Here is a 144,179-nt window from a genome sequence, read left to right on the forward strand (position 1 = left end):
TAAGATTTGTTACCAATTTTCAGACAATTGCAGTTGGTGGTTAAAAGAGAATAGAAAGCTTTCTATTTTCAGAAGGCAGGACATAGTAGCAGACTGAATGTAATTTCACAGTGATGAGGATGAAGCTATATATTTGAGATGGAAAATACCAGGAGGCAAAAAGTCTTCAAATATTTCTTTGAATTTAATATTATTAAATTATTTCACCAGTGTGTACCCTTATTATGCTCAATTAAGAAAAGGAAAATATTTTTTTTAACATTCTGAAACCTAAACATTAAATGAAAGTAGAATTCCTTTCCCTGTATGTATAAATTAAGTATATTTCTTGCAAAAAATTGTACAGAAATCTTCATAGCCTGAAGTAGTTGCAACATTTTTAATGGAAGTGTTTGTGACAAAAGGTAATTTTGGAGAGTTCACAACTTTCTGCAGGAATGTGGCCATTTCAATGAAATCTCGTTCTGGAAAGAAGCATTTAAATACTTTAAAATATTTCTTCTTTTACTTTTAAGAGACAATTAGATAAATGCAATTTCTATAATTAATACTGTACAGTAAAAACGTGAAATAAGCCATTTCAACTCTGAAGCAAAAAAAAATTGCTGTGCTAAAAGAAATATTTGAGATTTTTTTGTATATAAAATATTTTATACCATCTATCGTAATATGTCACATATACAATCTATCATATATGCTACGTATCATAATTACCAATGAAATTGTAATACTAAGATTTGTGCAGTACTACTGCTGTATTAAACTTTATTCAGCATAATTTTTAAGCTTTGATGCATTTAATTTGCAGTATGATAGATAAGATACCAATGCAGAAATTCAGATTAAATGCATCAAAATTAATGTTTATGTTAATAATTTAGGTTTATATTTCACATTTACCAACAGCAACGAAATAAATATTTCTCAGATCTCTGAGTATAGAAAGAGCGATTACAAGTAGGGGAATTATAAGTGAAGGACTATTTTAATTCTAGTAAGTCTAATTCGAAAGCAAAGGATTTTTTTAGTTACTCTCAGTTAGAAATCTGTAAGGTATTATAAAATGTTACAATTTTGGTCTATTAAATGTGCCATTAGGTATTCAATTATAAAGAGCATATGTTTCTTGACTATTTTTTCTCCCAGAAAGAGATGTATGGTAATGATAAATATGTGTGTATTTTCATAGGGTAGGCAAGTAAAACTATACAAAGTTACATAGTCCATTCAAAAAAACAAACAAGCAAAAATTTCCTTAAAATATAAGTACCTTCTGCAAAGTGTTCATCAAAAGGTGTACGTGGAAGATAATTTTTTTTAGTGCAGTTTGAAGTTATATGAACCTGTACAAACAAAATTACTATCAAGACATACAAGTAGAAGTCCCCAAGTCTGTCTGCCTTTATTTATTTATTTATTTATTTATTTATTTATTTATTTTTAAAAATTCATACTCTTTGGCTTTGTCTTGGCAGAATATTAATTATTAAGCTTATTTATCTGCAGCAGGTTTAGCAGATTAATGCAGTCTTGCCTTGTGTTTCCCTTATTTCTTCCTTTCAATTTTTCAGTATTCAGTGCAGGAAGTATAACAGAAAGTTGTATTTGAAGTTAAAAACAAAGCAAAACAAAACAAAAAAACCCAAGCCTCTGGCTAACTATAAAGAACCAACAGGGATGAAGATTAAAGATAGGAGTGCAAAAAATGCATAAAACTATTCTAAACCTCTAGGCATTGTGAGAGATAGAACATTAAATGTTTATATAGATAAGGGAGCCCTAATGAAAGAACAGAAATTTGATCACTACTGAATTTTATCATGACATTGTGTGGAATAAAAACTGAGGATCAAGAAATACAACAGCTTTTCAGCAGATAGGTAGTCTTACAGAGCTGTCTCCTTTATTAATCAGCAAACAATACGCTGGAAAGAGGGAAAAAGGAATTGTGTTGTAGCAGCTGAGCCAGATATGGCAAATTAGATAGAAGTTTGGGAGTGTCTTTGGAGTAGATAAAATCATAAAAATACATTGCATACTTCTTGAACAAATATAAATTGGGAAAAAGATGATGTTTGTTCTTTAAACAAGCAAGGGAGGTAATAGCAAAATAGTGAGCATTTAATATAAATCAGCATCATTAGAATAAAGCAATAATAAAAGCCATAATAAGAGGCTGTAAACTTTTTTAGAAGCCATAAGTTTCTAACTTCAATGCTTGCATTATATCTTTTGAATAGGAATTTCTTCATGTTGTGGTTAAGTCTAGTCTTACACCAACTCACTGGGAGCTAAAAACAATAGATTTTTTGTGACCTATGTAAAATTCTGAAATCTGTTGTTTGGATTCAAGAATCTACAGGAAATTGCCTAAGATGTCCCTAGAATACATATGTATGCTTTATTGGGCCAAGTCCTATGGCTTAACAATTTTTATAAAAACAGAGGTTACTGCAAGTCATTTAAGGAAGGAGGCATCTTAGTAATTGAAGCCGCAGTAACCGAATCATTTAAAGATCATTGTTATATTTGTAGCTGAATAAATATCTCTATTCTAGAGTAATGATGAGATGCAGAAATATATGGGAGTCTATGAACTGTACAGTAATGACGAAAGTTTTGACTGGGTCACCTAATTGTTTAAAGAAAGAATCAAAAATATGTGTATTCAGCATAAAAAAAAATCAATCATTGCCAACTAATTTTTTTAAATCCTGTTTTAAATTAAAAGTCTCACAGATGAAAATTTTCTACTCTGGTATGTTATAGTCTACCTGTATCAAGAAAAGCGGATCTACCATGTAGCATATTATTCTGCATTTTGGCAAGATACTGATAAAAATATTTTAAATGTTTAAGGCAAAACATTTAAATCCGTATTATAGTTTCAAAATAATTACTAGAATTGCACATATCCTCCCAATGTTCAAATTAAAAGTTTCTATTACCGTTATTACTGTAAGTGTGTAACCTTTTTTTAATGATCTCTAACTTAAAGGGCAGCAGTCCTTGTAAGACTTCTTGCTTTAGAATGCTACCTTGCTTTCCTTTGTCTGCATTTTGGACAGACTACTAAAGAAATTTTTTTTCCTTAATAAGGCAAATTGAGGTCCTCTCAGCTTTGATTTGCAAGAAAAAAATATGCTGAAGTGTAATCTTAGCTGTATCCACGGAAACCAGTTGCTTCACTGGAGAATATTCTGTATTCCATTCAATAAATTTCTGTACCAGAAAACAAAAAAAGGAAACTGGTTTGGACTGAATCATTACCCTCAAGAAAGCATAGTCTAAGGTTACGATAAAGGTGTTTGTTGTTAAAAGGTATTCAGCGTAATAGTCTTTCATGAGTTTGCACTGGATATCTCATCAAGGTGTCCTCTGGTCCATCTAGACTGAGCAGTTTTACTATGGGTCTGAACCAAGTTCTAATAAATAGTAGAGACCATGGGACTCCAAATCACACTTTTGTAGTATTGAGGAAATTTTCTCTGAGGCTTCATCAGCATGTCTGTTGGAAACTGCTGGATGAAAGCTCTAATGCTAAGTAATTCATAATTTGATATTGAGAATTTTTGTTGTTGTTGTTGTTGTTTGGGTGGGTGTTGCCTATGTTTTAAAGGGTACGATTCAGTGAAAGAATTCACACATTTCTGCAGAGCCTCAGTATATATCCCTTTTATGTACATGGAGCAGCGAGGAATGTGAAACTTATTTTCCATAAATTACTTCCCACTCTGAAAAATTGAAATGCCTTGTTAAAAACTGTCTAATATTGTTGTCCTCTTTTTTCTGCCTATGTAAGAAAGCACTTGCAAAGTATAATGAAAACTTTCTGAAAGTGGGAAGTGTATTGGTGTCAAGAAAATGGAAAAGAGGCTGTCTCTGAAGAAGCTGAAACTGAAAGTTTCAGGACTTGCTTGCTGGGCAGGACAGCAGTGTGTGCACCAACAGTGGCAGGTGGAGAAAGCGCCTGAACTGCTGGGAGGGTTGCTCAACAATTGGACAACTAAAATTGGCAAGCAGTTCACTCCAAATAGGGGCTGAAAAAATTCACCCTCAAATTCCTTCAGAATCTGTGGAATTATCCAGCTTTACCTGACTTTCCCCGACATCTTTGTAAAATGAAAAAGAAAGAAAAAACTATTCTCCATACAACTGGAACAATTTTATCTAACGGTTCCTCTTTATGTCTTTGTGAAAGAGGTAGCATTGAAGAAAAGCAATTACAGTACTGAATAGTTGATAATATTATAAAAACACAAGGCATAGAACAAGCAGGAGGACATTATAGGACAATTACCCTGAGTACTCTGTTAAGAACATCTTGCCCTTCTTTAATTAGATAGTGGTCCTGGCATAAATGGCAAATGGGGTCCAGGGTTTTGTGTGGGATGAGATAAATTAGAAAATTAGGAGCTAAGAGGTCGAGGTTAAGCTTTGGGCTGTTTTTGAAGTGACAGAAAAAAAAATGATCCAGTATCATTCGTGCTGATGAAGTGTTACCTAATTGGTATAACCTGATTCAGATTAGTGGTGACTAAAAATGGATGAAATTCAATCCTGTGCTGTTTCATACCTTCAAAAGAGTATACTGCTATCAAATTAATACCTCATTTATGCATAGTTATAACAGCAAACTGAATTTCTATAATTTTGCTCCTCTGAATATATCATTGAAATGTAGACACCCATCTTTGTAAAGCCTTACGGTGCTCTACTACTTTGACTTACTAAAGCAGTCCCTGCGGACAGCTCTCAAAGGAGCTGATAACATTTTAAAGCATGGCTTTTTGGCGCATGAGTTCAGAAAGACCTGACTGTACTGTGAAATGGGATTTCAGAACTCCTTGACCAAGTCTGTTAGTGAATGTTAGTAAAACTCTTAGGATTCATTTTCAGAGGCTGAATAGTGAATAAGCTTTACTGGAGAAACCTTTTCATTTTCAGAACTTTGAAAAACTAAGGTTACACAACCTGCCTCGTACTGAGCATCTTACAATCAACTGTTACTTCAAAAAACAGAAATCTTGACTGTCTCAATTTCTGCTTAGGTAGGTTGTTGCTACCATCTAGAATAAGTACTTATTTTGTGTGTTTTAACAGACCTCATGATATTCCTATAGCAGAATTTTAGTGTTTAGAGAATTGAAATTTTTTAAAAATTTATCATTAAAAAGGATTTCCAAATAATTTTTCAGAGAATATTCTCATTTTATTAATTGATTGTATATTTCAAGGAGGAAATAATTTTGGCATGATTTTCTTTTGATACTTGGTCTACGTGCAGTTTCAACAGATCAATGCCTCTATTTCAGGCCACTATTAATGTTCTCACTCTGATGTATTTTAACTTCTTAAGGTTTCTGATGTGGCTGCATGTGATATCTATAAAGGATTCCTTTTGAATATTTTCCTGTCCATTCATTTCAAAGAGAAAAAGCAGTAGCATTTATTTCATTAATTACAGATTAATATTGACTGAAATCAAGAAAGGTGTTTTTTTTAAAAAATACATCAAACATTTGACTTCTTTTAAAATAGTATTACAGTTTTCACTCTTTAACCATGTTATCATTCCAGTGGCTTTTGTCTTCTCTTTTATTATTAGCTAAATACTTTTGATTAGTGCCTCTGTGATTTTTATAATGAAATAAAATGGTTGTTTGATCAGTGTATGAATTAAGTAACTAAAAAGGGCTATTTCTTATAGGAAATGTACAAAGCACTTAAATTTACAGTCTACTGTTCATACAGTAATCAAACAACTTAGGCAGAATTCAAAGATATGTGTGTCCTGATTAGTACTTATAATCAAATGAGTCAATCTATTAGCTGTGTTATTCAGTATATTTCAGTATCTGAGTGCTGTGTGACATCTTACCACTTAGAAAAGTTTTTCCCAACTAATTAAGGTCCTTTAAAAAAACCCCAAACCACAAATTCTTTGAAGTGTCTATGGCAGGATTTGGAGTAAGGACTGGTTTCAGAAGATTTTAATAGTAGAAACTAGATGACAGCAGCCTCTTTTTAAGTATTAATGGATAGATTTGCAGACAGAGTAAACCTAAAACAGGGAGCAAAATGGAACCAAACCTTTTTGATTGCATTTCTTATGTTCCTGAAGGAATGGAATGCACTATCATGGTTTGTTCCGTTTCATCTCAAGTCATTTATAGTGCTGACATAAAACATAGATTGTAAAAGCTGCATTATACAGTTTTATAATTACACAAAATTCACTCTGCAATTCAAGTCAGATAATGACCCCCGAGGATGGTAAGCTTGCATAAAGCAACACTACAGGTTTTCGATAACTACTAAAATGCAGCTTTGACTGTTAAAAAATGATATTTCAGCACTTTTTCCAATTAGGCATCTGTTTAATACAAGCCAAACAGCTCCTTCTCTGAGACTGTGTGGTAGCAATGCTGCTGTTACATTCCTGCCCCACAGAATCGAAGTAATCATCTAGCTCTTGCTCTGCGATCTGTGACAACACTTGCTCCTTACATCTTTCCTTTTGTGGCACTGAGCTGGCACAGTATTGGTGAGAGAAAGAATCACAAAAGGAAACCGTGTAATGCTGTAAAGGGGCGAGTTATGCTTTATTATCTTACACCTGACTCCAGGAGCGATGTGTTTATAGAAGGACATGTGTAATGCTTACAGAAATAAAAAGAAGAATTGTGTATAGATTGAGGAAAGCAGAAACAGGAGCTCTGTTAGTTCAGCCAGATACCTGCTAGTGCTACAGAACTGAGAGCTAAGCTGCGGGTGGCATTGCTTGCTGGATCAGTCAGCACTGGATCTCCAGCAAAAGGGATGACGCTTTAAACATCAAAGTTAAGAGTAACTGCAAAGTACTGAAGTCATTGCACTTGGGAATAGCTCCCTATGTTCAATACACGTTTCTAACAATGTATCTTGGACCAATAATGATTGTAGTTAGACCAGTATAGTCTAGAGACACTTTTTGATTTTAAGAACTAAAATGAGAAATGGTTCCAAGTATGAGTTTATTTGCTGCAATATGTTGTCATGGAAATTTCTTTTCTTGCTGTGTGCTTGTTTTATAAAATCTGTGTAGTTTATATGGGGAAAGAAACCAAATACCAAGGCTGAATGCACTGTTCAGACTCTATTCCTGACATTGCCTAGGGTTATATTCAGGAGGGAAGAACAAACAGAAGAGGTAACCTGCAGTGATGCTTCTATCAGCTCACACCTCTGTGTGGTTTGTGCTGTCATTGTCGAGTTTTCCCACATTACCGCTGTAGGAAGGGATGTGACCTTAAGAGAAATTCTCTTCAGCTTCAGGTGCTTCTTCAGCACATTACATGGGACAGTGGCTTTTGGTAGTGGAAGTGATGGAGTGACCTCTGCAACTTTTTGCACTGATTGATTTTCATTCCCACTGCTCCAGCACTTTACCTGAATGTATCAATTGATCTGTGACTATACAGTGCTGAAGAGCATTTCATTTTCAAAGTTAATAAACTTGGCATTTAAAAGAAAAAAGCAAAGGAAAAAAATCAAGCTTAAAATATTTCTGAAACAGACATTAGTGATAGAAAGAAAATTGTTACTACTATTTGGCTGACATTGATTTAATGTGTATTGATTTCAGTGTGTTTTTCTGGTGAGGTACCTCAAATAGTTTTGCCTAAGTCTTTCCCTTTTAAATCATGACAGAGGCTTAATAAAAGCACTAAACTCTCTAAATCTTGGAGATACATATTCTCAGGGCTGCAAGTACAATGTAAGGTACTTGATACAGTAGTTTAGGAAAGCAGAAGTTTTTATTACTTCATTTAGCTGAGTATCATAAAAGAGTGTATCTCACCATAAAACAGAACATGTCATGCTCAAACACTCAGGAAGAATAACTTCACTGTGCAACTTTCAGCCAAGCAGGGTTTGGGGAGTTTTTGTCTTGTTGTTTGTTTTTTGGGTTTTTTTGTTGGTTTTTTTTTTTTTTTTTGCGGGGGGTGGGGGGGCGGGGGGGTTGGTTGGATTTTTCTTTTTTGAGAAATGTGGATTTCTCCTCATTGCCACTTGGCCTTTCCAAGGTAAACTGATGTCTGACAATCAGTCCTCCCTGTTACATTCTTCATAAGTCTAATGTTAATTTATCTCTTTTATTGAGTAAATTATCTGAAAGAACTTGCACAAGTTTAAGCCAATAAAAACGTTTTCAATAGGGAGGTAAATGGACATTTATAACAAAGAAAGACTGACACAGTTAATACTCTGTAAATTAAATTCAGTTTCTAAAAGGTAAAAAATCCTTCATGTCACTTAAATTGCCTTACTCAAAGGCAATTTGAGAAAGAGAAACATGCCTTTCCTTATGCTACCTTACTTCTGTATTAAAAAATGTTCATTTTTACTTCAAGTTTCCTTCATAACTTTATGCATGAATGTGAAAGTTACCATTAAAGTTCTGAATTCCCACTCCCAAGGAAGAATTATTGAAAGCAATGAAGGATGTGTTCTTAAATTATACCCTGAAATATTGAAGGAGTCTGAGAGAGAAGTTAAATTTATTTTTTAATGCCATTTCAAAAAACGCACTCTGTTTATCATGAGTCATTTTCTGGTAAGCCCTAAAGTATGGATATTATACTTTAATATCATTTTCCGTAACATTAAATTTGCAATGGAGAAAGGCACTAGGTCTGATTCATCATTTCATTACACTGCTCATATTTCCTTGACTTCAACAGAGTAAATTGGAGTAAGATAAAGGACAATCTGGTTTCTCTTCTCTTACAATTATTCTGGTTAGTTTGGGGTTGTTTTTTTTTTCATTCCAGGATTTCTTATGTTCTAATTTGAGTGAAATTATCAATGTACCAGTTTAAAATATTGGGTATTTTTCCATTAAAAACCACCCCTAAATAATCTGGATTCAATGGAAGTGAACTGCAACTGAAAAGCTTCTGATACAGCTTTAGAAAAGATTTTAAAGAAATATGATTTTATGATAACTTAATTGTGATTCAAGAAGCACTGAATGCTTAGATGAGAGAAAGAAAGCTCGAAGAGGCATAAACATAAAGAATAAAAACACATTTACCTATTGTTGTCCAATGATTTTCTTAGAGTGCTGGTTAAGTTTCCCTTACTGGACATTCACCTGACTTCTTTGGATGTCTGTGCTTTTAATGTAAATGGGGCTCAGCAGATTCTAACTTTCATTTTTAAGCATATTTTGGGTGATGGTTCAAGGACCACCCTCCTTAAAGATGAGTTGCCAATACTCAGTGACTAGCGCCAACATTAACAGCCTATCCAAATGCTAAACACAACCTTTTTCTGTCCTATTTATAATTCATTTCTTCAGCAATAGCTGATGGCTGAAAAAAGTATATAGTCTAAAGTTTTAAAGTAGCTATTTTAGATCATGTAAGAAATGTGCAGATCACAAACAAACAAACAAAAAACCCAACACCCCAATAATTCTTTGCTATCTGCTGTCTTCCTTCTTATCCTTCAACTCTGAATGGAAAACCTTATATGTCCAGACTTTTATTCTTGAAGCTTATAGAGATCAACAAGAGCTCTGGGTCACTGCCAGACTTGTAGCTCCTCAATTTTTATTGCTTGGTTTCCAGAGTGGAATCCAAACCCAGTTCAGCTTCTGTCAATGCATGGAAAGACTGAAAAACTCAGAGCAGCAATTTCTACATGGAAAATAGGGAGCTGCCTTATCCCAAGGATGTGCTCTTAAATCTTGCCCTTGGGAACTTAAGCACGGTGGATTCCATGTCCTCCCCACTCTGAAGCTCTTCCTGTCAACAGTGTATGCTGAGTAGGATCGTTGACATTCTTTCCCCTCCAGAAAGGGATGAAAGATTCAGAGTATCAAACAGGGAAAAAAAAAAAAAAACCACAAGAGAAGTCTGAATAAGAATTCTGTACTTTAGAATTATTTCTGTTCCTTGGTAAGAGCAATTGTGCTCTGGCTCTGGCTGACTGACTTTAATAAATGTTGAGAGACTGCTGTCTTCCAGTCCATCCCACAGTCATTTGTACAAGCAGCATACAGTAACAGCGCAGGAAAGATAGAAGGATGTAGACAGCTATTAAATCTGGAGCTCATATTAAAGCCGGAGCTCATAAATTACATACAAGCTCCCCAGATTATCACAGCTCAATCCTCAGAAAATAATATGAACCTGAGTGTCATGATACTTCATACCTTCCTGTAACTTGGAATCCAAATTACTCTCTGAGTAAAGCATAAACAAAGATTACTAGAAGTACAACCTAAATTCTTGTAATAGCAGTGCCTCACTAGGAATGAAGACTTTTAAAACCTTTTTTTTTCTCATTACCTAAAAGATATGAATAAACAGAAAGTAAACACAGCCATAAGAACACCAGCCCAAACTCAAGAGTGCTCTCAGAAAAGAACTCAGAAGAACAAATTGCAGTGCTAAGAAACCTTCTTGGTTTCTTCTTGGCCCAGTGAAGTTATGAGTATATGAGCAATTCCCACCGTTCTCACCCACTTGGCATCTTTTTCACCAAAGCAGTGACAGATGAGAGCAGCATGCTGAGAGAAGGTACTGGCAATACTTATCATATTAGTACCACAACATTATGCATGCTCTCTCAGGTGCAGCATTGAGAAAGACCTGAATAGATATTCTACTCGTTGCTCTCAGTGTGGCTTCACTAAAAACTAGCACTCTACGGGTTATTTAGAGAGGATGCCAAGACTAAAGGAAGATGATATTTGCAATGGAGAGGGACAGGGAAGTTTGAAGGTGGAAATATTTTCTATATTGATATTCGAGAACATCAGAGAATATGCTGCAGGTCCAACATAAGTGCATGGCCTTCAAGGCATTGTAGTCTATGGTGTTTCACTGTGGTTTGCTGGGTAGCATGTTTGGCTGATAGTATCAGAATTTCTTCTAAATATATGACCTTGTACAGGTTGTTATTTTGGCTAATTACTGTTTGTTGAGCTTCTGGGACCATTTCTTTTTACGAGTTTTTTTTCATTATAAATTGTGCTTTCCTTTATAAACACCTGCATGTGAATGTATTCAGAGCAGTGCCTTGAAGCTGTTCTGTATATTGATGTACAGATCTTTCTTATGAAGTAATAGTGGAGACATTTAGTTATATGCAATAAATAGGACGTCTTTATGATTCAAGACTGGCATTGATGTATTGTTAGTGGTTGGTCAAAACTTTTAAACCAGCCTTGATTACTAGTACAGGAGTCTTAATGCTTGAGACTACCCATGGCTAACTCTTTTCTTTCTTGGAGGGACTTATTTTATATGTATATTTTAGGCTCTAAAGCTGGAATCTTCAATGTTCCATATATAAAAAATGATGCACAATAATAGCTACCATCATTTCTGTGTCGAGATCACATTTTTTTTCTGCTTACAGAAAATACCACAGTTCTTTCTAGGCTTCTAAATGCAGAAGCTATTTTTATTTAGAAAGACAACCTAATGGAGTCAAGCTGCTGTTCATGGACTGTGTGCTTGTCTAATGGGAATGATTTGCTATTTTGAAGCAGAAATGGTTATTGTAGGACAGTAGTTGCAAAGTACTGCATGCCACAACCTGCATTTTTATCAGCCGGTCAGCTTACGCATCCCACATTCCATTTTTTTGCCTTTTCTCTCATAATAGAAGTTTAAGCAGTTAAAACTTTTTATGGGAGAAGCTGAGATCATAAACTCTGCCTGATGAATAGGCTGGTAATAGCCCTCATCTTAGAGAGGGAAAATTAATGCAGCAAGGTCAAATGATGTGGATAAAGATACAAAGAAAAATCAGAATAGATGGAACATAAGGATTTCTTGATCTTATTTCTCTTCTTTGTCTGATAGATTAAGGATGTCTTTGTCTCAGCTACTTGGTGCAAGAGAAGGCTGCCTTTTGCATTGTGGAACTGACTAGACTGGCTATTTTAAGAGCTCTGTGCCAAAACTGTTAACTGACTACACTATATTGGATGCAGTTCTCTAGATACCATTTGGACAGGATAATGTTTTATGCCAAACAGTCACTCAACAAGTTAAGTTAGCATTCATTGGATGCATGTGCATAATTATTCAAGCACTCAAATAATGGAATGTCTTAAGAGTTGATTGGAACCCCAAATATACTTCCTAAGCATTTAATAATATGAATGTGAGACATTGTTGAAATCACGCAACACAGGGAATTGTCAAAAGGTTACCCTAAGTACAGCCTTCTTATAATTTTCTGAGTCTTGCTCATTACTCAGCAATGACTGTGACTTTATGCGAAAAAGCAAAGTATTGAATTAAATGAAGCTTAAGTACCTTAATTTTAATACAATCTTCACGTATTTTTATTATTACTGAATTCAGCCCAATAATCAATCCTACAACAAAGCACATGTGCCTACTGTTCAAAAAGTGAACCAAAGAAATAGATAAATCAGTATCTTGTGCTTTACCAGCAGAATCATCCATAAGCAAAAGCTTTTTGAAAAATTTCTATGAGGCATCAGCAGAATATGTAATTGTATGTTAATGCAGCACTTCAGTAGACCTAGTTAAACCAGCCACCAGGTATCCATAACCAGCCACATTCTTTTATTTTCTTCCTTCTCCCCATACAGTTTTTGTTCTTCCTACTGTTGCTATTATTTTGGCTCACAAATTCTCTTTCTTATTATTGTGGCAAATAAAGATCTTTCCATCTGATTACCTTTCTGTAACATGCTGTTTAGAGAAACTGATTAAAAAAATTAAGTAGGTGGAAAAACATGACTAATGATATAGTTTGGAGGAGGGTGGTAGGAATACTTTTGCTCTTCTGTATAAGCAGGAGATGAAATCTCAGTAGGCGCTTCAGATTTTTAAAATACAGATCCTAGCTGTTTTAAGGCTTTCCTCTTATAATCTAAAATCTATGAGTAAACTAAGTGTGCCTGGTAGACACACATTTGCATTAGATGCATGCTAATATTTCAATATTAATTTTGTATGTAACTAATTACAATAGTAGCCAAAAATAAGCATCGGATTCACCATAACTAGTTACGTAAGATTTGTAATTTATGATTGTGTATTGGAGGAACTTAAAACTGGAATTTTTCTTCTCATTTCAGTAAATAATAGATCAGGCTCTACCTCAAAACTTACCTTTGATTTTTAGGCAAAACTTCCACATATCATCTGGAGGTCAGCAAATACTGAAACTCTTTACACAGGCTTCATTGATTCAACATGTGTTCACTAGTTGCTATTCAAGCTCATCCTGCTGTGCTGATGAATTAACAAACCATAGGGGTTATGGTTATCCTAATTTTCTTCTCTTAGAAATTTAATTTCCTGCCAATGAATATGTTCTGATACACCCACTATTTTTCCAAAGATGGGCATAACAGCCAACCGCTCTTAATGTATTAATTAATGACCATGTTTTTCAATATTCAGGAATTGCATCTTGTTCTTTATTAATTTCACACATACAATTTTTACGGAAAATATCTGTCCAGTGACAAATTCAACAAATTACTATTGCTGGTATTTTTGCAGTCCTGCAATCTAACTTATCTGAGTGCCGGCAACATGACAGTGTATGGACATTCACTATTGAACAACATAATATAAGAACACGCATTTTTTCCCCCTAGTCGCATTAACTGAGGTCTAAAAAGTGAAATAAGTATATCAATTACTTTCTAAAGCAGTTAAAATGTCTTTAAATTATTTTAAACATTTTCTTTTCTACCTACAAAGTAATTATGTGTGTTTTCTGTTGGAGTAAAAAATTAGATATTAAACATAGCTTGTTTTTAAATGCATTTAAAAGTGGGTGGGGAATAGTCTCATGTGTTTGGCTTTCAATTATGGTTTGTAAGTCTTAGGTGATTATAGATAGCCTCCCTTCCAGACACATATTTTCTCTGACTTTAAATAGCATTTTTCTTTCAAAACCACCCCTTTAAAACTATTTATGCTATTTCCTTGTATCTGTGCTCAGCAAAGCAAAAAAAGCTGGAAAACTTTAGCTGAACAGCAATGAGATTAATGCTAATATTTGATTCTTGCAATATTTAGTATGTAGAACACCCAGTTTTGCCCAAAACTTAAGGAAATAAGCATGAGGGACTTCTCTTAGAAAGCTACATAAGTCCTACAAATGCTAATGTTTGGTATGCTGTAAGTCACAGTGTAAACATGATCCTCCTGGCAATATTCTTTAACAGGTGCTGAACATCTGCACCTTCTACACAAGTTCTTTGGAGCTGTGGGTGCTAAGAGACAGCTTTAAAATGAAGCTGTTAATCTCTCATTCTGCACTTAGTTTTTGCCAGACTTAGAGCTACTCTGCTTAAGAGGAATATTAGAAAAGTAACTTCACAAATATTTTCAAGGCATTCAGACAAAAGAGAGATGAGAGTCATTACTGTTCAAATTAGGGGTCTTAAGTATAAGTACACTTATATGACAAATGTATGGGCTGAACAGTGACGGTTTAATCACCTGCTGGCGTCTTTACGTTTGGATATTCTGGGCTTTTTAATAAAGATTTTCAGGGTGTTAGTCAGAGAAGTTGGTGGTTTAAATATCTCAGAAAATAATTTTTTGAAAAAATGGAACTGGGCTCTGATGCAGGATCGGCTAACAAGAATCTTATACCCCAAAATGATGCTAGTCTGGCTGTATTTCCAAAAACTTTGTCTTAAGTCTGTCTTGCAATTTTTTTTATTTTAATTCCCATTGCCATGAGGATAGGTCTTCCCATTCTGAGTTCTTTCCTGATGAGAACTTTAAATTAGGAGAGTGAAAATTGTTAGAAAAAATTACCGTGCTCTTTAAAACAATACTTGTCTTTTAAATAGTCTAGAGATGAAAACTTAAATTTGTTCTTTATTTTATCAGAACACATTCACCTGTTCAATAGAAAATAGAATGTAGCAAACTGTTATATTCAGCTTGCAAAGCATACTCATCAATATCTCTACTAGCAACATGATCTGAAAAGTAATTCACTTATTGGCACATTTAGCGCTCCCTATTTTATGCATCACTCTGTCAAGCCTGATTGGAATCAAACCAGTCAAACAGTCAAATTTGCTAATTCTAACAAGCAATAACCTCTGGTTACTCAGTTATCAGAACAGTGCCCTGACTGAGCCCACTGCAAGGTGGATCAATGCAATTATCATCCACTGACATATGGCAAGGAGCTATGAGTATTTTCACATGAACTAAATTGAATGGGACACAAATCATTGACTTATGTCAAGGAAACCAGAGACAGCACCTGAAATACAGCAAATTTCAGAGGGGGCTGACAGGCAGTGAGTGAGAAAAACAGAGCTGTGTGTTGTTGATACTATTCTGGACAAAAATCACTCAACCACAGTGCAGCTTAATATTTGCTCTGTCACCCAGAGCAAGTTAAGTAGTGCAGTCTGATCTGCTTCCTGTATGTCTGCTTTATTTATGCAAGTGATTGCTTGCTCATTTTCATATTCTTTCCAGAGGGTAAATGCCCTTATTCTGTTTAACAAGTAAGTTTGGTTAAATATAATCGGGAATGCTATAACCGCTGCTGGCAATTTATATGGAAAAATAGCAAGAGTTTCAACAGTGAAAATGCTTTCTACACTCTTGCCAGCCTCAGCAATGAAGATAACAGTTTAAAAGGACTGGAAGTGCCACTTTTTCTTTTTTTTTCTCCCCCCCCCCCCCAATATAGACTGTTATTTTATTAAAAAAGTAATAGTGACTTAATTTAATTTGAATACTGGAAATTTTATTTCAGCTCATTAAGTCCACATTTGTAGATGAAGAGAAAGTGTAGTTCAATGTGTTTAGTTCAGCCTGTTTGGTACGTAAAGAGATAGTCGCACCATCTAACTTCAGGAGCTTTTGGTTCCTAGACCAGAAACTAATCTCCTTAAGCCTCCAATGAAATTCATGATGAGAGAGACAGATTTCTCCAGAGGGCAATTCAGAGAAAGAATTTAACTTAGGTGCTTTGAATTGGACTCCTCCAGAGAACATCCTCCTTCTACTTTTGCATATATAGTGTGTGACTGGCTTTCTAACTTAGGCACTTTAGTTAGGTGAATGAAAGACCATGTGAGTATCTCCTACAGCTCCATGAAGATTTGGAACAGGACAAACATTTTCTTGCTAAGTAGCGAATTCTTCATAAAACACAATTTACCTGTCTTGAAACAGTTCATGGATATGAGTAAAATTCACAAAATAAATGTCATTCTGCAGCTAGGTCGAGTGCAGGAAAGTACAGTTTCCTGGTGAGTGGTGGTTGTGTTTTTTATAATTAGTGTATTTGAATGTTATTTCATTTTCGTCATACTTTTAGAAAATACAAATTGAATAGGCTATGAATGTGCAAAGGTCAAATATTCGCAAGAAAGAAATGCAACAATGATAAATAGAGATATATTTGTATGCTATGTTAAATGTATTTGTCACCTTGTTTAATCAAATGTTTGAAATAGTTTTGTGAGTTGCCTCGAGTGTTACTGATTTGTTCAGATGCACAGTTGCTGAATTTCATATGATGTTTTATTTAATTTTTATAAGACTTTGTTTTAATAGCTAGTTTAATAAAGTTTAATCCTGCAAGCCCTTTTGTTTGACCAATATGCTTTCAATGTAAATCATCAACTCTCTTGAGACTGACACTGCAGTAGGGAAGTTAGCGTATGCAAAGCATACAATGAAAGAAAGTTCAGCTTGACAGAGGGTTCGAATAAGCTTGATCCAGGTTTTGAGCAATTGGAACCAGTGTACTGGGAAGGGTAGAGAGAAAAACTCCCAGTAAAGCTCAGAGGTTCATTTCTTAACTTCTAGCATAGCTTTGACTGCTTTCTGCCAGTTCAGTTCTTCAGGAAAAATGGAAAACAGCAACAACAAAAAGCAGCTGCCTAAGGATTAACTTTAGCGCTTTTTGAGTTTTCTCCCTTTTCCTTCCCTTGTGGTTGTTAAAACCACCTTACTCTTTCATTTACTTCAGGCCTGGGCACTCTCTGTCCACAGACCATTTCCTTCTAAATGCCTTTTGGCTTTTACTCAAGTCTCCATCCATCATGGCCTCATTCTGAAAAGCTTTAAAGAGAGCAGCTCTGACAAAAACTCTGGAGAAACAAGACAGCTTTCAGGCCTTTCATATATAGACTGGACAAGCAAAGAATGGAGAAAGAGACTTATGAGAGTACACAATGAGTTTATATTCAGTAGAAAACCACAAATACTCAATGGCCATTCTCATCCTGTCCGTCCTTCAACTGACAGCAAAAAGATGGCTCAAAACCATTTTTTGCTTCCGTTTTTGATGTGTTTCAGAGGCCACTGTGGCCTCTGGTAGGAAAGCACGCTCAAAGACTGCAGCCTCTAAGTTAAGCTCTAACTAACAAGAGTGGTACACTCCCACCATGCTCCTGTCAGCTAGTTTGGGGAACAGGGTTGGTGTAGTGTTCCTCTAACAGTTCTGTTCTAACTTGAAGAAGAATTTTTCTCAGACGCCATACTGAATGTATATTCAGTAGCCATATAAAAAAAGCTCTAGTGAAACAGAGATTATAGTAAGAGAAAATTTGGACAGCAAATACTTTCAAGAGTTATTAAGACTTAATGAACTATGTCCCTATGCATTTTGCCTCTCATTCCTCTACCTGGATTTGGTTTTGCTGGTTATGTTTCAGTTGCATTTTTTTCCTAAATGTGTTTTAAGAAACTTGTACCACAAAATAAAAGTGTCTTATCCTATACCATATGAGAGATGGTTATTCTGTTTAGATGAATAATGGAGTGTGTCTATGGATAGGTTTAACTATATCCATCTCTCATCAAGTCCTAACCTTGTTAGTGATAACTAATACCTTAGCCAAGAGTTTCCTTTAACAATTGTCTACTTCTTTTTAACTACTGATGTCTTTGTTTCAAGTAAGTTTACAATATCATGGTGGTGCTTTGCTATATCTGCTATACCTGAATATACCTGTTATTTTGTTTCTATTGATAACGTGTTCTACCTTCTGTTTTTCTGCACCTTGCTTGTCTTCTCCCATCAGAAAAAAATTACGGTTTCTGTCTGTTGAAAAGCTTTCTCATTTTTTATTCTCTCAGGCATATTCAGCAAATTACTGAATTTAGTAAATTGTAAAATTTCTTGGCCGCTCGCTCTGACCTTAGAATCAACAACTTTCAATTTCACATTAATATGTACTTAATCAAATAAAAATTCAGCAGACCTCTGTAGATAACTTTTTAAGGATGAAGGTGAACAATAATGTTATTCAGAATATTTCTGTGATTTGTAAATCTGTACACACACAAAAAAAATGTTAGATCGAGGTTATAATATTTCTCATTTCTCAGAGTGGAAGAACCTTTTCTGAGTTCAAACCTGCTATACATAGTTTTACCAGTAAATAGTAGGGTTAAAATGAATTTGGATATTGCTATGTTGCATAGCAGTCGCTGGAGCACAATTAACTCTCAGCAAGCTAATCTTTGAGGAGCAGATTCTTTTTGCCTTCTTATACATAAGAAGCTGTTACTTAAGCATTACTGTATGACTAATTTATTTCAAGACTTATATCATACTTAAATAGCTTCTAAAGTAACAAGGCAAAGAGAGTACCAAGTAGCATCATATTCATATTCAGTATTCACATGTTGTATCAGATAATTATTATTAAGAGACTTTGTGTTCAAATTCAAATACTTTCAAAAGTGACTTTAATAAAGCTTATACAACATTAAGTATTGGAAGGACAACAAAGGTATTCAGGTCAAATCCGAACAAGAATTAGAAATGACTGATACTCTGATTTATAAAGAACTGAGTTTCAGAGTACTTTTACAGTAGGGAAAGACCTAGCTAGAGATTCCATATAATAAGGACTGCCTTACTGCATCTTTTCTACTCTCTTCCCAAGAAAAATAAATTGTAGGGCTTGTGAAAATAATCTCTTTTAAACTGACTAAAGGAGGAGAGAGATGTGTGCAAACTTAATATTGTCATACACAATTTATCTTCCTTTATTTTGGGTCTGATCATTTTGGCTGAGCATGGATGAAGATGTCTTAATGTCTGGTACAAAGCTTTGCAGTGAAATATGAACAAAACTATGATGCTTGCATTAAATAAATTCAAGCCTATTTATATATAGTGGGTTTTTTTTTCCCCAGTTCAATGGAGGATTTTGTCAGTACCACGCAGAGCATGTAAACCTGGTTAGTAAGTTACCTGTAATTGTATGTAATTGAACCTTGGATTCATTGAAAGGTCAATGCATCATAAAGCTCACCGTAACCACATGGCAAAACAAATGAAGGTTAAATTCTGCCCTTAAATAGTATTTTGTAGCTTCCCCAAAGCCATTCATGTCTTAAATGGCAGAAAGTTGCTAAGACTCTTTAAGTATCTGACTTCAAAGCTGTGTAAAGGTATTGTAAGGACAGTGAGAGGAAAAACAATTGGTTCAGAGAGCATTCAGATACAATCAAGGCTTATCTCTTCTGAGGTACAGAGAAAAACAATTTAACAATTGTGAAGCTTCTCTTCCCTCAAGGATCTTGCAGCCTGCTCTCTCCAATCCTGCCCTCAGCTGCCGTTCTGCTATCCATTTATTCTCTCTAGCACCACTTAAAAACAGGTGAACACGGACCAGGAAGCAGCATGCACTGAGAACACAAACTTTTGCTAGAAACCTTAGCTGAAAAAGAAGGGAGGAAAGGGAGTTCAGGAATTGAGAGTGCTGAAATGCTCTTGCAGCCTTTCCTTCCACTCATACGTGGTTATATCTTGCACAGGTGGGAATAGAAAGCAGATTAATGAACAGATCCTATCCTAGTGATTTTTCTTTTTAAGAGACTGGTTCACCACTGCCAAAAGATTCTTTTTTTCCCCTAGTATTTTTATCTTTATTCTTACTTATTTTTGCAGCATACTGACTCATCACTTAAATGGGACTCATTTATTTTTTCCATAAAAAAACACTCTTTCCAATATGTTTAATCTCTGTTACTTTATTAAGTAACCATTAAGTAAACCATTTTTTCAGAATGAAATTAAAACCTGAAGTCAAATATTATTTGCAGACCCATACTTAAACAAGTAGCTACAGCACGATTAAGCAAATCCACAGATACCGCAAAGCAAGTCCTGCAGCTCTGAAGCTGTATGTGGTATAATATCATTTCACTCATATGGAAGAGCCTGAGTCTGGTTAGCCACCAAACTGGGCATTGTGAGCAAAGTTGTACTGATTGTGTGCCAGCCAGGCCACTGAGGGCTGCATTATCTTAATCAACAAAAGTATCAGTAATCCTGACTTTTGAAAGCAGCAGGAATGTTTGCTCCAATAGATAGAAAGTTTATATAATACTAACTATATTATAAACCACACAGATTGGAAATAATTAAATTTACCGTATACGTTTTAATCCCTACATTGCTCTCTAAATAAAGCTACAGTGTGGAAGGCAGTCATCTAGGTCAAAAGGAGACAGTAGAGCAGCAATAAAACAGGATAAGGGACATAAAAACAGGAAAAATGTAGTAAATACAAATTAGTATTTAAAAGGTTCATGCAGTTACTAAGGGGAAGAAGAAATAGAACAGAGATATCAATAGTGAACAGAGTAAGTAAAAAGGAAGGTTTTTCAAAAAAAGTAGTGTTTGGGTTAAAAATAGCATTGTAAAACCTGTGTAAGGAATAACAGCTATGCCAGAATTTGAAATAAAGAAGCTGTTTCCAGCCCTTGTGAAACAGAAAGGTTGCCAGCTATGACTGGGGAGGATGAGAAGAAACGTTTACTAAAAGTATACCGTGTGTAATCACCTAGCCCAGGTGACATAAATCCTGGAACCATCGAAAACCTAACTGTGTAGTCCTGGACCACAATTAATATCAACATTAACAAGAAAACAAGGGTTGCAAAAAAGATTGAGGTTATAAAATTACCTCAGTACTGGATAAGGTGAAAATCATGACCTGGGAATTATGTATCAACTAGATTGAGATTGATTCTAAATAAAATAAAGGAACAATTGAGTTGGGACTTTAAAGATGACTAATTATTACAATGCTGATTCTTACATTACTTGTTTGGTTTTGTGGAATTCGTCTTTTCCAACTTTCTTTTCTGTATTTGTCTGTTCTGACAGACTTGCAGACCTGGTCAAAACAGATAGTATCATAACATCAGGATTTCTCCATCTTCTTTATGACTGAAAGCACTCATTACATGGAACAACAGGGTATTTTGCACATTGAGTTTAAAATTGACTCTCTCATAGAAGACAAATTTAATTTGCTAATGGGAAGAAAAGAAAGTGCTGGGCTGTTACTGAGTAATTAGTATTTACTGGAGACATATAGAGAGTATGTGGAGTCATATATGTGAAGTTTGCAAATGATAAAACATTTCTGGGGTAAGAAATGATGATAAGGATGGGATACTAATGCAGAGCAAGATAAGAATTCCGTTGATGACCTGATTGAAGAGGCTGCTCAATAGCAGCTATGCAAGTGGAGCATATTCACTGCATCAACCCATCCTCCCTCAGGGCAGAAGTTACAATTCCATTAGTCTCTTCCTCCTTTCTTCCAGTACATCTGGTCTTAAGAATGACCTCGAGCACTTAATTAAATGGTCACAATTGAATACTGATATGCATAATGATATGCATTTCAAAATGAAGACCACACGCTGTGCTTACAAAGTTGGAGCCCTTGTGTAGAAATACAGTAAGTTAAAAAGGGTTTTAATGGTCATTATGAGTAGACAAACTATTGAAATTCATTTCAGAGTTAACTCGAGAAATACACCCCAAAAATGAACAAGCTAAAAAAAAAAAAAGAATAGAACATTTTGGTCATGAAAAGATTTATTTTTTTTCCTGACTGTGCTAAAACTACCACAGTTCAACAGGAATATTAAAATAATCAAGTGGGAATAAAGGAAACTCACAAAATGTATCCAGAATTTGAAATATCAAGCCTTATGTCGCAAATAGTGGCCTTATCCAAGAGGAAGTTGAGAGAAGACTTGCTCTCTCTTTAGAATTGCTTATGCATGGATGCATTTAAATAGTGTGAGGCATGAAGATCCTTCTATCCAAAGACTGTTAACTGAAGTTAGAGAAATTAATTGCGTAATTAAGATACGATTTTCTAGCAGTCTGACAGACAATGCAAAGGTGCAACTTCTTATCATTCAGAATCTTTGATGTGAGTTGGAACAGTTTTCTAAGATGTGTATGATTTAATTCAGCTTTTCAGAAGAAATCTTCAGCCTGTGTGTACTGAGGAATCATTCTAAATCTTTCAGGTGGTTTACCGCATCTTCCTGGGACATTTGTGACACATTCTTTTTGCTCTAAATACTCTCATAATACATAGTTTTGCAAAAACATAACATCTATTAGTCTCATGCTTGAGAGCCTCATTTAGTCGTCTGACCAATCAGAAATTAATATTTGTTTCCCCTTCCATAGGAATATTACTTTACCATGACTTGCTAGATTCTTTTCTCCTTTCTGAAACATCGGGCTTTTTTTCCAAATGAAGATAGGATGATAAACTGTGGGTGCTGCAGGGAGGTGTTAGTTAGAATTACTGCTGGGCTTGACTGATATACTTGTCCCTCCTGCTCAGGGTAGAGCATGCCTTTCTTCAGCCTTCTCTTTGGTAAGATAAATATATAAAGCTCCTTAAGCTCTGCAACACAAGGATCATTTTCCAATTTTGGGATTATTCTTTTCTTCTTCACTGTGTGGTAGAGCTCACCATCTGGATCATCTGTGTATCTCACTCAACAAATGCCCTGCCATTGGGGAGGTATTGGGTATCGATGGTCTGCTAGGCTTTTTTTCTGTCCTCAGTGTCAGTGTGCTTTGGAGGGTTTTCTGAGAATTCAGAATTTTTGAGTAATTGAAATTGCTGTTTGTTAGAGGGAAGTCAAATGATAGAGAAGAATATATGATGTACAGGTGGTTGACTTCAAAAGTCTAAAAGCCTGTCTGAGAACATTTAGTTAATACCTGTGTTTCAGTTAGGAGCCTAGTCTACAAAACTCATCTGGAAGTGATCTGTAGTCAGTGAGTGTGTTCTCCAGAGGACAATTCAGCCCACCTATTTTAAGAAGGAGTTAATTATCTTCTGGTAACTGATGGTGCAATATATTGATATTTTAGAATTAGACTATACTCCTTACTTTCTGTTGGCTAAAATTAGGTGAACTGGATGCCACCTACTGTGATATAAAAGCCTAATAATGTATTTTTTCTAATTGAAATATTACTGACAACATTTGGCTACAGACAGGTGATACACAACATTTTTCATTTAGTCTATCTGATTCATTTTTCAGGAATCGCAGAGTTACCATAGCCATATCATTATATTAGCAATTGCCACATAATTTTGGCCACACACATAACATAACAATTACAGTAGCTCTGTAGTTATTAAATGGGAAAATGAAAATGGGCTTGTTGAGCAGCATCATTACTCATAAATGCTTCCTTTGTTATATAGTATTATCTACTGTATTTTTCTCTTAGAATGAATAACATTTAAGATCAAAACAATTATACCAAATGTAGAAAGTAATTGTACAATATCTGTACTCAGACCCAAGATTTATAATAGATAATAAGAACATGATCAAAATACAATTACACATGCAATTTGTTTTGATGTACATGCTTTTGTGTCATAAAGATGCTTTAATGCAAGCCTTCTTTTTTATTGTTTTGGGTTTTGTTTTGTTTTGTTTTGTTTTGTTTTGTTTTGTTTTTTAATGTCCATTACTATAAGGATAGGCATGTATGAATTGCAGTCCACCTTTTGGTCAGAATTATTGCGTCCCCATAATAAGTGAAGCACAAAGCATTATGTGTCTGCTGCTAAGTTGGAAGACCTAACCCTCAGGTTCAGTTAATAGTTTTACTTATTTGGGGGTTTGTTACAAGATATTCATACTGTGAAATCAAACCATAGTTAATAGGGAAGCCAGCTGCCAGAACTGTGGTCTTGTGGTACTGGGTGAGCAATTATAGTAAAGAGACAGTCCAAGTCATGAAGGGTTAAGATTAAGGACTTGAGTATTTGTTTCCTATCTTGTTATGTATGGAATGATCTGCAAATGAACATTTAGAAACACCATGATTCTGAGAGGAAGTTCACTATGAGATAAAATTATGTAGCATATGCAACATTCACTCCTTTGGCATATTGTCCTGTTACAGCTTTCATTTGGAGTTCTTTGGCATAGATTTCCAAGTGGCATTAAAGGGAGGATCGTGGAAGTTTAATGTTCAGATCCTGTGGTCAGAGTCATCTATAGAAACAAACATTTTAGAAGGAAAAGACGTCTAATATCCCCAAGAATAAGTTTCTCTTTGGCTGCATAAAGCTGTGCATGTTTGGGGTTGGAGGGGAGGAAGGGTTACCCAGTAACTGATGTCAACACAATTTCAATTTCTAACTAACCTGTGCAACTAGATTTTTCATTAAAACCTGGAGAATTTTCTCATAATTTGTTTTAAAATATTCAAAAAATTGTTTTAATTAAGTAATGTGATCTAGGAACGCATGTAAAAATCTATATTACAAAATGAATTAATGTAGCTTTTACTATCATAACTTGCTTCCTGATAGTGGTATAGTTTCTGTAAGCTGCTGGAATATGTTGCAAGACTTCTGTCCAAGAAGCAGTTAACACCACCATCACATTATATGACAAGTCTCTGTGCGTTCCAAAACATGATGATTTTGCTGCACCTGCCTAATACTGTGTCATTAACCTCTATTCTGAATTTTTGTACTAACCATTTACTGTTTCATTTTCACTGGGATATCACAAACAAGGGATAAACTGTGAGTGTGTAACTCTATCAGCTTGTTTTCATGCATGGCAGAGGTATTGGTTGAGTATGCGCTCAAGCTTTTCCAATTTTTCAGTTCTCTCCTGCTATCAGAGTTAAAATAGCTGTACTCCAACTCTAAGCTTGAACTTCCTGTTAAAAAAGTAAAAGTAACTGCTAGGAAGGAAGAACTAACTTACTGGATGTCAGAGGTCCCTTGACGGTGCTAAACTTCAATGGAGGATGAGCTGCCTCTATTTTTCCATGCTGAGATGCCTACCTATTTTGTCTGCTCAGACTGACAGGTCTGAAAATGAATGATTTTTCCTCAGTCATGATGGATACCATTTCTAGACATATTGTAGCATAATGGACAAATAACTTCTCTTAAAGACTTGTCATATAATTTGAAGGAGAAAAAAAAATTGTACCCCTGAGACAGACATTTCTATCTATATCCTCTGGGAATAATGAGACCTTAGAGCAGAGTCTAAGGCTAAGAGTTGGTTCAAAATACTATGATGTGATGTGCCCTTATCTTCTTTTACAGATAAGACACGCAGACTGTTTCTTGCACAGATAATCAAAGAGCAGGCTGTAAAATCATAGGAAATAAAAAATGACAACTGAAATCTCTCCTTTCCTTTGAAAAATATTTCTTCCAGAAATCCTTTTTTTTTCCTCTCCCTGTTCCTTGGTGACCCCCACTTACCTAAACTGTAGTGACCATAGCTGAATCCCAAATGATTCATCTGAATATGGAAATTATAAACCTCCATATTTAATTTCAAGTATTTGTGTTGTTAGTAAGTCACCTTGAAAAAAAAATCCAACCACTTGCTGGTTAACAATAAGAACACAGAACTGGAGATCACTAAGTCCCCTACACTCCCAAGCGTAGCAAGGAGATATTCAGGACAAAGAGAGTTTTGCAAATTGGTATATTGATCTACCCCCTTCCCTCAAGCCCTTGTAAGTCCTTTGAGGTTGTCTTGGAAGCAGCTAGTACAGATGTGACTCAGCATGAAAAGCTCGTGAAGCAGAAGGGGGTGGGAGGTCTGGGACTGCTGCAAGACATAGTCAGACAGTGATTTACTTGTACATTTGTATAATCTCATTTGTACAATGTTTTTTTGTCCCCTGGGGAGGAGGAGGCCACTGTTATCCACCACTCCTCTTCTTCTCCTGCCCCCTAATGGACCTGTCCCCTATGGACCTTCTGAGCTCCACAGGTGGGGATGTGCACTCATATTGCAGTGAGTCCACAGCCAAAGGGTCGTAACCTCATGCCAGCACAAAGCATCATGCATGTACTGTGACACTGACAGACAGGCTGGGAGGCAGTTCATTCTGCTGGAAAAGATGGCCTATAAACATGAGGGAATATTCCAGGTTGAGGAGGAGCCAGCTCCAGGGCATCAGGTGGTAACTGTGCAGCTGGGACAAAGAAGAGTTCTCCTAGGAGAAGACATGGAGCTGAAGGGGCCATGTGTGGAATAACTAGTAGTAGTCATGATTGCATTTGAGAGATGTGTTCACCTTACCTCAGAGGACATAATCATCAGTGTGTTAAGGAGTAATGGCTATAATTTCCTTCAGCCAGTAGCTGATTAGTTTCCTATTATGAACACAAGAGGTTGGATGGTTGCTGTTGAAGTTTCTGTGTTGGTATCAAAAGCTGTTTTTCCTCCTCAGATCATAAAGTCTATCAGTGCCCAAGAGGAAGAGCTGACTGATGAATATGTATATCTGTGGATCCAGATGGTAAAGGTGCTCATGATGGGCTCTGAGAAGCTATCCTTTTTCCAAGCTCTTCTCATCTATAGTGAAGGATCTTTCATATGTGCTGAAAGCCCTGCTGGGGGAGGATGTCAGGGGCTGTGGGATGACTGGGATGTGTCCAAAGTGCCGCAGTCCTTAACATTTTGATGTTTTCCATCGAGAAATGGACAGTTTAGCAAATAGTTTAGAGAAGGCTAAAAATAGACTCAGGGAAGATGTGATATAAGAAGAAAATATTAAAAAATACAGAAAGAAGATGGGCATCTGTCAAGTATCATTAAGTACATCAAATATTAATCATAACAAAGGATGTAATTTATGTTAAATCTGCATAGTAATAAACATAGAGAACATTATACTGTAAAGCATGTAATCAGTATTTGGGTACATGATGCTTGTGCATGACAATCCGTTATTCTACCTATTTGTTTTACAAATTGCTATGTGGAACTGATTAATTGGTTTTTGTTTATTAACGAGAGAGTCCTGGTTATTTCTAAGTCTCTCAAGATTTCAGAATTGCTACAGCTATTACTACAGCCTCATCTTTTTGAGAATATAGAAAGATTGCTGTTTGACATGTTTCATTCATTGGTAGCGAGTAGCAGTCACCTTCTGTGGGTGATGAAACAGAGACGATTCTGCAGCTGGGTGAAATGTCCAGGGTGATTTGAGCCTGCAGATCTGCATAGACTGGCACAAAGTTGTGAGTATTTTTTTATTGGGCAAGCACATTTCATCATTGGTGTAAAAAAGTCAACTAAAATTTCAGAAAGACATTTTAAAATTTGAAAAGAAACATACATAAAGGCTTTTTTTTTTTTTTTAATTTTGAAATAACATTTCATCTAGAAAGCTGCCTAAAACTAAATAGCAGATTTTAAGGTTAACATATATAGCTAAAAACAAAGTTTCATTTGACTCAAAACAACATCTGTTGTTTGTTCTAAGCAAACTAGAAAAAGATTGACCCAGAATTGATTAAAAATTGTAGTCTCTCACCAAACTGAAAACTAATAACATTTTTTTCACAGATCTAGTGAAGTACTTCTAAACATTATATATTAAAATATCTGAGTTGTATGTGAAATCATATTACAAAATCCCTATTGACATTTATAAGGAAAAATACTGTTTGCAGCACCTAACCGCTTCATATATGTCATTTCTCTGGAGGAAATATGATTTTTATTTACTGGAAAAGTGTCTCTGGTCAACAGACTGTAATTAATAAAATACATTAGTCTGTTTTTTTTTAAGTATAGGCCAGACTTACAGGATGGACCTATTTCTTGTGTAGAAGATGTGAGTGGTCCTATCACAGAATACTGTATTCTGTGTTTGGTTTGATTTGACTCATGAAGTTTTATACCCTTTCATAGTAAAAAAAAATAAGATGGGAAAAAAGTGATGAAATCATAGGTTTTGCTTCCCTCACTCACTATTTTGTCAAAATACCTCTTTATTTCAATGAGCTTCTTGCCTGATTGATAGGAAAAAGGAATTGTGAGTGGATTGTGTACAGCATCTTCTAGCCAAGGACCATGGTTACCTAGGATGTATAAATCCTTGAATGCCTAAATTTTCCTAGAGTATGTTTTCTACTGTGTTAACTGGGATGCAGAAAAGGTAAGGCTGGAAGATTCAAATTTTGCTGCCTAATTGCAGACAATTCAACTGTGGCTGGGTACCTGGAGTGTTGCAAGTGCATGGTAACAGTGGAATTCAAGTACTTCATTTAAAGGCTATTTGAAGGCCTATAAAACTTAGTACTAAGTGTCTTTAGAAAAAAGATGCACTGAGAATTAAGGCTCCTAAATTTCAGCTTTTATTGTTGCTTCTTAAATTACAGTGGAATTGGAGTCCACAAATTAAATCATTGACCACGACCCTCATTAAAAGTCAATATTTATGGAAATTACGGCATTCTGGGATCTGAGAAACTGAAGCATTTCTCTATACACAGAAAAGGCAATGACTATTTCTATGGCATACACATCAATATTTTAATAGCACCACTGAGGCGAAATACCTCAATTATAACTTCAATGTCTTACAATGAACTGTTTGTAAATCTCTGAAAAATATGTTAATTTTCTTCTTTTTTCATAATGCTGAAAAAGACATTCTTACAAGTGTAAACATAAGCACTAAGCTTAAATACATCTGTTTATACAATAAATTCTTCTGAGCTTCTAGTAACTAAAATGAGTTAACAAAAATGCAAACCAATTCTGATGGAGGACAAAAAACCAACTGACCGTGGTTGCTCTGGTAACAAATTGCCTTTCTCTGTGAGTGTGTGTAGGCATGCATGAATATGAGACGGATATCTGTATATAGCTCATAGCTAGTTGCATATTTGTACACATCCATTTACTTGTGCATCATTCGCTTTCTCAGATTCCTTGACATGTTATATTACCCATGGATCTATCTTTTTTTTCCCTTTAAATTTCATTAATCATCCTTGTAAATGGGATACTTCCCTTGAGTGACATTTTTATGTTAAAATTATATTATATTTGATTTGAAAAGCAACCTAATTAAGGTAGGCTTCCTGTAAGCTATTTAAGTCTCACCTCCCAGTGGAATCATGGAACATTTAGAAAAATAATGAATTACATCTTATATAATCTTTATTGCTACTTTTTAGAATGAATAATATATTCAGTTTGGGTTGAAATAACATATCCCTAAGGTACAATTCGTTTCCAGAAATTAGATTGGTCCCTCACATACAAGATTATTAAGCATGAAGAAGAAAGTTATTGGGTTCCATGTGCCCCCTAGGAATAGTAGTTTTTCCTTCACATCTAAGCTTTAAACATAGCCTGATTCAAGACAAATCTGGTAAATAGTTAAAGGAATGACGCAGTTGCTTGGCATTACATATTAACCTTGGTTTTTAAAATTTTCTTCCTTTTTTGTTTTGAATACATGATTGATATCTACAGCTCAAAGTGAAACACAAAGAAGAGAGATATTACAGTGATTTTCTGTTTTTATAGGTTTTGGATGTAGTTTTAGTTCTCTTTCTAGCTTTACCCATCTTTTAGTTGATTAAAAAAACTCAGTGTGATTCACTCTGATTGTCAAAGGAGGTTTGAGTTATTATTTCTAGACAAAAATGTGATTATACCAGTAGTATGAAGTGGGGTGAAGCATGTTCAACACAGAGTTACCATTAAATAATGTATGAGCCTGATAGTTCCTCTGGAAAAGGCTTGAATAGCAAGTTATGTAATGAATCATGGAAAATTATTTGCAAATGATGGAACAAAAAGATGTTTTAAAATAATTGCCTAACACAGTCATGTGGTTCTCAGTGTGTTCTCTTTATAATTACATTAAATAATCATTTTTTGCATGAAGGTAGAGGCATATATTTGTTCCAAGTCACTTTAATGGGTTGAGAAAAACAACTACTACTGCTCAGAGCTAAAAACTCCACTCCAAGTTACATTTTAAAAACACAGCTGTATTTAGTGTTTATACTAAATAAGGAAACTAACAAAATCAAAATTAGATCATGCAGTATTTCCTGTCATATCTGTTGATTCTGCTAAAGCATATTAGATGATGTAGTGAAAAGACAATATAGTTATTTTTTAAGTGGGCTGGTAACTATATCTGAAAGCCCTGTTGTATTGGAACCTTACAATGAAGTAGTTTTGAAACTAAAATGAATATGAAAATAATGCTTCTTTAACTTTTTATTTTTCTGAGAATTTTCCACCATTCTTATTATTAAACATATATTTAGACTAGTTTCCCCAAGTTATATTAGCTTGTATTCTGCTAGTACCTGAACTGAATTCAGTTCTACTCATCCAGTCTGTTCAGCACTTGAGGTAGGTTGTCCCAGTCTGTTTCTCACCAAATCAAAAATGCATGCATTTTAGCTCTTAGATAGATTTCTACTCTTATGGTTAAGATTATCCAAATGAGCGCTTCATACAATACCATAATGATCAGAATATCAGACGTCCCAGAAAGTTCCAGCTGTTCTTGTCACTGGTAACATTTGGACACGCCTATGCAGAAGATGGCTAGAATTTTAAACCCCATTTTCATCTAGCCTTATTTATAACCTAACTTAAATGATACAACTGGTAAGAGCTGGGAATATCTGTCCTATGTAAGATCTTATATTGTTGCTGCCATCTAAGCTAGGAAGAAGAGATTTTAAGAGATAAATGAGGTAAAGCTACTGCTATAAGCTCATTAGAATTTTTAGCAACTTTACATATCAATAGTAATAGACACTCATATTAGTCTTGGATTTTTTTTATTTTCTTTTTTTCTTGGAATAAATTGTGTTCCTGTAAGGGAAGGTATGAACTTACTAAACTTTCTTCAGATAAAAGATATTCTGATGGTTAGAGAGCTAAAAATGAATTCGGAGGCCCGGACTCAACTGCTTGCTCCTTTATCTGCACTGTAGACTTCAGAAGAGTCAGCTGGAAGGTGGAGGTAGGGATTTCTCTCACAAAGGTGAAGGTGTAAGGAAGTCAAGCTCCCAAAGATGCCCAGGAAAAGAGATGGACTTCTCCAGCTAGTGTTTTTTTGAGAAGAAAACTTACAGTAGTATCATATTTCTTCAGGTGAAAAATAGTAGAAATAGAAAAGGGAGACAAAAAAGATGAGAAATATGGTTTTGAGGAAAAGTCCTGTACATGGATACTATGACTTGTATATCAAGGAACTATGTATCCATTCCTTAATAGATAAAAGCATTTTTACCCAGTGGTCAGACCCTCGATATTTGCCTATTTAAGGCAGTAATATATTAAACTCAGCCTGTAGTATGCATGCACACATGTAGTATAGAACAATAGGATGAATTACACCTTTCTTCTTTCTGTGCTTGAACATGGAGTTGCTTTTTCTTTAAGGAGAAAAGTTTATAGCTTTCTATCATTACTGAGGGGCTGTTTATTTCATGAGGAACAGCAGATTTTTATTTAAGGAAAGGCTGGTTTGTTTTAAGAAAAACTCAATGTGTGAAACAGCAAATCACTCCCAGGAAATTCCTGCCATTCAACCCAGCCACACCTGGAACTAATTTTAGGAATCTCAGGTGTGTAAGGGAAGGGGAGCATGGGGGGATTGCTGGTGTGGGGGAGAGATGAGGCTGTCTGTAGTGATCTTTATGGTTCCTTCTGTCCCAGGGCTCCAGGGAAACCTCTCCAGGTACAGTAGAACTGCAGTGTTATAAATCCAAATGTTTCTGCATGAAGCATGTTCTGAAATGTTATAACAAGGCTGTTGTGAGCTCTATGCAGTTCTGACTCAGTGAGAAGCAGAAAGTACCTCAGTGACAGAATATATGCATTTATTGCTATGTTTCCAGCCAGATGTTTTATCATGTGCTGCGAGTGGGTAAAATGTGAAAGCTTTGTGCACTGCTAACAGAAATTTGTCCTTTAAGAGATAGCATCAGGTCCTGGTGCCTCTCCTCTAAGTTCTTCTGTGTCCAAGATAGTTTGCTACAGCACTCTAGTCCTAATGTTACTGGAAATTGCTTTGCTCCAGATGAGACAGGTGAGGTGCTCTACCATGTGGACCAACTGGGCGATAGGTCCAGAACTCGATGTCCAAAGCAGGGATCCTGAATGCTTGGTACTTGTTGGTTAACATGCGTGACTTCACCTCTCTCTCTCTGTTTGCTTGGATTCCTTAAGAAGGCTGTTGGCATGATCTTACTGGTTTGTTTGAATTTTCATTACTTGGACTGTGTTTCCGGGCAGACTCTTTGCAAAGTCATCTTGTTTGGAATTTTTCTGGTTTAGGTTATGGGCTATGAGTTAGGCAAGGAGTCTTTTTCCAAAACTTCTTGTGATAGTATAAAATAATTTACAAGTTTTGTTTGTTGTTTAATTCCTTGGTCTCATAATGTTTTCCTTGTCCAGGGTGATTCATCTATGACAGGCGCCTATTTTTCACCAACTCTGAATTCAACTTCTATACTGCTGTGTCATGCTAAAATCTCTTTGTGGTTAAAAACTGCCAATAGTGTCCCCACAGATCTGGGAAAGTGTGATATGCAAAGACAACACCCTGGGCACTGTTCAAGAAACACTATTATGTGTTGAACATAAATATCATTTATTTGTCGAAGAAGACTTAGAAAAAGCAAAGGAGAGGGGAAATGGAAAACATACAAGAGAAAGTTTTTTAAAAGGTGAATGGTTTTGGTCCCTGGATCTTAACGCTTTGAAAATACAAAAACCAGAATGGGATCCACAGTGCTGATTCTGCATACCAGCTCCCTCTGATTCCTCTGCCTGAGTTCTGGTTGGCATTTGAATTGAAGACTAGCAGTTATTATTTACAGTATCAGGTTTTCTCACCATTCAGAAAATGCCAGTAGGATCATATGATACTCATGAGAATTAAGTAGGCAAGAGGGTTACCTGGAATAATGTTTATTCAAGTAGATGCCATATGTATTAAAGCTTTCAGAAGTTTCTCTTTTGGTTTGTGTAATGACTTAATCTAATGCTGCTGCTATTTCAGTCGTAGTCTCCTTTGAACAGGTGTTAATGGTTGTGCTTTTTAGTATAAACCTAAAATGCCAGGGAGACTCTGAATTTCATCTTGTGTCTGAAATAGTTTATGAATTTTTCCCAGTAAATCCTGTTTCCACTGAGGCCAGTGGAACTTTTCCATTGACTTCAATGGCATTACATTTTTCACCCTTAATCTATGCAGGTGACAAATAGACCATAGTTTATACATCATATGACACTATTCCAAAGTCATCAGAATGCCTCTGAATCATCATAACGAGAATCTCGTGCACTCTATTGTATCTTGGCCTTCTAGGAACTTGAATTAATGCTCACAAAGACTCAGCAATGGAAAAAAAAAAAAAAAAAAGGCCAAAAGCTGTAATGAATATTTGTTATCTGACCCCCTTGCTGCACTGAATTTACAGAAAATCCAGGGTCCTGTTCCAGTATGCATGTCACTTACAAATCCAAGGCTTGCTTTTTCATTCCTTAATGAGATCCACAAAAAATAAAGCTACCTGATTATTTTAAATCAGTGTTCTAGAGGGGGGAAAAAAAGATCATTCTGAAATTGTTTTCCATTAATAATATCTTTGTTATTTTTCTTAAAGAACAGATTTAACAGTACACTTAGGATAAACAGTAGCTTTTATTTGAAAAAAACTTGAAACTTTTCTATTTTGGAGGAGTCATATTTACTTCTGCTTCTACAACTTAGTAATTACAAAATGCGGAAAGAATTCTCAATTTTTTTGCAGGTCAAATTTTTGAAATATTCCAGAGCAGGAACAAAAATTAAATGCAAAATATATGTATTACAGAAAAGTAGAGCCAGGGTCCAGTTCTTTCTGTTGTATTCCGGGCATGTGCCAACTATACTGAAATAACTTGCGTTGCTTTCCTGATGTATTCAAGATGCATTCATTCTTTATCTCTACTCTGTCTTTGAGTCATTCAGTTTTAAAGGTTGAATTGCATTACTCCTTGGTTTGGGGGGTTCGAGGGTTTATTTTGTTGGGGTTTTTAAACTTTTTTTCTCTTTTTAATTGCATCCAGTACTGTGCAATAATAATTTCCGAGGAAAGCAGGAATGGGGCCTAACCTACTCAAGGGGAGAGGTAATAGAACAGTAGTAAAAAACAGAGTCTAAGTAAGGGTGTGTTTAGAAAACTGAGAAACCCTTTCAAAGGAAATCTTATACATATTAAGAAGGAAAACTTTATCTTAGAGAACATGTCTCACACTTCACAATGTAATACTTGAAAAAGCCTGATTATTAAAAAGGATACATCCCATAAAGTCAGTGTTGTTAGAGTGAATGTACTTGAGCCCCTGTTTACTGTCACTTAAAGCAACTCGCTGTACTTGACTCTCTGTAAAGTTTTATATGTCACCCTTCCTCACTGCCTTTCTTTCCATTATTGTCCCTAATGATTTCTTTAGGAAACCTGATAGATCAATGTGAAGGCTTCTTCCTGTGATTTTTTTTTCCATGCATCTCACACACTCCTTTCCCACATTGTGTGAGCTTGTCCTGCTCACCGCTGCTGCTGTCATAGAAGCCCAATAGCCCTTTGTACTTCAGGGATGTCTCTGGCCTTAAGAACTCATTCTGCCCATTCAGTCCAGGTTATTCATAATATGCAGAACAGTTGATTTAGCACAGTAACTTCTCTGATAGTAGCCCGTATCTGTTCCAATTCCAGCATCTAGGTGATGTTTCCTGGCTTTATCACTAGCGCAGTATTCAAAATCCAGCCAAGCCGTATGTTCTTGCTGCACATAGTATTTTGCATGAAATGTAATGTGTGAACCTACTCAATAACAATAAGAGATGAATAAATAAACTAAGATGAATAAATGCCAAAGGCTGGCTTTTATTGCAGTCAGTGAGATGGCTGGGGTGATAGGTTGGTTTTTTTCCCTTCTGTATGATGTCCATGATTCCAGTAACTTTGTATTTTAATGACAGTGCCTAATGGCCTAGTGCTTTTCTTTTAGTCAGTAAATATACTGAACAAATTGCATAGAGCAACAAGGGATATGTTGGCTAAAATGTGAGATCACCTCCAGAAATGACTCAGAGTTAAATGGCAAAATATCTGTCACAGTGTCTGAAGCACTAGAAAAGGATTAACTTCAGCTTCTTTTTTGTGTGAAAAGATGTGTGTCTATTGATGGAGTTATGTGCTTACTAGTCTTTTTGCTTATTTGACCATTTTATATTAAAAAGTGAGTGATAATGTTCAAATCAGTTTATAAAGCAAAAGCTTTACCTTCGAAATGGGTAGGAAAGTCTGTCTGCTTTGCAGGGCAGTTTGTATTTTCTTTGCTATCAAGCAGCAGGAATACTGCAAAGCTAACACAGAGTGAGCAATACTAACCCATAAAGACTTGTCTTTGTTATTATAAGGATGGTCACTGGACCAACAGTTGCAGGATAATCTCCTCGTGTGGCAATAAACAGCCTCATTTATCATTAGCTTAACAGTTTAAAAATTATGCTGACTAAATAGAAATATATAAATTGATGTTATTGCTAAATAAAGAAAGTTTGGCAAAAATCAGTCGGTGCTGAATGTTCATGTGATTTCTACAATTGTCACATGAATTATCACTCTGATATGCAATAACATAACCATATAAATGAGTTCACCAAGATTTATAGCAACCGTAATCTGTGTTCCACTTGTAATTCATGAAGAGGATCACATTCGCTCTGTCTGAGAATGAGAAATCTGCATCTGCAAATTTCCACTGACTCTGCCTTTTAAAGTTTATTACTCCCTTTCATGTATTCTTTGTGCCTGTAATATTAAGCTGTAGGAGGATAAAATTTAGCAAAAAGAATATTTAAAATAGAGCTGTGCTATCTGTTTTGTTTTGAGGGTGTTTCTGAATGAAAGAAAATTAAGAAAGAACATACAGGCTTGGAATTTAATGACTATACCTACTATATTGGAAATCAGTATAGATTCCAACCCCAAATCTGTGTAATGTCTATAGTTCCTACTGGCATATTATATAAAGACATAAAAGGCAGTCTGTACTCTTCTTTTATTTTAGAAGCAAATTGTACCATACAAATTGCATAACAAGCTGCCTAGATGAATGTTGCAGGCTTTCTTAAGTCTGTAAATAAATGGTGTGTTTCTAGAAGATATGCAAAGGGCTGCTGTCACTTTTCTTATGTAATGTTCTGAGTGGTGCAAGGAAATTTGCTTCTAACAGGGTGCTTCAATACCTGAAGCAGAGTCAGTGCTTGAAAACTATGTTATGTTCTATAAGGTTGTTTCAAATACCATAACTTGTAGTCCTCTCATGCTTGAGATACAGCTTACATCTGAATCTAAATCGAGTTATATTTAATGTACACTCAGATTCTATTTAACTGATTTTTTCTCCACTGGGAAAAGGTCTTGCAAGACCTTGAATATTTTCTACCACCTTGCGGAAAGACAATAATGTCACTTTCTGTCAATTTTAGCAACAGATAAAATGGTAGCAAAATGTTGGATAATTTCACAAGAGTTGAACACCAATTGTAATTAGACCTATTTGCAGAAAACTCTATTGTGCTTTTAAAAAAGTTTTGTTTGAAATCTGCAACTTCACAGAATCCTGTAATGAAGCTGTTAGGTTTTGGAATTATTATTATTGTTGGAAAGAAAACTGCCATATTTTATGTCATAATTTGATTGAAACAACCATATATAATTTAGAATCTAGAATAAGAATGTAACTACCTGTGCTCAAAAAGCCCATATGATTGTAGGACAGGTAACTATACTTCCTATGTATGGAGATGTGAGAGAAGGAGATTTAATTTTTTTTTTTTTTTTTTGAAGTGGTAGAAAAGAATAAGGTATTGCTTCTTCCACTTAAAGGTTGAGATATGGCCCTATCAGCTTTATGAGAGACAAGACTATGGACCATCTGTCAAGGCAGAGCTTTCTCTAATATGTCACGTATGAGCTATGGAGAAATAATACCCAAATGGTTATTTTATTGATCAATCTGATGCCCAACCTGTATCTGAGTGACTGCTGAGATTCCCTAGTTTCAGACTCTTCCTTTCTGTAGCTAGTGCTAACATGAAGGTTTAGCTTGCATTTTTTTAGTTTATAACAGGTAAGACACTGTTTTATCCTTTAGCTGTCTACTTAGGTACTGATCATATTTTTAATTTTATTAGATAGCCGAATACTCTGTAGCTGCTGGAATGTTCTCGCAAAACTCAAGCAACACAAAGGAACACTCGTTATTCAATAACATATTTCAGAATTCTCCAGCAAGTTGTTCCCACATCAGAAATTCAACAGCTAAAGCTGTCACTAACACCACTCAGACCAAGGTCTAGACTGGCAGTTGGTATTCTTGCCATGAAGCTCACCTATTCATCATTACTATGTTATTTTCATTTTTCATGAATGCCAGCCTTATGATGTTTCCAGAATTCCAGTTTCATATACCCAGCTCTCAGATCTGAACTTCACCAACAGCTTATCTGAATGGCACGTGCAGTAAACCAGAAGCAGACAGGCCCAGCCATACTTCCAGTACCGTGTCATCGGAGGAGATGTCAGAGTAGGGCTCTCAGTTATACACACAAAGATTTGCATCACATCAGGACTTTTCAGACAGGTTTTAGACACAGTTGTGACTTTTGCTTCAGCTTTCCTTTGGGGTATTTTCCTATTTTTGCAATGGTGAGTGAAAATAAATTGGTTTTTTTGTCAGAGCATATGATTCAAATGTGTCATTTTGTAGAGTGTAAGCACCTATAGCTGGAAAGGTGCCAATTTCACAGTAAGTCTTTTATAACATCTTTGAGCACTGAAATAGTATGAGGTGGTTATAATTAGTCTTTTGTGGACAATTTTTGTGATATTTAAAGGGTGAAACCCATGAAAACATTAGAACAAAGAATCATAACATATGGATCTGAAAATGGGAAACAAATTCCAAAATCACTAGAAAAGTAAGAGACAGCTGCAAGGACTTATTTTTTCTAAAATCCCTCTAGACATATTTATGGAGTCTCACATTCAGCATCATCAACCTTCCAGCACCCACAGAAGGAAAGGTAATAACTTATGATGTACTGGTAACCTGCGTGACTTCATGTCATACTGTCATTCCTCCCCATCCAGTTGATTCATTCCAAAATAGTCATCAGAACTGATTTTTTTTCTGCAGTGGTCCAGCTTTCATACCCAAACTCTTGTACCAATGCCATTAATCTTTTAGAGATGATCCCTCCTTGGCTACATTAAGATACACTGAGTATGAGGGAAACCTGAACTATGAAGTTATGTTGCCTGTTCCTGACAAGGTTTCTCTACAGGTGTCCTAATTTCCAGGACAATCTGGCCACACACAAAGGATAGGCTGCCTCCCAGTGCAGAATGTAAGTTCAGGCAGTCTATAAATTGTTTCTGTTTCCGCAGTAAGTGATGTCTTGGTGTCCTTTTAGGAAGGACACTGAAACCACCGCAAAAAGGCACCACAAAAAAAGAAATCAGAGTTGTCTATTTTATCTGACATTAATGCTACAAGAACAGGTGTAATAGCTAACATAAAATTGGATAACGCAAAAAGTGCCAAACTGGCCCACAGAGCAAGTAAGTGCACCCTAAAGGATTCTTCAGGATTTCCCTCAAGCTGACCCTGGTGGTTTTCCTGCAGGAAGTTAGCTAATTTGTTTTCAGGGCTTCTCTGTATAACATCTGCTTTCAGCTTCTGATGGGGAAACGTGAGCCCAAAATTGCATGATGTATGATACATATATGGATGCATGCATTTCTGTGGTGTTGTAACTGTAGGTTGGGTAACTCATCATATGGAAAATACAAAAGACAATTAAAAAAAAAAAAAAAACACAAACCCAAACCCTGACCACCATGACTTTTGTTCTCCTTTTCTTTTATGTGCTTTTTATTCTCTAGCTTTCATTTGTTAATTTCTTCATTGACTTTAATTAGGCTCTTGCTAGACTTCTGACTTTGCTTGCTACAGAATAGGGCTTGCAAATCCTCTGCAGCTTTAATCTGAACCCTTCAGAAGAAAACAGTGCTTTCCAAATGAGACTCAGAATGACTAGACTTACATGTATGATTAGATATAGTGTCTGAAATGGTTTATGTAACTTTTTCGAAGTTCCAAGGCCATTTTTCCCTTCTGTCTTGGGGTCTATTAACATTTTTTGATACTTTCAGTATTTCCTGTGTTGGACGAAAGAAAATTGTTTTTAAATTGTTTTAGAAAGCTCAGCGCTCTGCATTGTTGGCCACGGACTGAAACATACCAGTGTCACAAAGGTGCATGCAGCAAAGAGGCAGAACGCTTGTTCAGAGTAACGTGAAGGAGGATGTTTCTTTAGGCAGATATAATGCCTGCTCCCTCCCCCAGTTCTAATCTAGGGCCAACTACTTGATATGAGAGAGAGGTGAATAAACACTGGTTGTGTCTTCCAAAACAATTCCCTTTCCTGTCATGGTTTCCAACAAATTGTTTCATTATGAAAATTTAATCGTTATGTAGTATAGTGTTCCAAACTTTGATTTTCACAGAAAAAATTAAGGATGTAACTTCTTGCCTAAATCTTTCTCTCATATATATATTTCATTTAATCAGTATTGTAGTACAAGTAATTAGAATCTCACTGAATTTTTGTAATAAAATAAAACATTTCCTAGAGCATGCAGGCACATCTTAGCACAAGAGATTTGATTTGCCTCCTGCAGGGAGGCAAAACAGGGTAGAGGTGGTCAATGGCTTTTCGACATCATTAGTCCTAAATTGTCATCAGCACTTAGACAGTCAGCCTGCTTTTGCCCATTCTTTATTTGTGGTCCAGCAACTCTTGTTCTTTGAAGCAGTTGGTGGCCGTATGACACAATAACCTCCAGAGAGGCCTGGGATTGTCGCAGTCACTCTAACACAATGACATATTTTTCTGTTAAGCTATGCCACTTTATAGTTGACGGAAAGCTTCTGGAAAATGGGAGCTGTGCATATTTTATGCACAAAGTACAACTTTGGCTTTTCTGTCTGGGCATTGTCATATTCAGTGCACTCGGGAAGAATGCACTTTTTCTTCTCTTTGCCTTTCTTTGTATCCAGGAGTAAAACCATCATACATGAATGATCCACAGAGAGTACAAAGCTGATAAAAGTCCAAAAGAGTCCTTATTTCATTAAATAAACAGTGAAACTTAAAATAAACACAATGGGAAATTGTAATTTTTTTTTTCTTTTTGAAGTTCAGATGTGAAAGGGAAACTGCAAAATGCAAATTAGCTGTTTTTTTAGAACCACGTATCTGAGATTGAACTGTTGAAATTAGCATCCCATTAACTCCCCGTAGAACCTGACTTCTTGTTGCATCCTGTCCCAAGTACATGTCTACAAGGCAAATTCCTAACATGATATGGCCATACTCAGACAGTTTCCACCTCTCCTCTGTGTTTTAAGTTTATTGAACACCCCTTCCTACCTCTTCGAACTAAATGTTCAAAAGCAATGCACTGAGTATAAAGGCTAGAGACTTATCTTGGATAAAGGTGCAGAGCACTACTGAGCTCCAAGTATCACAGTCCTATTAACTGTGTCTGAGTATGCCTGACTGCTGCTTGGTACAATGCACAATACAAAATGCAATCACATGGAATCCATGTTGATAGGTAATAACACAACATAAGTTACAGGAACTGCGTAACAGCGGACAGTCAACAGCATGCTGGGGGGTGAAGTAATCCTAGCATATAAAAACATTCGTAGTTTTGTGATTTGCACTTTATTCAACCAGCTGTGTCAATTATCCTGACCACTTAATTTTTTTTAATCATTTTCAATTTAAGAATAATTTTTGGGGTTAAATTCTATTCTCTACAACATTTTATACGTATTGCATTGTAGTTCAGCTTACTTTTTGAAAAACTGAATGTCTTGGTAGTGGTGAGCCTCTGGAGTCATATATTCAGGTGATTAAACATCAGGGTACTTACCCTGTATAAAATCAAGTTGTGTGTATACATATGAATCTCTTTGGTGTCCATATAAACAACTGTCACATAATGCCATCTTTTGTAGACCTTGCTGGGCAGACTACAAAGATGAGGGATGTATGCAGCCATGAGGAATCACAGAGATTTGATGCAGCCATCCATATATTTCACTGTTGACTGCATGCATGGCAAGTCTGATTTTTGGAGGGTGTTCATGAATTAACACTTAAGTTGTCATGAACATAGTTTCAAAGACTCAGATGCAAACCTGTTCATATCTCATACAGAGAGAGGATAAAAGTTACCCACTGATAGCCCAGGGAAACTTGCTTTATGCATTTGTAATGACACAAATAAGCTCTGCCTCATCTAGCATGGCGTATCATTCATTGAGGGAAGTGTTGGAAGTGATCTGTGACTGCCTTCTGTCAAGCAAAAATGAGTAGGATCCTGATTTACTTCTTCCTATGCTTACTAGCAACGGACGGTCTATATTGACCCTCATTAATCCTGATTGCGAGGTACTAGTGCAACTTGCAGTATGCTAATGGCATTACACCTGCCATTCAGCTATGCATTCCCACTTTCTTTGTTCAAGTCTTTTAGGCAGATGGCGTTCTGGTATTGCTGACATACATATCTGGAAACAACAATATTTTTGTTACTGCAGCTTCTGCTTCAACTCACCATATTCATACGGTGAAACGGCTGTAGTTTGATGAAGAGACGCAAGCAGGGAACAGACATAAGAGGGGAAGGTGACATATAAAGAATGCCATTAAGAGCAGATTCTCTTGACTTTCTTGAGAAAAACAAAACAAAAACTACCACAGCATTATTGTGATGGTAAATTATTAAGATAATGTATTATCTTCATTCATTACAGCCGAAAAGTACTGCAGTGGAAGCAGCAAAATCCAAACAACTTAAAATGAAAATCAAAATGTTATTGCAAATCATGAGACTGTGAAGGGAAAAAATTACTACAGAGGCAATAAACTCTGTTATTGTTTGTGTTGTAAGAACTTTCTCTAATTTCTTGGGCTAACAAACAATCCCATCTAATTACAGAAACATTTTTCTTGATTAGGGTTGGTTAGTCCTTGCTTGCATCTTACTGTATTTCGTGAACAGATGAACTAAGAGTTCTTGATTGTGTGACAGTCTTGGACAACTGTTGCTACAAATTTGCATTAAAAAAAAAAAAAAATCTGAATGCAGTTCAGCAATCTCTATTTGTACGGTTCCAGGGCATCAAATATCCCACCACGTCCCTTTGGGGAAAGTCTTGCATAGCAAAGAGGATAAAGAAAAAGTATGGTGTTTCCCATGTAGTAGTCTCATTCCTCTCAGAACTCCGCCAGCAGCCATCAGTCAGTCTTCAAGGCCTGGAGCATTGCTTTGCTGTGCTGAGTGATCCAAATAGGGACAGCTGCCTTCAATGCTCCAGAGAAGCTGAGCATGAACCAGGAGGAGCCCTCTGGCCATGCTGCAGAACTCCAGGCAGAAAAATGTATTGACAGTGCACTTCAGGGATGGTTCAGGTAGCATTGCCTTTGTGCTATCTACAGAGAGCCTTATAGACTAGGCAACAGTTTCTAACATCCTTTGAGTGCAATGGATTGCATAAGTTGTAACTCTAATGCGGTGGGAAATGCATGGTGTGCCTATAAACTCCACTATGTGCAATGACAAGCGCTGAAATGCAGGCCTGGTACCTAATGCAGTTACTTGGTAATTTCAGGGAACAAACAGAATCTAATATTCTTAAGCAACTGAGTTGAAGGTCTCAGTGTATGTTTCCCAACTTAGAAAGAAAGCAAAACAAAAAAAGGTATTATAGGGAATTCACTTTGGCTTTACCATTGGGGCTTTTTTACCTCTCCAAAAATAAAATTTCCCCTTAAAAAAACCAAAAAACCTGATTTTCCTGAAAACTAAAATTTATACTATTGGAATATGCCAGTTTAACAACTAATACACCAGTTTAATGACTTACCTGGCTCTTTTATTTTCCTTTGAAAGTACAACAAAAAACATCTCCTCTTTAACTGAAAATCACTCAGAAGGAGACTCAAAACAAACTTTAGATAACATGGAAGGAATGAGAGCTGTCTCTTGGTTACATTAAAATCACATTTTCTCATACATAAAATAACTAGTTTAACAGTTGCTGAGATCTGAATTCTATTGTTGTGTTAACTTAAATATTACATTCTCCACACTAAGGTAGTTGAACTGAATAGGAAAAACACACTAATAAAGGAATCTTGGAATCTTTTATAATTTCTCTCTTGATTTTAGTCTCATCTAGATGAGTTTTGCCATTAATTACACCCCCAAGTCTAATGATTCCATTATACAGAATGCTTCAAAAATGGTCTCCTTCATTCAATAAACCTTTTTTTGTTTCTTGCAAGAAATTGCAAGCCTGCTTTAACTCTGATCATGTTTAAAGAGTAAGAAATTTTTAATTGATCAATGATGTTATATTGTATAGAAAGACAACAGATTTTCTAAAACTAGCACTTTTTAAGTCAAGCTCATTAGAAACTTTCCAGCTAAAAGTATTTTTTTCTTTGGGAGGGTCAATATATCTAAGTGAAATTAATCAGTTATGTTTGTACTTTGATAGTGAAAGACTGCTCAGGCCCAGCATATGCTGAAGGACCCAGAATAGATGAAGAAATTTGGGATTTCAACCTTGCCACGTGAATGAAGTTGTGCCTCAATGTTCACAGTGAGACTACAAATCATTCGGGTCTGTAAAGCAGATCCTAAGAGTGTTGAGCAGTGCATGCCTGTCAGTAGGGTGTCACGTCACCATGAAAATAATAATAACTAACAGGCAAAAGTAATTATTTTTTCCAAAATAAATTTCCCTTTTTCAAAATCAATAAAATCAACATATATACCCTTTGGAAAGTGAGGTAATAAAATTTTCTGTATTTTAAAATAAAAAGGGAAATATGATGTATCAAAGGATCATTTTCTCATTTCAGAGAACAAATTCCTCTCAAAAAAAAAATTTAAAAAAATAGGCAAGAGTGCTGAAGAAGCATTCCATAAAGCAGGTGAACATTTCACCTGAAAATCCCGATTGCAGTGATAATAGTGAGATACGATTAGAGACAAAGGCAGGAAAGGAGTCATTTAATGGTATTTCAGTTTTCTAGCTCTGCTTATCAGGGTTATCTTGAATTAAATTAATCCATCATTTACTAAGAACTTTTTCCTTTTTTCTAATTTAAAAAAAAATACGCAAATACTTGGATTATTTTTGTAAGATCTGTGGCAGTCTGGGCGCTATGCTTTATCCCGGTGACACCTGAAAACACTTCCAAATGAAGCTTCTACAGTGTTTTTCATTCTAAATTTAATTTTTAAGTCAAAGTGATTAACTTATTTTTCCTCCACTGTCCTTTCTGAACTATGATCCAGCACATCACACTACAGACCATGTGAATTTCTGCAGCACAGAAAATAGTATGCCTGCACCTAAAAGGACAAATTAATGCCAAAATTATAAATTGCTTCCCAAGTATGAAGATAACATGGATATCAGCCTTGGATGAAATAAACACTAATCTTGTTCATGTTACTCATGGTGCCTGCCATGGCAAGAACAATCACCTAATGGAAAAAGCACAGTGGTAATAGCTGGGTTATTTGACTTCAATTTTCAGTTCAGCTAACAACTTCTAGTATGGGTTTAGGTAAGTAACTGTGTATCAGTTTTCCCAGGATAAAAATGGGTATGCCTTCTCTCATTGGACATACTGTGAAGACAGTATATTTGAGTTCTGAGTCAAGATGACAGATAACATTTTTTGTTCAACTTAGAAATATAGCTGATAATAAAGAATGGGTAGAAATCTCTTATGCTACTGAAATATGCCATTTGCAGCTCACTGCTTTTCTGCTAGTGCAGAATTTTGTATTTGTCAATAAGTTTTATTTAATGTAAGTATACGTATCTGGTATTAGATTTGTATGCACATATGCACACATACGCAAAGTTTATTTTAATTTTTATATACTGTATTTTTACATATACTGGTTAGGTACATATACCATTTTGTAGTACGAGTCTAATATTTTGTGTATGCCTAGATGAAACTACATCTTGTTACATTATCATATTTAGTGTCAGTTTGGTAGTCAGTCTAAGCACTTTCTTCCTACTTATATAGTAAATGACATACTGAGGGGAAGTGCTTTAGTGTGCAGATGCATCTGAACTCTGTTGAGAAATAAATAATCATCAATACTTGACTTTGTCAGAGCCTTCCCTCAAGAGACAGCACAAGTCACTTAAATGGGTTATCCCAGTACCGTATTTAAGTTCATAGACCAACTTCCCAAATTTCCTGCACAGTCAGTGAGAAGAGTTTATATAAAAAAACGTAAAACACACACAAATCCAAAGCCACATCAAGAAAACCACAAGCATGATCCAGCATGTCCACTTAGGAGCAGAGGAATTCCTTGTAATGTAGCTGATCAGTTTTCCTCTGGAACCACTCACCCTCCACTGAGCATTTTGGGAGCTTGTCTTTCTGAGTTAGATATTTTCCAGATACCTTTATGGTTAAGAGTATCTTTTCCATTTAATACAATATCTTCTTGATTATGTGATCATTTCTGTAGTTTCCTGTTTGTAACATGCAGGTAGTTAAAAGGAGAATTTGAGGCTAAGTACCTTGGTATATGTAAAATTAAAGTTACGAAACCAGTTTGAATGTCCAGCTTGGAGGGAAATTTTTCTCCCTTCCCCTCTTACTAGTCAAGAAGAGGCATCTGATAGGTACTGATAAACAGATGAGAGATATAAAATGGAACAAGGTAATGATGAGGAAAAGTAGTGAGATGAGCAAGCTAGCCCAAATTAGTAAAAAATATTATTTTTTGTTATTTTAAAGTACTTAATTTTCTAATAATGAGTAAGGGATGAGAGGCATTCTCCATACCTGTGAGAGGGGCAGGACAGAATCAATCAAGACCAAAGGCAGGATGCATGAGTACTTGAAGTAATGTTCTAGCTGCAGGAATGAATGGCAGCTGCTTCTTGTAGAAGGGAAAATGGGTGTTAGTATGCTGAAAGAATTAACAAGATACAGCATGAATAAGTGGTAGCCATGTCAAATTTGCTCCCTATGTTATAACCTTGCATGCCAGGCAAGAAGCTGATGGTCTGTCTGGTGGTCAGAAGTGAAGTTCTGGTGAAGGATTAAGAGCTGTTCAAAACAGGCTGAGCTGCAGCTCAAAACTAGGTGCATGTGATTAGATTATCAAACAGGCAAAATACAAAAAAATCAGTCTAGAGCAGAGAAAGCAGCTAATAAGGATAATTAAATTTAAAAATGAAAATGGTTGCAGACAAAGCAGAAAGGAGAATGGGAACCAAGGACAGTCTTCTGGACTTTCCCCATAGGGAAATATGAAGACATAAGGAACAATGAAAAAGAGAAAAAGGAAAAGGGAATAAAAAAAGAAAGATAATCACAGAAAGACAAAAACCTTAAAAAAAAGAAAAAGAGACAATGAAGATACTGAAGATGTTTTACACATCATGACAAGATACTGAGTCAGCCTGTGTCCTGAAGAGGATCTGTCTGCAACAGTTTTAAATTGAGAAAACAAAAAGGTTTTCAATCTCCATATAATTATACCTTGGAATACTAGTTACAAGAGTAGAGAATTTTACATTGATAATGCAGATTTGCTAGGTGAAAAATAATGCAATCTGAGTCAAATTCCTTCTCCCTGGTGGATTGTATTTCCTGAAAACAGACAGTAAAGAAATTCTTAACATGAAAAGAATCAGTGCTATCCTAGATTAAATGAAAGGAATCCTCTTGATTCCACAGTTTGGGCATTCAGCAGGGATTTCTTTTCTGCATTTGGCTCAGAATGCAAAAATCTTAAAATTTAAACACCTTGATGAAAACCTGTGGGAGCTGGCTTTTTTTTTTTTTTAATAATAGCTTAATTTGAAAAAAAAAAAAAGGCAAACCCAACAACAACAAAAAAAAAAACCAAAACAAAAACCAAGCCCCTTTCAGTTAGTTCCTTGCTTTGCCTTATTGTTGTTGGGTATTTTATTTAATGTTCTCCGAGTTTCCTCCATGGACAAGCTATGGCGAGTTTACTTCGCTTGGCATAATTATTTATGAGTAACTCAATTTATAAAATATATGTAAAAGCCATCAGCAATCTATCATTTTCCATCTGTAGCAAAGTCCTTCATGTTCCTTAAAGAATAAGGGTCCAAATTCACCCTAATGCAATCTCTTTGGCTTACACTTCACAGGAGCTTGATGCACTAGACAACAGCACAGATTTAGCCCGAGTGATTTTTTTTATTGTATTCCTGCAAAACATCCAGTAACTACACTGGAGGCAATGATACAACACCAAAAATGTGGTGCCTGGCAGAGAAAAACAAAATCAAGCAATTGAACTTAAATCTCACTGGAAAACATGTCAGTGGGTCCCTCCTCTTTCCAAATGTCCACCTTTTGCTGGCACTGAAATACTCACCAGACGTTCGTCATACAGCTTATCATGAATCAGGTTGATGATGTAACTTCTTTCTTCTTAAAACGTTTGTTCCAATTTTACCTGTCTGAGAGTAGTGTAAGTTGACAGTAGTGATATCACACAGAAGTTGAGCAATGTAAGCTAAGAGCTAGGCTAAACAGGTCAGTGAACTTCAGATACTGCTGGGAAGAGAACTGTTTGGAGCACTACAGGTATCAATGGAGATGGTATTACTGTCTCGTAACCTTGGCAAATTAGCCCCCAGATTTTGAATAGGTCAGTGCCTGCTATTAATACAACAGGGATATACACCTTTCAGATTTTTTCCTTAACTTTTTATACTGCTCTTCTTAAGATCAAAATGCACGCCAAGAGGTGTATTGTAACAAGAATGAAGAGACTGACTATCTATTAACTTAGTGCTTTTATTTCTAGACTTGAACAGAAAAGAAAATGGTACTTGAGGCCATGGGGTTTTGAGTTAGGTGGAATGCTAGTGTCTAGAGAAAGGAAAATATTTTGTTCCCTCAGTCATTTGAAAAAAAATCTAAAGAAAGTGCCTGCAGGTTAAAACATCATCTTTTCTTCTGTTCAGTCTCAAATGAGGGGAAAAATGGGAAATAGCAGGTAGCAAAGAGAATGTTAGAATATAAATAGTCCACCAAACTCTTATTTTAATTACAGATGTATATTCTTCATGAAAGCTATAACAAAACCACACAGCACAGAGATCCAAAAATGATACAGATTGGTTTTGTCATTAACTGTACCATGGCTGGATCATAAAATGTCTACTATACAGATGCTTTTCCAATATTTTTTTTAAATTACACTTATCCACCTCTGCCACAATCTGAGAGTTTCCAGGATACTTCTTCTATACATGTCCCAAGATCTTGTCTTACTAATTTGAGTGTTTCAATAATAGGTGACTATCACTAGATATTTTGCAGAAGAGGAACCCAGGGAACAGTGATGCAGTAGGGCAGGCTCTTACCTGCCTAAAATTGCATTAGTGTCGTCTTAGGGACTACTGTTTATCACTTGCTAAGTATAGTAGTTTTTATATATTATTTATAAAATTATTATGTGGTATAATAGTCTTCTTTCTAAAAATGCTTCCTCTTTATCAGTGATGCCAGTGAATTTTTAAGAACTTTAATGAATTTTTTAAGCAGGTCTAAAGTTTGGATGCTAATCATACAATTTCATGTTTGCAAAGCAGGTTAGATCTCAGGATAGCAAGCAAAACTAATATCTCAATAACATACAAAGCAATAAGCACAGACATGAACATTTTTCCCAATAATGATTTTGGATTTAAGGCAAGAAGTAATTTTTCACTTCTTCATCTCCCAAGCAACTTGAACCATGCAGCTAAAAATTATTCCTTTATCTCAACTATTCCCAAAGTTGAATTATTTTGGTGCTTTTGGTCATTTTCTTGAGGCTTTTGATCTGAATCTGACTTTTATCTCTGGGCTTAGAATTCCGCTCAACATGGTTTTATATTTTTTTTTTTTTCATTTACAATACCCAAAACATTATTGTCTCTTTTTATTTTATTTGTGCTACTGGTCTTATATAAGTATACAAATTCCCTTACATATTATCATTATCTTTTACTTGTATTAATCTGATAGATCTCTTACTACATTTTACTGCTTCTTCAGCTGTACAGCTGTAATTGTTTGTGGGATAATGTAATCAGGGATAAGATCTCTGAAAAGGAAATCATTAGTCTAGATGATTTTAATGTAAAGACCCCAAACACTGATGATTTCTTTTAAAGCAAATAAGCACGGCAATGCCAAACTACTATAAAAACCCACAGTATTTTTTGACATTTATTTTTATTTTCAGTGATGATTCCTGGTCCCATTTCATTCTTCTCTTTCATTCTCTTCTTAGTTGGTACTTCACTTGTTTTCAGTATGCCCACTAACTATTGCTTTTGCAGAATTCCTTTCTGAATATTTTCAATATAAGTCTGTCTTGAACAAATATTAGAAATGAAAATGTTCATTTTATCCCAGGATAGAAATTTTTCTCTGTTGGGTGCTTTCATTTGACGTACCGCCTCCTGAAGTTTTAACACATTTTGACAATTGTTCTAATTCCAATCTCTAAAAAAAAGAAACATTATTTCACTGTGATTGACAGTGGAAACTTCGCAGTTCATTTCAGAGCTGCAGGTAATTAGTCAGTCATTACAGTGTGCTTCAGTTAGATGGCAGAACTTTAGTACTATTTTCTGAGCTACCCAGTCATAAGGGCATGACAACAATGTGTCATTTGCCAAGGACTGCAAAATGAAAGCTTTCAGTTTAGCATGGTATAAGAAAAAATGAACCTTTACAATAAGCTCTGTGTTTTTATGCTGGATCACCTCTGAAACTGCTATCAAACTGTGCTTTGACCACAGCAGGGGAGCATTTGATTAACTACCAACAAGAAAGAATGCAGTGAACAATGAGACATCAAAGACAACAGCTTTCTGACAGCATTTATTGAACAGTGATTAATGAATGACACAAAGGAAGAATGTATAACCTCCAGTATATTTAAGAGGCCTAATCAAGTATCATGAGGTGACGTTCAAGAGAGTCATTAATTAGTAAACATAAAGAGCAGCAACTTAAAAATAGGATTAAAATTTCAGATTTGCTCTGTTTTAAAAAAAATCAATTATATAGGGTGACATAACTAATATTCATATTGCAACTTTCTTTTGTAATGAAAAGATCTTCTTAGATTAGTTTAATTTGGGGGGAAGACCTATGTTAATTTCAATAAGCATTACAATAACTCTTAAAATACTGGCCATGCTTTAACAAAAATGTCCTTATTTACTGCCCTTATTCTTTATGGTAGCTAGTTACTGTTGAGTTTTCAATAGCAAAACTGACGTGTTTAAGGAAGAGCAGAAATATTAGAAGCATCAGTGATCCATAATAAGCAGAGAGGTAATTGAATATTATTACCACTTAAGCAATTTTTCTTGTACCCTTGGTTTATGTCATCTATAACTAATGGCCCAAATATGTATCTAACATATTTCATTGCAATCAGATGTAATGTTCAGACCAGTGCTAATCCTCTAGTTTTCTTATACCTCTCATGCACTGCAGAATCCCATTCGTACTGGCCAAAGTGTGATGTTGTGGTCATGATGTGGTCAGAAGCTCAAAACTGTGAGAAAAGTAAAGCTTGCCTCACACGCAGACGTGTACCTAGTGGAATTCACAGGTCTGAATTAGGCACAGAAGTTTCTTTTTCCATGGAGGAAGAGCTGGTAATACGCTCAGATCGAAGTCAGCATGCTAAGAGGTAGGCTGTGTAATCTACATAAGCAACAGCAAGTGCTGGGCACCAAGTTTTGTCTCAGTCTTATCCAGGTTCTTGGAACCGAACAAGGCACCCATCCACAGCTGGAGTAAGGCATGAGCAGTACTTTTCTCACAAAAGGTGGCCACTAGAAGCCCTCTGCTCCCCTTTGCAATAGCAGAAAAATGGGAACAGTTGTTCGGATTAGAAGAGATCAGATTCAGTTCCCTCCTCTGCCTACAGGGATTGTTAAATCTCTCAGAAGAGTCCTAATTAGTGTGCTATGAAGTATTCTATGGAAGAATGCTCTTGGTCTCTCCTGATGTTATTGCATTTGGCATTAAATAATTAAATCTTTGCTGGAGAAAAGATGCAAGGGAAAGGCGGGGGACGAGGAGGGAGAGAGAGAGCAAGCGTACAAACATAACTTTTAAGCATAATGTCTGAGAAATTCAGGCTTGTATTCTCATTCCCATAAATACACCAACATTTCACACTACATATTCATTGAAGGAGGGAACGTACACCTCCACATTCCAAGTAGCTCCCTATCTACTAGTCAAATCAAATTTTCTTTTAATTAAATATTAAGAGATTTTGGGGAGACTCACAGAATGTCTGTTGTTGCACATGCTCGTAGCACTTCTTTCCTGCAGGGAGGGTCAGACACCTTCACTGAGCAGAAATGTGTTAGTGTCCCTGAGCAGCTGGACTTGGGGATAAATCCTTTCAGCTAGGTTGCTGAAGAGTGCAAGGCATCTAGGAGGGAGAGATTTATATATGCAATCTTGATGCTTCTGATGTGAAAGGTTAACATGTGATAAGGCAGATGTATGGCTGAAGTATTTAATTTGATTAGGAAGCTGTAAGACAGAAGTTTGCATGAGTGCTCCTGAGTCTTTGCTATATGAGATCACTATGTGTTTTTCTTATTTGGGACATGACAACAGCTGGAAAAGAGCTGCTCTATTTGATGTCAGTCATGTTTGTGACTGAATGACCTATATAGTTCTATTGATACAGCTACTTAAAACCATACAATTGTACTGTTCAGGGGATTTTTCTGCTCTGAGTGAGAATTTTTTCTGACTTCAGTGCTGGTAGTAATATTTTTTTATGTGTACATCTATACATAAAACATACTAGAAAGATGTGCTCAAGAAATGACGTCTTTGGTGACAATTGTTTAATTGTATCTGTGGTCTCTGTAGGTGATAGCCTAAGTATATATAGTTTTCAGAAACTGCATATTAAGGCAGTGATGTACATGTTCAATAATTGTTATTTCTGGGCTTTTTGTAATGCTTTAATACGACAAAGTGATACCTGAAGTTAATACTTTTCTGTGTGAGATAGTAATAAGAAGTTATCTTGTATCATTCCAAGATAGTAAGCTTTCTGCGTTTATCAAAAGTTTTGAGGGCTTGAGAAAAGAAAGATCTTTTCTTGAGACTTCTAGCATTGCCTCAGTCAGGCTAAAAACAATGTTTCACTGCTTTTAAACCCAGGAAAAGGCAGTTATAATTAGTAATGTTAACTGAAGGCTTTCAAAGACTGTTACAGTCTGAGAAGGCTTCAAGGGTTAGGGCGGGCAATGTCACAGTTTCCAGTGTTATGATCCTATTAATATGGAGCACTTAAGCTAATCTGAGCTGTGTTAAGACTAAGTTAACACCAGTGCTCAGAAATGGTGTTGAAAGTTCAATAGGCAGCACTTAAGAGTTGATGCGACCTCAGAGCTTCTGCGTGGCACGAAAAGCCTCCCTGGCAGTGGCTGATACACGTGCCTTAATAAGTCCTTTCCTGCAGGTGCACCATCGTGTTTTTGAAGAGAACTTGCTGTACAGCAGCTCTAATTGTGCTGTTTGTGGCTAGATATTCAAAGCACCAAATATACTCTCTTCTACTGAGCAACCTGGTTTGAGTCTGTCTGGAAATCAAAGTCCATGCATCTTGCTAGACTCATATATACAGATTTTATATTTGAACATAATAATGTTCTCGATTTGGTGTATGCTCTTCACTCCCTCCTTATCCCAAAGGAGGATTCATTTCAGTGATGAAGGAAATTATTTCGGTATATAATTGTATTTTTTTTTTGTATTCCTGTGACTCAAAGGCACATTATAAGTGCAAAACAGAACTTTAATATTTTGATCTAAAGTGACAAATACAAAGGAAAGTTTTTAAGCTCCTGTTCACCTGAATTCTGGCAAAACCTCTGGTATCTTATGGTGATATTCTCTGTCTGCAGCTGTGTTCCAGAAACCAGATGGCACTGCAAAGCTTTACATTTTGAACACTCTATATCTGTGATGCTGCATGAAATTCAACTACAGTTACATTATGAAGACAGACTTTTCTGCACTCATCTGGAGTGGAAGAATAGGAAGCTTCCAAACTTGAAGGAAAAATGAGTTTAAATGCTCTAGCTCCAGAGGGTGATGATGATCCCTTCCAGTCTCAATATTGCAACACATCTTTACTTTCAGAAGTTCATAGTGTGGTAAAGAGGTTATCTTTAACTGAAGTTAGCGTTTGGCACTCAGTGTGGTCATTGCGGAATTTACTGTCTTTGGGTTTTACTAATTGTGACTCTTTCATGTCAAGATGTGCATAGAGATACTAATAAGTGCTGCCTGCTCGTCAGACCAAAATCATCACCATTCTGCCTGTCTTAAAGGGCTGCTCTTTAACTTAGACATTTCTCCAGGCCCTCACACGTGTCATAGGTTTGTCCTGTGTGTGCTGTCTAAGGAAACACCTGTCACAGCAAACAGCTGCATCATCTCAAGACTGGGTTATGGCAATAGCTTTTCAACATCCCTGTCTTGACAACTGCCATGTGCATGTTTCTTTGACATCTCTGGGAAGTTGATCTTTCCTGTATCCTAATGCTCGTAGCACCTCAGTCTTGGCATTGTTTTACTGTTGCCTCCTGACCGTGAGGTGAGCAAGAAACTGCATCCCATGCTCATCAGAATTGTGCTTTCCTGTCTGCCTCTTTCTAATTATTCGTTGCCCTTTTTTAATTGAGCTGCAGGGTCTTTACATCAATGATTATTCCTGTCACATCATACCTTGAGCAATGATAGAAAACAATTATGAAAAAACAGCTTATAGGTGAATTTGGAAAACAAAGTGATGAACAAAAATATTTCTTGCTGACTGTTTACCCCATCTTAAAAAAAATGTACAGATTAAACCACTAAACTTGCTTAGTTAATAAGCTAGTCACATATGTAAAGTTCAGCTATGCTGACATTTGTTATAATCAGGAGATTATTAGAATACAGCAGATTTTAAATGCAATGTCAGTGACTCACTGAGCCATGAAATAAAGTATGTCAAGCCCTGGACATGCTCTCTGCTTCCACTGCTCACCTCTCTGTTGTGTATGAATCCCAACACTGGACTCTTGGGCTCGTGGGTTGCTGAGCAGGAGCAGGCTGTTAGGTATAAATCTGCAATTTATACTAGTCCATAGCCTGACAGCTCGGGCCTCTTGGCTCTATTTTTTTTTTATTCTGCAGTAATCTAAGTACCTTTTTCTCTACAGGATCTCCAAACTTACAGAACTAGTTTTTTCTGCTGGATTTCAAGAGTGTATTACTCTTTGACAGATTTTTCAACTACTACTGCACTTATTCTACTGCTGCTTGTTTCTGGAAACTCTTTAAAAGTGTAGAGATTTAACCTTAGCTAAGAGCTTCTGCTAAAAGCAGCAGGGGCTTAAACAAAGGTGTCTCTCTATTTTCTCCCCTAAATTAGATGTTATAATCTATCTCTATAAACATAAAGCCACCACATGAGAAATTAAGCTTGATATTGAATGAAAACCATCAGTTTGTCTTCATTTTATCTATTTATCCTGCATAAGTAGTTTCATGACATCTTTTGAGAAGGGCCATTTTTCTCAGCAAAAGCTAGAGGTGTTTGCTAGAGAAGTAATGGCACATAAATCACCTTTCCTCTCCTGCAACCACGTCTTTTCCACTGCATGTTCAAGGCTCTGCTTTTTCTACTTGCGTAAGTGTGAAGAGTTACACCAGCAGAAGTTGGTATCTATTTACAAAATCTGTAAGTAAACTAATTTTACTCATTATCTATCTCAAAACTTGCATTCATTCTCACAACAGCATACTCAAGCACAGACATGTGTGTGCCCAAATAGTCTGTCCAGGATCTCCTGTGCTTGACACAGGACAAAAGACATTAACTATTGAATCCTGTATCCCACTCCATCATGTCTCTGAGGTTCTTGCGTGGTAACAGCAAACTCATTTTTGGACTTTCAGACTCTTTGGAGTCCACAGTTGTCGTGGAGTGGGCCTGTGCTTCTGAACCGTGCCTGCATTGTCTCCAAAAATCACAGGCAAGGTTTCTGTCTTTTTGTCTCGTTCCTGCTTGAGACAGACCCATCTATATGATGACAGTCTATTTTCCTGGTGAGCTAACTGGAAAAGGAGCAGGCTACTTGGCATGCTGTAACCCTGATGCTATTGCGCTGGTTGCAGAACGCAGGGTCTTCTGCAACATGCGGTCTGTGGCCGTGGTTGTATCGGAGCACAGGATTTCTGGTTTTGACAAAAGCAGCACATTCCTCATTTTATTGTTGGGTATAGTTTCCTCTGTTATTAGTATAGGACATTCTTTTCAAGTCTTGTTCTGCTGCTTCATCTGGTGCTTACATACACACATTTCTGTTCGTACTTCATTCATACCCATCTTCGTACTTCTATTATGAGTCTTTCAAAGGACACCTAAGCAATGTGCCGAACTGAGAAAATTAAATCACATTAACATATTAGCATTGTTAAATGCATTATATGCCAGCCCTAAGATACCACTAGTTTTACAGATATCGCCCTCCAGAATACTGTAACAATGTACTGTGCTAAATATGTAACTCTTCCTACCCAGATTGTGGCCTACAGCAGCTATGCTTGTCCTTTCTTTCTGCAGCTGCCATTTTCCCTCTAAACATTAAAGTCCCAGCTATATTTTTTCTTTTATGTTTGTCATAATTTTGTGCTGAAGACTTCTGGAAGACCTGGAGACTTTTGGAAAACACAGTTATCCAAATGGTAGTAAAAGGTAATGCATGAGTTCAGCCTTCTGCATTGCTACTTCACTTACCTACAACATTCTCAAGTTTGCTGCAGTATCTTTAAGGAAGTAAGCTAACTTAATTGCAAAGTCAATGTTAAATGAATTTATAAGTCATGCACACTTTGCACAAGTATCTTCTTCCATGAACTTGAATTGTCATGTTAATTCAGCTTTCTCCTAAAGGGCTTTGAGAGTGATAATCTGATTTTTCTCATCTAGTTTCACATGTAACAGAGAAACAGAGATGACGAACTACTGGCCTGGAGCACAAAATCCTTCAAATGCATAGTAGTATTTTAGGAGTCTTAAAATATAGTGAGCTCAATGTTTTCTTTTTAAAAATATATTCAAAATGAATACCTGAAAAATATGCTGCATAATGAAAAGAGATATGAAGTGATTGCCTTGAGAATAACTTATAAAAATTACTTTTACCCTTCAACTCAAGCTCTACACTGAGTATTTCTCTCACATATTAGTTTCCTAGTGGATTTTGGTACCAATAAATAATGAGTCTTTGAAATGGCTAGAAGTAAAGAAAGTTCTGCTCCTAGGATTAAAGAACACTTTTTTACAGAATCCCCTCCCCCTCTCAAACTTATTCTGGAAGCAATCTGCAACTACAGTGGATAACCCACTCGAGTTCGAATAAGCAATCAGTCATAAGCTTGTCTGAATGCCCAAGGGGGCTGATACACTTCTTGGTTATATGAAGAAGAGAGTATTAAATAGGAAAATTCCAGGCGCTTTTCATTTAACATGGCTGTGATAATAACAGGAGTAAAGTGCCTGGTTTTGCTAGCTGTATATTTGATAAGGTGCACATACAGAGTGACAGAAATTTGTGCAACATACTTGGGTGTTTTCTGCGGGACTCCTCAGTTATCTCAGTCTGGGAAGGCATAGGAGCTTGGGGTAATGTCAGAGCTCAAAAGAAGCAGATCTGAATGTTTCCTGGGAAGATCCTGAAAATATGAACATTGATGGTTATGGTAACTGGGTGCATAGCAACTGAGAAGTAGCAAAGAGAAGGTGTGTGTAAGGAGGAGTTATCCTATCAAACAGGCTTCTGTTCCAGATGTGCTTGTCCATTTCAGAGCAACCTATTGCTGTAGAGACACCCTTGAAACTCAGAAAAGCCACGGTATGGCTAGGACGGCTTACAAATTCAGTCTGAGCATCAGCTCTACTGGAAACAAAGCTGGCTCTCATAGAGCATGTGGAAACTGAGCTTTCCAATACTGGCATTCTGAGAGAGACTACAACACTGGGTAGAGTGTCCACAAGAATATTTGATAGCACAGTATAGAAATAAGTGTGTCTTCAAAAACCAGATCAGACCTCACAGCATTGGGTGTGTCTAAATTCCTATTCTTGGCTGTAAGAAAATGGTACACAATCAGTGAAACTTTCCATGTATTGTGCAAAATAGGTTCTTCATAGGATCTTTATCTCACGTTATATGCTGAATAAGCCACCACTGGAACAATTTTCTAAAAACTTTGGTAGATTCTCCACCAGCAGTAACTTAAAAAGAAAAAGATAGTGTTTTGATTTTCTTTGAAATATCCTAGTCAAGAGGAATTAATTCAAGAAAATCCACTGTTTTGAGTTGAGCAGAAGGCTCTTAGACATCATAACCATGGTCCTCTCTAGATCTAAATACTTCGAATCTTGACTCTTAAGCGTTTTTGAACATGTTGCCCTTCCGTGTTGCCCTTCCATAGAGCTGTCAGTAGGATTCCAAGTTGAAGGGGAATAAATTGTCTTCTGGCCAGAGCTGTGTGCTAGAAGAACACTAAAAAGGTAGCTTGTATTTTGTCACGTGAAGGAAGTCTTCTGTTTCTGGCCTCCTGGACAATAAACTAAAATGGTTCCCTGTTAACTCTTGTAATGAGAGAGATTTCCTTTCCTGCTGTTTTAATCTGGTTATAATAGGCAGGATGGTTGTGCAGATTTCCTTTTCTTTTGTGATAAGGAACACATTTCTGTGTTAATGGTGGAGGGACATGATTCTCTAAGATTCTATGGGTCAACCTTATCTTTCTTTTTTTATTTTTACATTTAAATAAGAATGCCATTTATGTGCATAATTCTTCTTACCAATGCCAAAGACTTGCCTACAAAGACACAGTATCTATTTTCAGGTATGCATATTTGAGATGCCATGCTCTTAATTCTAACTGAGATTCTGTTGCTTTTAAAAAAATAAATAATTAAGTCTACTGCCCTTGTATCTGTCTCTCTTCCAGCCTTTTCTTGGTAGTAAAGAGTACTATAAATGATAGCTAAATCTGGTAATTAGACAAGACTTCCTTTTTCTGTCCTGCTTTTTTTTTGCTGTAATGTATTTTGTCTGTTTACTGGCTTGAGGTCCCTTCCCCCTGTGAGACTTATCTTTTTAATGGCAGTCATTTTTAACATGCACAATTTTTCTGTAAACATGACATTCACTATCTCTATAATAACAATCATTTGGCTTATGATTTAAACCATTACAGCAATGTACCATGCTGTGAGACTCAAATGCTGGCTTCACTTTTACATTGTTTACTTTCCTATCAGCATGTTGACAGTTCATAACTCTTGGCTACTTCCACATTGATGGCAATTTCTATAAAGCCCTAGTGGAAATAAAGAACTCCATCAGACAATTGGGTTTTTTTGATTACTTGCCTAAGTATGCTGTAGACTTGGTAAACTCCTAGTGAGATACTGAACTAGATAGTCATTCTAACATGGCATGAATTTGCTAGTAAAGTGTGAAGTAGGTATAGCATCATTTTTTAAAACATATCTTAAGTATAATAGACAAAGATCAATGAAAAACTTTTAACAACATAAATATGAGATGGGATATATCAAGTACTAAACTAATATACCAACTGTTGTGTGACCAATTTTTTTTTTCCTTGCTCCGCCCCTCCCCTCTCCCCCCATGAAGAATATTGCTCCATTTGAGAGATGCTTCTTTACTTGAACATTTAGCCCTGATGCTCTTTGAGAATGAAGAAAACGGAAGGGTCTGTTTTAGAGGAGATGGTTTTATTTGGATTAGTGGGATTTATTTTTATTATCTAATGGGTCTACAGAGATCTTTGTTCCCTGCAGTCATTTTACCTATTTGTCCTGCTCTTCAGTTTTCCGACTAAAACTCTGTAGCCAGCCCAGCCAGCAGGAACGTGAGAGTGCATTCCTAGGAAAATTCATCTTAGTGCAGATGGACTCTGGAAACTTAGCACAAAGAACTCTTTAATATGAGCAAATGACTGGGGCTTTGTTTTTTAAGAGGTTTATGACTTGGATAAATTGAGTGGAGTTTTTTACAGCTGTTTCTCAAGTTATATCTCTGCCATAAGATTCTCAGCCACATTTTGAGTCCTGTCCTATTTCAAAGGAAAGATCTAAAGATTTTTTTACATGGAAAGGAATTATTTTTCAAAGATAACCAACCTGAGGTGTACATACATTTGACTTGGGCAATGTTTTATGAGGCAGACAGTTTCTGGTCTGCATATTTTAATCTTAATGAGCCTTCCTTATAAAATACACACTAGTATTCTGGTCTTCTGTACTTCCAAGTGTAAGTGTTGGTATAGATCAAAAAAATATGTTAAAGCTGAAAATTTTTGTTGTACTCTTACTTGTTTTACTATGCACTTTTATTTCTTTTCGTAATTAGTTTGTTTCTTTGTAGCGACTTTTTTGTTATTAAAATGGAAAATAGAATGGGGAGAACTTTTTGTCTTAAGATGGTTGAATCTGCCTGTCATAAGCAGTGCAGAGTCAGAATTTTTTTTTATGGAAAGATAAATTTATTTAATAAAATCTCATTTTCCAGGCTTTAATACTAATGAACTGGGGAGTTTATACTTTCAGATACTACTAATGACTTACGACTATGTTATGCTATATACGAGTACAGTGTTACCTAGTTGCACAGTTATACCACAAGTTTGCCTTGCTTCTATTTAAGGTTCAGGAATTGTGTGATTATACCTTTTTAAGAAAACATTTTCAGTGTGTTTTTTTGTAGATAAAAAGCTGGAAATTGTGTTTTGAGTATTTATTTTAAAGGCTTAAAACCTAGAGAAGTTAGAAATATTTCAAAATGGTTTTTAATAAATCTTATGTTGGGGAAACTGACTGAAAATTTCTGAGTGACTGGAGTTGTAGTGTACTTTTTGCATATGGCAAGTATTGTTCATAATGAATGGGCATGTACCTGTATCTTCTCAAGATAGGATTGCAGGGGCAGGATGGGTGGATTTCATTTGCGTCTGCTTTTTCTTAGATGACCTCTTGGGTACCTTGAGAACCCCATGTCTATTCATGATGTCTGGAGGTGAAAATGTTTCATTTGGTAGGTTTGGGGTTTTGTTGGGATTTTTTTCAGTTTCTTAATTTCCTTATTAGCGTTTCAGTGAAGTTGTCCAACATAAATTGATGGCATCTTTTAAAGAATATTTTATACCATTTTACAATTTGGATCATGCTAGTGTAGAAATATTTCTAAACTCTACTCATTTACCTTGTATTCTAGCATCTGAATTCATATTCTTATAAAAGTAGGAGGTAGGGTAGGAGGCGGGTAGGGGAGAAACTATTCTTGAAACATTCTTCTTTCACTTGGAGTTTGCCTTTGCTTTTCATCTTGAAATTAAAATTGATGGCATAGAATAATTTGTGTTAATGCAGCTGCTATTCAGTTTGAAAGATGACTAACAGGAAGATAGTGCTCTTAGCTGGGGAACAAAGGGTGACAAATGTCATTCTGCACATCAAGTTTTTCCAAAACTGCCTCTGAAGCAGACAGCACACTAGCTTAAAAAAAAAAAAAAAAAAGGGAAAAAAAAAAGAGCATTTGAACCAGTACAGTGTCAATATGCTAGAACAGTCTCCTAAACCTCTTGTCATCTGTGATAAGGACATCAATAATAGTCATTGTCAACCTTCGTTAAGTTCAGATCTTCCATTTTTATGTCCCTCGGGATGTTTTTCATTGATATTTTCCCTGGAAAGAGAAAAGGCCCTACATCAAACTAGTGTATAAAGCTTGATTCCTTTCCTCAGGGCTCTTAGTACAAAAGAAACAAATTATTTTAATTACTCTTTTTCTGTTGTTTTTTGTTGTTGTTGTTTTGTTCGTTTGTTTGGTTGGTTTTTCTTTTGAGTTCTTCTCGGGTGTTTAACCTGTTTCTAGATGCAGAAGAGCTCTTGCTTATTAACCCACATAATATAGTCTAAGAAAATGGGAATGTTCCACTTGCAAACAAATAAAAAGGAAGATGTCAGGAAAATTAGATCCTTGCTTCCTGTTCTTCAGGGATTGTCTAAACATCATTGCTGATATGCCTTAGTTTACACATGTCTAGAGTTAGTTTTTTAGATTCTCGTTAGCTCTTGCAGGTTGAGCTACCAGTGACCAGCACCACGTGAGTTCTTTAGTTTTTTTCAGAAAAGACAATGAGAAAAATAAAATTCCTGACTCTGACTTGAGTTTGAAGTCTTTTCAAGCATGGAAGGTAGGTGGTTTGGAGAATGGATGTTGATATGTTCAAAAACAAGTGACTTATCTCACTATTTGACTTTTATTGAAGGAAGACAAGAAAATTATTTCTAAATTCAGTCAGTGTTACACTCTTTTCAGTGCTCACAGCAGTTCTTTCCAATGTGAGGAGAAAATATACCATGTCAGAGGAGGAAGGCTCACACATTCAACATGGCTACAATTAACAAGGAATTGTATATATTGTACCTGAAGTTTTAGGAGTCCATGACTTGAATTGTTGCTCCTTTTGAAATTATTTTCTATACAATGAATTTGAGAAAATACAGTTTTCTCAATTTTGTTAGAGATTTTTGCTAGAAACAGAGAAATATTCTCACACAAAAAAAGAAAACTTATCCCAAAAATACTTGGAACTGCAAGCAGACTTTCCTGAGGCTGCAAAGAACTGAAATAATGTATTAGGTCCAAAGACACTTCTCATATTTTATATTAATGTATATTTTTTTTTAATCTAAAATTCAGAATATCAAACCATTTTATGGAGCTGGTTTCTCATGCCTTTTGCTTACAAACGAAACTGTACAATCTAATGCTCAGCCTTGCAAAGTGACTCTGAGAACAGAGCATCAAACAGAGGTGTTCTCATAACTGTCAATTTTATAATCCAGAAAGCATTTTGTTGCCAGTCCTGCAGATGTCTGTGAATTTAATTGCACAAGCTAACTTGTAAATTATTATTTAAATGTTATGTAACTTTTGCTATAGATTTGGTGGTGTTACACTGACAGTATTGTCTCTATTTACCCCAAATTTGAACACATTTAGTAAAAAAACAAATCACAGCACAAAATAGAAATAGGTCTGTTACAAAATCCCTTGAACTGGATGTCATTTTCTGCTTTCAACTAAATCTACCAAAAAATCATCCTTTTTTTTTACTATAACTCGTCCAGCTGAGTTGAATTGCATGTTCAGGTTCAGTTAACAATCCAACTGATAGTAAAGTTTGTTAAAGAACTGAATATACTTTCAGCCTGGTTATAAATAAGTTTATTCACAAATTCTCATAAATCTGAAATGAGTTTCCAACAAATCTAGACTGACCAATTCCAAATCTGAATAGCTGTAAAGTTTGTGTAATCTTCATTGTGGTTGGGAGATATCTGAGATCCTGTGATCATATTTTTGTGTGCCAGGCAAAGAATTTGGTGAGTAGAAAGACATCTCTGCTCAGTGTAAGAGCTGGGGTGCATGAAATAGTACTTCTTTAAAAATATGTATCAGTGGAGTTCCATAGATTAGCTAATTTCCTTGCTTGTTTGTGAGCTTTTTCCTTTTTTTTTTTTTCTTTAATTAATTTTGATCAGCCAATCCCACTTGAAGATTCATTAGTGCAATGTTTGCAGAGCTCAGGAAATGTCTTTCTGTGGCGTCACTTGTAAGAGACTCTTCAGGTGGTGAATGTACTCATCATCCTTCTTTTGTCAGTGTTACGGGACTTCATTACAGTGTGCAAGCACTTAAAAGGGCAATACCTACTGTGTGAAAGACCTGTGCAGCTTATGAAAGAAGATATCCTATAGTGTCATTATGAGTTGTCAATGCAATTGTACCTCAGGCCATTCCCACAACATATCTAATTCTGTTCCCCTCTGACCCCTTTCATGCCAGAAAATGGTAGAATTGTGCAGTTGTGTCTTTGAAAAGTGGCGTAGAGACTGACACAATAGATTCTTTATAATACAGCATATTGAGCTAGACCTACAGAGATTTTGAAAGAGATGAAATTATGCTGATCATTGTATGGGTGAGTTAAGTCTTATCTTCAGTCTTAAAAATAAAACATGGGCGTACATTTATTTTTCCATTGAAAGCCACTCTGTAAAATGACGCATGAAATGATCATGAAAGTCAGTGCTGGCCTGAAAATGCACGGTATTTTAAAAAATAGCTCAAATCCAAGGATGCTGTGTAAGCCTTTCTAACATTAGAATACTGTCGGACCCAAATCCACCAAAGGGACTGTGCTCTGTGAAGCATCTTAAATGTCTCTGGCATCCAAAGTAGTGTAATGCTCTAAGAGTTTCTTGTGTGTGAGGAAATTGGAGACATTATTGTTCTCTGGTATGGCTTATAATTAACAGACAACTTATATTTTTCTCTTAGAGTGAACTGGAACTGGTGTATGTGACACAGCCCTTCCTCATCCCTAGCGTGGACACACAATCTAAATTGGTTATCTGAACCATGTGTTGGGGGGAAGGTAGTCACTGTGGCATCTGGTCACATCTTCCAGCTATTGCAGAGAAGGGATGGAGTCAAAGGTGCCTGAGAGGAGGGAGGAGCACTGCAGGATCTTGCTAGGTGTAGTTTAGGGATGACAGACATGCATGTGAATCTTGAATTGATATGCAGATAAGCACTTCCCCTCCTCACTTCACTTTTACACTTTGCTAAATCTAGATTTAGTGCCTGATTTTCTTGTTATATAGTTGTGAGGGCATGTAGTCTAGAAAATCTTGAACTGATTTACTCCTTTTTCTTCTATATTCCCCAATTTAAAGCTGTAGTTCCTGGGAGAAGGCACAGGAAGCTGAAGGCAAAATTATGTTCACCTCTTGGCTTTCTGTTGTAAGCATAATATTCAGAGTGTTTTCGCCATATTAATGTGTAACTCATAATTGTTAACATTGCCAGTGATTTACTGATGAGCCTCTTAACTTTAAGCAATGCTGTGACTCAATCCCTTTCCCTGTAGCATTAAGAACTAATTTGACAGTTGCTACAGGCAAAGCTTCAAGATGACTCAGATTGTCAAATGTCCTTTGTCCTCACAAATGCAAAATCCTCCAGCCAAGTTTCAAATGCAATTCCATTTTATTCTAATTTATTGTTCATTTCTCTTCTTGACATAGCAGCTTCCTAACAAGTCCGTACATCATTACTTAAATGCTTGCTCACAAAGGACTGTTGTCAATCACTGGCACAGAACATCAAGCAGAAAGAATGTCTGATCAAACACATTTTGAAAGGTCTGCCACAACAATAGAGAAAAGCTGAATCAAACTGGGGGGAAGGGCTAAACAAGACTTATTTGTATCAAGCAGATGAGATTATTTTAAATAGTCCTAAGACTCTGAAAATCATGTGGAATTAATTCATTTCTAGATACTTCTTAGAGTGCATATTTTTTTAAGCATTGATGATAACGCAAGTGATGGATAAAATACTAATACAAATGAGCATAGCAAAAATGAACCATCAGACCATTCAGACCTTCCTGGGGCTGCAAAGAACCTTGGAGTCAGCCTGAAAATTACTAAAAATAAAATGAGAAATTATTGCCGTGAGGGTGAATCACTCCTGGGTCATCTGTATTAACAGTAATAAGAGCATTTTAAATAATCATAATTTTTTCATGCATCTTCTTGAGTCATGATCTTGATTTTATTTATTTTAAAATGCCCACAATAAGAGAACATCTGTGGTTCAGTTTTACAAACAATATGCTTGCTTTTAATTTATTCTAAGATATAATTGTTCTTTACATAATGGACCAAAGCCTCCATCAGTTCAAGAGGTAAACTACACAAAGGAATTGATCAATTTTAAATTCAAAATACTAAAATAGATTTTTCATTTTGTGTACCTCAATGAAAGTAATTAGATTTTTTTTTCCTAATCTGAGAGGAATTAAACAACAGTGTTTAGCCTTGAACTTCCCCTGATCTCTGCACTGTAGCTGCATACAAATCAATAACACACTTCACTTACAAGAGTTTATGTCCTTGTCAGCTCAAAATTCTCGTCATTCAGGGCTGTCATGCTGAAGGTGAGCTTTGCACATCTCTCTGGATTTCTTTATCACTCCTAGTAGGGCAGGGAATGGGAGTGGGAGGAAAATAGCAGTGGTTGTATGATTCTCTGCCAACCCTACTTCACCCCAAATCTTAAAAATAACAAAGTCTTTCTCACAAATGGGAAAATGTTGCATTCCCTGGGGAATTTATGGTGTGACATTCCTCTGAGGACGTCTCGGTGGGCTGGGCATCAAGAACAGCTGACTGTGGGTTTCAGTTGTACTGAACAGGGCTCCTGCTCTGGGTACTGAGGCAGGAGACCAAAAGGAAAAAGAGTATATGATAATTTAATATAGCAATAATGCATAAAGAGACAATGAAATATGGATAGTGTTGTTTTATCTCTAACTTTTACATGCCTCACCGTGAAATTGCATTTTAAGTTGCTTTAATGTAATTCCCTTAGTTGTTTTTTTTTTAATGTAAACCAAAAAAACCACCACCTCCATTGTGTGAAACTGCAGTATTCCCATGGTCCATCATTTGGCTTTATACACAGATCCTTTTGATGAATTAAACTAAAATAATTGCGTATGGCTAATCAAAATTGCATAAAGTACATGAATATTCTTGAGGTAAGGTTACAGGAAACCTTGCTAGGAAGCAACATTAGTCTCAGAAGAGCTGAGCAGTTTATAAGACCAGCATGTTGTAAGTGTGTGTCCTAAACTATGACTAAGAGGAGATCCACTGTTTGAAACAAGCCCTCTACTCTCCCCTCCTTCAGTATTTGCTGGGGCTTGTTGGGGGTTTTTTCACCATTTGCTTGTTTGTTCCCACCTGGTGATCTGGAGCACCCCTTTCTCTGGTAAGAAAGGGGACATATTGCACAATCCCGGCCATAACAATAATAATAAAAAATAATAAATTATTATTATTATTTTTAGTAATAATCTTATTCGGAGAACCAGCCACTAGAGGTGAAGAGACTTCTGCTGAAAGTGAATTCCTACTGAGCATGAGAAAAAGTGGGACCTCGAGTCTTGGACTCAGTGGCAGGCTCTGGCGTACACTGCTGTGACTCCAGCCCAAACCAATGCTATAACATGGCCATTCACAGAGTAAATTACAATATAAAGAGGCTATAACCTATTTAAAAGACTCTATGGAATCTTTGTGATAGTTTAATCTAGAAACTGGTAGCATAGTTAACAGCAAAGAGATTTGTAGCTTTAGTGGCATTGGAATTCATCCATGATAGAGTTTAGAATAATGAAGGATAATATACGTATCGGGAAAGGTAATGGAGAAATACGCTACATTTATGCAAGGGCTGAACTCAAGCAACTGAATCCACTCCATGGAGGCAAAAAGCTATCATAGCATCCTCTCTTTATAATTTTATGAAGCAGATTATGTCTCATCTTTTCTCATAGTATGAAAAAATAAAATAATTATTCAAATATACCATGAAAGAAACTAATAATATCCAGAATCAATGAGAGATCTTTGGTAAACCTGCAACACAATTGTATCCTTACAGCATCAATTAAATTTTTGAACAACCGAATCTCATCATCTCAAAGCTGGAACACATTTCATTAGTTTACCTATTAAAACATTTTAGAAAAAAAAAACTTTTAGGAAAATATCAATAAAAGTAATGGAAATGTAAAATCTGTTCAGGAGTAGCTTCAAATTTACACTACTAGGAAGAGAAAAAATAATTTACTAGCAGTAGGTTTCTTGTTGCTTTTTTTGATGACTGTTAGTTAACTTAATAATTCCTTGGAATACTATAGATCCAATGGTATCAGCATTAAAACCTTCTAAATAAGTTGCATAACTTAACCTGTGCTTGTGCTCTACCCACAGAGTATGTTGATTTAATAGCTAGGGTTGTTGATAGCTTGGGTTCTGTTTTGAAGTGCCCTTTTTCCCCATGTAGAATTGGAGTCTCTGAATTGAGTCCTGGCTTCAGTTCAGAGATCAGAAGCTAAAGGAACAGTAATAAGTACCATTTGGATTTAATAGAAATTGTAATATATATTGACAGTGGGTAAAACTGAGCAGCATCAGCTGGAAAGGGAGCAAAGGAAAGTGCCAGTGTTAAGTGATGTATTGGTTTGATTTACATTGGATGAGAAAATTGCTGGTAGGTTTATTTTATTGAAAAATTAAGTAACAATCAGTAGAGTTTTTAAAAAAGTACAGATTGCTTTCGAGTTAACAAACCATAAAACTGATTCAGAGCTACAAAAGTGGATAACCATTGTTTTATTCTTTTCTCAGTGGTTTTTTTTTTTGTGATTGCATGAATCACTACTGTGTCATAAACTAAGGTCTTAAGAATGAGCTTGAGACAATAAAAAGAAAAGCCTTAAAATATTTTCCTCGGATTAAAAGATTGTTTGATTTACTTTCAGCTCATCTGAACTTGGTTGTATTGACAAGGTCAATATTTAAGTCATTTTTTCATACCATTATAATAACTGGCTGGGGAAAACATAGCAATTTCTTTCATTACACCTCGAGCAGAGAATGGATTGAGACGTAAAAGTGAACCTTTTTGTAAAGTGATGATCTCTAAACAGCCATAGTTAGCTTCCAGGCTGGGGAAATCCATACAAAGGATCAATTAATGATTCATAACGCCACCAAACACATATTTATTGCTGGGGCATTTATCTTCTCCACTTTTTTCCCAATGGGAATCAAAGAGTCCATAAAACTCTTTACAACCAAAGACACTGTTTAAATTGTGGTTAAAAAAGCTTCTGGACTAGATAAGGTTGTTGAATGGTCTTACAAACTATGTATTCATATCCTGTAAGTCCATAATGCCTAGAAAGCATCAAAAATACTGCATGTGCAGCCAAAAGCCTCCTGCAGTAAGGCTAGCACTTCTTAATAGTAGTAGCTTACTGCAATGAACAGGTATTTGTACAGGAAATCCTGTGAAAGCTTAAATATAGAAAAATTATCCGGCATCGTTGGCGTTACCCAAGCTGCTATTCCTCCCATTTATCATTCCTATCCCCTTTGCTATTCTTCCTTCTGTAGGACGAAAACTAAAAATTTCACTCAGGAGCCTGTGGGCTGCTCTGCGTGTTGCCCAGAAACAGAGTCCCATCAACAGCTAAACCCCTCCAATAATCTCAAAATAAAAGATCTGGCAAAAGGGTTAATTCTGTTAAGAAACAAGACTCAGCAAATGGTCAGACTAAAATGTAGCTGTTAGCATCAAGCACTACATGTACTGTTTGCAGAATAAATGGGTTTACTTAGCACATATTCCTCACCTCTTAGAAACTAAGAAGAAAAAGCAGCAATTCTGTTAAAACCCAACTCTTCCCCTGTCTTGATTCCAGGTACTCTAAAAAAACATTCCCTAAACCGATTGACTTTCATCAAGAGCTCTTTCAATGTCACAGAAATAGATTTCATTGGTTTTGACAGCCTGGCTTGATGCTAAGCTTGTATCAAAAACCTACCAACAGGAAAAAGACTGCTGAGTTGAACATAATGGTCATATTTGGGGTTTCTGCTGTGTGTGTCTCTGTGGTGGATGTGATTTCCTCTATTTTGACCCCAAGAAGCTTGTATAGCAGCTCATTTAAAGTTCATGTCTCCAAAAGGGAAATAGTAGAAATAGAAAAAGCGAAATGATCAACTGCACTTTTATTTTGAGTAGCCCTCCCACAGTCTGTGAGCTCTGCAGGGGAGCGGGAGATAGGCAATCAGTGTTACCCTTTAAACAGAAGAAATGTTTTTCTAACATAATATACATGAAGCACTTCAGTATTCCCACTCTCTGTAAATGACTGAACGGTACTAGGTGCAAAATCTAATGATGTGGCCAGCTCTTCTAAATCTCTGCCCTCTTCAAGCTTCTCATGCTCTTATCTTTTCCTATACACTTAGCATTATGTGGCCTCCTAAGGGTCCATGAATGATACATCTGTCAGCAACTTTCATATCTTCTGAGAATCTTCCCTTTTTCTTAAGGAGTTTGGATCAAGGGTGTAATTGAAACAATACGCCAAACTAGTATTTTTATACTGGCCATTCTGAAAGCTTGGTCCCAGATTGAATGAGCCATTACATATTTCTGTATTGTTTTCTTTTCCCATGCAGTCATTGAAAAACCCCATAGAAACAGTCTAAGATCTCATCGGCAGCTGTGATCATTCCCCACGCTCATATTTTCCTCTTTGTAGTCGATCAGTAATATCTAGTAGTGCAAATTTGGGGAAGGAAATACACTGTCTCCTTCATGTACCCAGACAGAGTATTTCCCATATAAAGCTGAAGAAGGGCTATAGTCCTTCACTGTGTTTATTCTTCCCCAAAGTCTGGTCAATGGCAAGTTCATAGCTATACTCAATAAATCTTATATATGTACACAGCCTCTCTGTCCACGCAGTTCATTTGGTGGTGACATCCCCTTAGTGTGTGATACTGAGACGTATCTCTATGGCGGAGAGGGAGCACTGGGAACACAATAACTACCAGGCAAAATCCGCTTTTGCCTCCCACTCTTCCCACCCTCATTAAACAATCCTGGTTTAGAAATAGAAGAACAAAACCAAAACTATAGCCTCTATGAAACTGTAGCAACATCTTAAAACCTCAATTTATTCATGTCTGCTGGGTAATGTTTATACTAGAGTTTGCTCAAAGTTTTGCCAAAGAAGCAGAACTAAGTTATACTTTTATCCTTAGCTATGACTTTTTGAGAGCGTGACTGAGGCATGGAAGGGAACCTGTGTTTAATATTCCAGTATGGTGATGAAGTGTCCAAATCTGTTCACTTAACACCTTTTTAGATTTTTTTTTAAACTTTTCTTTTTCCCCAGTTCATACAGATGTAAAACTTCTCATGTGGTTCAATTAGTGTAGAGAGATACAGTTAATTGTCTAAAAATACTTTTTAAATGCTGTTATTTGTTACAAATAACTTGAATTATAAACAGCAAAATTAAGCTTGGTACTAATTTCTCTTGTGTTCCTCCCAGTTGGCAAAAATAGAAAATGGCTAGTCAGCTTTCCCATTGTTTACATAGTTTTGAGTTTTTAATTAACATAATCTGCTTATTGCAATGTAGCTGCTAATTGCAGACAGTTGAAGGAGAGGGGTACAAATTGCTGTGTTTATGTGGTAGAAAAAGGAGCCAAATAATCAGGGAAACTGTTTCCCATATAGAAAATGATAATATTTTCTTTCTTTACATGGAAACATAAATAAATCTGTGACCAACTGTTTAGACACCATTTAAAAAGCACTGTAGCAAAGCAAAGAACTTCAATACATTCAAATTGGTTCATTTCTCCATCAACTTGCCTGAACATATTTTTCTTTTTAATGAAAACGAAGCTTGTGTTAAAAAGAACTCCATGCTCTGTTTCTAGAGGATTTAGGGGATGTCTGCAAAGGCTCACTGATCTTTCCCAAGACCACTCTGCAGCTGAGCTCTAAAGGTGCAGCAATACCAACTCTGGGCTTTCAATATGTGAGACTATTGTTGGAGTTTCTCTGAGTCTTTACAAGGATGAGTGTAAATGTACATGAGTATTCCAGGACTATTTTAGTGTCTTAATTATTTGCAATTAAAATGATGCCTGTTTAGATGCTGAGCATTTCTATTTATTTTCCTCCTAACTGGAATGTTTTTAGTAAGGAAAAATATTTGGCAAATATTCAGATAATAGGTCTGGCTCTAACCATGCTTCACTATTATATATAACTCTGCAGGGGAATCTTAGGCAAAAAGAACCATTAATTTTGACTTTTTCTGCAAACCTAAGCAACAGAACCAAACCTAATTACAGAACTGAGTTTTGTCCCAACCATATAATCCACTGTGCAAATTTTACTCCTCTTCACACTTCCACTGCAGCCAAATATGGTAAAGGTTATTAAGTATACTGATCTCGTAAAATAAAAAGGAACAAAAAGGGATGCTGTTAAGATGACTAGGTTCTCTTCAAACACAGCAAGATTTACTTTATGCTAGAATGAACAGTGATTAAGAAGGTTTGACTGTATTATTAGGAATCTTTAATTGCAAAAGGAGAAGCAGCTATGTATTTTGTAAAATAAAATCGAAATCATTTGCAGTAGCAAATTAAATATATTCATGAGTAAAAGTGCCAAATATTTTATCTGTTGACCTTTACCGTACACTGTAAAAATTTAGTATTGGCGCTATGGTATAACTTTAGAAACAACAGTGCTGAAATGTGTGGGTCTGCTTCTGATTTCACTTACATCTAATGTAATTCTTTTGAACTCTGGAAGGAACTCTTGATTGGCAATGCTGATGGCTAATTGGAATCATGCCTTATGGCTCAAAGATTGCCCTTATGCCCACAATAATACTAATTTCGGAAATTAATCAAAAGGGCAATGGTTATTGATCTATTTCAAATTACTCACTCTATGTGCTTTTCTAGGCTTGGCACCTGAGTCAGGGAAATGGGTGATGAATTGATGGTAGAATTAAATGCCTCCTTGTAAGATTTTTTTCATTGAATCTTCCAAATCATGGTTACTAATGAAACTTCTGTTCCTTTTATTTTTCTCTAAAATAGTGCCAGATATGTTCATAACGTTTCCCTATCCAGCAGAATAGACAACATGTTTATTGTCCTAAGACACATCTAAACGCATATAGAACGCATATCGGGGTCACAATATTATTGTTCTCTTGTCCCGCTTTAAGAAAAATAAAGAAATCCAAATTTTGAATGTATTGAAGAAGTTAGAAGAATCAAGTAGATTCAGTGTTCCCAGCACAGAGCCTGAAGCTGAGATCAAAATCCAAATTTGTAATGTATTGAAGAAGTTAGACCCTATAGCTGAGATTGGTGAATGGTATAAAATGTTTGCTCATGTAGCTAAAATATATGTCCACGATACATTAATAAGAAAGACTGTGTCCTTGAAATCCTAAAATAGTCTTTTCTAACATCTGATACATCCTTTCTTCAAACAGTGTTCACAATTTCAAAAAAGTAATATATCAAGTGTGCATGTATGAGCACCAGTTGCATAAAACAGGCTCCATCTGTGTGTGAGTGGACAAAGAGAATGTCTGCATGTTTGGTGTGAGCCAACAAATTCATGAAAGGGAAATCAATTAAAGGTTATTAAACACAAAGACATCTCCTCTGGGTCTGGAAGTCTGACTTGCAAAGTACTGGTGACTCTGAGAATAATTACTTCATGTTTGGCCTGTTCATATTTCTGCTGTGAGGTCAGCATATGTTAAGGAGTAGTTGAAGTTGTCACGCATGGATAAGAGAATACAATTTTAATATGTACTGTCTATTTTCCAGGCTGCACTAGGAAGTTGCTGCAAATACTCTCCTACCAAAAAAGAAGCTTTGAATTGAGAGTTCTGTTCCAAAACAGCATATTTAAATTTCTTTTCCCTATTTCTTCTGTTTTTCTAAAAATTTCTAAAAGTTTGGACAGATGTCACAAAGAGAATATTTAATTGGGACATAAAGTTTTATACCCTCATAATTTGTTCTTTAATTCAGACTCTGCGATGGAAGCAATCTCAGTTGAAGCTAAGATGCTGTAGATCTATCTTATAAAGCAAGCCAAAATCTGGACCTTTATGTATTTTTAATATTAACTATTTCCTCAATGATTTTCCACCTTTTCTTCCTACAATTTATTATGCCAGGCTTGTTAGCCTGTTACGCTGAAGTAAGCTCAACACTTCCTTCCATTTTTGTTTTCACTTAGCAGCAGTACCAAGAAAAGACTGCAGGTGAAAAGCGTCATCTCGGTTCTCTGACTGTGTTTTCAGACCTGGCTCACGCCTGGCATTGCAGCAGGCGAGTGATGACATCGCACACGAGATGCCAATGGCTTCGTAGTCGAGCAGGAACCTCTGAAGGAAAATTGTTACTGCAGATTTCAGCGTTTCTGATTCTGCCATGCTGAGGCCAAGTGATGTCTACTTTCAGAAAACTTTTCTGCTGTTGTTGGCTACATAGCGCTTAGCACGGTGCTGTTAATAAAGCGGCTGTCATCTGTGACAGAACACTGGTGTTTATAGTAAGATTTAACTCAGTCTGATGCTACAGAAGAATGTCTTGATGAATTGTGTTCAGTAGTATAGCACAGATCCTGAAAAAAATCCTAAAATGACCACTAGTGCTGTTTTTCAGGAGAGGCAGTTCTCCTGTTTACAGGATATGAAGAGGAGTGATAGAGTGCTTTTAGACAGACAATGAAACTCTTAAAACATCCTAATGACCTCAGAATACTACCTTGCCCCCCTATTTCTGGTTCTTTATGATTCCAATCTCTTTTGAGTGAAAATGCTACAATGAAATATATTATCCCTTTTACAGAAATGACAGAGATAGAACACTTACCAAGCAATTTAAGAGACACAACTGAACCTAATCACTCCTGAAATCAAAAGAAATAAAGGGAGAATTCTTTTTTTCCCTCCTTTTCCCTGGTAATGAATGTGAATACTTAGTTTTGGACTCCTTTCACCATTCTGCCTCTATAAATGAGAAGAGGCAGGGAATAGATCTTCACATCGCTACACTGCTCACAGCTCAGTGCTGCCGCTCCTTTATCCTCTGCTCCATTTCTCTAGTGCATCACCAACGTTTTAAGTGGGTTTGCAACAGTGGTTATCAATTGGTTCAGTTCTCAGAATAGTTCTTCTGTAACTATGCTGATGAAAAAGTAAGAGTGAGAAAAAAGAGCTTGTGTTCCATGTGAGTCAATATTCTTGATATACAACAGAATCCTTTAAATTTTGTTTCAGTTTTTTCTGTCTGCATAAATGGGTTTAAACCTCCTGGTTTCGTTATTCAGCTTTTTGCACAACAAATTCTTGGGACCATCACTACTGTTCTGCCCACAGGGTAATCAGTAGCTTAACTATCAACTGGTTAGAGACAGGATACTTTAAGCAGGTCAAAATTGCTTGTAAATCAGCATGGTTAAATGCCTTATTTAAGTGAAGATAAGGAATGCATAAGATTTTTGCTCATGTCTGAACCAGGCATGGGTTTTTTTAGTACTGTTAGCACTAGAACCCTCCTGTCTGGTACCCACCAGCAGAAAGTGAACACAAAGATAGTGCGAAAGTACGATGGTGCGATATCTGCTTCTGCTAGACCTTGTTCCTGTAGAAGGGTTTTTGTTTCAACTGGCTTTGTGGTGAGCAGGTGACGGTCACCAGTAGCACCAGAATGCAGATGGTAAGAAGATAACCAGGTGTTGCATCAATCAGTTCACATTATTTTGCATGCTTCAGTAACCTGTGGAAACTGGTGCAAAACAGAGCACTGACAACCTAGAGCAGAATAAGCAATACTTGTATAATAGACTGTGAGACAAGGAAGATATTTGGAGGGGGCATTTGCACAATACACTGTATTTGATTAATTTAAATTGCAAAGGAATCAGCAAATGGAACATTTTTCTTTCTTTTTTCTTTTTTTTTTTTTACATCTCAAATCAAGGGAACAATTTAGATGCTGTAATAAGATTTTCTCAAAAGCCCAAGGGATAAAGGAAATGGCTGCTTGATACAGTGGCATCTTTGCAATTCAGATGGCTTCTAATGATGAATAGGAACATCCAGAAACACTTATTTTGTTTTATTTTCACTTTTAACATGTCTTCATAATAAACAAGCTCTATGAATAAATATACCTGATGAAACAGTGAAATATACTATGTGCTGTTGAGAATGTTCCTCCCCCTGCAGTACAGTAGCTGGAAAATTATGATACAACCACGGTGACATAGTTCCCTCCCATGGAGCGTTTTTGCAGCAAGACAAGTTAAAAGTAAGAATAAGACAAAATTTTATTATAGGGCCATTGATCTTCTGTTACCTAAAAGGAGTGAATATAGGTGTCACAGCTGACAAAGTGCTAAGCTATCCCAGTCTATGCAAAGCTCAGTACGAAACAGTGAAAAACAGCCTTATCAGATCTTTTCCCAACTTAAGGGGGGAGGTAGAGAAGGTCTCCTTTAGAACCTATATATATAACCTGACTATAAAAGCTGTCAAGTTCCCAAACAAAACAAAGCTTGGGTGACAGCTGCAAGTGCATACTCCATGAAAATATAAATTCCACTTAAAAAAAATTACTTTCAAGAATCAAATCTACTTGCCAAGTAATATCATGGAGTCAGATTTTACTACCCAGTTATAAAGTCCTAACACAGAGATTCTGGAATAGAAGTGTTCACACAAAATTATCTCTAGAGACTGCAGCGGTGCTGCTGGAATGGTGGGATTCAGATCTGAGAGACAGGCTGTCACAGGACCTTCCTACAGACCAATGGTACCAGCGTGCATACCTTATTTTCTCTCAGACAGGACTCATTTGCAAACTCCTTTTTCTGCCACCTGGTCAGGTGACTTGGTACCATTCGGTACGATTTCAATGAAAAAGTGGAAACTATTGGCTCAAATAACTCTCCTCCTCTCTCCTCTAGAGCTGTGCTTACAAAGGGGATTCTTGTTGAAGAAAAATGCCCTAAGGGTGCCCATGTGTACTCTCTGTTGAAGGAATTCTGCTTTAGAAAGAAGTATTGCAGTATAATATCATAGAGCACAGAAATAAGTCCTGAAATGTGAAGAGCTTGTTTAGTCCACCCACACTACCCATCAGAGGCAAGATTAGCCTCCTGCATCATTCTGACACCTTTGTCAAACCCAAATACCCTCGAAGCGTGCATCTGACAGTCTACTGTGCCATGAGAGCACGGAAGTGTGGTGACAAACCCAAGTGCTTGGCCAGAACACGTAACCGGTGGGCGCCGAGGCGTTAGATGTGTCCTGTGAAAGGCTCAGCAAGCAGCCTTGGGACTGCTGCCTGGGGTGAGGGCATCTTGGGAGAACTGGCAGTGACTGCCAATGATTTGGATTCGGTTATCGAGAGACTGGTCTAATCTAATCTTAAAACCCTCCAGTGAGAGGGGTTTTATATTGCTGCATCAGGCAATCTATTACAGTGCTAAGCTCTCTTTTTTGTTACAGAGGTTTTTCCACTGCCCTTCAGTGTATAAACCCCTGCAGAGGAATGGGCCCAGCTGCCAGGATTTGGCTGCAGTCCAAGGAAGGTGGCCATCAAGTATGATGCTACCTTTAGACTCTGGCACTGGTATTACTAAAGTTTTTCTGATTGTTTTGTTTTATTTTAAAAAAGCGTAGAATATGAGGAAATCATACCAGATTTCTTGTGAGCACGAAATCTGCGTATTTCCTTCTACTGTATGTGATCAAATTGTAAGTAAAGGAAGGATAAGCTAGCACCCAGTGTGCAGAAACATCCTACCCTTTATTCATTAATCTATATGCAAACTAAAATAAAGAGCACTGCCATGTAAAGAGCATGGGAAAGAAATATCAGAACAGAGGGGTTAGTGAGCCCAGCCTAGTGGCTGCTCTCTAGCAAAGGCTTTCTACCAACGGTCCTTCTAACACCTGCTGTGTGGGCCATGCCACCCACTAGTTCTTGCTGCTTTTTATTGAGGAGATTCCCAGGAAAAAAAACAGCTGGTGGGTTCTGACGACAAGCCAAACATCTTTCCCACTAATTTCATAGCACTGTTGTGTGTTTATATACTGGTTGTGTTTTCTTTGCCTTAGGGAGAACACCTCAAGGTAATACAGGTGAGTTTTGTTATGGTCTCCAGGAGATGGCTTATATATCTTTGTTATTCCACATAGGTTATGATTTACCTGATGTTTAGAAGCACAATGGTCAGGTTTTCATTTGCAGCAATATTACTTAGACACAGGTGCTAATCTTGGGTGCTTTGGACAGCATCTGTTAGAAGGTTGCATCTGAAAGAGAAATATCTGATAAAGCTTCTATGGCTAAATAGCCATAAGAGGGGACTTAATAAGGACCTTTTAACTTCTCAGCTGCTGACAAACAGCTTAAACAGAAGGGTTTTACAAACCTTAACTCATATGCTTACAGATTTTTTTTTTTTTATTTCAATACTTATCCTAGCAGAAAACCAATCATATTGTTAATTATTCAACAGAGTGTCTTTTCTTGGTAGGAATATTATCAAAATACAAGAACTGTTATTTGTGGGCATGACTTTGTATGGGAAGAACTGATGCTGAAAGTCCATATTAGGTTGTTTTATTTACATCTCTATGGTAGCTCATTTGAGGAAATGTATTTGGCTATTTTAAAGCCATTTTAGGATCCAAAATTTTGTTTCCACATAAGCCCTTAGACTAAGGAAAATGCACTTTTGTTGGGTGATGAACATATACATCCTCTCTCATGGGAAAATGAGTTTTCTTTTCTTTTGCCTGTCCCTAGTATTAAATGCCAGACATGAAATGGAGAAGGTACCAGCCAAAGACTGTGCTGAAGTGAAATCCAGTGTGAGACCACCCCCATCACTGAAGTATTCAAGATAATTCAAGCCTATCTGTTGCAATGGAGCAGTAACATCTGTACTATGTTCAGCTTGAGTAAAAGATGTGTTTGTAGACTTTTATATTAACTCTAGCAATCTGAGTTTTGCATTTATGATGTCCTCTATGTGCCTTTCAGATACTACAGCTAGGTGAGTTTTGGTTTTGGTTTTGTTTTGTTTTTTTTTTTTTTCATAAAAATCCATGCTTTCTGGTCAATAAGATTAAACAAATTGACACAAAATAAAAACTAATTAAATCATGTGATTATAAATTGTTTATCCTTAGAGAATAGATTATAAAAAATGAAAATAAATTATGTCAAGATGCAGTCTGAATAATAATAAATTATTGTAGCTTTTGGCTGCCAGTAGCCAGCTACCAGCTGAGACAAGATGCACCCTCATCTCCTGCTTGCTGCCTTTGAACAGCAGTTATGGATTAAGTCTGACAGTGTGAAAATAAATGGGAGAGTGTAGCTGAAGCCAAGCATTTATCAAACCTGGTTGTACTCTATGCAAGGCAAGTCTAATACAATTTAATAAGATAACAGAAAACTTAACACTGTCTTCAGGATGTCAAAATATGGATTTATGCCCTGTACCAATGCTACTACTGTTAACTTGATGAATTTTAAGCTATTTCAGGTTTTAGGTTTAGCATCCATAAGCCAGTGGTGCAATAGAAATAATTTTCAGATACAGAACTGAATACCTGCGCATACGTATGGCAGGAGTATTCAGAACTGTCAGTTATCATAAAATGGAGGGAAGAACCAGGGAAAGCATTGGGATAACACGTCTCCTCTCTCATTATAGGAACTCAACCTGTGAATGCAGAAAGAGTGAGACCAACAACAAACTGAAAGAACATTTCCTTACCTTTTTTAGTTGCCCTTTTGAAATTGGAGATGTCTGTCACAGACCCTCTTTTCTCTCTTCTTCATTACATTTAAACTGAGCAAACTTGGGATGCCTTCATCAAAAACAAGGTTATTTTTCTATCACTCATTTAATATCCTCACTGGTTACCAAACCTGCAACTAAAGTAGCATCCTACCTTGTGGGTTTGGTGACTTTTTGTTGAAGAACTCTGTGAACTTTCACAGCAAAGCACATATGGGCCGGACTGTTGCCAGCAGCATTTCTCTCCAATGACAGAAAATTAACAATTGCAGGTGGATTTTGTCCCTCTGCGTAATACATACTATCAAGATATCAAACATGCAACGCTACAGGCTTGGGGAAGAGTGGCTGGAGAGCTGCCTGGCAGAAAAGGACCTGGGGGTGTTGGTTGACAGTCGCCTGAATATGAGCCATCAGCGTGCCCAGGTGGGCAAGAGGGCCAATGGCATCCTGGCTTGTATCAGAAATAGTGTGGCCAGCAGGACTGGAGCAGTGATCGTCCCCCTGTACTCGGCACTGGTGAGGCCGCACCTCATATCCTGTGTTCAGCTTTGGGCCCCTCACTACAAGGATGACATTGAGGTCCTAGCGTGTGTCCAAAGAAGGGCAACAAAGCTGGTGAAGGGTCTGGAGCACGTGTGTTATGAGGAGCAGCTGAGAGAACTGGGCTTGTTTAACCTGGAGAAGAGGAGGCTGAGGGGAGACCTTACCACTCTCTACAACTACCTGAAAGGAGGTTGTAGCGAGGTGGGGGTCGGTCTCTTCTCCCAAGTAACAAGTGGTAGGATGAGAGGAAATGGCCTCAAGTTGCACCAGGGGAAGTTTAAGTCGGCTATTAGGAAAAATTTCTTCACTGAAAGGGTTGCCAAGCACTGGCACAGGCTGCCCAGGGCAGTGGTTGAGTCCCCATCCCTGGAGGTATTTAAAAGATGGGTAGATGTGGTGCTTAGGGACATGGTTTAGTGGTGGACTTCGCAGTGCTAGGTTAACGGTTGTACTCGATGATCTTAAGGGTCTTTTCCAACCTAAACGATTCTGTGATTCTATGAGTTAAGGTAACCTTTTGGACTACGTCGAAAGAATCCCCATAGTCTCTCAATGGCTATTTATCATTCTTTTCAAGAGTGATTTTGACCCAAATGGATTGTTTTCTTGTGCTACTCTCTCTTTATGCCCTAGTCAATCTTTAACATACACTACAGCACTATCTGTTCTTGAGAGTGCAAGGACTTTGATAAACATACTCCAGTCATCACTGCTTTTTCATGCTAGGTGTCTATTGATTCTTATAATATCAACTTTCATTACTTGCATCATTTGTTAGAATTCCTCTGTTCAGTTTTAAAGGCCATCTACACTGATATACAAACAATTCAGTTCTTTCTCACTAGTTCCTTTCAGCATTCTTTATGGCTCCTTTTATCAATGATATCTGTCTCAGTTCAGGAAGGACATGCTCCAGTTACTCTGGCTATTCAATGAAGTACCACAGGACTGGGTCCAAAGCTCTTCCAGGGTCAGGCCTTTATACCGAGCAGAGTGAAATGGAGTAAGTAGGTGATATTCCTGAGCCCAATTTCCAGAATAGGAGGCTATGTTTAATACAGAGAAGTCAGTAAGTACTTTTTGTCAGAGAGGAAGGGAATGGCTTTGCCTTGATCTATTTCAGAGATGATCAAAGAACACATTAAAAGGCCTGTAAGCTCTGTTCAGCCATCATTCATCTGTGTGCTGTATAACAATGCTGCCATGCTTCCCTCCTGTGTCGCTGTCAAAGAGGTAGATGGGTAGCTCAACTTAGACCGACTTTTTTCCCTTGTGATGATACTGCTTTCCCCACCATTCACATATTTTCATACCTCCATGCGTAAAAGCTAATTGAATTTATCTGGTAGCAAGTGGGTATATGCTTGAGGTTAAATGAAATAGGTGTCCAGTAATAGGTGCAGAACTCCCATCAAATATAAGGGCTGCTTTCTTGATGGGGTGAAGGCTCTTCTTCGCACATACACTGGAATGGAAGTAAGGAGGCCAAGGAACAGGGAATATTCTCAGTGAAGCAAAATGGATGCAATTTTAGTGCATAGCTTTTCCTGTAGTCAAATAACAGCAGTTCAAATCTTACGCAGCAATGAGCAGTCTACTGTTGGGAAACCATCAGAGAAATAACCTGCAAGCTAGCATTATAGTCAATAACATTTAGTTGAGGGGATACACAGCAGTCATACCTTTAATTTGTTTAAAAATGGGGCAACTGAGCATCTATTCTACATGCAGGCACTGCACCTTCCATTTAGTTAATCTGTTCTTTGGCTGACTTATTGGCTTATTGGCCTGCTAAAATGCTAGCCCTTGATTAAAATTAATAGGAGATGATTTTTCAGTACTATTTTGTATAATAAATTGCCCGTAACAAAATGGTTTTTTTACCAACTATTGTGATGATTGCTTCTCTGCAGTTTGATGTATGAGGTATAAGGCTATATTGCTAAATCTATTTTAATCAAAGGAAATGAAAATTTTAATGTTGTTAAATGTAATTTTTTATTAACTTATAGAAATAGTCCTAATTATTAAGAAGTTAGGTCAGGTCTTCCACTTTAGTAAAAGTACCAATACATCTTGCTGATGTGAGAACTGATCATCCTCTTTTCTTTGTTACATTTATGCAGATTCCAGATGCATCTATCATTTCATCAAAACATCTGTTTTTAAAAACAAGTTAAAAAAAGGAATGTCATAGATACTAGTTCAGTTGCATTGTAATGAGAGAAAGAAAATCAAAACCAGTGAGATCTACAATAGAAGCTTTTTCGTAGGTTCAACACTCTTTCCCTTTGCGTTCACTATTCAGTGGGTTAGAAAAGCATTTCTCCAAAACATGCTGATCTTGTTTTCACTTTCACTTTCACTTGGTGAAGAAATTTCTCCAAAAGAAATCTGTAAAAGTTTTAAGGAGACCGAAGCTGAGAAGAGGTTGAGGGCAGTAAGTGGTCAACAACGGCACTTCTCCAGAAGAAAAGTGAAGCTCAGGCAAACCAAGATGCTTGATCAGTGAACAAGCTGAATGAAGCCTTTTTTCCCTGAGTGGAGCTGTTTGTGGCTGTCATGGTCAGAAGGAAGAAAACCAAACTATTAACAGGTTTTTCTTTCATCTTTGTAACCATATTAGGGGAGCTAAATCCTTCTAATTAAGTTTGGGCTAATCTTTGTGTACTTCATTTTAGTTTAAAGGAGCCCCAAGTTTGGCTCACTGGGATCGTGGGCTAAACACTAAGCTGAGTATGGAAACAATCCACAGTTTTAAAGAATAATGAGTTAATTACATGTTGTTCTGTCTTAAATTATTACTTTAAAAGCATACTCCTCTATTGTGTGAGAGTACTGTCTATCCTGCCTGAAATTCTTTTTTCTTTCTACACAAGAGTAGGAAAGGCAAAAGTGGCTGGGGTCTAATATCTCACTTGATCTCTTAATAAAAAATGGATATGGTCAAAGTTATACCTCTCCTGGTAAAAATATGACAAAAGCTTTTGACAGGGAACAGGTAAGTTAAGAAGCAGCAAGACCCAGGGGAGTGGTATGAGTTGGTGGGGCTCCAGTGACACGTGCACTTGTAAGAAATGTTATGAAGCATGTTCACTTGTTAGTCGTGTGAAATAGAGCTGGCGCTGTATTTTCAGGTCACAGATCAGAAACCTGTAACCACCTTAGAGAACCAAGAAAGGTCTTAGAAGAAAGAAAGAATTCGATGAAGGATGTTGTAATGACAATCCAGTCCTGTGTGTTATATCCAAGACAGCGAAGGAATGAATGCAGTATGATGTGTAATTTAGAGTAACAGTCAACATTACAAAAGGTGAATGATAAATTGGAACTGCACAGTATGGAGCACGGAACAGTAGCCAACACTGAACATTGTGAAGAGATCAAATATCGTATGAGATAATTACCTGAACAGTTTTCAGGTGAATATAATGCACTGTTCAACTTATTGGGAAGTCAGATTATTTAAAGAGCACGTACTGGAAAAGCGCTAGTAGCAACAGACTGGAAGTTAGACCTTTTTTTATTTGAACAATATTAGGCTGAACTAGCACCTCACCATTTTACTGAACAGTGGCCTATTGTAAATCACAGATTACAGCTCAGAGAAGAAAAGAAACACAAATAGTAGGATTTATAGAAAGCAAATAGTCATTTTGTCTATTAAGGGACAGTCAAACAGTGCAATGTAAGCGCGAAATCAATATGCTATGACTCATAACTGTAAAGGCAATATAAAGGAAATATGGGATGATTTGAAGGTGAACTCACTACAGTGATCACACAATGGTGACTTTATTTTGAACACAGTAAGTAGTCTGGTGGCTTCAGCAGCAAAGATGAGAAGTTTATAAAATGTAATAAAACTCTCAAAAGGCAGAGCTTTTTGTTGTGTCACAACACAAAACTTTTGGAAAGAAAAAATGTCAGCCACATATCGGATCCTTCACTGTTCTGGATTTCAGTACATTTCCCCATCTTGAACTTTTGTCTTCTTTCAGGAAGAACTGGACTACTAATATTTCCTTCCTGGTTTAATTAATCACAAAAAGAATGATTGTGATTTCTATTGTCCGCTTCACAGGAATCCATGTAAATGAAGGTATGTAACCTTCCTTCTCATGATCAACAATTTCAAAAGGGTATTCTGTCTGATTATTTTTTTTTTTTAACCCTGAAATGCAAACCCAACAACCACATTATGCACAGTTGAGGGAATTTTACTTCAGATTGACTTTAATCTGGTCCCTGGGACTAAAATCTATTAACAGCTGGTTCTCCACCGTGTGAAGCAAAGCACAGTAAGTAGGGAAAGTAAGTTCATATATATAGGTTTCTTAAGATTGAAGTACTTAAAATAATAAAGATCTTGAGATAAAGTAAACCAAGTAATGAAGTAAAGATCTTGAAATCTTGAGCTGCTCAGAATCATTGAATTCCATGCTTATTGAACACGTTATCTTCTGTTTATTGCTTTACGAAGCTGTCAGGTCTGAATAATCTGGTTTTAAAGGTAACATTCTAAATTATAATATCAATTTTATATGTATTTACAATTATTACAAAACAGATTTAAACTGTAACTCCTTGGTCTTGCTTTTGAATATCTTTATTAATAAGAGTAATATTATTATTTGCTTGTATTGTAGCATACAGGGGCCCTACCTACAGATCAGGGAATCTGTTGTGCTAATCACTGCAATAACCAGAAAGAAAAAGACATCCCAAGCTGCATACCAAATACAAGCCAGTTATCGATATGTGCAGAATTTGAAGATGATAAATACCTTAATTCCCATAACGGGTATACTCTGTACACCCACAGTCTAACCTTTGCTAAGTTTATTGTGGGAACAGTAACAAAGTCTTTTAAAGGGGGACTAACAGGAAAATAACAAAAGAAACATCTGTTTAGGGTTTGGAGGAGATAAAATCTCCTTAAATGTGTTTGTTCAGCCAAGTGGAAGCCATAAAGAGGGAGCAAGCAGCATATAAGCAAAAGGTACTGAAAAAGATTGCAGGAAAAACCCTGAAATGGCCTTGTATGTGTTTTTGTAGAAAGGACCTCTAGAATGTGAAGAACAGCACAAGACAAAGAACAAATGTGTTTGTCCCTAACTCCAGTAAATATCTGAACAAGCTGAGATCAGAAGCTAATCAGTGGTGGCACTTGATGTATCAGTAGCTCATGTGAAATGACGAGTTGGAGGAAAGGCCATAAAGGCACATGACAGTTGGGTTATCTGTGAAGTGACAGAAATGGGTAAAAATTAAAAAAAAAAGTTAAGGATACAAAGAGAGAAAAAGAGAAATGCTCCTTGCAGAAGCTTTTCAGATGGCTGTCAGTAAGGCAATTCTGTTCTTGTAATATCTGCAGATAGATGTTGCAGATATAAGATGAAAGCTGGATGAAACTGTGCAGATGAAACATGGCCCACATTATTACAGACCTGAGAGGTCTAAGCCAGCTGCTGTCCAGGTAAGGGACCTCAGCAAGGTGAATGCAAGAATGGTTCTCCTGGGTCTGGTTAGCTCATGGTCCTGTCTCTGAGAAAGACATGTTGCAGATTCCTCTGGAAGAGAAGCAATTTATAAACAGGAAAGGCAAGGATGGCAATACTGATCACAGAAATAACTTGGGGAGATGCTAGGACGTTTGGGGACAGGGAGGGCTGACTAAGAAAGCACAGCTAAGCCAGACTCCTATCGGATACCTTTTGCAACCTTCAGTTTCTCACAAGACCGCAGCTTAAACAGAAAGTCAATAGCTTTCTCCCCTATCCCTTTACCAGATCATCTCAGAGGAAACTGTTACTCTGTGGTTCCCTAAAGAACTGCCCGGCAAACTCAAGAAATACTAAACTTAGCAAAGATAATGTTTCTGAAAGCTAATGGAAGGAGAAAAGAACCCCAAATCCAAAACCAACAAGCCAGAGTTTTTCACACGCACTGTAAAGAAAAAGACAGATATACCTGTTTCCTATCATCGTAGGTCACTCTTCAGTGCTTCATCTTGATATGAATAGATCCCTCAATAGTTAACTTAGCCAAGGAGGGATTCAAAATCAATCCTCCTCACTTCAGCCATGCTGCCTTCTAACTCAATAATGGCTGATGAATACCTCTGCCAAGTTCACAACGCAGACACAATGGAAATCCTGCTCTTTTAGAAAGTGCCTTTGCAAGCCCTTTGGATAAGGGGTGCTTTACTGCTTCTCCACTAAATCTCAGCAATGAAACTGAATTCCTGATGATGCTGCCATTCTGCAGAAGCAGCACTGCACTGGTAACCTGCACCTTTCTGCTCTTTGAGGATTTAGCAAGAGACGTTTGAATTCATTTGGAAACAAATTCAAGCACACATTCTATATAGCTTTCATCTTTAATAAAGTCTGTTAGAGTTAGACTCTGCTTTCACAACAGATGCAACTTTGTTTTTCAAACTATCTCTCTGATAATGAGAGATCTTCTCTTTTTTTAGAGTTCTGTAAGCAAAGTGAGCTATCTGAATTAAAATTGAGTTAGAGGTTCATCTTCTGCAAAAACTAGGAACAATTAAAAAGTTGGAAAGATCAGCTGGATCTTGCAGTTCACATTTGTAAATCAAATCCTTTAATTGCACTGTAGAACTAAAAGGAGAACGACTTTTGTTAACTTGAAAGATAGGATGCACTTTTTGGAGAATTCAGTCCTTTTTGATGTAGATATTCCCAGTAAAAACTATGCCTGATTATAAGCTATGGTAGCATTGTCCACAATTCAAAATATTTTACAGGATGCTTTTTCAAAAACCCCCAATAATTAATAATAAATATCTCTTTTCAACAGCACATGAATCTAAAATAATAAAATAAAACTGAAGTTACAAGCACATCACTCCAGACTATGCAAACAGACTTGGCAGTTATAAGTACAGATTTATGGCTGGAAGGATGCATTCTCCTTGAAGCTGTTTGTGCAACCTACTTATCAGAAGAAAGAGATTTCCTGGAGATTTCCTTTAATTAGCTGGAACAAGCCATTAGTAAAACAAGCAAATAAAACCATAAGTATATAAGCTATTAGTTTTCTAGCATAGTTTATAAAAAAATAATTAAAACTATATCCTAAAATTCAATAAGGGAGTGGACAGGTTCAGTAAGAACCATTTCTGTGTGGACAACAATGTTTATAAGAGTCCGGGAAGCAAAAACTTAGCAGCCTGCCAGTAAAGATAACGAGAGGAGAGGAAAGACATGATCCATGTTAATGTGGTTTATGTCCCTCCCTTTTTGAGCTTCTGAAAGGCTCCACTTATTCCTGTGGCAATTAGGAGTAATCACCACTGCCAATGATGTATTTGTACTAGGTCATCAATACAACACAATGTCATTTCCAAAAATTTTGAATCAGATGAACCTTAAAGTTTGAAATGTAGGTATTTTACTTTGACTGTTTACTGCAGTAGCCACTGCCCAATGTGATTTGAATATGAATTGCAAGGTGCGCTTCCAGGGGCTTACGTGAAGCAATAGATGTGTTTCTTCTATTAACCATAATGAGAATTGCATGACTCATTCCTCTCACACCAGGCTAAAATGTACCCCTGCGGTTCTGTACTATGTATATTGACTTGAATGAAGCTTTGTGTAATAAGATTTAAATTGTAATGAGTCATTATGTCAACCTTTTTTGCTGGTATTTTACATAGTAAGTAAGTCTACTGCATAGTGTGCAGTATGCTGCTGCAGAAAATCCTAGCAAGTATGATAAGTTGGCAGTGGGTAGGTATATAAAAAAACCAAACTACTATGAAAACTTCTCAAAAAATCTTAGCATGCCCATAGTTCCAAAAGAATGATTTGTGTGTGTGTGTGCTTATTACAGCCATTATCATCAGTCCGAGATGCACTCCTGAATCCATCACATTTAGATATATGTCCTCATTTGCTTTTAGTGGGACGAGACAGTCTTGTTTATATGGGCTTGAGGTGAATGATGTCAAAGTATTAATTTTCAAGATTGTTTAAACATTCAGACATGCACACATCCACGCACACAGAGAGAGCTGTTTTCTAATAATCCTTTTATCAGCCTGAAGCTGAAATAACTTTCTTTCTTGCAAGGATCTGTTATTGAGAGTTTCTTATTAGTAACTAGATGCTGACATTGATTTCATTAAAAAATAAGCACAGTCCCAAAGAGCTTTTGATTTATTTTTTTTAATTGCATAACGTGTAGAGTATAAACACAAACTGCTTTGCTCAGAACTGTACCTCTTTAATTGCTTGAATTAAAAGGATTTCTGGATCAGCATTTTCTCTGAGTTTTCAGTATATATTGGTGACATGTCACCAAGGTACCTCTGAATCCGCTAAAGCTGGGTGGGGCTGAAAGTGATGTGGAAAAATTATTTTTGTGTTCGTTGTAAAGAGTGTTCAAAAAAACACTAACAAAACCCTTTAGTTTTACAGTAGCAAAGTAATGGCTATTTTGTGCAAAATCAACTGTAGATAAATATCTTTTCTTCTTATAATGGTTGCCTATACAGGACCTAAAGAATTAACTATATGTCTTGAGATATCATATTCTGTCCAGTGACTTTAAGAGACAAATCTTGTTAAACTACGACAAAAAGTATACAGATTCTAAGCCTAGACTGTGGCTCTTTGGTGTCAGCTTTTTAAAGACAGAGGTTAACAAAACTCTTCATGAAACAAACACACACGCTCACAAACACCTTTCTCTATATGATTCTGCATTAATCTACAAAGCACTCTTCTCCGACTCGTTTCTAAATTCTGGTGTTCCCTATTTAAGTATCCACAGCAACTATGAACACGCTTCTCTCCTTCTGCTCACTTCTTGTCTGAGAATTTAGTATCAACAATAAAATGATTTAATACTAAAAGAGAGTGGGTTGGGGAAGTGGGAGAAGGACCAGAAGATTGACAAAGAAATGGAAAAGATAACTGAAGCTTAAAGCTTCTTGTAGTCCATCACAGTAGCTCATATTACTCTTACATTTACACTCTTGCTTCTCTTAAATATTTAAGTGTTTACAAGGTAGACACCAGAGGCTGTAATTGAAAGCTACAGAACTGGCAAATATCAATATCTACTAGGTGGTGTCCTTCCCCCTTCTCTCCCCTACTACATATTGCCTGTGAAATGGTGTCAATGAACAAAAGACCACATAGCTGGCTTTTTATTTCCCCAACTTGTCCTTAGATGTACCTTTTCTCACCCTCTCAGCAAACTGTTACATATTTTAGCATTGGTTTGCTTGTCTTTTTCGCTGGCAGCTCTCCCTGCTCTCGTTAGTACATGAAAGTCTAATTGTGCTGGGCAGCTCTGTCTTGGCAAGCAACTTACAAATTATACGTGAAATGGGACAGGAATCTTGGAAAAGCCTAGCACTAGACATCATTAATTCTACTCTTAGTAGATAAGTTTTTCTCAGGTGAATGATGTCCTCTGCTTCTTACCTGAAAAGACTCTCTGTATTTTTTCTAAGCCTTCTGCACTGTGATATCAGTTAAGGTATATTAAAAAATATTCTTATAACTAATTAGAAATCAGTGAGAAAATCAGTGTGAACTTTAGAGACAGATTAATACAGTAAAGAACTAAACAATTAATTTATGCTCAATATAGTGACTCAAGATCCAGCTTGTTACTTCTGGTTTTTTTGTTGTTTGTTTTTTTTTTAATCTTAATTCAGGAGCAGGCAGTGAATATACCCACTCGTGTGGGTATATTGCTCTTGTAAAATTAGCTTAAAGAAAAAAAAACAACCAACACCAAAACATAGGATTGCACACTTGCCATTTTTTTTCCCAAGAGGATCATAAATTATTTAAAGTTTCTTCATCTTCAGAATGTCCAGATGAACACACTGAAATATTCAGAGCCTAGAACCTAAAAGATTATACAGGTGATTCACTAATTCTTGCCAAGAACTGAAATAAAAGTCATGCCTTTTTCTTTAAAGTACGGGGAATTAGTTTTTCTCTCTTAATTTTCTCCTGTGTCAACAAATCATTTAAGACACATCAGTATTAACTGAAAGGACAAACATAGCTGAAATGCAAATATATGTTATCAGTGCACTTTTATTTTCCTTGGAAATACTTCTTTGCTTTTTCCACTCCGTTCTCTATACTTGAAAAAGCAATATTGCTTTCTGTGTACACTGGTAATTAAGTCTGGCATTCATATTTTTTCTATTACTACTTTTCTTCGTGCTTATTTAAGAACTTTGTTTGCAAAGTTGAATACACAAGGTTCCTTTTCAACACTTGTATTGATTTTCTTTTGGTTTTTAACAAACAGACAGCAACCTGTACACAACATGGAAAAAATAACAAGCAGCCAGTGCTCAAACACCAAAATCAACATTCTTATTCTTCTTCTAATGACTACTATGAGCAAGCCAAGATCCAGCAGTAGAAAGACCCCAATAGAAAAGGGGGGGTCCTTTATTTCTCAAGTATCAATGATATGGTCAATAGTTAAATACAATCAGTGGGGGTTTCCCCCCCGTCTTGAACCTAAAAATGAAGAAATAAATTCAAATGGAAGCTCTTCAGCTTTTTTTCTTTCCTTACTGGGCTTTTCAGCATACATGACTTACTTGAATTTAGGTGCCAGTCTGTGATGGGTTGACCCTGGCTGGATGCCAGGTGCCCACCAAAGCCGCTCTATTGCTCCCCCTCCTCAGCTGGAAATACAACAGAAGTCTTGTGGATCAAGATAAGGACAGTTTAATGAAAGCAGAAGCAAAAGCCACGCACAGAAAAGCAAAACGAAAACAGAAAGATTTTATTCTCTACTTCCCATCAGCAGCCATATCCACCCACCCCCTCAGAAGCAGGGCCCCAGCACACGTAGCTGGGCAAACACGGCGGGCAAACGTCATAAACGCACGAATGCTGCGCCCCCCCCCCCCCCCCAGCTTTTATTACTGAACGGACATCATATGGTACAGAATATCCCTTTGGTCAGTCTGGGTCAGCTGTCCTGGCTGTACCCGCTCCCAGGAGAGGACTGCTCAGCAGCAGTCAAAACACTGGTGTGCTATCAACACCCTTCCAGCTAGCAATACAAAGCACAGCACTACAAGGGCTCCTATGGGGAAAATTAACTTCATCTCAGCCAGACCCAATACACTGCCCCAAACTGGGCTGCAAATATATTAATCCAGCAGGGCATGGAAAATTAATCTTGATCATCAATTAACAGTCATGATAGTCGAGATATGGATATGCATCTCAACCCTCTGTGCATAACCCGGCAGGAATACAATGTTATCACAGCATTTTCTGTATGCACTTTTGAAAGTTCAGTCGTGTGTCACACCCTTCTGCATGCAGTTGTATGAAATGGGTCTAGAGGTACTGATGTGTGTGTGGATGGAGATGACGTTACCAGAAAATAGCTGAAGAGAGGGTAAGTATGTGTTGAGAGAGAGTGTTTAAAAGCCTTCCAAGGTCTATAAGCTCTGGAGGCTAATGGTCTGGCTGAACCTGCAAAAATGGATAAAAAGCCAAAAGTCTGCTGAATTTGTCCAAAGCCACCAGTACACAATAGCATCAACAACTGGTCATATCACTCGGACCACATCCAAGAACGTGGTGGCTGCTGTATTCAAAGACGCCAATATCACACACACACACCCTTGAGCATCTTCCACACCTACCCAGAAGCTGCTGGTATCACCATGGCTCTCCATGCAGATGGCCTCTCCTTTGCTCCACCCAACATTACTGTGACTCAGCTCATGGGAGTGTGTGTATGCCTGAACTGTTTGGGGAGTAAGTGGATGTAAGTAAACATAAAGGCTGGGTTCTATTAACAGTACCAGCTTAATTAATAAAAGGTTTTAATAAATATTAGTCGTGATCTGTGTCTTCCCCAGCTTGATCCCTGACCAGGGAAAAGGGAATTTATAATAAGTGAACATTTTTTCTACTTGGAAAAGACACCGGATGGAACAGACACACCATTCAATGCAAGGTCTGCTACGTGGCTGCAGAGAAGACCCCCTCTCATTGAAGTAACATCATTTCCTAAACATACCCATCCATTAGCCTCTGCCAGCAATAAACACCTTATGATGTCCTTTTAGTAAGGTCTTTATGAGCCTTCAGTTCATAAGTTTAAAAGGGTCATATTCTTTTGTGTTTTGACAGAGCAAAGGATCCTGATTAGGGTTTTTTTTTTCCTCTTTTTAAATCTTAACTGGAATTAGACGGCTGGATCATCAGTAGACATGATACATTATCATTAACTTCATGAAGCAATTTCTCTTGTACAATTTTGCTGGTGCAGACAATCTAGCTTTTAGTTTAATTGAATTTGTTGATAAATCTGTCATGACATGCTTTCTATATATGATCTTTCTACAGAAAAATTATTTCTACAGAATAAAATTCACCTCATGAATAGGATTAGAACAAGGCTTGTACATTGTTTAATCACATATTGAATTGGTTTCTAATAAGCAGCAGGAATGACTTAGATTGGCCCTCTGCTCATTTATGACTTTCCCATTACCATTTCCAAAATAGGCAATGAGAAAAAAAACATATGTTGAAATCATACATTTTAGCAGATGTTTTCATTAAATATTACCAACTTTTTTCATTATTGAAAATAGAATATTCTCATTTAATCAATGAATCCAGCAAACAAATGCACTACTGCCTGCACTGCCTTTTGTATTGGACTTTCAGTTTCTACACTTGTCCCCAAGGCCAAGAAAGAGCACGACTTTATGTTGCCGATGTGCTGTGTTTCATCAGGTTGTGTCTTAGTATATACATGTTACTTTAGATCTAAGCAGATGTGACAGAAGGTAACAGACTATACTGTGGTGCTGCAATGTCAGCCTGTGCACCAGAGAGATTAGAAAATGCAGTGCTGTAAGCACGTTGACTGGAAAGCAGCAAACAAACATAGTAACATCTACTTTTCTGACAGGAAGTCAAATAATTGGAGCGCACGCGCTCCTTCATTGCAAAAAACCCTGTTGCTTCCATGAGAATAATAACGGTTTGCTTTTCCTTTTGGTTTGGCAGCAAGTGATTATCACCTTCAACAGAACTGAAGCAGACAGTGAGTACGTTGTATATACAAGGAAAAGGAAATAGTGACTAGGCACTACGGGATTTAACATGTTTTATTGCTGCATGCAGTGTCATGGATTTAAAAAGTGGATTCAATTTTCCCTTTCTGAATTCTGATTGCAATTTTTTTCTTTTTTTTAATGAAAACGCTATTGGCTTCCTTTGGCATATTTCTTGATAATAAGACTGCCTTGGTTGTTACAGTGCTATGTTTCATCTCTCTTTGACCACAATACAAGATGTTCCATTTACTTAAAGCTTTCTTGATGTTATCGGACTGAGAAAATTTACTTCAGTAGCCCTAAAAGCCATTCCAGGAATAAGACTTGATGCTGCACTCAATTATCTGTCCACATTCCATCAAACATCTGTAAAGAGGTTAAAAAAAAAAAAAATAAGGACACCCAGGCCTTAGATTAGCCAATAAATGTTACCTGGGAATTGACTTTTTTCTTTCACCCTAATACAACAAAAATTAATTCCAGCAACTCTCTTGGCTGTATCAAAACTAGGCTCACCTTCGTGATTGCCAAACTGTTTTACAAACTCACTTATCAGTCATTTTAATTTCACTGTTTCACAAAAAATGCAGAGGAGGACCCACATCTCAGAAGAGGATGCAATACTGGTGTGGTCATGCAGAACAGCATTGTCCTTAAAAGTTATTAAAGCCAGTCAGTGGGAGAAGGGAAATAAAATTAGGTCATCTTAATTCAAAGCCTTATTTTATTTTCATTGTCATTTGGCTTTTGGTAATCATCAGCCTTATCCAACCATCACGCTTACATCGGCTCTCTTACTTGGTAATTATGTTTTCATAAACAAGCAAAAGTTTACCTTTGCAAATTTTTAACTGGCCAGCTTCTCATAATTTTCAAGTAGACTTTTCCAATGAAATGTCCATTTGACATATTGAGTAATTTGGAGAAATACAGAATGAGTTACCATACCTTCTTATGTTACCAAATGCAGGACTAAATGTTAAGATTATTATGAAAGACGGGCATCCAATGATGAATTTGGTGACTGTGGCCACTACAGCATGCTGTGTTTGTCTGACAATTTCTAAGAAACTTTCAGCATAGCCTAAAACTAAAATGGAAGATTTTCTTTTGATAGTAGTAGTTCAGCTAGGTATGCCCACTTGCATTTATAAGCACGCTAATGCGTACGACAGCACAAGAGGCACGGAGAGAGAGCGTAAGTGCCTTAGTAAGTGGAAATACAGTGAATAACCTTAAGGATTAAAGTGCATCAGATCCTTATAGCAAGTGACACAGGCCTGTTGTCAGTTACAGGAAAAATACCTCTGTTCCTTTCATGAAGTAGCTCTCTGTGAAGTTTCAAGGACAAAATGAAGAGGGTTTGTTGTTTTTTTTTTTCCATCCAGTTTTTAATATACTGGCATGAAGAAAATCCAGGGTGCAGGGATTTTTGACCTGCAGGCATCTTGCTGTTGTTTTGGGGCATGATAAACTCCAACACTCCAATCCCTGTTTCGGGTACATATTAATAGGTGACAGACCTGAAATAAAGGCACATGTTAAGTAAAAGAATTCACAAGTTTGTTGGTTTAGTGTGGCTTTGGGGGAAGGAAAACACCCAAAACAAGCAGACAGGAAGATCTAAGCAATATGAACAAATTGTTCGTTAGTACAAGGAAAAGCAATGTGAGAGAAGAATTTAAAAGAGCAAAAAAAGACTGAAATTAATCAGCTCTTGATGTTTCCTTCACCAGTAGAGGAATTTGTTTGGTTATTCGTAAATATTACCAAGGAAACAACTAATTTAATAATGCTATTTCTTCCCAATGGAAGGAATTTGTGGCATGCTTTGCCCCATCCTCCCCAAACATACAAACCTTTCTGGACATAAAGAGTAAAACTGTAATATCTGCATTCCAGGATGTTTCAAAAAGGAGTGTGTTTTAGTAATATTTTCCCATCTGCCATAGAAAAGTCAGTTCTGACTTTAGATAAAAATTTGCTTCATATCCCAAAGTCTGGGCTCCTATTTAAGTGCAATATTACCTCTGTGGAACAGATACTTCTTTAAATTAGATAGCTCAGGAAATGTCTCTTATAATAATAACAAAAATCTTTTACCATCTTAACCTCTACATTGATGCAGAGCTTACTCTAATCTACTTTTACTTCAGGTGTTAAAAGGATCTGCCAAAAAAGAAAATGAGTTTTTGAGAAGCTGCATTCCCCCTCCCTTAACCATGGATACTAGTGTCCACTAGATCTGCTTGTTTCTGAGATAGAAAGCCAGAACATGTAGGAAAAAAAATAATATATTTTTGCTTTTTCCTATAATCTAGCCTTCTGCTTAATTACAAAAGGACAAACAGCTAGGTTCATGGACTATTCCTACACAAACTCCTCCGTTATTGCTATTTACAAACTAAAACTGAAAATGGTTTAGATTCTAGAGGTTTAACTTACCTAAACATGAGACAAACCTTCAAATTTCAGGTGTGTTACACTGTTTCAGCTACCTTTTGGGACTGCTAGCCAAGGTTTTAGGAAAGAAGACACTTACAGGTCAGAAACTTTATTTCTAGAACTCTAGACTCACAGGCAACCCCAGTTTAAGCAGGCTGCTGCAGAGCCAGGCTTTGTGCCTGCAGCCTCAGCGCATAGCAGGACAGAGTAATAATTCTCAGTGACTATGAGAAACCTGAACACTTGTGTCACAGGCTCAACTTCTCGTTCACGTGGGTTTTGTACTGCAGATTACACTGCTGTCAAATGAAAAGCAGCCTTATGTTTGTCAGTAGTGTTGGCAAGTTGGATGGGAGAGGGTAGAAACATGTTGCCTTCCTGAATGTTCAGGACATGCCTATGGAGCTGCTGAAGAGTAGCAGGAGGATGGCTGGGGAAATTCTGGTTGACTTCTAGTTTGAGGACAGGAGTTCCTTGGGGACAGTTGCTTTCTGTACTTGGCTTTCTGTGAAGAAAACTTGGTTGAGAATGCAGCTAGATATCCCTGGTGAAGTTAGGAAGGACCAGGGAGAAAGGCACGTGTCCAAAGACAGCTCTTTAACACTTTAAGAGAAAACTTTACCTTACTGCAACACCACTGTACCTCTTAAATTTAAAGTTTAAATTTAAAGTTTAAATTTAAAGAATGTGTTCCATCATTTTTATGTTTGTAAAAAAAAAACAAACTTCTTTGTCTTGTCCTTCCCACACACAGAACACAATGAAAACAAGCAAACAAACTGTATGAAATATGCCTGACTCAAAGTTTGCTGTATCCAGCACATAGTGGTGTAGCAGGGGAAACTGTTGCCTTAGACAAAATATTAACCATTCAGCATGTGGAGATTTGCCTGTTTGGTGTTTGCCATGTGATTTCCCTCCTCCCTCTCCTTCCTACAGTCTTGGACAGCCAGTGTCCGTCTTAATTCCTTCTTGTATACGTGGCCAAAGAAAACTGCAATAAGTAGGGTGTATTCGTTCCCATGATGCCGAATGACTTCAGCTACCCCAGATAGAGACCCAGAATCTCTCAGAAGGCTGCCCTACATCTTCCATTTAGTCATGGAAACTTAAAAAGCAGAATCAGGCTTTCAGTCAGGTTATTTTTCAATTACACTGCACTGCAACTGAAGTCTCCTCTAAGAGAAGGCTTACACAGTTCTAAACATTGCAATGACTCTGGGTTTTTTATTTTTTTAACATATGTGTCCATCCACAGGAGCCTGTTTTGCCTTTTTTTCAGCAGCTATACAATGGCTTGGTTTCATTTTAAAAAAAAATCTAAGAAATTATCCAGGCCTCAAGAAAAGTGTTCAAAGCCAAGTTTTTGATCATTTAAACATCAATACCACTGGCTGGACACAAACTATTCAAAATCCTTTCACAGGGTTGGCAGAAAACAAAGAAAAACATTTTTCAGAGTACTGCTGTCAATTAAGCCTCCTGTGTCCCAAAGGCAAGCTCAAGCCTTTGGACTCGTCCTGTCCCAAACAGATTTGGTCACTGTCAGCTCAAACAAAAACCAAGAATGTCTCTCATGCATTGATCTCATTTTATGTGGTTGCATAAGTTATGATTAACATTGTTAATGTAAGAATGTAGGCTATACTGGAGAAAGCAGAAACTTCGTTGGAGAGAAATACTTAATTCTCCCTCTCCACTTGTCTTGGTTGCTTGTTGCAGTTCTTAAACTATGGTAAACAGTTTGCCTAGGACATTAACTGACTCCATTTACTGTCTGGGTAGGCAACATACCAGGTCTGGGTATGTGCAAGGCAAATCTTAATCAGCATTTTTCCAGAACTTATCCAGCATATCTGCACTTAATGAAGAAATCCATGAGCTTCAGCAAGCATGACGGGTAATAGTCCTAAAGAGATCATTTTCCTTGTTCCTTGATTTCACTTAGGAAGGAAGACAGAGAAACAGGAACATTCCACCAAGCATTTCTTTCTCTCACATAAGCGGTTCCAATTTCTCAATTTCTAAAATGAGGAGATACAAAATGGAACAAGCTCTGCGAGTTTATTATCTAATGTTTCATGCTTGTCCACAGAATGTCACTGTACAGCCATTCTTGTTTCCTCTATTAATTTAATGACGTCCATGACACCTTCAGGGCACCAGGTAGCAGAAGCCTAATGAAAGCTCTTCTGAACAATTTCACTCACTTCTTGTCTCCTGATGCATCCAAAGAGCCTTATAGCCCAACTGGAACTCATCATGGTCTTTAAAGTTAATAAGCGAGTAGTCATTGGCATTTTATATATATGTTAAGTATCTCATCTATATGTATGTATGTGTATATTTTTTATACAAATACTGGACTGGCATTCTTTTTAAAAAATATTAACACGTTAAGTGCCTGAGTGTCACTGTAGTACCAGGAGCATTAGATTTAATTAGGTAGCAAAAATAGAAACTGAAATCTGGTTAATAGCTTCCAAAGCTGATCTTAATAGGCTTATTAGTTGGAGATCGAGAAAAGAATTTTTTCAGACATCAGTTTAAGTAAGTGAACACTGAATAAGTTATTCAAAATAACTTTGAGAATCAAATAATTAGACAAATAATACACAAAGTCAATAATGTGTGATCATCAACAAATGACAAATGTATGACCAATGGAACAGTATTATTCTTTTAGTTCTACTTAGCTGCAGAGAGTTCCTGTGTATCCATCAGATTAATTGTTTATTCCAGTTATTACATTCATTCAAAGGTATAAGAAAGCAAACCATTGATTTACTGCTGTCAAGGAGTACTTAGTGCAGCAGTTAAAACAAAGCATGACTGTCTCCATATATAATTCATGTTTATTATAAACGTAAAGGAGAAGGAAAATGCTACAGGAGTATGTGTAGCCTCAGCTATGTAAATTCCTCTTGTTTTCTGAATGTAATAAATACAATGTTTACCTGTAGAAATAATCAAACAGAAATTTCCTGCACTGAATAGGTGATTTCCAGAAGGAGAGACAGTGTTATTAAGAGCATTCTCCAAACACTGATTGCTTCATTCTAAACTAAAGCACATCATTTGGTATTTAAAAGCTGTCTGGATTTGCTGCTTTGTTCTTAACATGCTTGACACACATGCCTCACAAATCTTCAAATGGATCTAAAACGTGTCCTTGGTTAGTTTTTGCTGGGATAGCACTGACATAGAGAATGCACAATGGTGCAATCTTCCCCCCCCCCCCCCCCCCAGAACCCCGCTCTTCCCTTATTGAGCTGCTTGTAATTCAAATAGCGTTCAGATATAAAAAGGGCATTCAGATCCTGTCACTCTCACAGACCCAACTGCAAGGCTGAGTTATATTTTGGATTTAGGCTAGCAATATATCAGTGGTTATGTCAAGTCTTTAGAATTTTGAACTTGTGGTTCACTCCATTTCATTAGCTGATGTTTTCTCTTTTCCCAGCTGTGAGCACCACGTTATAGCAATGAACTCCCTCTCCCTCCAGGAGTCTGTAATGCCTTCACTGGATAGCCCCCACTTCTTTCTTATCCCAACAAAAAGTAGAAAATCACTTGGGCTTTGTTCCTCAATTACATATTCACCATGTAACTCTGACATAGGAAAAGTAAATTCTAGGTGCACATTTCTAATTAAAATACCATTTCAATTACTAACCTGAAATCAGAATCCTACTGTGCAGTGGTTTATTATGAAATGTATCTGAAGAAAGCAACACAGGACAATGCATAGCCCCTTTTTTTCGGTGACTTCAGAAAAATAATAGGCCCAGAACACCAAGCTATTCAGATATAGCATATCAGAGTGAATGAGAGTGTGTATAAGTCCCTTGAAGGCATAATAATGATAGTGCTTGTTAAGGTCACCATTTTAATTTCAAACTACAGCAACAGCTATTTAAAAAATAAATTTACAACCACGAAGAACTTGGAATTAGCACAGTGTTGCAGCATATTTACAGATGTTATGTCATGTCATGTCTATACAAAAAAAATACAGCTTTGAAAGTAAGTAATTGCAACTACCTAAAACACAGAAACCCATTTATACTATAGAGAACTATCAACCAGAAATCCTAAATATTCTGGATAACAGAAGTGACCAATCATCATCCAACCACCAGCGTAGATGGGCTGTATGCTTTTAAACAAATAGTTGCTGTGTTAATTCTTGTCTATTTCTTTGCCTGCAAGGTCTTAAAAAAATAATAAAACTGATCTTGAAATAAATAAGGCTTGAACTTCTCTTATACTTTATTATAATTCTTAGCAGATTAGACTTGGTAAGACTCTTAGCATTTTAAATCTTAAAATACAGTCTTTAAATAAGCTTGTCTTTGCTGACCTGTCACCTTTAAGTTATTTGCAGAGAACTTTGATTAAGTAGCATTAACTAAGTCATCTCCTTAAATGATTTGAAAAATGTAACTTTAAATAGGTCATTTTTTTAAAAAAACTTTCTGAGCTACTTTCGTCAAGTCTCTCTCCTATGGATTGTCTTAACAGGTAAAGCACTGTCTGCATTTGCTAGGGGTTGCAGCCTTTACTGACAACAAAGTCAGCGTGTTCAGTCACACAGATTCCTACAGAGACCTCCGAGCTTTCATGTGGGACCTCTGTCTCGTGGAAATGATATTGTGTTTTACACGGAAAGCACCTTCCTCACTCCCACTCCTACAATCGCTGAAAAATTTTGAGTTCTGCAGAGCACACTCAAAACACTCTGCAATCCTATTTAATCAGCGATTCAGGTAGCCCTCCTCAGCTATGGATTGTGCCGACCGATTTTACATTACTTTTATTGTTCTTACTTGCCGCTAAGAACTTCCTGTTGTATCAAAATACATTTGTGATTCTTACTCGGAAAATATTTCTTGTTCTGTATGAACAACCCGAAGCTCCATTTTTGTGTTTTCCACTTATGGTTGGGGTGAATAGCTAGTTCCAGTCTAATAATTACAACAACAATAATGGTTTTAAATGGCTTATGTTTCCAAAGCTCTTTGACAATCTACAAATACAGAGCATCATTCTTACACCCACTACGTGAACTTAAATAAGTCTGCAAAACTGGCCTGGTCAGCTTGCGAAGTGCATCTCTTTCGAACGCTGTTTTCCAACATGCTAGAAAAAGGAGCAGAGTAGCATCTTAATGTTCTCACATTCTTGTTTTTGACAGAAGCATTCAAAAAGGAATTTCTCACACTATTTTTTTTCAAATTGCAGAGAAAGCCTAGGCTAAGGACTTTAGCTTCTGTTATTTTTGTCAAGTCACTTTCAACAGTCAGTCACCACTGACAGACTTCAGTCACTACTAACGAGAGCAAATATTTATGGATGTTTCTAAAGTAGTATCTAAAATCAGGCCCCTGCTCTGACAAACTGGTGACCTAGAATGGAAAGGCTTTTGTGACATTGGTAACTCCCTCAGTCCCAGATCTCCTGAGAACTACTTGTTAGCAAGGGAAGACTGAGTGATACACAATTTCATTAGCAAATACATTTCTCTTACCTTTGAGAACTGCATGTACAGCTAAAATTTGCCATTTCAGTTTATGTGGCTGGTATATCACACTTCATTCTGTTAGGTCATGCATTGGGAAGTAACCTACAGCAAAAGCAAAGCAACTAGACATATTATTTACTTACCAATAAAAACACCCTTCTTCTTGGTATATTTTCAGCTGACCTTTTTGGCCTTGTTAACTCAAGAAGGGGACGTTACTGAGATTGTTTTAGATGCAATCATTGCTTAAACATGACATTTAGCACTTGCTTAGAGGTGAGATGCAGTAAAGCACCTTTTTCCAATCAGTGATCAGTGTCTTACATTTCTTCCCATGCTCCTTATCCTCAGCTGTTCCTAAACACATCTCATACACAAGAACCTATGTAGAAGATGCAGCAAATTTTCAGCCTGTAGGAAGTTTGAGCTGTTAAGAAGACTAGCATAGCACTAATAAAATCTAAACACTTATAGTCAAATCTTATTCCTGATGCTGCTAAATGGGAACTTACAGCTTAACATAATAGGCAATTTAGCATATAAATGTGCCCCATAAAAGCAGGATGTCGGCAGTGCAAAACTATAAATGTTAACCTTTGGGCAAGCTGTTACAAATGTGCTACAGGCTCTTGCAATTTTAATGAACTTGTTTGCACATATGAGGTTTATTTTGTACTAAACACTAGGATACACACACCCAATAAGAGGAACACCTTCAGAAATTCAGACCTGTGCCATTCTGAAGCTATGTCCTACTCATCTGTTATCAGAGGTTCACACCAGCAGGCAAGGACAATGGCCTTTTTTACCCTCATAAATGTGACTGAGAAACAATGCGTAACTCTCCTAACAGTGCTAGAGAAGATAAGAAATATTTTGTAACTACAAGGGTTTGTGGTCAAGACATATCCTGGGCAAGTATAGATGTTAATGAATGTGACATTCCTGAGTCTTTATTTCATTATTTTTGGTAAGTTCCTGGAAAGGCAGAGGATGTTGAAAATGTGAGAAATCTATAGTAATTTCAAATCTAAATCAGGGCTAATAGTTATCTTATGAACTAGTAGGCACCTGTGACCTTTTGTTGAAAGTAATTTGGGTTTGACGAATCAATGTCTAAGCACCCTCAAGATCAGATAATCCTGCAGAGCAACCAAATTAAGTTGCTCCATTTCAGGGAAGCACTTGCAAAACCACACATTTTCAAGCAGCTTTGCTGGTCATGAACACAATACTCATGATCCAGCCTTGATGGTGAGTATGTTTGCAGTCCAAGTCTCTCACATTGTTTGGCTTTGGTAGGCCACTTCATTCCAAAGCAGAATTATTCAGAGCTACTCTTTCAAGCTAAATGTGTGAAAGATGAATCATAAAAAAAAGATGAAATTTCACTCCTATCTGACTTCACTGCCAAATTTTCTTCACCTTACACCCTATGATTGCCTCAGCAAAATATCAAGTTTTCAGTTTGCATTCACACTGTTTAATAACATGATGTCTACTGAAACATGCATAACTAAGAACCTTTTTACTTGCTTATTCTGTCATGTAAAAAAAAGGAACTCAAAGAACTTTCTTTTTATTTGGCTATAAGGCTCTTTTTCCTTGGTTAACAACCTTAACTGCCAGCAAATCATGGATCTAAGTTGTAAAGAGAATTCATACAGAGATGAAAAACTATTATCAGGTATTTCTCCTCTCTCTAACAACTCATTTTATTCCTCATTGTGAATATAGGTATCTGTACACACATAGGTAACAATCTGGAGACTCATTAAGAAGTAAGGCGAGAAGAAAATGAGGAGTTTCATAATAACTTACATTATTATAAAGCCTAAAAAATTGTATGTGTGTATTAAATGGAAAGTTAAAACATGAAAGAGAGAGAGAGAAAATGTAGGGAGTGTAAAGTCACTGGAAGCTTGCATTTTTAGAGGCACGGGCAGTGAGAAAAGTTTCTCTAATGTTATCCTTCAATATGCAGTGTAGTGTACTCAATTTGGATCCAAAAATACCAGAAAATATTCTACTTTGTGTTTACTTACACACAAGCTCAGAACAAGAGTTTCATATACAGGTGCTCATGAGGACAGGACAACCTGTCTTTACACGTTTCTTTCCCAATACAAATCTACTGAAAATTTGCTGAAGTTCTCAAAAGGTTTATGTCAAGCTTTTAGCATTTTATTATAAGAAAGATGTATTGTGTCATGTTTCCTAATTCAAGCAAGCAAACAGTCACGAGTCATCTTCCATCCCCACCAAAGCAACACTAAAAAGTACTTCTCAGAAAATGAAACTTTTCATTGCTTTAAAAGCCTGCACTGGCTACCTTACAGCAGTTCTGCTTGCAGAGTTCCATTGCTTTGCAGCACCGCTGCCCTCCAAATGAGAAAGGCTGCTTCTCTTGGGGAAAGAACCCATCCGCTAAGACTCTCAGTTATTCATCTGAGCTTAGGTAATGGGCTAGGAGACCTACGCTGGCTGTGAGGGTAGAAATATCTGCTGCAGACAATTTATTTGTTCCTCACTTAAAAACACAAGCAAATCTTTAGTTATGATGCAAATCCTTCCAATAGTAGAAACAAGCAGTATAATTGTTAGGATTCCAGTCCATACTGTAATCTTTGCTTTTTACTGCTGGTCTCAATGACAGCACACAAAGAAGTTGATCACAAGTGAGAATAAAAATGAGTCAACTGAAAATATAGCAATTTCATGTTCCTTATCTAGTTATAAAAGAAGCTGCCGGCCTATTTGTTAGCTAAGAATTAACTTCATTGACTAGCTTTCCTGGAAGCCAGATCAAATAGTTTTTAGTGGATCAGATTTGGCTGATTGGTATGCACAGGCTGTACTGTTTTAGTAAAATAGTATTTTTCCCTTGGGTATAAGTGCAGTACAATCAGGAAATAAGAGTGCTCTTCATGTATCTATTCCAAGGGTAGCTTTTGTCTAGCACATTCATGTAGAAATAATTTCGTGATCTTGGCAGCAAAAGGTTCACTCTGAGTTGTAAAGGCCTGCTGAGATCCTAAGTACATGCTCAGGGTGTCACTTTTGTAACCACGCCATGTGTGTCTTTGTGACTGACTTACTGTCACATTCCCTAGTTGCACATTGCCTATTTCATCTGGAAAGTAGCACAGAAAGTTACTTAAATTGTGGAAGGATCCCATTACTTTTAAACAGTCCACTTATTTAAACTAAATATTTTATATAAAATAAGATTGCAGAAGACACAATACTTGTATTATCTTTCTTCTACCTGAGTTATCTGAAAGAAATTTAAGAATTAAAAACCAAAACAAAAACGTGTCTGAAAACTGAAAATCACAGGTTCATTCATTTAAAAATTCATCTTCATTCATTTAAAAATTATTTCATAGTAGTACAATTGAATTAATGGAATTAATATTATCGTACCCTACTATGTACGAGTAGCACTTAACACGTACAGGTCTAAAAGATGGAACATTTTCGGTTTGAATTGCAAGAACAGAACTTCACCTGCATGGTTGGTTGCTTTTGTTGCTCTGTAATATGCCAGCTTACATACTGTTAAATATATCCTTGACATTAATTTTCTGTAGAAAACAACTAGGAAAATTATTTGCATAACTGTAAAAACAAAACCCCTTGAAGTCATTAGTATTGAAAAATATTCATGTTCATTTAAACTTGGCCTATGAAATGTACAGTTCAGTGCTTTCCAGTTGGAATGTCTTAGTTTAACGTAATCAAATCTAATGGTGCAAAGGTGATTATCTGTCGTCTCCTAAGTTCAAGAATGTAATAAAACTGGTTACATTAGGAAGACAATTTATTATCTGTACAATGACAGAAAAAGGTAAGGAAAAAGCAATTTATGGTGGAGCCTTCCACGCTTATTGTGTTAGTTGCAGCGGAGGTTAAAACTTTCATCTTCTTAGACTTAAACTTATGGAACCGAGAAATCTTGTGAATACATGAGATGGAACATGTATGATAACGTAGAAATTGTGCTTCTTGCCTTTGTGTAGCTATATTTATATAGCAGATGAAGATTCATTCTTTTGGTGTTATTCCAGTAATGTTATGGTTTATGGTACGAAGAGTAACCCTGAAGTACAGAAGGAAAATCCTTGGGGCTGTGTTCTCTTTTTCAGCTTGTTGCCTGTTATGATCCTTTGGGAAAAACAGTTCAGTCACATTATGGCTCCACTTACAGCAAAAGATAAAATCAGTACAGGAATATATTTCTCATTGCTCCTATTAGTCTTGTGGAAGATACCCGGTGTCAATAGGACTTGAAGATAACATGGAGCACACAGACCCTTGGATGAACGGCATAAGCAGCACAGCTTCTTCAAGCTTTATTGCCTCTACCTTTTCTGAGTATGATTAAAACAAAAAACAGAGATATTTTTCAGACACGCATTTTCTGAAAACATCCCAGTAATAATGGGAAAAACATCCTTTTTCATTTTCTAGTTTAGGAAACCCAGCACTTTCTTGCCGTATTACATCTGTAGCAATTGCACTACACTTACCTAAAACGTCAGGAAATTGTGAACCTGAATTACAGCAGCCTATCTTTGGCTTATATTACTGTAATATTTATGGCTTTGTCTATTTTCTTTCTACATGCCAAAGTTTATTTGTGTCTTTGGCCCCTGCCTCTCTCATCTTTCTGATCCATGAAACTTGCTGATTCACAGGGAGATTGAGGATGATGCTTGACTGATCTGAACAAATTTGGCAAAGCCTTCAAAATCCAAGGTGGTTGTCAACCGTGGGAGTTCTCCTCACTTACTCAAACATCTCCATTCCATCTCTCACCAAACGTAGTCATTTTTGTTTGCTATTAAAGCAGATTGTGTGTTTGTACACCCAAACATAGCAGCTCTTTCACGATCTGATTATTCTGATGGTACTTTTCTCTCTCCTTGTTTTCAAAACATGTTAATGATAAAATTCAGACAGAAAATAAACTATCAATCATACTGTATACATGTGTGATCCCATACTGAAATGCAGAAAAAAAGTCCGTGCAGTGGACTATATTCTAAATGGCGTTACCCATTAAATTTGCGATGCCACTTCCCGAATCTTACGTAACATTCAGCGAATCAGCCACTTCCACTGCTGCATTAGATGTAGTTTCCACAACATCCAGCACCTCACTTCAATCAAGATGCATCACCTTTCAAACCAGAAACATCACCTGATTGAATTAGATACATTAAGAATTGAATTTAATACATGGTATATTAAATCATTTGATGAAATCAACTTGTGATTATAGAATAATGCAATGACATCCGTGTCTGGATTGCCTGCATCTTTAAGGAAGCTTGCTTGTGTGTAGTTTCCTTACTGGAATTTCATAATTAAGAAGGTCTATGTCCTTCAATGAGACTGACGTAACTGTGTGACTTTTCATACCCATAAAAGCATATTCATCTAGATATGTTCAGGAATACTCGTTAAAAAAAAGTAAATTATTTTTCACTGCATAACTATTTTACTGCCAAACATACCTCAGTGACTCCTTTTCTAACATAACTAGATTTTTTCCCCCCCCAAGGTGCTGATAATCTGTTGCCAAGCTTTCCTATCTACTGTTTGGTACCATTCAATCAAGTACATTCGTTTTAGTCATGCAAAAACCTCTGTGAGATTGTGCTTATCAGAAAAAGGGTTTCTGAATGTGTTTGGCTTCACTTTTACGGTCCTGTTTCAAGACTAGCGTCTGTGTCTAGATATCCCAGGGTAGTGATAAACAGAGCCAAGGGTTGTTTATTACAAACGTTTTCTGTCTTGAATGCGCTGCCATCTCAATACAACATGTTTCAACTTCTGCATGGTCGGGTCTCTTATTTACACTCTACTGCTTTCATGTAAGAAACACTGATATATAAGGTGGTAGAATGCACAGTGAAAGGACACTATTTCCAATACTTTTAAATATTCTCTTTTCATTATTTTTAACACCAGAAAGTGATGTCTCTGTATCGAAAATTTAAAAGTTTCTGATTTTAGGATTCTCAGATGAAGATGTTTATGGTTAAAGCCTAGAAATGAGACAAAAATTTATGATAGTCTGGGTCACATGAGCTTCTGGGAGCTGTCAGCCTACCAATATATACAGACAGTGAAAAGTATGAATTGTTTTTGCCTCGGACTTCTGAAGCAAGTTTGAGGGCACTACAGTACCATAAGGACTGGCAGACTTTGAAAGTTCAGATGAGAAGGTACAGCATGTCTTTTTTTCTGCCTTCGTCTCTATAATGTCATTGTGTCATTTGTGATACAAACGAACACAACAAATTTTACCTGTATAGCTCTATACAGCCTCAATGGAATATTCACAGGTAGATAATCAGGACATACTCTGTATGCAACACTTATTTTAGCTGTACTCTCAGTGAGCTCTGTGAAGAACTAATTTTATTATCGTATATAACAAGTAATGAAATGATAGTTAATTTCTGGAATTCCTTAAATAGATGAAGAAATTACTCTAAAAATAAAGTAAGAGCAAAATTCAGACCTGAAGTGCATCAGCTGTTCGAAGTCTGCCTGGCAGCTGATTAAAAGTGGTGTTACTCCGAGGCAGTTACTGCAGCCCCTCACATCACTGGCTCCCTGGATGATGGGTGGCAGGCACCCTGCGCAAGCTTACAGGTGACAAGGAACTGGCTCAACTGCATTGGCTCCCTGGCTGCCCTCCCTGCCATTCAGAGGGATCCCAAAAGACTGAAAAAAACCAAACCGACAGAAACCTATCAACAAGGGCAAATGCAAAGGCATGTCCTTGGGACATCACAGCCCCATGCAACAGTACTGGGAGGGCATCGACTGGCCAGTAAGCAGCTGTGCAGAAAAGGATCTGGGGGTCCTGGTGGAAAAGACGAAAATGATACAGCAGCGTGTCCTTGTGGCAATGAACACTAGCTTCGTATTATGCTGCATTTGCAAAAGCATAGCCAGCAGGTCAAGAGAAGTGATTATTCTCTTTTACCTGGCATTTGTTGGACCATACTTTGCCCAGTTCGGGGCTCTCGGTACCTTGCCAAACATTTTTAATGAGATATCTAATATCTGTTTTAAGTTACCTAGTGAGCGTTTCATAGGGAAGACGGAGCCAGACTCTTCTCAGAGATGCACAAGACTAGTGGCAATGGACATAAGTTGTAGCAAAACAAAATTTTTATTAGAGCTAAGCAAAAATTTCTTCATGCTGAAGGTGGTCAAACATTGGAACAGGGGCGCAGAGAGGCTGTGAAATCTCCATTATTGGAGATATTCAAAACTCGAAAGGAAAAAGCGCTGAACAAACTCACCAAACTAAGCCTTATTTTATAGGGGGTAGATGAGATGATGTCCAAAAGTCCTTTCTAACCTAAAATATTCTATATTTCTGTGGTTCTAGAATGTTGCATCTACAGATAATTTGCTTGCTTGTATCTCCAGCCAGAATTGTCTTATCGGTTACAGATTTTCCCAGTGTTGTTTGTTTGGTTTGGTTTGGGTTTTTTTTCCAGGGGGCTGGGGTGCTGAGTTTTTCTGATGAAACTATCCCTAGCATCTGTTTCTCAAAATAAGAATCGGATGCCAGAAACATTCTTCAAAAGACATTGACTGACTGAAACTATTCCATATTACAGATTTCCAAAGAGGGTAATTCATGGCAAATATAATGTTTTCCACGTACTTCCTATAACCTATTTCTTCAAGATCCAAATAAATGCTGCCAGAACAATGAATAAACTGTTCTTCCAGAATGTGAGAAGCGCAATCTTTCCACATTATACTATCTCACTCTCTAAGGAGCGAAAAAGGATTTGCTTCAGTAAAGAAAGCACTCTGTTATATGACTTTCTTTTTTGTAGTCTCATATCTTATGTTTCAATGGGTAAACTTTGCAAGTCAGATTTATATTCAAGTCTAAAGTTATGTTTTGTTGCAGTAAAATCAAAGGAAGCAATGACAGATTGATCTATAGAAGAACAGGTGGGAACTGAACAGACCTTATTAATCTTTTTCTCTACTTGGTGACACTCATGTGCCTTTAATACAGAGAGAGAACTTTACCTGTGGCATGTAAAGTTAACCTTGAATAGGACTCAGATTTCTAAGTGTCAGATGCAATTGTTTCTGAGTTAATAACCTGCACTTTTTTGATGATTCGGAGATTTTTAACAGCCCCTTGTCCTCACTGTTCCCTGCCCAGCTGAGAAACATTTAACATGGATCCTCTTCTGAGACATCTCTTCTCATGTTTTACATCTGGGAGAGCGGGATGAACTCCCTTTGCGCAAGAGAGGCCTCCGGAACTAAACTTTCAGGCATCTCAGTCCACTGTCTAACGCATTTTGGCAATTTTACAGTGCATGATAAAGAACTTCATCTTCCTGTTGAAGCAACTTTATTTCAGTTTAAGGCATAAAAATTAATTGAGCTAAATATAGGCTAGTTTAAGCATGACATTGAAGTCTAACGACTACAAAAGAAATGGGACGATCCCATGTTCAAGCACCCACTGCTCTCTGTATTTTCCATGAAATTGTTTTGTGTAAAATACAAGCCATAGAGCACAGACTGACATGCCTCTGCTGGCTCTCTTTATATGCCCATCCAAGAGACCCGAGTATAAAGCTAACCTGTAAATGGGGTCAGAAACTACAAAGTTGACATTGCAAATATGGCATAAATATTAGCCAACTGCCATTATGCATACTTGTAACTACATACATTTAACCAAGCTCAGAATATTACCAAGCGGTACCTTCGCTACATCACTTATTTCATTCTGATTGGAAGGACACTGTATTTGTTATCTACTTAGGCACTGAAAAATGCAAGTGAAATTTTGCTGTCTTTCTTACACAAAAACCATACAGCCATGTACATAAAGGCAGCATTATCGCGATGGTTGACCAGCCTTCATCCTGAGAGAAAGTGAATCAAGCTGAAAGAGCTGCTATGGGGACAGGGTGGCCAGGAGGGGAAATCATCCCCAAGCTATAGCACTAGTTTGCTTTTTATACTAGATCTGCTTCTTGAACTGCTTATTCCTGCAGGAAAATGCTCAGGAGCAGAACAGAAACTGAAGACCTATGTAAGTCACTGACTGCTGTTGTTGTCTTTCAGAGTTTTGAAAAATGCATCTACTGGCGTTAACGTCATTAAAAGAATTTTAAAAGTTAATGCAATAAAATTTAATTATCTTGATTTGAGTGTGTCTCTAGTTGTTGCATTTACATGATGAAAGTGCTATAAGGCTCATTATCTTAAATAAACTCCTAATTTTCTACTCACGGTTGCTAAAAGTGTTGTTCCAGAATCAGCAGCACCAAAATGAACATTTCCTTCACTTCTGCGTGGTTACAAGCCTTCGAGCTTAAAAGCTGTATCCTTCATGCCATGACTGAAAAGAAATCATATTTTTGTAGGAGTACAAAATTGCCATTGCTAATAACAGGCCACAGGCTTTGTCCTGAGTTTGCAAGGTGTCAGGACTGAGACAGGTCAGGCTCTGTCCAAGCTTTACATGAACTGCCCAGAGGTTTGTTTTTTCTTGATTTTGCTGCAACAGCAACTTTTCTAAAGATCCGGTGCCTACACCTAATTTCTTTTGGTCATCTTTGTATGGTACAGCCTTTCTTTTTATATAGATAATAGTAACAAGTAGTTTAGTTATTGTGTACCTTGAGATACTTATGACTGCAGCATAATGATGTCATGTAGAGGAATAAAGGCCTGGTGTGATAGCAGAGGTGTTAAGAAGTCAGGACACAGGATGCTGTGTAGAAGTGTGAAGGCTTGGGATGGCAATCGATGGGCACTGGTTGGCCCTGGACACTGTACATCGATATACGCAAGCTTCTAAGTCTCTACCCCTTTTTCTGGTGTTACACTCATGGTTCCACTTCCCTTTGGGTGTCCTAATGTTGATGACTTCAGTCTGGTTGGAGGGAGTTGGAGGAGTGGAGTATGGCATTTCATCAGCATCCTAAGTCCTTTGCCCTGAGGAGTTGCCCGATGCTGATGTTGAGGGTCTCTTTTTCCTTCTCTTCTTCCTTATCTTTCTATTCACCTGCTGCTATTTTTAGATTTTCTAACATGCTTTCACATCTTGCTCTTTTTTCATTGACCTGCAGCTGCAAATTACATCCAAATTTATTAAATATAGTGTGTCAAACATACATTAGCTATTTGTTTGTTCTCTTCTACTCTCAAAAACAGCTCTGCCCAGCTCCAGGTCTGCCTTTCTCTAACTGACCATCTGATTATAAATATGTTTCCTATCTGCAAAAATCAAGATGAGATTCTTGAATGAGCTAACTAGAGAAAGAGTGGGTTATCCTCAACTCACCAAAAAAAAAAAAAAAAAAAAAAGTCAATGTATTAGACATTTTGTTTTGCAAGCCACAGGATGAAGAAATGTTAACAACAACAACAAAAGAAATCTGATTCTATTGTGCATACAAGTCCTTCAAAGCAAAAGACTGACTTTGAATGGATGAGAAGCCAGAATTTCTGCTCTCAGATTCCACTGGTGAAACTTCGACGTGAGGGTGTTGCACAGTAACAATTGTAGTCAATCACTCAGCAGTAGGAAATCAGTCTGAATATCTGACAAAACCAACTTACTATTTTCTGGCCACCCCTAACAGCTCAGGAGACGGCTCTGTGGTTTGCATCAATATTGCAGTTCATAAGTCTCTTTCAGTAACATGTCTTTTCAAGATGAGGGGTAAATATTTGTTTTTCCAAACTACCATCACTCATGAATAGTCCTTCCTGTGGGACCTGAGTGATGGTAAATATTAGTCAAGTGAGTGTCATTTAGTTTATTTTGTCATAAGGCGGACACATTATTATCTTTGGTGACAGTAGCGAAGTTAAATTTAGTCCATGTTACATTTTTCAACTTCTGTAGGAAGATTGTTAGTCTAAATAAAACCATGTCTTTTTTAAAAGGGAATTGGCTTCTTGCTTTTTCTCTGTATAGCTTCTTCTTAGTATGCTGAATTATTTCCTTTTAAAATTAATGTCATTAAACTACTGCACATATATGTCACACAAATATCACAGAACATGAAGTGGGTTGCTGATCAAAAAAAAAAAAAAAATAGAAAACCAGGTGTGTTTGACTGTCAATCAATAAACTAAATAGATTTAATGAAACCACTTTCAGAGAATAAATTTTTTACCATTGTCTGAGCTACATTTGATCTTGTTCTCCACTCTTTTAGCAATCATTTTGCAGACAAAAACAGTCGTAAGGCATAACAATTTAATTTAACATGTTAGACAGTAGCCAAATATCCTCATGCTGTTATCAAAATCATTAATATGCTACATGAACACACGAACAACAAAAATTACTCATTTATTCTCCCTGCATATCAGCAGGATTAATGTCAAATACTCTTCAGCTTCCTGAAGAAAAGGTTTCTTGTTTTTGATGTGACAAATGAGAAACAAATCTCAGCCTGAACTTTTTCATGAGCTGATTATTTTATATCGTGATTTGTATTTTTTTGACAGGCCCAAGTTCCAGATGGACCAGAGGTAATACCAGTCACCCATCCGTGTTGGCAGAAAGGCAGCAGAAGACTACAAAACTCTACAAAATGCTAATTCTCCATATTGTGTTCCCATCCCTGTAAAATTCAGGCTTTCTTTGCTGTACTTTATGAGTTACAATTGTGACCTGATTCCATTCAAATAAAACTAGGATGTGTGCTAAAAGTTTTCCTGACACTCTTTAGGCTATTTCTTTCCTGGTGCAGAGACCTGTGGAACTATCCACTCTTCTTGTGGGCTATCCAGTACATGAATGCACATTAGCAGGGACTGTGTCATATAGCATCTACATCTCAGAGAAGCAAACAGTAATTCTATTTACTCTTGCTGTAGAGGATAAAATCAGGTCCTCCTTGTCTGGTCTTCAGAACTGTGCAAAGGCGCTATTAACATGGTTCTCTTGCTTCATTTGGGGGTTTATTAAAAAGCCATTTTCATAAATTATGTCTGGAGTCTCTAATTTTGCTGAACTGCCTAGACCTAACCATGGCATGAGCTAAAAATGAAATCTGGAAGAAACAAATTGTGATACAAATTCCAATCGTTAGCCCAGGATCAAAATCTGGTGCATAAGAACTTCCCTTAGCCAGAACTACATAGCACAGCTAGGAAAAACCAAAAGAAACCATCACATATTAAACAAAAGACCAAATCCTTCACTCTTCCAGCCTCACAAACTGTACTCCACAAGAACATTTTTATGCAGAAAGAATCCACATCTAGAGTAAAGGAAATAAATTATTTATGCAGAGTTTTTTTCAGATCATTTTGCTGTTCTTCAGAGATCGGACTAGAATGGGAAAGAGGAATAATTTTAAGCTAAGGAGTCTTAAGGCTTCTCTGCTAGGAATTCCCAACTTTATTCATTTTCTCTTGCAAGCAATACAATTTTGCTTTGAAATAAATTCCCCTTTAGTGTCATCTTCCTTCTTTGGGGAGCCTTTAAGGCAGTTCTAAGAGCCACATTCTGCATATTCAGTAGGAGGAAAAAAATTATCTATCCGTGAATTTACTAATGCGGAGAATAATACCTCTAAAATAAAAAAAAAAAACCAAACTTATCTACTTACTATTGCCAGAGACAAGGCTACAACTTTCAATTCAGCTAGACTAGATAAAATGTTGTTTATGAGCTGGGTGCAACCATTTGGAATAATCATAGCAGTTATAACAGAAGAAAGAGGACCAGAAGAGAACTTGAAATTTCTTCCCTTTCTAACACACCCAATTGCAAATCTCATCCTACCACTCTGAGTTCCAAGTTGACGCATGCTAGATTTTTGATGACTAAATACAGTCATCATATAGCCTCAAAGTTGACTTTAATATTAAGGAATCTAAAAAGCTATGCCTCGTGATAATGAAGTTATCAGCATAGGTGCAACTGATATAGTGTTCAGGACCTTCAGTAAAAATTTGCAAGACAAATCTTTCTAGGGAATTCCACAGAAGATTTGACATGACCTGCCCTAATGCTTTGCTTAGGATTTCATCTGCCCACAGTCAGTGCAGGTACATTGAACCCAGACTTTTCAGTAATCTTAGCTGGTTTTTAATCTGTCAACATCCTATGCTACAGACTGTGTACTGTATGGGCAACTCTGTGTGATTTCACATTTAGATTCTATCCATTATACTGTGATTTTGGCTTGTAATGCCTCCCCAGAGCAGCAGTACTGATAGATCTGTGCAGCCACCTGTGTTGTCTTTCCCAGTTCAGGAATCAAATTTTAACCAGCATCACAGAAGGGAAGGGGGGGGGGGGGGGCGGGTCAGAATTTTTCCTCCACACTTTCCTACTGGATTTAAATTGATCATTGGATCAAACTGCTGTGAAGAGCTTTGTTTTTCTTCTAGTTGTTTTTTCTTGAAGTTATTTAGTGTTTCTGGAAACGCTTTACCTTTCCCAGAAATACATAGATTCTGTTTTTTAAATTACTAGTACTATAGTGGACGATACTCATTCTTTTCTCCTTCACATCTCTGAATAAGACTTTCTGTAGTCATTCTGATGCTAGTTTGACCAAGTGTGAAAGTTCATTCGAGAGCTAAGTCTTTGTATCCTGAAGTTCTAGTTATATCTACTGTGTTTTGTGCAGATTTAGAGATCATTTCCTATAAACTGAAGTACCACAGGAGGACTGGTGGGAAGAGGACTTCAATGGCATTCATGGTATCCTCTCGCACATGAAGTTACTTGATTTATCAAACAAACTAACTTAAATGGATTGTACTTTGAAGTATTGTTTTCATGATATTGTTTCAGTTGTACAAATGCCATTTTCTATCCTCAAATATATTGGCCTGTCAATTAAATAATGGTCTACTTAAATTAGTAATTTGAAACAGATCAGTTACATTTGCTAAATACAAGAGTCTCTATGACAACTAATTGGATTGTATATGAAATTTATTGACTTGTAATTAGAATATATTGGTTTGTGTGTAGCAAACAGTTTACACTATCTGTGCCGTCTGCCGTGATCAGTAATCATCACATTTAAAACAGATGGGATTGTATATAGAGCATATTGGGTTTTGTGTACATTATAATACATTGTAGCACTTTACATGCTCAAATATATATATGAAGTTACAGAACTCTATTAAATAAATCTTCTTTCTATATCCACCAGCAACAGAGCCTATATACTTCAAGAAATAGTCAAGCTATTAGAAATGTTTATTTATGATTCTATTTATTCTGTTCTCATAGTGTGTCCAAATGAAGGAACTACATCCTACTAGCTGTTAATGAAATGAAGATTCTCATTAGACTGTATAAATTTAACATGAGCATATTTTGCCTTTGACATGTATATTTACTCATATTAGTATATCCAAGACAATCTGATGCTTGATAGTCACCTGGAAAAGTTGTAAAGGTGTAAGCAATTATTCAGCGTGCAATACAGTGGAGAATCAAGGTTACTTCCTTCAAAACAGATTTTCGGTTTTCTTTTGTCACAGTAAACAAAATCCATGAAATAAAGGCAGGCTTACGTGTGGATTTGCAATAGACCATTGTCCATGGAGGTCCAGCTACTCCAAAGATCACACACACTGCCAGCCTACTCAAGCTCCTAAACCAGAGGAAGGGAATTGCAGTAAAAGGGTCAAAAGCTAGAAACCTAGCTTCAGAGAAACATGCAGAGGAGCCATTTATGGGAAATTTGAACATCGCATGACGTAACACACTTTAAAATATACTTAAATATGAACTAGCTTGAAAAAGAAAGGAATTACATCATTTTGCATGTATATTGTATAGTGTCATAGTTTTATCAAGACTGTAACAACATAAGCAGTTTTATAATAAAACATGAGAAAAAACAAAGCTGAGATTCTCTAAGAACAAAGTAAACATGTTTTTGATTTTTTTCTGTATGTTTAGAACCAGCACAGTAAACTTTGGACCATTTCCAGTCTCAAACCTGTTAAAAATTCCTTTGAATAAAGTGGTCCTCAGTATTGACACGTCAATTATTAAAAGTATATTAATCATTACATAGTATGTACAGGTTCACGCTTATTGAAAAAAATTACTTTTTATTTTATGCTATTCTGTATAAACTGATGTATATAAGGTTCAGTTGATTACTTCTGAAAAGCTAGATATTTATTTGAGTACAGGGTTATACGTGGCTGATTTCAATTAAGTACTGAGTGCCCTCAAATTTTATGGGAAGCACTTGGTGCCCTGTTAAAATAAAACAAATTGATTGAGCCTATATATATGTACTGTAACAAGCTCTTAATGAGGAAGTGCCTGATCATCAGTGGTACTTTGGGAATCTGTGCTTTATGGCTTTCTCTGGTCTTTATGGACTTCTCTGTTTCCCCTCTGGTCTTTATTCTGATGATCTGCTATTCAATACCAAAAACCTTGTAAACAGCTTCATGCCTTCTCCTTGCATAGGCAAACCTCTTCTCTTCTTGGTCTCTTATCGCCACTATTCTCAGAACCTTGCAAAATCTTCAGAAGTAATTCAGATCTTGACGTCCAAAGAATGGCTTTCCCAGAAAGCTACGGCATAAACTTAAGTTCTACCCCACTTATATGTATTTCCATGAAGCCTTTCTGAGTCAGATCCATTGTATCTAATACCTTCTCAAATCCTAGTATGAGTCATGAAGTGATTGCATTTATTTTTTATTTATATAACATTCATTATTATGACTAGAATGCTTACGCACTATACAACATACCTATTAAAAGGGTCAATAACTTTTCATCATGTCAAATGATTTATATTATTTTGATAGATTTGTGACTTTAAGCAAGAATATTTTACAATAAAATTGCAACGATCACAAATGTACAAACTACTAGCTGCTACTTCATTTCTCCAACAGCACACACTGTATCATTAAAGTTGTCATCTACTTCACACTGAAGTTAATGGGAACATTCCAATTTTATCATAAATAAAATGGGGATCGTATCTTAGAAAGATATTTCCAGCAGTATTTATTACACAGCACTGCTTTTTTATTATTTTACTTTCCATAAAATTAGGCAAAAACTTTGAAAGGTTTCTTGGTGAAAAAAAAGTCCTCACCGAGTTTGGCAAACTATCCAGAGATCTTTTTATGGAAGTGAAAGGGTCATGAAAAACTAAACCTCAGGGTTCAGAATCTTAAGATGTTAGAAAGACCAAAGACTATTATAGGAAGAAGGTTTCATGGTTCACCAGCTACATTGGGAATCTCATAGTAAACATTTTCCTCTGTTCTTTATAAACAAACTGTCCAGAAGTATCTATGATTATTCTCTTCAATAGCAATAAGCAATGAAGCTGCAAGCTGTTACTTTGACAAAAATATGTCTACCACCCGCTATGGGTGAGCAACACTATGATTAGCACATAAAGATAAGCCACAGGTGTATATGGAAAAGGGGGCTAAAACTGGATGCGTTTGCAGACTTGGATACCCGGCACCTATGATTGATTGATTTGGATTGTTTTTTACTGCATTTCTGAACACTATGAATTTGACCCACAGACCTTATCTTTTTAGAGGTTTCTGATGCCTTTGGATAACTTCCAAACTCATACTAATTTCCTGGAGAGGATAGCACGTTAAAGAACTTTCTGAGGACAACAGAGTTTCGCACCATAAAAATGGATTTCCATATTTCAAAAGGTCATTGAATTTAAGAACAGAAAATTGTAAGGGACCACAGAGCAGCAGAGCTTCTAAAGCCAATTGTCTTTGTAAGAACTCAAGCAAGTTGTAGCAGGATGCAGGATGGAGGATTTGACTTGAATTTGTTTACTAACAACAACTATTTCTATAGATTTTTTTCACTAATATTAAATATATTTTCATTTAATAAATTAAAATAATTTAATCCATTTAAATTAGGTCATCAACGTGGAAGTTTAAAATGTAACACTTTTTTTTTTCCCCACAGTGCATGAACATCAAAATAAACAGGTTTATGAACAGAGTAGTGGCTAGCAGTACTGAAAAACAGAGGTATGTAACACCCTAGATCTGGCAGAAAAGTAGAAAGCTTTCATCTCACCTAAAATACTTTGAAGAGTTAAGAAGAACATTTTAAAAACCATTCTCAGCATAATTTTGTCTCATTTTTCACACAAGTCCTATTTAAGTGGAATAATCTCCATGTTTCCAGCAGCAAAAAAGGGGCAGACATTCATGTAAATCTTCCAGTTTCTCCCTGGGAGAGTAGAGGGGAGATGACAAGTCTTCAAAGGACAATTTTTGTTTGTGTACATCCGTTCGCAGAGTCCCGGAGCTTTGGAGAGATGATGATTCCAGGTCAGTAGGAAGCATCTGGTTGATACCACAGAGATACTTAGTATGTAACTAGGTAAATTAAGCTCAAATGCTTCAGCTGGAGCCATTCATTGACATGTCTACTTGTGAAAATCAAGGGCAATGAGAAGCAAACAGAGGATGTCCTGCAGCAGTAGGTCATTCTCTAGGCTGTAGACATGACAGTTCTCAAGAAAACAGGAAAATGAAGCAGTGAAGTACATGTTCTCCGAACCAGAAACTTTAAGAGACATTGAAATTAAACAGAACAGAGGTGGAAGGGATCAGCTGGTTCATCCTGCTGACAATTCTTTAATGTGCCTGTGAGGATTAGCATATTGTTCATGGTGTTAAATATTCCCTGCTAGGAGCTGCTTTTTTTTTTTCTTGAGAGACCATTTAAACTAGAACAGGTCTTAGTATCAGGAAATAGTCTTGTCTGTAGCCTAAATATTCATATTTCTTAATTTCATCCTATTATGTCTGCTTAAACCATGACACATACTGTCAAATCACATCTATCTTATTTAACTCCTTCAGATCCTCTGGATAGTGCTCTAGTGTCTACCACGGATTGCTTAGTCAGAAATCATTCCCGTTAAGAGTTCTTTTCACACTTAACCTCTTGTTCCATGACTGAATTATTCTGCTGCCATTGCCATCTATTACCATCATATCAAATACTCAAATATTCTAAATGAAATAGATATCTGAAATTTATCATTTAAAAAGCAACAGTGGGAGACAAACTCCAGTGTGAGTTATTTTATGTCAACTGTCATTTGCTTTAAAAGTTCTCATCAGTCTGCCACAATAAAGCATGAAATAGAAGACATACGTTCCTCTGAAAACATCCCCAAAGGTTGCAACTTAAAGATTCCTACTGTGCCAAATATCAGGCAGCCTGCCAAGAAGCTCAATTAGAATTTTTGGCTAAATTAAGTAGCGCACAATCAAAGCATATGAATGAAAAAAGCACCCTCCAAAAGAATAGCTTTCCTGTAGGTGTAACAAAATCTTTTCTTCACTGCTCAAAATAAGTCTCAAATTATAGTGATGTTATTTGACTTCAGGAATGCACAGATGTGTTAAGTATTTCATTGGGAATACAGTGTGGTTAGTTGGACAAGCATAAAGCATACATAATTAATTTCACTCTTGCAGTGCCTCTGCTCTTTAACATGGTATTTGTTACCGTAGCAAAAGCAGCTTACTAGGCACCATGTTTAGCTGACAACATTGAAGGGAATTGTTAAAAAAAGAAAAATCTGTTTTCATTCCACTCTCAAATTTGCACCTAGTTTCAGACTGTATGTCTGCATTTAGTGCTTCAAAGCAGGCACAAGAAGAATGGCAGGTTCCTGCAGAGAAATATGTCACTGGTGATAAACAGCCCCAAAGTCAGTAGAGCAGATAATGCATTGCAGGTCAGAAACTACACCCCTGACAATGCTGCACACGCAGGTAATACACCACATGTCACATCTGAAGGGGGTAATGCTTTTTCTACTGCTACATCCTCAACAAATTGTAGTACATAGCTGAGTTACTTGCTGACATGGAAGCATGAAGGATTTTTAGGAGGCAGAAAACACAGTGAGAAACTGAACAAGAGAGACCACCAAAACAAAAAAATCCAGCGAAATTAACAGCCTAACTCTCATCAACAATATAAGCCAAATAGTAAATCATCTTAGATTGTAATCATAACCTATAAAAAAAGTATTGTTCTTTATAGCTCTGTATTAAAAGATTAAGCCCTCTAGACAGAAAGGCATCAGTCCTTAATAAGGTTAAAAATTGCTTGCTTGCTTGTTTGTTTTTAGTCTTGACACATTTTATCCTTTATGTGCAGGATTTTTAGCAGCACATTTCCCTTTAATGGATGCAGTTGAATTCATCTGTGTTGTTCATAATTCTTAGTTACATACATCTTGACTTATATCTTTACAGCACTGACATTAACTCATTCTTTCTTACCATACATCGATGAGCTAGAAATGCGAGGAGGAGATAGTACTGGAAAACCTGCCTAAAATTACACTGGCATTGCTCCAGGCATGCAGTGCTCCTGCATTTCACTCAGTGTTCCTGTTCATTCTCCCAGCCCGTGCTTCCTCTTCCTCACCATCCTCCTGGAATATTGAGGGAGACCCAGACTGTAGTATTAATTCACTGTCTTTAATACAAAGCTGCAAAAAACACTGATGGGCAGAAGTAACTAATTAAGTTTCTCATCTGGACCAAGCTGTCCCGTATCTTGGGTGGTCATATCAGAGGTCAACACCTGAATATAAGTGCATACGCATGCACACACATATGAAGCTAATGCAGCAGTCTCTAACCCAGAACAGGGTGGGGTGAAAGAAGCACTGCCAATTAAACAGACCCCCTAAAATCACAGGGCAGGCTAAGGAATGAATTTTAAAGGGTTTTCTTTTGTTGTACACAGTGTGCAGCTTCCAGATTAGCTCCACATAAAACTGCTAAACTCAGCAGACCATTTTCAAGCAGGAGCATGCTAAAATGTAGAAATATTTTCAGTAGCGGAGGATAGCAGGTCTATTTTCTATAATGAGCCACCTCGTGACGATCTGAAAGTTTTCCTTTCAGGTCTGGAGCCAAGGAAAAACCTGGAATATTTTTGAATCATCACTTGTCTGAGCCAGCAGGTAATTCTACTACTAGCTTACTGGCCCAGTCTTGTACTCAGGGTTTTAAAGATCCGAAAATCTTCCTAAGAGAGCAACACGGCAAATGGTCTACTGTAGCACAACAGAACACAGTTAGCATTTCTCCTTCCTATCCCATAATCAAACAAGTATGAACTCTTGATTTCTCAGCCAAGAACGGTAACAATTTAAGCAGATGTTACTAAAAAGTCATGCTATCTTCCATGGACAATCTGGGTGCTGACAGGGATGAGTCAGATGATATGAGGACCCAGCAATCCACTATTTTTGGTGTTTCTTCCATTTTTCAAAGCGCTCTTTGCAGCATGTTGTAATCAGGTATACGGCGATTCCCAGGATTTGTGAGGATGGTACCAGGAGCTACAGAATGGATAATGATGGACAAACATGATGAAAGTTGGCAGCAGCCCTTAACTTTGGTTCTTTATGGTATGCAATGTCATACCCAATTCTGCAGCCTTGTGGACAATTCTGTGACACCTTCTTGCCCTAGATTTTTAATTTGCAGAATACATAGGAAGGAAATGTCTTCCAAAAGGGAGATATGCCACATAAACTGCCTGGAACTACTACAGTTCTGTATTTTTTTTAATCTCTTGAGTAGATGTTCACAGCAGTGATTCATTCTGCACTGCTGTATCTCCCAGTCTAGCTGGATGCCAGAGGTAAGAGACTATCTTTGGGATAGTGAGTAAACTGAAAGTTTGTTGAAAGAAATAACATGCTTCATCTTTTAAAGATAGTGAAAGACAATGTTTTACTAAAACCATATTCATGGGCTGATAATATTCAGGGACTTGAGATTTGTCTTTGGTGAGGAACTGATGAAGAACACAGATACCGCAGCATAGATACAAAACCTTAACATGTACCAGAACAAGAAACAAACTACATTTCTTACTACATAGATGTACTCTCAGTGGAAAATGAGGATTTATGTGCATAAACAACCTACATTTACCCACAAGACCATAATGAGGAGGCAAATTTGATCTGGTATATGATAGCGCTGAGTCATAGAGCCAGCAGGTCATTAGTGGAGAGCTGTTGTTTATGCATTCCACTTTAATTACATTAATATTTATTAAGAAATCTGCTACAGTTTAATGTCATCAGTTATCATTAAGAAGTTCTTCCACATGGGCAGGACGAGTTAATGCAACAAGCTGTTTGCACTACCACATCTTACCTTTCAGTGTTCGTGCATTTTTCACTACCAAAAAAGAAATCCTCATATGCCTGTGCAACTACTTCAGTTACAGAAAACTTGCAAAGCGTGGCGTGTCAAATTCAGATATAAAATATGCGATATGACAATTCCAGACCAAAGTGGCAAACTGTATATATGACAGCTGTCTGTAATAATAGTCTTGTCAAGTGCTGAAACGATGGTTAAATGTTGATGCAGGGACCAGGTAAGGAATCACGCTTCCTGACAGACGATGACTTTAAAATATTTCACCTTGTAAGTCCAATTCTGCCCTAATTTACAGAGGTTCAGCTGATGTCAACCTTTGAGAAAAGATCTGAAATCTTGTTTTTCCTGCTCTTAAAAACAAAAATGATAAATATAACCTACAATAATAGTGTGAAATTTTTCAAAGGAGAAAGGAAGATTTCTACACGTGGAGCATGCCCATACTACAGTCTCAGAGTAGCCAAGAAACCAAAGAGAACTGGCCCATTATGATCCTCCTAATGCCGTAATTGTGCAGCTGTTCCTGACAAGGTGACTAAAACTGGCTAGTTGGCTTTCTCCATACTATTTAGCAGCTGCTGCCTATGACTGACATCCACTGATCCCTAAATCAAAGAATCTTGAATCCTAATCTATTTTCATAGTTTCCAATGGAATATTTTCAGGGTGGGCAATAGCACTTTATGTATGTCTGCCAAAGCATTAGAATTATGAAAATGTGCTGTCAGTCAACACAAATAATGCGTTGATTTGATATGAAATAACATATAGGAGCCCAACTCCATACTAAATTTGTTCGCCCTTTGTTTTGATAGAGAGGTATCTGCTACTGCCTACTTGGTGACCTGCTTTTCTCTAAACATCTCACAAGAGTCTAAAGGATTCCATTAGGACAGTAAGAATTGCAAACCAGATGACAAAACTAAACCCATGTCATTTTAAAGGAAGATTTGTGTCCCTTTCAAAGGAAAATTGATCTCTCAGTTTAACACCACTGCAGTTCAGAAGCCTGGAAGCTGAAAACCACTTGTCACTCTGACAAAGCTGTCTCACATTGCGATATGACGCTACTCAAATATAGAAACTTTTCCATTAAAATTACTCATTTACTGAAAAAACCAAACATAGAATACCAGCAATAACTGTCCTGACTAATCACTTCTACCTCAGTTTCAGGTGAATTAAGATGATATTGTGTCCTACACAGCTTCCAGAATGACCTTGCACCTTATCCTATCCTACAGTTCCTTCCCAGGTATTAGGAAATTATTTAGACAGAGAAAGTATCCAGCCGTCTGAACTGTGTAGCATGATGTGAAACCTGTGAAATGCCCTTCTTTGTTCACATACAGACTAGGTGATTGCTTTGATAGCAACAGTTCATACTGCTACAAAGAAAAACTTAAGAGGATGAGAAAGATTTGAAACATCCCTGAGTGAAATCTGAAGGGGTTTAGCAGGATAATGACTTCTTTTTCTCACTGAGGGGAGTCTGGGAAGGAAACCTTGCAGGAAGAGATTTGTCATGTATCAGGAAAGGGAATGAAACAGACAGCTTTTTCCTCCGGAAAAACTTAAAACGTTTTCTCTCTTTATCCCCTGTTGATAATTTCCCACCAATATTCTTGTATTCTTTTTCCTCACAGCTCAAGACGAAAACTCCCTTTGCTGAAACAGCCCAGGACTCTGTGTTTGGACCTCATGTGCTGGAACTGCGTCCATTCAGGTTTCCCTTGTGCTGACCAGCACTGTCATTTTTAACTTTTTGACATGCTTCTTGAGCACAACCTGTGTTTCCCTGTCTCAGAAATGGGATATCACCACTGCATTGCCCTGAGCTGTGTGAATGCAGCCGACCTTTCCCAGGATTTTTGAGCAGTCCTATTTCTAGTCTGTCTCTGAAAGGAAACAGTGGGCTGATGCACACTTTCCACAGACTTTGCAGATGGGCTTGAAAAACAAATAGTCATCACCTAAAAATTGTAACAAACATACAAGATGAAAAATTTCTCATTTATTTCTTCACCTTGCTCTGCTCTCTGGAAACATTGCTTGTGTTGAGGTTGATGAGCTAGAGGTTAATGAGTTAGGGGATAAGGATCCTCCCTTTCTCCCTTTTTTTTTTTTTTTAACAGTTTTATGTTCTGTTTCTGGCTTCCTCCACTTTTCTCTAAATATCTGGAAGGACTCTCCTTTTATAAAGCAAGATCTTATTGCTATGAGAGCCTGTTAAAATGCATCAGGTGTCCAAAATCAGATGTCCAGAAGGTGTTTAGTTCTGCACGGTTATTAGCCTCTTAGATGTTATTCCTAAAAGGGCAGCAGTGTGCTAAATGCAAGATGTTCTCCTAAAATTTCCCAAGCATTTTGTCCTAGTACAAAGGTGTGACTAAGAAAAATACAGAACTATTTCACACTAAGATATGCTCTCAAAATGTTTTTTCTTCTTTTTATTTACTAGCATTTGTAAGTAGAAAATTAACAAGAAGCCTAGACCCTATAATTCTTAATTTGTGGTTCCTGATGCACTCAGTTTAATCTGTTAGTATAAATAATAACAATAATAGGTAGATGCATATTGGGCATACAGGCCATTGGTAGATTGTCATCGCCAGCAGATCAAATTTCATCTCAATTTACCTTTCTCTTGCATCTGAGGCATGGTTTTACTTTCACTGCAATATACTTAGCACACAGACTAAAATGAGTATGAGACTGAACCCAAGGAGAGACACTAACAAGACTGCATAACGATTTTATATTATGTTTACAAGATATGAGACACTAACATGAAACCAGTTTCATCAGTGTGGTAAAGAGGATAACTTTCATGCTTATTATCTTGCACAGATGTAATTGCTCTCTTTGTTCTGTCTATTGAGCTGCACGTGATTCAGCTGCAAGTACACTGCTTCCGTAAAAGCAGAATAAAGCTGGATTTGAAGAGAATGTTGCACTGTCTAGATTATTTACTTATTGAACTGTCCTGCTGAGGATGAAGTTGTGTTAGTGCAGTGTTAATGTTAGTACACCTTCAAAGTTACTGAGGAAACAAGATAGTAATTTAAAAGTTAGGCAAGTGGGATAGGAATGAACTAGGCAATTCCAGTTAGATAGATAGTCTCAGATAAAGACTTTCATTTGCTTGTACAAAACTTTCTGCTAGCCTTCCTTTTCTCAGGACTACAGACAGATACAGAGGATGTATTTGGATGGGTCACTGCTCGGTATGCAGCCTGGCAGACTCGTTATTTGTTCCACTTGGCCTTGCAGCACCATCATGTGGTTACTGTTGAGGAAATAAGATAGCCTATCACCAAACACCACCTGCCTGCCGTAAGTACAGATGGAATTTGTAAGCAGTCTAGTATTAGGTGGAGCAAAGACTATGTAGAGGGGAGATGGGAAATAACAAGTACTCGGAATGAGGAATGTGTGCTTTCTCAAGGTCATTTGGTTTCTTCTCCCTCATTATTAAGTATAACAATTGATACTATTTGAGTATTTCTGCTTTATTTGTATCTCTCTCATTTAAAGAATGAGATTTAGGTCTCTGTTTAGGCTTTCTGAACACAAAACCATGGCACATCTTTACTCCTTCTATATTCCACCCAACTTCGATGCATTAGAGCTTGTCTGCTCAATATTCTGACCATGGAAAGAAGTGTAACAGCTTGAATTCATGCAGCCTTTTTTTTTTTTTTTTTTTTTTGGGTGGGTGGGGGCGAGGGAAGATCCTCTACTGGGGACAAAAGATGGGGTTTATACTTATTCATTCTCTGAAAAGTCTTTAAGTGAATGATTAAGCAGCATGTTTCCAACAGTATTGTTTCAATTAATTTGGTCCCCAAACTAAAATGCTTTAGGCTCACTAAAATAAAAGAACACTGAAAAGTGCATGGTCACTATACGACTGTTACAATATGTAGACCTGCTAACTCATGGATTTAGAAAGCCCTTAGAAGTGTTACATCTGACAGAAAAAAAAGGTGGAATATCATGGTCTTTTTTCCTATCAGATTTGTAGCATTTACTAAACTATAGCCTCAATTCTGGCAATGGACCATAAACCTGAATTTATTGAACGTGAAGTGGATTCTGGCCTTGAACTTACAGTTGCTTCTGTGGGATTTACTCCACCTGGCCTAAATGAGGGAGAATTTCTTCATTTCCAGCAATTTGAATCTAGCTGAGGGAGAGCGCAGTATGCCTGTACCAGAAGCAGCCTTTGGTCCTATCACATGGCAATTTCTGACAATGACATTGAAGTGATATAACGCTGACTGGTTCAATATTTACAAGACATCTTATGTACAGTTGTCTTTTATGGGAGGCAGGGAGGGGAAAGCAACATAATTTTATGCTCAAGCATACTACTTCCCTAGAAGCATCAACAAGAAAAAGACAATGTCAGAATCTGCATGTATGAAGTATGAAATCTGTTAAGCTTTCTAAAAACGTTTTCATCTAGAAGTACAGATCTCTGCAATCCAGCCAATTTTATTACATGTGCAGATACAATAAAAATATGGTCTTGTCAATGTAGTCATAATAAAAATTCAGTGTTTAGATTCTGTAGATAATCTTAACATACGTTCTTTAGGTCACAGTTGTTGCAGCATGGAATTTTAGAGTATATTATCCAAAGTGGCAGTGGCCTATTTTAACTAATAAGCCAGTCTCTTCTTCCTCCTAAGTTAAGAAATTTGCTGAAGACATGGTCCAGAATGCATTTCCTCACCCTGTTTCCTTCCAGCTTCTGGGTGCTAAATGGGCTTTCTTCTCTATTCATCTTCCCAAGCTACTATAAAAACTCGTACGTGTAGGCTAATACTTAAATCAAAATCGGGGGACTGGCAGAGCAGCAAGACAGACATTCATTCAATACAATTATTATACTTTCTCAGTTTTAAAAAGTCTTGCTCATCTTTCTCTACAATTTTCTTGCATAAAATAAAACTGAATATCCACTTTCCTGCAGAAACAAGATTCTATTTGCAGCAGAGCGCATTTGTCGCCAAAATTCATAGGCTAAAATCTGTTAATATCTGATAATACAGTAAAATAAAGCAACAAAGTACATTGGTACAGTAGGGTAGTCAACAAATCCTTTGAGAGGAAGGTACTGCAAAACATTATCATTCTTTGTGCTTCTCAAAGCCTGGCTACATTACTTTTGGTATTCCTGGGATAGTTAAATCTTTTGGGGCATACAGCTTGTCATGCCACACAGACTCAGAAGCTGGCTCCTAAACTGTTTTGGAGTTTTACAGACCTTAGAGTTCAGTGAAGCTCTTAAGCTTGATGGGATTATTGGCACCATCATTGTGCTATTGAAGAAACAATTTTTTTCTGTAATGCTTAAATGCTTGTTGTCCTTTTCTATACTCCTATTTACCCAACTACTATCCACTAACAACAATGTATATGTCCTAACCATGTCTTCATTTATGCCCACTGCATAGCTAATTGGTTCCAAAGAGCATCCCTACACCATCATTTTCCACCAGTCTTTTTTTCCCCCCTCCCGAAGAAGTGTTTTATCCAGAGCATTTTAACATGGAACTTTGAGGATTTACTGCAGCCCTGGGATATATCCAGGATATTACACCTCCTATGTTCTCTGTTAAGAGATATTACAATATGTCTGGATTTCCCACAGTCTGACCTGAGAATAGATTATCCTGTGATGAATTCACAGGACTACTCAGTATTCAGCATTACTCCATGAGGAAAATCTCATAACTTTTCATGCAGAATGAAGCAATTTTGTTTGATTAGGGAACATCAACATTCTCAGCTTGTCAGGAATTCTGTTATAACAGCTAGTCTGTGGGAGCCTCTATATTTCAGCTAGAAGTGCTTTAAGTGTTAAGGATATGAATATTAGTTAGTGGAAGGAGATAACAGGTCTCTGCCCCTGTGAGTCTGAGTACTTGCTCCTTATCTAAGAAGACAGACTGAAGGATTGAGTTGAGCCAAAGTTATAGCAGTGCAGGTGGTTGCAAAGAGGAAGGTCACGCTTTCCATGTTCACAAGAGCACAATAAACAGCAGCGGATCACTTAATATTGCAGCAAGACAGACTCAACCCAGACATTACAAAAAGCTTTGTAACAATAGAGACAGGTAAATTTTGGAACACATTCCCTAGACAGACAGTTGATAACAGTTTACAGGAAAGGGATGGTCCCAGTGACTTTTCAAGCTCTCTCAGACAAATTTCTCAGTCATTATGTCACTGTTTTTCTGAATATTTTGGCATTTAATGCCGAAATGTCCAAGTTAACAGAGTGTTGGAAAATAATTTATATTTATTTCCAGTCTTCAGATATCCTTTTCTTTTAGACTTCTTTCATATTTGTCTCCAGACAAAGAATTCAACCATTTTAAATAAGACAGGCAAGGGACCTGACTTTAGTTATGTTTTATGGCTTTGAATTCCACAGATAGTCTTCAGCACAGTCACTGGAATAACACTGCTAAACACTTCAGTGATTTTGACAGCTTCCCAGCTATCACTTGCTGTTGCTTTCACAACTGAAAATCAAAGTTGTTATCCATAAAATATGAATGATAAACACAAATTGTAGCCTTCCACAAGTTCTCAGACTTCCGCGGCTTTCTTAGACAACACATGGCAGAGTGTACCAATGAGGTGATCAAATTGCTGCTTGCCTTCATTGCTGCTTTGCCATTTATGCTTGGACTGCAGAACAATAGAGGGCTGCTGTCCCAGGGTGAAGATGCAAGAAGCAGACTGAGAAATCATTATGACCGCACAGGTAAACACTGCTCTTCAGTTGATCTCATTCCCTTTCTTTTGCAGAGTAAGAGCGTGCTGGTCACACTAATTTCAGGATTTGGCCTGATAACTGAGTAGAACTCAGAATACATGGCAGAACTAATGCAGGAGACCAATGTAATATTTCATGACATTCAAGTGAAAATTAACTTCACAGGAATGATGCCATATCTTGCCATACTTCATTTAAAGATAAACTTCAAATATTGATTTCCAAATTTTAAATGGAAGAAAAATAGCCACATTTATTTTAATAGGCACCACACATAATGGATTATAAAGCAATCTCTAACTTAATGCAAGACCTTTAAAAGGTATAAAATTAGAATACAACACACATGTAAGACCTTTCCTAAAATTTCTAACAACTTGTCAGCATTTTTTAGTTTCAAATTCAGACCATTTCTTGTTTTACTTCTGTTAGTACACAGAGTATTTCCCTTTCTTAACCATGGTAATTACATATTAGTCCTGTAGACTTTAATTAAAAGACATCAGTACCTTTCTTGAGTAGGAGAGCGCGGGGGGGGGGGGGGGAGAAGGAGTAGTGTGATAGAAATCAAGTTTTTTAGTAAATAAGTATTTTGAAAATACAATGTTTATTTAGAATAAAATGCTTCAACCGCCTTCAAGCAATCTTTTTATATATATATATAAAAATATATATAAATATGGACTTGCAGATGGATTTTGTACCCATTAAGATTTCTGCAAGTACTTACACAGGTTTATGTGTATATATTTAACTACAGGGATGTAGTTACACAGGTTTATGTGAAAAAAAAATGCAGATACCATTACTTCTACTGGTAAGAGAAAGTATTTTAAATTCATACTACACACCACTAAACTACTCCAAGATATCCCTGTGAAGGAAAGGTGTAACATCAGGCAGTATCCTCAAGGATGGAGAAAGTGCTTGCCTGACGGATGATTTCTGTTAACTTCCTGAGCGGGGTAAGTTTTATCAGTTATTTTGATGCTGCTGGAAATTTGTACTCAGATTTTGTATGTCACTGTGAGGGCTGAGCTGATATGTCTAAGTGCTATTTCAGGGCACTGTTGCATAAGCTAGATGTTACATTCAATCATGTTTTGGCCAGTGCTAACAAGAAAAATCAATAAATTCCAAAATATGATTAAAGAATGTCTACCCAGGAAAATGTATTGGTATACTCAAACCAATATAATTATACCACTCTCTATGTTAGTACAGGTCTCTATCGTTGGAATTTAGTGTTTTTTCTTTTTCTTTCCTTTTTTTATCTGTTTGGTGGTTTTGCTAAAATTGAACCACTTCCAAGGAGACACAAATAACACTCTAACTGATGCTGTAAATCCTGAAACAACGTGTTTATACCGAGAGTTATATCACTACAGCTATATCACTAAATTTCCCCATTTCAACATCTCTCATGCTATGCTTAAGCTTATTTAATATCTTATAGCCTACTGTTTTGTTCATAAGGAAGCGCTATACAGAATAGCAGTGCTGCAGAATTATGTTAAAGAAGATGACTGCAATTGCTGTCATGGTGAAATACTAGACTCAAGTCACTAAAGACACTGTAATGTGATGCACTGAAGTGCATGATTTGTGCAGCACAATGCTCATGTATTGCAAAGCACATTTATAGAACTCTACCCCTGTATCTTAAAGTAATCAATAAATTGAAACTTTGCTGAACTATTCTGTCTGTTGTTTGATAATGCTGGATTTAATATTATGATGATAATATAGTATGTATAAGAAAACACCTTCAAACATGCAAACAAACACATTTTAAAAAGCAAATTGTTTAATCTTCCCAGGACTCCAGATGGCACCATCAATTTTTTTTAAAAAGACTGTGGGAAGTTACTGTACATGTCTGCTAGTTTACTGCAGTTCTTAACATCCTCTGCAAAACTGTTGGAAGAGCAAAGGCTTTCCTGACAGGAATAAAATACATATGAAGAAAGAGCAGAAATAAAAGTGAAGAGTTCAGGAAGTTCAGATTAATTCTCTAGTCTAAGCTTTCACAGATGGCTTTTAGTACCAGTCACATTTATATGAATTGCATTCAGCTGTCATTGACTTGTCATTGATTTTTTACCAATTTTTTTCTCTCATTAATTTTATTGCCTTAGATTTTCTTATTCATTATATAGAGAATATCTCTACAAATGAGAGTTACTAACCTCCTATTAGAACTCTCAAAGCTTGGAGACATCAAGCAATGCCTTCTATTTGATGGAAAACACTTAACGAAACAACAATACTGGAGGGTGCAAATAGAAACTCAAATTTACAAATCTGACATTTTTTTCTTTAAAAGGCAAATTAATACATTTTTATTTATCTTTGCCTGCATCTCAAATGACCCTGACTCTGGAGTGAGAAAGCAACTCAAAAAGAAGCAGGTAGAGCTACTGCATAGTCTGAATTTAAGATGAAAAGGAATTAAACACATCAGTGAAATGCTTTTAAAACAAAGTACTCTTTTTAAACTGACCACTGGTCAGAGGACAGGTTAGCAATTTATGGTGTGGGGGACAGTCTATTCATCTCTATTCAGCAGCCATAGTAAAACTGCCACAGGACAGGGAGCCAAGAGCCATAGCACACTGAACAAATTTGTGAGAGGCAGCTCCTCCTAGTTTTTAGCTTCCACACTATTCCAAACCCATCGGAGGGGTGTTATTGGCACTAGCTACCTCTGCATTAAGGAATAAATCAGTAGCATCTTGCTTTTTGAGAAAGAAACTCAGCAAGAGTCAGGAGATGATGAGAACACATAACCTCTAATTTGGAAAAGAAAAATCAGATTTAGCACTTAAACGAGGTTGCCAAAGCCTAGTCTGCAGGCCAAACTCTCCAACTGTTTTGATCAGTGTTGTATAGGAAATGAACACATAGTCTGGGATGGGGGAAATGAACTGGCAATGGGATGATGCTGAAAATTGACGGTCTCAAGGATATTATATTTGATAAGTGACTGACTGCAGTTATTTATTTGGAAGAAAGAGCCTGGCACATATGTGTTTGCACATACACGAAGTACAAAGATAAAGTGACATTTAGAAAAGTTCATGAATGTTGAATGAGTCCTACCAATTTGAAGCCAATGCTGGTCCTCTGGGACCAGAAGATCTATGTATGAAACGAAGCCTGTCTACCTCTCAATGGAAGAGGCATTAGGACTGTGATTAAAATTAAGAAGAAGCCACATATCAGAGTTTTGCACAAATAACCTATGAAGAGATCAAGAACTGACCCTACTAGCAAACAGCATTTTTCTCAATAATTAATCATGACCTACCCTGACCTTGGTTTTAACTGCATCCAAATGATAAGCTAAACTAAAATTAACTGTTAACCATTAATTCCAGCAATCAGACCTAACACAGCCTTTAGATCATCTTAGTGACAAAGAAAAGCTATAATACAAACACTGAACAACCTCTACAGTGGCACAAACTCAGACCATGTAGACTCCATCAATATCCCCCACCCATCAGGTCTACTTGTCATACATGCTACCAAATCTTTCACTTTATTGTATAAACTGTACAACCATCAAGCAAGTTTTTGCCATCTCCGACCCTCACTGTAAACATTAGGACCTCAGCAATAAATGGAATATACAGCCTTTTTTTTCCAAGCCCAAACTTAGCCGAGTACTTACACCAAAACTAACCACCTGCACTCTGTAGAGTTTTAGTATTACTTAGTCCATCTGTAATCTTACTTCAGAGTATTTCTTCCTAAAGCCTGTCTTAATTGTTGGTCCTAATCCTTGATTATTCTCATATTTAATACACGTATTGAAACCAGACATATGTCACTAACACTTCCTTCACTCAATCTGCTGTTGCTCTAGAATATTCAGTGACACACTATTACTGTAGTCTTCATGCCTTCATAATAATTCCAAAGCCTTTTAAACTCTTCAGGGTGATGCTAAATTCCTTTTTTTAAGGGCCTATACTTTCTTCAGTGTTGTAGAATCAACGGTCACACATATGTCTCCATCATTCATACATGTATACCTACCTTAGGGATACCTCTTGTTATTAAGGCATTTCTAATTACATTTGCCCAAACTTGCGCTGCATCTAGCGTATCTCATGTCAAAGCTGGAAACATTAAACTATTATTTCTGTCTAGGTAGGAAGGTTTGAGATGCAGAGCTTACTGTTAAGCAAAATAACGTAATGCTGTATGCTTGAAGAGCTATTTTGGAGACAGTCTGACTAGAGATGTGGACTGTATGTTAGAAAGCCTTGGTAAATAGCTGTAAAGTAAGCAGTTTATATTCTAAGTTCATTTAATCTTTAAAGAAAGCAAGCTGAATAACTATGGGGTTTTGGTTTTTTCTCTACAAAGAATAATTTCTTTATGATGAAAATCCTGAATTGGCATTTTTGCTTCAATTGAACCTTGTAATGGGAAAGCAAATCTTTCATGGCTTTAATCAGAAACATTAGGGCTTGAAGTCTGAACAACTGTTTACTATTCCACTATCTGATAAAACTTTAGAACTCTAGGGAAACTAATCTGAAAGACAGACCGGAGATCTAGACAAGCTACTGCAAATCTAAAACTAGTCATCCAAAATGGAAACAAGACAGAATTTCAGTTTACCTGATAAATCTCTATCTGAACAGTGGTGTTAAAATTAATGAACAATAATGAACAGAAGCACATGATAACCAGTTCAAATCCCTCGATTCATAACTCACTAGGAATGGAAGGAAAACAGGTTTCAGGGTAATTTTATGTTGTAATGTATGCTACATTGTAATGAAAAAGAAAGTATGCCTAACTATTTAAGCGTTAGTTAAAGGAAAAGGACAAAAAAAGGCAATGAAAGTTGCTAAAATGAGCTTTGATCTCTTTGACTAGCTTTAAAATTTACCCCCAAACAACTTGAAGATTCTAGTTATTCTTCATGGCTGAAACATTAAATATCACTTAGACTGTTACGAAGTTAGAGTTATCAAATCCCAATTCAGCAGAATATTTAAGCCTCTGATTAAATCCTTTCCTATTCAGCAAAGAAATATACATACACGTTTATGTGCCTGACATTATACAGGCTATTATACAAAAAAAAAAAGTAATTTTGAAAAAATGACCTTCAAAAGGAATCAATTTAAATAGGGGAGAGCAAATAAACATATTTTACTATATTCAAACATGTTTCCATTTCCTTAAAGATCTTAAAAATGTTTTAGCACTCCCTGCAGCTTTTTGGACACAATAAGGCATCCCATTAAAAATGAAGTGATAATAAAACTTTGGTACATTAAACATACAAACACAGTAAGTCAGCCAAAGAAGAATTCAAGAAACAAAAAGCAAAAGGAATCAAAGATAAAAATCTTTTTTTCATATATATCGACAGCAGAAAACCTTTCAAAGAAGTCTATAAGGTCAACACATATACTCCAAAAGAAGCATTCAGAGAAGCCAAAACTATTTCAGAGAAGCCAAATTCTTTGCATATGTTCCCCGTGGCACAAAGAGAGGAGACTCTTACTCCAGAATCCTTCTCTGTGGAGGACTCAAAGGATCTGTCTGAAACTGAAATGACTATAGAAGAGTTTCCAGGACATTTCTGCATTATGAACAATATCAAATTACAAGGACCAAATAGCACTCATCTAAGACTTCTAAGGGAAGTCACATAGCCAAATTACTCGCAACAGTGAATAACCATTCACTTAATATCACCTTGGCATCTGAGCATCAGGGAGGGAAAAATATAGTACCAAATTTTAGAAGGATGCCAGGAGAGATGTGAGAAATAACATGTCTGGAAATCTGACATCTACATCTATAGAAACTGTAAGGAAAAAAATAACAGACATCTTCACAAAAATAACGTACTTCGAGAGAGTCAACCTGCCTTCTGTTAAAGGAAACTGCCCCTCAGAAACCTAAAAGAATTCTCCAAAAAGGTCACCTCTGTGCAGTTTAAGTGATCCAGTTGATAAAAGTCTATGTGTGTCTCTAAAAGGCTTTCAACAAATTTCTCCATCAAGGCTTTGAAAGAAACTCAGAAGCTATGGCATAAGAGGGAATGTCAGGGATAAATGATGGCTTAAAAGATAGGAAACAAAATGTAGGAATAAATGATCTGCCCTCGTGAAGAAGGGAGGTCACTAATGGCATTCTGCGGGGATGTTGAACATTCACAAGATGGAAAAGGGATCGAGCAGCTAGGTAGTTAGGTGATAGAAGTTCAGCAATACAGTCATTCGAAGGAGTAAGGACAAAGAGCAGCTGTAAAGAACTGCGAAGGATTTTAAGTTAGAGCAGCTAGGCACTAAAACCAGACAAACCTCAATGAAGAAAAATATTAAGAGATGTATGTTGTGTGAGCAGAGCAATCCTAATTTCATATATAAAACAGGCTCTGTGGTGACTATTATCATTCAGGACCAAGACATTGGGGGTTATTATAAATAGTTCCATGAAAATACCAGCTCAGTAGCAGCCTCAAAGACAAAGCAAATGTTAATCATTGTAGAAGAAAACAAGATAAAGCACCACAAGCAACCACAAGTAATCCATGATTCATTGATACCTTGCATATTGCATCCAGTTCTGATCCTCTCACCTCAAATAATATACTAGACCTTGAAAAGGTTCAAAGCAGGGCAGCAAGCATGATCAAAGCTTGATAAAAAGGCTTCCTTATGAGAAAGGATCAAGTAAGCGAAGACTCCTCTGTATCCTTCAGATACAAAAGAAATCTGTCACTGAGTGGCATGGAGAAGGTGGCTCTGGATCAATTTCTTGATCAATCACCAGCCCTTCACATATAAGAACTAAATGGCATCAAATAAACTACCAGGAGGCAGGTTCCAACCTACATTAGCCCACCATTAATGCAACATGTCATTAGGATGTTGAACTCCTTGCCAAACAACATCATTGATGCCAAAAGTTTACATGGGTTCAGTAAGTCTGGATGAGCTCATAGAAGAGAGATCCTGTATTAATTATATATTACTAGCTACATAGAAACTACAGCTGGTTTAGTAAATAGCTGATCAAAAGTAGTTGAAACCAGGGAAAGTGTTAGGTGTCAAACTCGGCTATTAGAGAAACCTATCTTCTCTTCTTCAAGCATCCATTTACAGCCAATCTGGGAGGTGGAATCCTGGGCTATATGAACTTTTGACACAATTCAGAACAATCAAGTCTTATGTTGCAGCAAAACAGAGCTCGTGAGATGGTCCTGGAATGGATTTGTCCTTAAAGGGGGACCTAGAAACACTTATCTCCAGAGATATATATCCAAGGACATCCTGACAGCTTTTCAGATTGACTTGTGTTGACTGTACACCACCTTCTGGTTGCTGCTGGACAAAAATCTACTGCATCTTAGTTACCTAATTACCTATCCTGGAAGGCTGGGAATCAGGCTGGCAGGGCACATGCCTGAAGGCACCTCTCCTTGCCAATCCACACTACCTTTGGGACTAATCTGTAATGGGAATCCTAAATAGAGACATAGACCTGACACCAACACAAGAAAGTTTAGAAACAAATGAAATGGACACACCATGTTACCAAGGATGCTGTCATCTCCTTCCTGTCTACTAACCACATCATAAAATTCATTATCCTTTTACAACAGTTACCTCTATTTCATTCTTTTTCTATTATGTAGAGACATATTCTGGGGACCAGCACAAGGTGAAGAGAGAACTTCTGTAGATTATATGGCCTGATAGCAAGGACTAATGAAAAAGACACATCACAATGGCCACTTCTATTTTCTTTCAGTAATAATCCTTTTGCAGAAAGGCTGGAGAAGAATGTTAGCAGATCAGTAAAACTGCCCTATACATTTTTAGCAACACCTGCATGGTGAGTGGGTAGCTGCTTCTGTGAGACTACTATTTACATTATTTCAGGATCTTTTCTGAGACATATATTTTGTGAAATTCATCTTGGGGAAAATTCTTAATCATTTTGGGTCATGCTTCTAATACTTCTACATATTATTCTTTCACTCTCTCCTGACCTCAAACACCAAAACAACCCCCCTCATTCATCTCTTCTATTTGCAATGTGAATGTTGAACCCTGAACGCTGATCATGAAGATAACAAAAATTAAATAAAAAAATGCTATTGGTAAACTTGGAATTTCAAAAAAAGTTTGGGTTTGTTTTGTTTTTTTTTTTCCCCTGCTAGGAATGTTATTCAGAAACTCTTGCAAGAAAGTCTTTCAAGCTTTCCTCTTCAGTAAGGGGAATCGTGATCAGGAAAAACATGCAGAAAGAAACAAGGAAATGCTAGGTAGGATATTCAAATTTCACATGGACTATTTCTGTTAATACTTTTATTCAAATCTACCGCATGTGTAGTAATGAAGAGATGTATTAAAGGCTTACCAATAGGATTCATAGAATCATAGAATAATTTAGGTTGGAAGGGACCTCTGGAGCTCATCTAGTTCAGTTATCGAGCTCACAGCAGGGCCAAGCAGATCAGGTTGCTCAGAGTTGCCCAGCTGAGTTTCTGAGTGTCTCAAAGAACAGAGATTCGACAGCCCTTGCGATCCCCTGTTCCAGGGTCTGACCACTCACACGGTGACAAAAACTTTCTTTTCTCTAACTGGACTATCCCTTGTTTCAGATTTTGTCCATTGTGTCTCAGCCTGTTCCCTGTGCATTTCCAAGAAGAGTCCAGCTCTGCTTCCTCTGCATCTTCGCATCAGGTAGCTGTAGAGAGCAATAAGGTCACCCTTTTATCTTCTCTTCCTAATGCTGAACAAACTGATTTCTCTGACACTCCTAAAGACAGAAAGGCCACGATGGCTAAAGAACAGTCTATAGCCAGTATTAAGTGTCAACCCTTCAGGATGATCCTTCTGTTTATATAGACTTGAATCCATAACAAGGCTTTTAATAGAAGCACAGCTTAGCCCAACTTGTAAGGAACAGAAAAAAGTCAAAATCAGCAAAAGAAGAATTCCCCCAAAGCTTCACATCTACTATGCTACTGTAAGTAAACTTTGTTCCTGGAAAATGCATTTGCACTCTCATGCATTTGGCCAGAATATGCAACTCAGCTGAAGGAAGCTCAGCTGAAGTGTCCTGGGAGGGTCCCTGGGCCCTGCCTGCTGCCTCAAACAAGATGGCAGCTGCTAGCACTGGAAACTGAGCCTGCAGTGTGGTGGCACCACCACAGAGCACTCCCACACCTTCCTGGGCAGCCTCCAGCCTCCAGCCCACGACAGACAGCCCTGTCAGCCACCTGCCAGGTAGGCACTCACTTACCAGCCGGGCAGATGTTCCACCACAGGCAACCAGCAGCCCAAACAGACAATAGCCCCCTGCAGGCCTCTTTTATTCAAGATCCAGCCAATCAGGAGTCAGCTAACAACCATGAACCTGCCAATCACAGCCCACAGAAGCTGTGGGCTGCAGAACCTTCTAGAAGCTCCCAGAAGCAACTGAAAGCGGCAGTCCAGCACTCAGAAAAACAAAACCCAGTGCAAACACAGAACCAGAAGCAAACAAGTAAGTAAATGAACACCTTCTAATAACTGAAAAATAACTCGCAGGGAAGGTGATCAGGTGCTGGAACAGCAGCTAAGCAAGACAAGCCCCAAGCAAGCTGACCTAACCTTAGCTCTGCCTCAGTCGGTGGGGTAGGCCAGATGGCCTCCAAAGATCCCTTCTAAGCAATTTAAGTCATTCTGTGATTTATGCCAGTGCTCACGCATAGATTAAACAGTGTCATGTTAATTGGCAGCCCATACCTGAGCTCAATAACCTAACAAGATGGCTGTGAATAAGGAGCATGATAGGTAGTAGGGGGTTCAAGCCAAAAGTCTGACTAGCCCAGTGGAGGTATACCTTGATGAGAGGCTAAGAAAATGCTAAAGCAGGTACAGTACTTGCTTCTGCTACTCTCTCAGGATCCAACCACTTGTAGCTTCAGCATTTCCTAAGCTGACATTGTTGCTATACATTTATTAAATAACAGAGGATTTCTCTGAGGATTTGCTCTGTCTCCTCTTGAACCCATTAAGCTCAAAGCAGTGACAGCATCCTGTGACCAGGAATGCCAGATGTGAACTGCAACCACCTGAAGAGACACCTCTTTTTGTGTACTTTGAACTCTTGCTAGTTTTGTTCTAGTTCTTTGATAGGTAATTAATTCCTCTTCACCTGTCAGACACCACTCATCATTTTCTAATATACTTCTAATCACTCCACTTTTGAGTTTATTGCTGTGTTAGACATGTCATTACGGAGTGACAGGACCCAATGAAATGGTGATTGCAGGGTAGATGTAGGCTTTGAAGAGATTCAGACTTAGCTAGAAAAACCTGTGCTGCAGCTAGGTCTGCTCATGAGGAAAGGTTTGAACGGTTTTCTGAAAGTCCCAAGACAACTCTCTCTCGCTTGTGCATATATCCCAGTCATTCAAGGACCTGGCCGGTGCTGTGTTTGTTCCTGATAGATGAGCTGTATAGTCAGGTGTCATTGGCTTTTGAGTTTGGAACATCTCATGTTACCCGCTGCTGATCTGACAGATGTTGAATACGATAGAGGACAGTATTAGTTCATGTGGGACCTGGCATATGAGAGCTTTCAGCATTAAAAATAGCTGCCCGTCTCAGACTTGTGAGATATAGCAGGAAAAAAATGAGTGAAGACAGGATAATGTCATCCTAATGATTCATGCCATGTTGTGCAGCTGGGCCAATTATACTTTATGACTGACTGATAAGACAGGAAACTGAGTTATTTTTCCCCAACATGTCAATGCTTTGTGTTCTCTATATTATCGTTAAAAAGAAACCATTTTTTACAAATTATTTCTATTAGGTTTTGAATCCCTCCCAAAATTTTTACATAATCAAGACACAGCAGGCTCATCCTGGAAAGTGGTCCTCTGCCAGGCAGCCATTCCTTCATCCCGACAGAATTCCTTCTGTATAGCTCCCAAGTTCAGCCTATACCTAGATTAGATCAACATATGCCAAATACCTATCTCAAAATCAGAGCATACCAAGATAGCATACCACTTTAAAACACTTAGTACACTTGTAATTACTTGCATAGATGTGTTCTTGTATAAAAATACACTGCAAATAAAGAAATTGTTCATTTTAATGTTCAGCATAAGGCCTGAATATTCTGAAAGGAAAAAGGTGGTGTGTAGGATACTAGCAGCAGGGCAGCAAACAGGAAGAAAGAGGACTAATCTTCAAAGTATTAATATAAAAAAGCTTTTACTAACTAATACTAAATGTGTTATCTTTTTGACAGGTAGTGAGAGATATATCAGGTCTCCCTGAAATAAATATAAAATCTAAAAAAAGATATATTTTTCACTGCTGTAACAGAAGCCTTATTCATTTAGTACGTGATTCAAGGTCCAACAAGAGCTGATGAAAATCATTTGGTCTACTTTGCTGGGTTTTGGTTCTGATATCTCAGCTCCTGGAAATTCCAGCCCCCAGCAAAGCGTATGGATAAGGACTCAAGATTTAAATGGGATGATCTATATTTCACTCCAAGTTATATTAAAAAAATATAATCTGGATAAAGAATGTTCCTAACCTTTTATCTGTAGCATTCTACCAACTCAATCATTCATCTTCCTGCCACATTTGAAACAAGGAAATGTTTGTCAGATAACTCTCTCCAACTGCAGCAGAAGTTTTATCACAGGTTTGAAATGGAAAGTAATGCTGCTGTTAAAATCTAGTCTTGCTAACGCATAAATCTACTGACATTATTGAGGTTGCGCTTCTAGTGCATTTCAGCATGTTTTACTAGATTTGTGATGAATACATGTAGATGGAAAAACAGATGAGATTGAATAGAAGATGTGACAAATACATTCTCTCTGGCTCTGCTTTGACCTGCTCACTCTATAATGAAAAAGTACTTGTGTGTATGTATAGATATATAGTATATCACTTACCATTCACTAAAAATAATTTTTAACGAAATCTATGTATGCATGTAAACATGCTCAAAGTTGAGTAGAAAAATATATTAATACTGAAGTGACTTTCTTACATGTCAGTTAAATCATCTAGAAAGAGCTCAGTATGTACTTAATTTCATGTTTCCAGATTAATGTTAGGTTCTGAAGGAAATTTGCATGTTCTCCAGGCAGAAGTTGATTTTCTTCAAGATTATTTCAGATTTTTCAATGTTTTTGAAACACAACGAGGTAAAATATCTTTATTCTGGAGACAGAGCACATAAAACTAATGGGAATATAGGCATTTGGAGACATTTTGTTCCTTCAGGACTAAACAAAAGGGGTTTGTAAATCCCATAGCTCCAGCTTGTGGCTTTCCTCTAGGGAATACACTATCTGAGATGAAAAAATTCTCTTGCTCTTTACTCTTTTTGTCGCAAAATACAAAGCACATTTGGTTTGAACAGATGGCCACTGAATTCAGTGGAAACAATCCATTGATTTCAACAGAATCAGGTCTGAGGTCTCAAACTTGCTACTTGATTTAAGCATTAATTTGATATCTCTGGTAATAGGATCAAGGTACGTCTGCCGAAACTCAGATTCCCAAATGGAAACAGCAATTTCAAATCCTGTTCAGAAGTGTACTACTTCCAGGTTGTTGATCTGGTTTAAAAATAGCTGTATGGTTTATATTGCAGCACACATGTTAAATTCATATTAGAATGTCTACAATATGTTCCTTCAGCATTGGCTTTCAGGTTTACATAAACAGAATTCTTATACCATAAAGGCTGTTCAAAACTATTCTAGCAGCTCTGCAACTTATCAGCCCCAATGACATGAAGCCAGTCACTGTGCATGTGTCTGAAGCAACATGCTATTACTTTTCAGATGTTGAGAGATAATATGTATGTCTTCCTGAAGACTTCTTCCTCCCCTCCTGCCCTGTCTCCCCCCTGAGAAAATTTCATTGATTGTGAAATATTAGGGAACCATGCATGTGTTGAGTGGGCAAACTGAAACCAAGAAGGAAGACTTCATTATCGCAAGAATTAAAGACTGGATCACAGAAACAGCAAGGAATAGAATCGGGAACTCCATTCTCCTGTAGCAGTTTGTTGCTTTACTGCTTTCTGTCATTACTTTTACCAGTTTGGCATCCCTAATAGTTCCTGGGCAGGTCTATTTGAATCCAGAAGAATCTGTTCAATAGAAACATCTAAGTAAATCAGCAATCTGAACATGATGTACTGTTGCACAGGACTTAGAACGCTTCTATTTGTAAGAATGAGAGTTTGCAGATGCATTTAGAAATGTGGCACAACTTCTTTTGTTTTTTTTCCAAAGAAAACTCTTACTTGGGAATACAAATATATTTGGGGGATATGGTATAAATACCGCACTGTGAAAAACAGGGTGCTGTAGTGAAAAATTCCTGAAGCAGTGCCAGAAGATTCGTTGACATAAATGGATTGTGATAGGGAGGAAACAAACTCTGGCTGTAGGAGCTGTTTTTAATTCAATGCCTAAGATCTCCTCATTCCTGTCTTGCCCTTGATGCTGTCACTCACTGGTTCAAAATGCCATCAACTCAGCAATGCTCACTTTCTCACAACAAATGGTGGCATTTTTCACATGTTCTTTGCACAGCTGTCTCATGACTGCCAACCTGCAGCTCACCATTAACTGCGACATAATTCTGTTGCGCAGATATGGAGTTTTACTTGCTTCATTTGAAGCATGGGCCACCTGCCCTTACAACTGTTCTTATGAACATACACATTACTTTAGAAGGCTGGTTAAAGGTAACAAAGTGCAGAAACCTACCCTAGACCTTTTTGCCCTTGGGTGGGTAAAATATTTACACTGATTAAAACTAAGGAAAAAAAAATCCCATTTCCTGTTATGAAAATGGAGTAGTTAATATGAGTAGATATTCTTTTTGTTACATTGAGAATATTCTATTCACAATATTCAATTTGAGTACAAGTTGCACTATTTGAGATTCTTTGAATAATTCAGATGCATTCATTTACTCTTGATTAGTGGATCAGGTTCTTCAAAAAGTGAGTATTTATTTTATTTTATGACATGTAGCATTAATAATGTATTACCTTTCTCACAAGCTGCTTTTTAAAGAAAGCAATAAAAACATGCAGGGAGACAAGACTTCTGAATAGATATTAAGGAACCATGGAGCCACTTAAGCTGTCATTTTGAAAATAGTCTATTATAACTGCTTTTTCTCAGGGAGGAAAAATACAGTCTTGATAATGCAAAAGGGTGAGTAACCTGGGTTGAACAGATGATGCAATGCCAGAGAATTACAGCACTGCTTTCTATACAATAAATGACAGAGAGGCAGTCTTGTTCCATGCCTTCACTGCGATGAGTATGTGTTTGGAGAACAGTTTGAGTATTTTTATGAAGTAGTACGTGGAAGTTCTCTGGATTATCAAATGCTGTTTGAAAATTGCAGTGGGAAAAGGCCAGATAAAATTACTAGGGCCAGTAGTAATATTAGTTATGGCAAATGAAAAATAAATCACAGCTGCAAAGTCTGAGGACTTTAAACCTTGCAGTCAAAGAAGAAGAAAAGTTTTTAAAAACATTTGCTTATGCAGAAACTCTTCTGAAGAGGGGCCATTTCTGCAGACATTAAATAAGTGGCTCCTGGGAGACATGATTAATCTCAGTGAGCTGTGAGCGCTGTTAGTTGTCCAGATGTCCTTGACAGACTACACAAGCACATGAGAAATGCCCTACTCGGTGAGACCAGAAGTGTGTCCAGCTCTGTGTTCTGGCTCTGATAGGGACAGCTGGACATGCTGCTTAGAAGGAGCAAGTGAACTTAGTCTATCTTCTGCTGTCCAGGCCCCAGACAATCCTCCAGCAGTCACACTTTTTGTGTTAGTGATGTTAGAAGCTGTACCCCTGTCCATCCCTTTTAGTATCTGCTTATAGATCTGTTGTCCATGAATTTGTCTAATTCCTTATTGACTGTGCTGTTGCTGTCTCCCTGTACATCCTCCTGTGACAGATATGTAGATAAGTTAATTGCAACTAATTAAAATGTTGCTGTCCCTTGTGAGTACAATCTTCATGTGTGCTTAATTTTTTTGAAAATAAGATTTTCATTCTAGCCTAAAATATGAGGATGTGACAAGGACAAGGTTAAAACTAGTAATAGTAGGATAATATTTACATCCCTTTAAGGATGCAGTTTTTTAGATACAGAGCCCAAAGTGGAGCATCTGACAGTGTAGGAAGTTGACAGTAAAAATTACCATGTTAATAGAAATTGTAGTGCTAATTTCATTCCCTTACAGAATTCAACTCCTAAAACTTCATGATAGCTTTAGAAACCAGGATGTCCTTTGTTGATAATTTCCATATTGACTGCCTTCCTTGAACACTCAGTTGGCATAACTGTTTTCTCTTAATTTCAGTTGTTGATAATTATATTAAAATTAGGAAGGCTCAATTACTTTTGCTAGCTTCATTTCTAGCGTCACACTTAAATTACTCTAGAATGCAAGCTCCCTTAAACAGAAATTGAGAGGTAAATTTGTTTTCCTTTTTGCTAAAATCTTTTTTTGTTGCTGAAATTGTGGCAGTTGTATGGGAAGACCAGAAAGGAACAAGCTGCCATAGTATCCAAAGATACTATGACCCAGACCTTTTCTTATTAACTGTGCTGGTTAAGG

The sequence above is a fragment of the Nipponia nippon genome, unplaced genomic scaffold (assembly GCF_047370975.1).
Source record: "Nipponia nippon isolate SJK-2023a ecotype South Korea unplaced genomic scaffold, ASM4737097v1 scaffold_12, whole genome shotgun sequence".
Lineage (NCBI taxonomy): Eukaryota > Metazoa > Chordata > Aves > Pelecaniformes > Threskiornithidae > Nipponia > Nipponia nippon.